This window comes from Rhinatrema bivittatum, chromosome 7 (genome assembly GCF_901001135.1).
Source record: "Rhinatrema bivittatum chromosome 7, aRhiBiv1.1, whole genome shotgun sequence".
NCBI lineage: Eukaryota > Metazoa > Chordata > Amphibia > Gymnophiona > Rhinatrematidae > Rhinatrema > Rhinatrema bivittatum.
The window spans coordinates 151,658,947-151,803,125 of record NC_042621.1 but is presented as its reverse complement, the minus strand read 5'-3'; the positions used below and the strand labels follow the sequence as shown (position 1 = coordinate 151,803,125).

The following is a 144,179-nucleotide window of genomic DNA, read 5'->3' as shown; positions in this document are numbered from 1 at the left end:
GTTTGACTGTTGTCCTTTGAAACCTTCATCGCACACTAGTTTCCAAGTGTTTACTCCTAAGCCCAAGCAGCTTGGTTCCTCAAGGGCTCCTCCTGGGGGGATCTCAAGCTTCCGATGGTGAAGATCTTGTGAGTATCCCGGTTACGACCTTCGCTGAGAGTCTTCCTTCAATATTGAATTCACCATCTTCTTTAGACAAGTTGCCTCTAGAATTATTCTCCAGCATCTGAACTCTGTGCCTCGGACTTCCATTCGAATCGTCCTTACACCATGGCTCTTCAAGTCAGCTAGTAAGTTGTCTACAGATTCTCCTGAGTTCCGCTGTTACAGCTACAGAATCCAGTTTGAACTTCAGTTCCTGTTATCACTGTGAACCAAGAACTGGCCTTCACTGCAACTTAATACTCTGCCTCTTTGATCTACAGAATGTGAGATGCAAGCCTGCCATCCTGCAATCTCGTGCCTTGCTGTTTTATGTCTTCAGTGCCTTGCCTATGTCTTGCCTGGATCTTCAATATTCTTCATGTCTTCAGTTACAGTATTGCCATCACTATGGTTCCTCACCAAGAATTTTCCAACGTTTGTTCTTGGACCCTAGCTCTCCCCCTGTCAGTTTGTACTGATACCTTGTCTCCTCCAGCTGTTGATATGAGGCTTGAGGAGGGGGTCTTTAAGGAGGGGGGTACTGTTATGATTCCTGCCCGCAGAGCTATTCTCCGCAAGCAGGCCTCTCACCTCAGCTGCTGCCTGCCCTGCGGCAGGGAGTGCCGCTAGCAGAAGCCTCTTCAGATGGCAAGATGCTGCCGACTCCATCCTCTGCCGCCTGGGGGCCGCGTCCATCTTCGTCCCTGCGCGGCAGGGCTGGTTAGCTGGGAGCCTTCCCTCATGGCTGATGCCGCTGCCGGCAAGGAGCCGTCCTCACCGCTGCCGGGGTCTTCGACTGACAAGAGGGCTTTCCCCGCTGGTGCCTGCAGCCAGCCTGCCTTCCTGCATCAGTGTCAGTGTGCAGGGGATGCCGCTGACCATGGTCCTCCTTCTCTTCTTGCTTCAGCCTTCCTTAGCCGCCGGCGCATGCCTCTTCACTCTATTTAAAGGGCCAGCCACAGGAAGTGCTGCTGGCTCCACCTGATGACAGTTTCCTGCTTCAGCCCTATAAAAGGGCCTTACTTCAGTTCTTCCAGGCCTTCGGATCGGGTTCCACATTCGTTTGTGTCTTCTGACTGGTCCAGGTCCTCCATGGTCTTCTTCTGCCTTGACGGCTTCATCTCTGTGGTCCAGATGTCTTTCGTCCAGGTCTTCAGTTGTCTCCATGTTCCAGGTGTTCTTCGTCCAGGTCTTTAGTCATCTCCATGTTCCAGATGTTTTTCATCCAGATGTCTTCGTGTCCCCGGTGCCTGAGGTTTTGGTCTTTTATACACTTTTTTGCAATGGACTGCTGCCTTCAAATGAATAGATGAGTATTTTTTCAATTATTTGAGCATTTGAAGCTTTTTTTCATATGCATTTATGAGACTCTTTTTCTAAATAGATAGAGGTTATTTCATCACATTTGTGTGAGCATTTGCCTAAGAAACGTGTGGTTTTTTCAAGTACTTTGTGTTCAGCGAGGGTTCCGGCGCCTCGCTGAACGACCTCCTGCAGTCGATCTCCTGCCGGCGCCATTTTCCGTACGAAAACGATTCGCGGCGGGAAATCGCTCCCTGACCCCCGCTGGACCTCCAGGAACTTTTGGCCAGCTTGTGGGGGGCCTCCTGACCCCCACGAGACTTGCCAAAAGTCCAGCGGGGGTCCAGAAGGACCTCCTGCCGTCCAATCGTGTTCGTCTATGGCCGCCGCCATTTTTCGCCGCCATTTTGGAAAATGGCGCCGGCTGAAGACAACAAGATTGAGGAGCAGGAGCCCGTTCCGGACCGCTGCCGTTCCGGACCGCCGCTGGACCCGCAGGTTATTTAACTCATTTGGGGGGGGTTCGGGAGGGTGGGGGATTTAATTTAAAGTGTCGGGGGTGGGTTTTAGGGGGTTTTAGTGTGCCGGCTCACGATTCTAACGATTTATAACGATAAATCGTTAGAATCTCTATTGTATTGTGTTCCATAACGGTTTAAGACGATATTAAAATTATCGGACGATAATTTTAATCGTCCTAAAACGATTCACATCCCTAGTGGTTATATAATACTGTGAATTACTTTTGACCAGTGACACCCCCTTCTTTTGATGTGTGTTTACAGAGTGTGAGGGTTCTGGAATACGTGGGTTTTCAAGGGCTTATTTTTTGTGTTTAAACTAGGACAGTCAGGAATGGGTGAACAAAACCCAAAAGGTAACTAAATGTTCTCAGGTAAGTGAATCTTTAAACAGAAATGGGTTAAAAGGGGGAACATCTGGCAAACTATGTACCTTATTGCTCAATATATATGGTAAATACTGTCTTAGATCTAAAAGTATTTATGGAAGAGGATGACTTGGAGGTAGTGGCTGTTACAATAGGGATATATGCAAGCTGGATAAATCCAGAGAGTGGCTACTGAAATGGTCAAATGTCTTTGTTCTAAAGCATATGGAGACAGACTTAAAGATGTAAAAATATATACCCTAGAGGAGAGGTGGGATGTTTAAATTCCCTCTAAGGTATCAATGCACAGAGAAGAGTGTCTTTCAATGGAAAGGAGGCTCTGTAATGATGGATTATGGGATTTGGGTTAAAGTGGGTAGGTTCAGAAGTAATCTAAAGAAAATATTTATTTGTAGAGAGAGTGGTGGATGCATGAAACAGACTTCCACTGAAGGTGGTGGAGATAAGAACAGTATCTGAAATCAAGAAAATATGGGACAAGCACAGAGATCTCTGAAAGAGTTATAGGAACTATAGAACCGAATAGTTAGTGTAGATCAGCAGACTTGAAAAACCTTCTGCTGTTTTTTCTTTGACACATTCCTATGTTTCTATTTTTCAGGGATGGCTGGGATTCTGTATCTTCCAGGGATTGCAAATGTTTCCTCTACTGCATTCCCAGTTCAGGATGCCTTGAGGACCTGAAGCCAGATTTGCAACTGAATCAGGCACTTCCACATAGCAGAGTGCCATCCTGCTACTAGGTCACTGGGTCAACCCCAGGTAAGAAAGGATATCCTTAAAAAATTCAACACAACCTCTTTATCCTAAAGAAAATTTAATAAAATCACAGCACCAATAACAGAAACAACATTCCTTGTATTATACTGAAATAGAACCTATCAAATCTATCCTAAAGAAACTGAATCTCAACCCTGCAGATCCTGCCAACTTTCGGCCAATTTCAATCCTACCATTCTTAGCAAAACTTATGGAAAAAGTAGTAAACCTCCATCTCTCTGATCACTTAGAAAAACACAATATTTTATTCCCGTCCCAGTTTAGCTTCCGCAAATTCTTCAGCACTGAAACTCTTATTATCTCCCTCCAGACACTCTCCTCAAAGGATTAGATAATGGCCAGTCGTACATGTGCCCTTTCTCCTCCCAAAAACAATAAGAAAACAACATGAAATTTCGTGAGTTTTCTTATTGTTTTGTCAGCCCCTGAAATGCAACAAAATAGGAAATATCATCTCTGTTTCCTATTTTGTTGCAAACGAATGCACATCCCTAATATGTTCTGTGATTTTGATCTCTAGAACACTTTTCACTATTTTTCCTGGCACTAAAGTCAGGCTAGCTGGCCTGTACTTTCCCAGATCACCCCTGGGAGTTACATTAGCCACCCTCCAGTCTTCAGGTGCAATGGATGATTTTAATGATAGGTTTCAAATTTTTACTAATAGATCTGAAATTTCATTTTTGAGTTCCTTCAGAACCCTGGGGTGTATACCATCTTGTCCAGGTGATTTACTACTCTTCAGTTTGTCAATCAGGCTTACCACATCTTCTAGGTTCAGTCCATCTGAATCATTACTCATGAAAACTTTCTCTGGAACAGGTATCTCCCCAACATCCTCTTCAGTAAACACCAATGCAAAGAAATTGTTCAATCTTTCCACGATGGTCTTATCTTTTCTAAGTGCCCCTTTAACCCCTTGGTCATCTAAAGGTCCAACTGCCTCCCTCACAGGCTTTCTGCTTTGGATATATTTGAAAAGGTTTTTACTGTGAGTTTTTGCCTCTATGGCCAACTTCTTTTCAAATTCTCTCTTAGCCTGTCTTATCAATGTCTTACATTTAACTTGCCAAGACTTATACTTTATCCTATTTTCTTCTGTTGGATCCTTCTTCCAATTTTTGAATGAAGATCTTTTAGCTAAAATAGCCTCTTTCACCTCACCTTTTAACCATGCCAGTAATTGTTTTGCCTTCCTTCCACCTTTTTTAATGTGTGGAATACATCTAAACTGTGCTTGTAGGATTTTTTTTTTTTTTTAACAATGTCCACACCTCTTGCACAATTTTTACCTTTGTAGCTGCATTCAGTTTTTTTTCTAACTATTTTTCTCATTTTATCAAAGTTTCCCTTTTGAAAGTTTAGTACTAAAGCCGTGGATTTAGGGCGGTGCCCATGGCAGTTCCTCTTATCTGTAAAACTTATCTTGAAACATGATATAGTTTTTGCTCAGGGCTAGCTGCAGTAGCTCTATTATGAAATCTGTAGGAATGCGTTGTGGTTGTGGATGATCTTTTAAGATTCTGGCAATCACTGTTAATGCTTGATCCTGAGGGATGATAGTGTAGAGTGACTCTATGTCCATGGTAACCATTAAACTATCTTGTGTCAAAGTAACTGTAGACAAGAATCGAAACATATTGGAGCTATCTTTAATGTAGGACTGGGCTTGTGGCATGAAGATTTGTAGGATTTTGTCAAGAAAAATTGAAATGGGCTCCAAAACTGATCCTTTTGCTGAGACTATTGGTCTTCCTGGTGAGTTTGTGAGAGTTTTATGTATTTTGGGCATGATATACAACACAGGTATACTTGGATTATTGTTGATAAGGTAGTTCCGCTCACTACTGGTGAGGTATCCCAATTCAAATCCTTGTTAAACTATTTGTTTTACCTCAGTCAATATGTTGTCATAGTTATAGTCCATAGTTGAGATAAGTTCATATATTCATTTAATTTTCAGGTTGAAGTGGAGGGTGAAGTTGTTGTGTTATTGATTGGGTGAGTTGGTATGCTTTGTTTAACAACCATGTCTTTAGCTCTTTTTGATTCTGGAAAGCTTTGTGCAAGTTGTTTGACATCATTCTAGACTACACCTCAGCCTACCATCCACAGTCGAATGGAGAGACAGAATGAATGAATCGTACAATGAAGCAGTTTATACGAGCCTATGTCACATCCCGACAGAATAATTGGGCCAAATTGCTTCCATGGGCTGAATTCGCCATCAACTCTCATCCAGCAACTTCTACTGGAAATTCACCATTTGAAGTAGTTTTTGGATGTCCTCCTACACCGCCACTTCTACTGAAGCTCTCAGTGATGACCCCAGCAGCTCAGTCTACTGTTGATGATATCCATAAATTGTGGGCCCAGACAAAAGACATGCTAATCAAAGTGAGTGATCATGCCAAGAAGTACTACGAAGTGCATCATGCGCAAGCTCCAGTCTTCAAGCCAGATAGTTGTCTACCAACACCTCAGACTCAAACTACCCTCCTCGGGGTTTGCTCCTCGCTACATGGAACCGTTCCCAGTCCTCCAATGTATTGTCCAAGTTACCTATCATCTGAAGCTACCACCTGGGCTTCACATTCACAATGCCTTCCACGTTTCTCTCCTGAAACCACTCATACTCAGTGAATTTTCTTCCAAGACTCAAGATCTATCTGTCATCAATGCAGAAGATGACTTGGAATACAAAGTCGAAGAAGTCCTGGATGTTCATAAGAAAGGCAAGACTTTTGAATACCTTCTAAAATAGGAAGGTTTCAGCCCTTAAGAAAACTCTTGGGAGCCTCAGACCAATATCCTGGACAAAGAGATGCTTCATCAGTCCACCTCGCGCATCCTTCAAAACCTAAGCCTGGTACCTAAAGAGGAAGTCGGCCTTTGAAGGTGATACTGTTGTATCCATCAGTATCCTCTCTCTGCCTCTCCTTACTTCTCTGGCGCCTCCCTCTCCGGCCGTGGGAAGATTGGCTGCCGCGTCATTCTTCTGCCGCAAGTCTTCGGGCGTTCCCGGACCGGCTTGACGCTGCTATTCACCATGTTCCTGGAGGCCTAGGGGCGCGCACGCGTGGTGCGGCCCCGACTGAAGTACCGGCAATGGCGTGAACCTCAGGGGCGTCCCCCGAAGATGACATCACCCACAACGGATATTTAAGGTCTCAGTATTTGCTAACACAAGGATTGACAATGGACTTGCTTTGTCTTTCTAAGCAACTCTGCCTCCTCGGACTTACCAGAGGTACCCGCTCCTCGGGGGCCTCGCTCTCTCCTTTATTTTTCAGGTGACAGTCTGGAACCGGTACTCGCTCCTCAAGGGTCTTTGTTCCCAGACTTGCTTCATATACTCTTCTGCCTGGAAGTCATCACTACCAACTATATCAGCTACATCAGTGAGTTACTATCGTTCTCTCACTGAGCTTTCTCTGGAACCAGGTACTCGCTCCTCGAGGGCCTATACATTCCAGCTCCTGTGCTTTATTGGGACATTGTGTGAGTGTTACCATCTGCATACCCTGCCTACTCACTATATATCAGTTTCTCTACAGCTCATCCTCCAGGGATCGCTGTTCCAGTATCTGAGGGACTACAGCCCAGCCGAGCTTTCCAGCTCACTACTGCCATCTCTGGTGGTTCAATATACTGTTTAATAAAAGAACTAATGTGTGTCTGTCTCCAAACACTGAGCCTGACCGGTGGTCCCTCTCAGAATCTTTCCCCGGGGGGCGTGGTCATCTGCCACTGGCACAAGGATCCACCCACAACTATCCCAAACAATAACAACGTCTTAGACTTCTGGCATTAGCAAACAAACATTTCAAGGTGTGTTTTTGTTTGTATTTTCATTCTGATTTTTAATTGATAGGGATAAGTTAGATTTTTTTTAGCTCAGGTAGGTTTTTATTTACAGGCACTTGGACTACTTTTCTTATTATTGATACTCACTGTTGGGATGCCCTAATTCTAATGCATCATTAGTATCCTTTGAAGATACCTGCCTCCGAACCATGCGCTGCTGAGCGACTGTCAGCTTTCCCCTTTGTTCTAGCTTAAAAGCTGCTCTATCTCCTTTTTAAAGGTTAGTGCCTGAGCTAAAAAATTCTAGCTTATCCCTATCAATTAAAAAGCAGAATTAAAATACAAACAAAAAACACACTTTGAAATGTTTGTATGCTAATGACAGAAGTCTAAGAAGTAAAATGGGAGAATTAGAATATATAGCAATAATCTGAAGAGATTATTTAAGCCAACAGAGAAAGCTACGCAGAGATATGAGGCAAAAATCAGAGGCATGAACACAGAATAGAAAGAGAGTGGCATAACCTGGTAAGGAAGAAGGTCTCAGAGAGCTCCACCAATAGAAAGAGAGTGCCACCAATAGAAAGAGAGTGGCATAACCTGGAAAGGGAGAAGGTCTCACAGAGCCCCACCAATCTTAAGTACCATATAGAGCAGCTGCAGCTTCGTTCCCCAACCTATTGGCTCATTACAGAAGAGTATCTTGAGTTCTTAACACGAACTAACACTGCAGAAAGCCTTGAAGAAAAAGTCCGCCAACAGAATTTACACCAAATACGCCAGAGAATGGTAATGGATACCATTAACAGTGCAGAAGTAAGCGACTCAATAAGCGAAGTTGACTCTCAGCACTCTTACACCTCTAAGTATACAATGGGGTCCGTATGGTCACACGGGTCAAGATACTCAAACTGTTCTCAACTCAGCTCAGTCATCCTTCAAAAGAAAGCAGAGTGGCGAGCAGCCATAACACGCGTACAGTGTGCTGAACAAGCAACAGCCCTTAAAAGAGAAGGGCTCAGAATAGAAGAACAACAGAAGTCTGCTGCTACAGCTGCTGCTACAGTTGCTGCTACAGTTGCCGCTGAGGCGCGCGGAAAGGCTGAACTAGATATCACCCTGGACTTGTTGCATCAGAAAGGAGAAGCAGCGGCCCTTGAAGCCAAAATTAAGGTATTTGATGCGGCCCTGGACCAAGGTGATGGGGGAGACCCACTCAGCTCCATGGCCCAGCAGGACACGACCCAGTGGACGTTTGAGTATGTCACATCTCACCCTCCAACTCATGCCAGCGCCAAAACGCCGCCTCCCTCAAAGCAACCCTCGCATCATAGGAGAACAGACTCTCCCTCACAAATGGCTGGCTTGGCCAAAGAAATCAGACCTGAAACGCAAAATGCCACAAATACTGAACGCCATGGCAGTGATCCCCCGGCTCTGAATCACACGGATGCATGGCAGTCAACTCATGTGCCAAGCACACGCCCCAAGGAAAACACTTCCATGCAACCAGGGATCCCACCATCCCATGGGGATAGGGAACGAGAAAGAGCTAAGCAACCACACCCAAGAAGGGCTCCAATTGAGTACCCTGTGCCAAAACAGGAGACAATTGATCAACCACGGCCCATGCCAATGTACAACAAGAGTGACGTGCACAGTCAACCACAAGACACCAACCCATCAAGACCTACTACCTTTCAGAACGAGTTTTCAGAAAGAGAAGACTTAGCAAGGTACATGACCCACCGAAAATTCATAACCACAGGGCTTTACGAGTTCAATGACCACCCTGAGAGTTGCAGGGCATGGAAATCTGACTTCCAAGATGCTGTGAAGGATATGAGATTGACTCCGAAGGAAGAGATAAACTTGATGGTAAAATGGTTGGGACATGATAAATATTGTCCTAGATGAAAAAGACAGCCCTGTACAGTGAATGATTCACTTACTAGTTTAGTATACCATCTGCTCAAATGTGACTATTAAGATCACTAAGGGTCCCTGTTTTGGGCTTTATCCCAGCAACAATTTAAAAAGTAATGCATTAAGAGATCAGCAGACAAATATAAATTTTTATTCACTAGAATTGCTTTAATATAGCAGGAAAAGTATATTTAATCAATTGATGAATTTTGATGACAAATGATACTTTGGAATTCATTTTAAATTATTATTTTCAAATCAGAATGATGGACAAGTTAAACACAGAGGTTAACATGCATGATCTTGATTATCTGAAGTAGATTTTCAATATTGCTTCTTTGATCCACATTGGCCTTGTTTCTGCTGGTCTGTGTATTGACCTCCACCTAGAAAATGAAGCACAGAGTTAGTGTAAAGGTAGCAGAAAATATTTTTTCTGGCTTTCCTGTTCAATTCCTTCATACTTCCTTCCCTGTATGAGGATAATTTTTATCTGGATATTTTCTTATATATTTGTTTTCCTTTTTAGATGGTAACATGGTAAAAAAAAATTCACTTATCACATTCACCATAAACATTGCTCTTAGCTGACTTAGGGGCCTATGTACTAAAGGTTTTCTCACATTTTGTATCTGGAAAAAATGCATAGTACACAAGGCCCTTTGAGCACTGAAAGAATCCCTGCATCTAAGACATCAGCACAGGGACTGAAATTAAAAAACTGGAAAAAAAATGAATGAAAAAATTGAATATTATTTTATGTGTAAATTAAAGCATTATCTAATTGTATTTAAATTAGTGATTTACCAGTCTGAAGGCAGGGAGATTCTATAATGTTAACAAGAGTGAGACGTATAAACCGCACAGTACACCTTGGTGAAGATTTGCCATCATTTGGAGTGAGGAAAGTCTCACAAAGATGAAATTTCTACAATGTTCTCTCTTTCTAGCTTGATGGACTCTATAACAGGGTACCACCAAGCTAGAGTGAGAGAACATAGTACAAAATTTTTTTTTTTTTAGACTTTCCTCATTCCAAATGACATCAAATCTTTGCCGAGGTGTACTGTGCTCTTCATACGTCTCACTCTACATGTGAAACTGGCCCCTAAACCACCACTAACACTTCATCTCGACCTATCAGGTGGCCCTCCTATAAAGATATAAATAGGTGCACACAGTGAGGCCCTCACCATAGTTTCTCTCTCTCTCTCTTTCTCTCTCTCCCCCCCCCCCCCCCCCCCCACTCCTTCTCCCCAAGGCCAAAAATGTATCATGAATTGTGTTATGACCATTTTGGACATATCACACTGCTTAACACCAGGGAAAAAGCTGTAGTTGTTTCCAACATTAAAACCATGTGATAGAATGCATTATGAAATCGCACGTCGCGATATAGCCCCTAATTTAACTAAAACCTACCCAAACTCCTCTGCCGAACCTGCCCATGTGAAAAATTTGCATTCGCGCCATGCACTACTATACTTTTCGCATGTGTTATGCGTTATTGCGTGCGTTAACGCCATAACACATTTTGATAAATGATCCTATTGAAGTAATAAAAGTGGTTAAAAGCAGGCCTTGTTCTTTCTGATAATGAATAGTAATATAGTAAATGATGGCAGAGAAAGACCAAGATGGGCCAACTAGTTTGCCCAGATAAGATTCATCCGCTTTGGGTAGATTCACATACAAATTCCCATGATTTGTGCTCTTTGCTACCTATAAGCAGGCACGTTAAGTCTGGAAAGATGTACTGACTGGCAGGAGAGGTCTATCCTGTGCAGTTTAAGTTATCTTTGACAGATATAGCTGCAGATAAGGAGGACCAGAAATGGACTAGTTCTGTGTATGCTTCTTAATTAGAAAATGCCTCATTGTTCAATTTAATTGTTAATTTTCTGCTTTCTTTTTAGTACTTTGAGGAAAATGTTTAAAGAATTAGACACATTCTACTTGTACTGCTAATATTCCAGAAAACTAATAAAAATGTTTACAAAAAAAAAAAAAATAGAGTTAATATGCCAACATTAGCAATGAGCAGGTATGTGGATTATCAGCCTCCTGATAGTAAGTGTTTAGTTTCATAATAGATAAATTATCTACATAAAACAGAGGAATTCTAGAGGGAATTCCAAGGGAGTGTGCAGATGTATATGTACTTTAATTTTTTTAAATTTATAAATGTAGATGTAGTTCCACTAATGAATCTCATTTTACAGACCCTTTAACTTTTCCATTTTGGATTTACTTGCATAAAAAAATGGTTTTCAAACTATTTATATGGGTACATTATTTTTAAAACAAATGTATGCAGGCTTTCAAGAATGCGCATAACCTTGTAGCTAGGTGCCTTACTGGAAATTTACCCCAGTAACTCAAAATAGTCATTAGAACAGGGACTCTAAAGTGAGAGTCTTGGGTTCACTTGGGATCTGCAAGAGGGTGTCAGGGAGTCTACCAAATACATCACAAGCTAACATGACATTTGACATTTGAAAAAGGGTGCCATATAACATTTATCTCTTCTAATCTGTATTTTTTTAACAAAATTATTTCTTTAAATTATCCCCTATAAAAAGGAGATATCTCATATAACATAAAGTGGTCAGGTTATTATAAAAAGTAAAATTGAAATGGGAACCTAACTGCCTCAAATCAAATGTATTAAAATCACAATTGAAATATTGAATAATGCCGTACTTCATAAACAATAGGAGGCTTTTTTGTAATAGAAACCTCTCCTAAGAATATAAATCAGTTCTTACTCAGTATATAAAGTTATCATTATTATTATTATTACTGCTAAGTAAAACTTGAATCCTCACCTTGACCTTTCTGTTGGCATTGGTTACTAATTCCCTGAGAGCACTGGGACTGCTGATCGCACTGGGACTGCTGACCGCACTGCCCTCCATCATTGCCACCCTTGGAAGATGTGTTTGTCTCTAGCAATGCAGAGCACAACAAAATAGAAAGAATGATTATATGATACTTTTGTCTTATCTGCTTCAACATTGTCATGAACCTTCCTTCATTGCTACCTGAGGTTTCCCCCCATTTTTAAATTGCTTCCCTGTAGTGCAGACATCACAGCAAGCATCTTTGACCAGAGGAGATAGAATGTGATTCCCTTCTGAAGCTGGAATGCAAGCACCCTGAATCTGTCCAGTAGGTGTCACTAAGGGGATTCCCTTCATTGGGGGATTATAAATGCTGCTTCCACAATATACCAGCCCTGTCTGTCTTGAATCCAAGTTCAGGAATTGAACTTAGGTCATGCACCCTGCAGTGTGTAGCAGTAGAACTGCCACTGGGTCATCGAGCCAGCACTGGGTGTGGAAGGATATTAAATATAAAATATGATTCATGTCGTTTGAGAAAAATGTTCTATTTACAAAAATCACACAGCAGGTTTTAAAAGGATTCTAAGGAAAAATTATTAAAATAAATTAAAACTTACGGCCACAGCCTTGTTGGCATGAATCAACTCCAACCTGTGAGCTCCCTGTGCTCTGATACGACTGTCCTCCACAACCACTGCCTTTGCCACTTGTGGATGTTTCTGATGTCATAGAATAGAACAGAATAGGAAGAGTGAGTCTGTGAAGCTTCGGTAATCTTTGCTTGAACATGTCCTCACCATTCATAATCAACTGGAGGTTTTCCTGTGTTTGTAACTTGTTTCTTGGAAGATATCAATGTCTCTTGCAGAGCAAACCAGAATAGGAAGAATGATTTAATAATACTTAGTCTTGTCTGCTTCTATATATCATGATTCTGATTTATAACTAACTGGAATTTTCCCTGCATTTTAAAATTGTTTCCAAGTAGTGCACACATCACAGCAAACATCTTTGGCCAGAGAACATAGAACATAATTCCATCCACAAGCTACTATGGAAGCATCCTGAATCTGACCAGTAGATGTCACTGTTGGAATTCCCTTCATTGGAGGACTATAAATGCTGCTTTACAGTATTCCAGCCCTGTCTGCCTTGAAATCAAGTTTTGTAATTAAACCCAGGTCATTCACACTGCAGTGTGTAGCACTGCCACTGGGTCATGATGCCAACCCTGGGTCTTGAAGGCTATTATTAAATTTAAAATATGATTCTTGACACCTGAGAAAAATGTTCTCTCTTATCTACAAAACTCACAAAGAAGTTTTTTAAAAAATTTGTAATATAAATTAAAACTTAAGACCATAGCCTTGACCTTTCTGTTGACATGAATCAACTCCAACCTGTGAGCCCCCTGTGCTCTGATTCAATTGTCCTCCACAACCCACTGCCTTTGCCACTTGTGGATGTTTCTGATGTCATAGAATAGAACAGAATAGGAAGTGTGAGTCTGTGAAGCTTCAGTAATCTATGTTTGAACATGTCCTGAAACATCATACATAAACAACTGGAGTTTTTCCTCTATTTGTAACTTGTTCCTTGGAAGATCTGATTGACTCTTGCATTGCAGATCAAACCAGAATAGGAAGAATGATTTTATTTATGATACTTTAGTCTTGTCTGCTTCAACATATCATGAACGAACCTGCATTTGTAACTACCTGGAGTTTCCCCAAAACCTGGTATGTAAGCGCTGTGAAATTGACCAGTATGTTAATATGTTTCACTGATTCTCTTCCTCTGGGGGGGGGGGGGGCTGTAAAATGCTGTTTCCACAATATTCCAGCATATTCTGCTTAAGGAATTGAAGCCAGGTTGGGCTTGAACCCAAATCTCCCACACAGCATTGTTTAGCACAGCTACTGGTTCAGGTTAATCCTAGGCAGTGGCATTGCTGCAGATAAGCAAGGCATGACAAGTGCCCCTTCAAAAATATGACTTGAAACCTTTGGCTACCACAACCTTCAGTGATGACTTGGAGGAGGGAGCAGGGCTGGAAATAAACAGGACAATTGGGCTGAGTCCCAAATAACAGGAGGCTCGATAATCTATCCATAGTGAAACTGAAGGCAGTACAGTCCAAGCAGCAGCTAACTGCAGGCCGGTGCCACAGGGAAATGAAAGAGAGTTATTGTATTGTGACTTGTAAAGGAGAAATATCCCAGCTCTGCTCTGCACACATTGGGAAGGAATTTTTGTGATTTATATTGAAATCAATCCCATCCTATGTAGACTCCAATGTGTAGCAGTGAGTGAAAAGGCTAGTCTGAGGTTGGGTAAGATATTTTTAAGTATCATGCAGCTCGAAGAAAATATGGTAAAATGAAAGTGACAAAAACACTCTTTCATCTAATTAAAACGTTTTCAACTTTTCAGAACGCACTATCTCTAAAAATGAGACAGCAGCTTTTAAAACATTTCTTATGGATGTGGAGAATATTGGGTTTTCTTTCTGTAATATATCCCTTCCTTACTAAAGTAAGATGTATGATTACTTTAATTGAAAATTTAATAAAGTGTGAATTTAAAAAAAAGTTTCTAAGGAAAAATTATTGAAATGAACTAAAACTTACGACCATAGCTTTGACCTTTCTGTTGGCATGAATCACCTTGAACCTGTGAGCCCCCTGTGCTCTGATTCCATTGTCCTCCACAACCACTGCCTTTGCCACTTGTGGATGTTTCTGATGATATAGAGAAGAACAGGAAAGGAAGTGTGAGTCTGTGAATCTTCAGTATTTTCTACTTGAACATATCATGAAACTTCATTCAAAATCAAATTAGAATTTTTTTCCTCTATTTTTCATTTATTTTTAACTGGTAGCCAAGTCATCATTGCTACATTAATTGACTAAAAGCTAAAAACCACAATTCTCTTTGTAATCTGGTAACCCATCACATTGAATTTGTACAACACAGTGATGGTTGAGACTCCCTTCCAGGTAATGTAAATGTTTCTGCAGAGCATTCCCAGTTCAAATTGTCCTGTAGAGCTGAGCCAGGCAGAGCATCTGAACTCACATCTCCTGCCACTGGGTCAATTGGTCAATCCAGGTTCAAAAAGTATTTTATATTTATGTTGATTTAAATTTAATGAAATCACTATAACAATAATAGAATCAATTTTCATTGCCTTAAAACATTATCAGTGCTTATTCATGCAAACATCTCCAGAGATTATATAACAGTTTTATAAAAATTTCTAAGAAAAATATATTATAATTAATTAAAACTTACGACCATAGCCTTGACCTTTCTGTTGGCATGAATCAACTCCAACCTGTGAGCCCCCTGTGCTCTGATATGACTGTCCTCCACAATCACTGCCCTTGCCAATTGTAGATGTTTCTGGTGACAGAAAATAAAGCAGAAGAATTATGATTCTATGAAGTTTTGCTATTGCCTTCTTGAACTCACCTTCATTTGCTACCACAGGGAGATTTTCCAAAATTGTAATTGTTTCCTCTGTAGTCAAGCCATCATATCTAGAATCCTTGATCTAAAACCATAGGTCAGAACTCCCTCTGGAATATGGTCCAGATACACTGACATGGACAGTAGGTGTCACAGATATCCTTTCAGTGAAGGATAAAGTCCCAGGCTGGGAAGCTTAAATTATGGAGATTAATGAATGGAGGCACAGATGTTATCAACAGGAGTGTTCTGGCTTCCTGGATCTTGGGATGATGGTTCAAGGACTCCAGAGGAGAGGTGGGGGTCTACTAATCACAGAGGTGTCACAGTGACAAAATAGACTGACAAGCCTACTTAGCTTGCCTTTAAACTAGGATAGTCAGGAATGGCTTTAAAAAGCCCCAAGGTAACTAAATGTACTCAGGTAAGTGAATCTTTACACAGAAATGGAATAAAAAAGGCAACATCTGGAAAACTATGTACCCTAATACTCAATATATATGGTAAATATTGTCCTAGATGAAAAAGAAGTCATAGAAAATGGTGACTTGGAGGTAATTGCTGTTAAGAAACCCATGACTGAAATGTAGTTATACCAGGCTACTATATCTTCAGGAAGTCAAGGATAGGAAGAAAGGGAGAAGGAGATGCACTGTATATAATATAATATATAATATAAAAGCAACAGAACTACAGGTTTTACAAGGTAAAAAGGACACACTGTGGTTTAATCTAGAAAGAAGGAATGGAATATCTAATAACTCTGGTGTGATTTATTGGTCTTCAGCATAGTTAGGAATGCAACTTCAAAAGGATATAAACCAGTTGGATCAGTCCAGAGAGTGGCTACTAAAATGGTCAAACATATTTGTTCCAAAGCATAGGGAGAAAGACTTAAAGATGTAAATCATATATACCCTAGAGGAAAGGTGCAATCTGGGATATATAGTAAAGATGTTTAACCCCTAAGGTATCAAAGCAAAGGAGGTGAGTGCCTTTCAATAGAAAAGAGACTCTAATGAAGGATTGTGGGATTTGGATGAAAAGGGGTGGACTCAGAAGTAATCTAAGAGTAATTATTTCTTTGTAGAGAGGGTGGTGGATGCATGAAACAGACTTCCACTGAAGGGGACAGAGAAAAAGACAGTATCTGAAGTCAAGAAAGCATGGGACAAGCACAGAGATTTCTGAAGGAGTTATAGGAATAGTGGAACTGAATAATTAGTGTGGATCAGCAGACTTGAAAAACCTTACGCTGTTTTTATGCTGACACATTTCTATGTTTCAGTGATGGTAGGAAATCTCTAACTCCCACTTAGCAGAGTGCCACCTAGCCACTAGGTCATTGGGCCAATCCCAGGTAAGGAAGGAAATCCTTAAAATTAAAACTCAATCACTTTATCTTAAGGAAAAATTACTAAAATCACAGTGCCAATAACAGAATCAACATTCCACACATTAAACTAAAATAAAACTTACGATCAAAGGCTTTAACCTGGCATGGGTCATTGCCTTGGTCCTGTTGGCATGTTGTCTTCTGATTGCACTGTCCTCCACCTTTGGCAGACATGTTTCTCTCTGTCTGTGTTGAGCAGTACAGAACAGGAAGAGTGATTCTGTGAGGCTTTAGTCTGGTCTTCATGAATTTGCCTTTTTATACTCAAGAACTGTCCTACCTGTGTGAAATGAACATCACATGTGCCTTGGTGGAGCTCTTGAAAAGCAAATAGGAATTAAGAATCACCCATATAATTAGAAGTCATTCTGTAATTATTTTCTGTTCCAAAGGTAAGGAGGATATCACCCAGTGGAATTTCTGGTTCAAATTAATTAAAATAACATGGTGTCTTGTTAAATTTATAAATTGTACCTTGTAACTTTTTTAGAATTAATCATTTTCCAAATTTAATCCATTGAAAACAGAGTAAATTAGTATTTTTTTTCCTGATTAAAAAAGCAGATCAAATCAGAGATTGGGGGGTAGGGATGTGCAGAGGGACGCCATATGTTGCATTCGGGATTCGTATTCATCGGGGGGCAGATACGTTGCATTCGACAAGGGGGACCCCCAATACGTTAATGCATTAATTCTTATTCATTTCCCGGCTAAAATTGAATTAAGTACAACCCCCCAACCTCCTGACCCCCCTCAAGACTTACCAAAACTCCCTGGTGGTCCAGCGGGGGGTCCAAGAGCCATCTCCTGCACTCACTCCCTCGGCTGCCGGTATTTAAAATGGCGCTGATAGCAATGGATGGCAATGGATGACCGGCACCATCTTGTGCTCCTACCATGTGACAGGGGCTGACCAATGGCACCGGCAGCCCCTGTGACATAGTGAGGGCAAAGGCTATCGGTGCCATTTTGATTACTGGCAGCCGATGGCCTGAGTGCAGGAGATTGCTCCCGGACCCCCACTGGACCACCAGGGACTTTTGGAAAGTCTTGGGGGACCCTCCTGACCCCACAAGACTTGCCAAAAGTCCCTGCTGGTCCAGGAGTGATCTCCTGCACTTGGGCCGTTGGCTGACAGTATTCAAAATGGCGCTGATAGCCTTTGCCCTCACTATGTCACAGGGGCCGACCGTAGGCAAAGGTGAGGGCAAATGCTATCGGCGCCATTTTGAATACTGGCAGCCGATGGCCCGAGTGCAGGAGGTCGCTCCCTGACCCCCGCTGGACATTTGGCAAGTCTTGAGGGGGTCAGGAGGGTCCCCCAAGACTTGCCAAAAATCCATGGTGGTTCAGCAGGGTCCGGGAGTGATCTCCTGCACTCGGGCTGTCAGCTGCCAGTAATCAAAATGGCAGCGATAGCCTTTGCCCTTACTATGTCACAGGGGCTACCGGTGCCATTGGTCAGCCCCTGTCACATGATAGGAGCACAAGATGGCGCCGGCCATCCATTGCTCCTACCATGTGACAGGGGCTGACCAATGGCACCGGTAGCCCCTGTGACATAGTAGGTGAAAGGCTATCGGCGCCATTTTGAATACCAGAAGCTGAGAGTGTGAGTGCAGGAGATGGCTCCCGGACCCCCCACTGGACCACCAGGGAGTTTTGGTAAGTCTTGGGGGGAGGGGGTCAGGAGTATGGGGGGTTTGTTTAAATTGGCTCCTTTAGACAGCCAAATCATTTGGCGAAGATTTGTTGTATTCGTGGGGAATCGCGATACGTTTCGCTTCCCCACGAATACAATGAATATGGCCCTATACGTTGCAGATTACAAATACATAGGAAATAAATGCACACCCCTACCTGGTGGCAGCATGTGGCAACTCAGTAAATTTCCATTAGCAGATAGAGTTTTCTAGCAATTGATTCTCTGCTAGTTTAATCAGTCCCCAAAGGCTTAATTGACAAGTCAAGGCTTTGAAAAATTTCTTGGCAACAATTATTTGCTGAGTCAAGTGAATGAAAATATTTGTAGCCTACATTTAAAAATTGGAACAGAAAGCCTGAGGTATATTGGAGAAGCTGAATAATCCCACTTCATAAACTTTTAGGATAATCCCCACTTTTAACTGCATTATATATTATTATCTTCAGTGCAGAATGCATTAATCACATTTTTCCTTTTCAGACATACATAGTTATTCTCCTGAGGTCACTTACATTTTGAACAAGGTGGAGAAACTAAGTGAATTATATTAGAAGAATGATGCCAACAGAAACAAAGAGCAGGAAGTATTATATTTTGATAATATAATTAGGTACACTGGATGGGTTGAGCTAGAACCTGGTAGAGCACTTTAGTACCTACCAGGGTTTGCAGAAGATTTTCCTTCCATTGCCCAGGAGAAGATGGGATTGCTGTGGAGGAAGCTTTCAGGCTCTTGGCAGGGTTATGGAAGTAATCCATAAACTATTCTTCTTGCACAAGGAAAAATGAGTTCTAAAGGAAATCAAACTATTCTCTTATATGTGTTCTTGTTAGGACACCTTCAACTTTTCCAGAAAGCTTTTCAGTGGATGTAATTCTCAGAAAGTATTATTAATCTCTTTAGCTCTGTGTATTCATATTTCTTCTCTTGATACCATTAATGTTTTTAAATGTTAGAGTCAGCAAATGAGCATGCTTTTTTCTGACCAATATTTATATTACATTTCCCATGTAATAAACCTTCTTTGTTTATTATTAAAGGTTTTTTCGACTATAGTTGAAGGTTTATGAATCATAGCCATTTAGGCTGTGGGCCATCTTTAACAGATGTGTCTGTTTGCAAATGATACCAAAATCTGTGACAGGGTAGACAGCCTGGAAGGTGTGAAAAACATAAAAAGTGATCTAGTGAAGCTTGAGGATTGGTCCAGACTCTGGCAGCTGAGATTTGTGACAAAAAATAGAATACAGTCATGCATTTGAGCTGCAAACAAATGGTTAGTACAGAAAAATTAAACTGTTCTTTTTAGCCACTGTTGTGATAAAGATCCTGGGAGTCCCTGATGAAAAGAGCAGGGTAAAACATGGTTGGAAAAGAGGGTGGTGATCTAAGATGTGGGGTGGGCGTTGGGGGTGGGTGAGTGAGGAGATGGGCCCGGGAAAGAGATGATGAGGTACAGCAAGGGGGTTGGTGACATGGGTTGGCACAGGGCAGAGCTGGAGGGCATATTGGAAGGGGGAGGCTAGTGACTGTGCTCTCACTTAAAAGGTTTGTGCTTACCACACAAACCTAATTTCTTTCACTGTCCCAGCTCTTCTGGCTCTGCCCTATTGATTCTGCTCCAGGCGCATGGCCATACAGGGTGCAGCTTGGCCAGAGCCACAACTGCAGCTCCATCTTGGCTGCATGTTTTAGGAAGGTAAAGAACAACCAGGCATTGTCATATAGGGGCAGTCAGTACAGCCACTGCGTTGGTGCATCAGCAGCATCAGTTTGCCCACTGCCGCAAACATGAATAACTGGACCCATTAGGCATCCTACGGTATTGATGTGGTAAGGATAATTTTAAAGCTATCAGATTTGGGTGGGCTGTGATTTTGGGTATTCCATAGGAAGGCTGGGGAACCTCATTCTCAAAGATGCCTTGTGACACGCAACCCGAACCCTGGCGGTGGCTGTTCTGATGTCGGAGGGTGCTGCAATGCTCTGTTAGTAATTCATTAAAAAAAAAAAGAGTGGGTTAGCTAGGCTGGCAGGCCTAGTGAAAACCCTACTGCCATTACTCCAATCCTGCTCCCTAATTCAGCTGGGCAGATAGTCATACAGCTCCAGCTGTATTTAGTTTTGCTCTAACAGCAACTCTGGTAGCATAAGAAATCAAGTTTGCTGTCAGCATTTTACCTTTTTTTTTGAGTTGGTGGGGACATCGCTCTGCTTTGCTATTATTTAATTCCATTCTTCCTTAACCAGCTATATATTAAATATAGGTCCATATAATCTGGATAAACATTAATGAATAACTTGTGAACTGCTCTGAGGCAGTCCTAAAATTGTTCAGATAACAGACAGGGTCATTCATTAAAATGCGTTAAGGCCTTAATGCCCACGCTATGGCCCTAATGCCCATGATAATGCTATATTGCATGCATTATTTTTTGCATTGCAAGATGCATATGCAAATTTTTAAAAAATTATTTAAAGGGGAGGAGTTTGGGTACAGTTTATGAAAATGAAGAGTGTTTAACATCGTGTGCAATAGCATAATGCATATTTGGGTAGATTTTAAAAATGCTGCGCGCGTAAAAAATGGGGGTTACGAGCGTGGCCGGGCCTTGCATGTGCCGTATGCATTTTCAACGGGGCCAGCTATACGCGTAACCCCTTGTTATGCCTGTCGGTCGCAGATGGTTGCGACCGCATGTACTTACTTCTTGTACCACTCTCCTGCCCTCATCCGGTCTGCTTGCGGCACGGCTCAGTCTACACTGCCATGTTCTCCGGGACTCCTCATGGCGGCATGGAGACCGCTACCACCCTCGACGACTTCGGGCCTTCCTAGGCATGCACGCGCATCACTGGCCCTGCCTTTTAAGCCTCTTCAGCGGGAACCTCGGGGGCATCCCTGATTGATGATGTCTTTTGACTGCTATATTTATGTTCCACCTTCGCCCCCAGCTAGCCGACTTGGCAACAAGTTCCGTATGTGTCTACAACTCCTGCCTTGTGTTCCTGAGACTTCGCTACCTAGCCTTGCTCCTGGACCCTGTCTGGCACCCACTCCTTGGGGTGTGCTCCTATGGGGACTCACTCCCCTGGCCTACCCCGCTCCTCAGGCTGGCCCTGCACCTCCTGGGTTCTATCCTGCAAGGCTTTCTACTGCTCGGAATTCTCCCTGGAACACCGCGGCAACCAGTGAGTTCCACGACTGGGCTTCCCCGTTCCTTGGGGTTGTGCCTGTGTTTTACATAAGACTGTCTGTGCATCCCCGCTCTTCAGGGCCACACCTTCAAGTATCAAGATACTCTCAGAGCTTCCCCTGCTCCTCGGAGCTGTGCTCTCAGGCCCCGCTCCTCGGGGTTGTGTCTACTCTAGACTGCCGGGATTTCCCCACTCTCCGGGACTCTGCCTACATCTACAGGAGAGATATAGCTTGGGCTTTCCTGCCCCAAGGGTTGGCCTGTGTGTGTGCATCAACGCTCTCTATGCTGCACAAGCTCCGCCCCTCAGGGCAGCCTTCCTGGGGAACCTCCTGCACAGCTAGTCTTGCGCCTTCTGCTCAATGGTCTGCCTGGCACCTCCTCCCTTCAAGGTCTCAGCCCAGGTACTGCCTCCAGACTGCCATCCTACTGGGGTAACCTCCTGATCCCTGAGGACCTCTCCATCACTGTGCCCAGAGCTCCCTGCTGTGCCTATACCTCACATCCTGAAGGTGCGGACCTGTGGGGCTCCTCCCCACAGGTAGCAACAACTCGCATCTCAGGCCAAGGGTCCACACACGAATCATAACACCCCTGTCCACACACGAATCATAACACCCCTGTTACGCGCTGAAATGCCAGGCCCAGAGAAAGGGGTGGTCTGGGGGGAAGGGTGGCAGGGTTGGAGGAGGCCAGTACAGCGGCCATTTTCCACCATGCTGGGGAAGTGCATACTGGCAATTGGCCAGTGCATGCAAGTTGCTTCTGCTCCAATGGAGCAGTAAGCAACAAAACAACAACAAAAAAAAGGTAGGAGAATGGGTTTAGTGGTTGGAGAGGAGAGGGGAAGAGGGAGGGAGTATGGGTAGGAGGCTAGTGAAGTTCCCTCCCAGTCCGCTCCTTAATTGGACCAGACTGGGAGAGGCCCGATCTAATGTGCGGGCCGGCATGCATGTTATAAAATTGGTGCATCCATCTGCGTGTGCATGTTTCTTTTAAAATCTGCCCCATTGTCACCGGAAATGATTAAACATTTTTCCTGGTGTTATGCTGTGTGATATGCCTGAAATGGGAAATGCAATAAATGTTGTAAATCCTGTTTTGGAAGGGAGTAAGAGAGTACGCGTGAGAGTGAGAATGCAGGAGAGAGAGCTTCTAAGGAAACATATATTAGTCAACTTTTTATACCACTGTAGGAAGGTCAACTAGCAACTCGAGGTGAGGTTTTGGTGATGATCTAGGATTTGGCGGCAGTTTTACATACACAGAGGTACAAACAGCACATTAGACATCAGTGAAGATTTGATGTGATTTGGAGTGAGGAAAGCTACACAAAGAGGAGATTGTACAATGTTATTGTTTTATTATTATGCATTTTTTTTATTTTCATTGCCCAGGCCTTTTTGTGTTGGGCAATTCACAAATTTTAATAAATGTAAATGTAAATGTAAATGTAATATACTTTCATCCTAACTTAATAGCAGCTAGGTAGAGAGTACATCAAACTAGGACGAGAATATAATATACATATCTCATCTTTGTGTACCTTGCCTCACTCTAAATCACATCAAATCTTCACTGATGTGTACTATACTGTGCTGTTTGTACCTCTGACTATGCATATAAAACTACCGTCCCCAAATCCTACCTCGAGTTAAGAGTTGACCCTCCTATAGTGATATAAATAGTTTACTTATATGCAAGGCTTAGAGAGAGTCAGTCTTTCTCTCTCTCTCTCTCCCTCCCCCCATCTCTTTCTCACAGCAATTTATAAACTGTGAAAAAAGCAAGTTTGCTTACCGTAAACGATGTTTCCGTAGATAGCAGGATGAATTAGCCATGCTGTCATGGGATCTGTCAATCAGGCCCGGGAGGCGGAGCTTGTCAAAGCAGAGAACAGAGCTTTGCTCTCTGCGGCTGCGCGTATGTTCCCGCGCAGGAAAGTAACGGACTCTCCTCAGTCTGTAATTAAGCTGTAGTGTAGTCGAAGACTAGGTGACTGCCAGGGAGGAGGGTGGGTCAGCATGGCTAATTCATCCTGCTATCTACGGAAACATCGTTTACGGTAAGCAAACTTGCTTTTTCCCGTCGATAGCAGGGCTGAATTAGCCATGCTGTCATGGGAGTCCAAAGCTCCCGATCACGTCATATATGATATATGTGGTTGGACGTGATCATTGACAGTGTGGCAGTCACTGTGGACAGGAGGATAGAGAGTGCAGTATTGCTTGCCCTATCTTCGCATCCGTAGTTGCTTGCTGGTCAAGGCAGTAATGAGATGTGAAGGTATGCAGTGATGACCATGTAGCTGCCTTACAAATGTCAATGGGTTGCACATTCTTCAGGTGTGCTAAGGATGTTGCTACTGCTCTGACTTGGTGAGCTTTAGGAGTAGATTGTAAATGTAAATTCTGCTTGTCATAGCAGAATTTGATGCATTGCGCTATCCAACTGGAGATGGTGCGTTTGGCTACTGGTTGTCCAGGAGCCTTCGGGTCGTAGGAAACAAAGAGTTGAGAAACACGGGAGTCCGAGTTCGTCCTTTCTTTGTAGTGTGTTAAGGCTCTTTTACAATCCAATGTGTGCAGTAGCTTTTCCCTATCGTTTGCATGAGGTTTAGGGAAAAATATTGGTAATTCCATTGACTGATTGAGATGGAATGGGGTAACTACCTTTGGTAGGAAGGATGGGTGAGTTCGTAGAACTACCTTTTGTTGATGAAATTGTAAGTATGGAGGATAGTGGACCAAAGCTTGTAACTCACTAACTCTTCATGCTGATGTTACTGCAACCAGGAATACCACCTTCCAAGTGAGGTATTTCATGTGTACTGAGTCCATAGGTTCAAATGGAGAAAGCATGAGCTGTTCCAGAACTATGTTGAGGTTCCAAGGGACTGGAGGTTTGGATACCGGAGGACGAATGTGTGTTAACCCCTTTATGAAACGAGTCAATAATGGGTGATTGGATATAGGAATGTCATTGATTGGTCTATGATAGGCGCCTATGGCGCTGAGATGAACTCTGATGGATGATGTTGCTAGTCCAACTACATATAGAGAATGAAGATAATCAATGAGCAATTCCGGGGAGCAGTCCAATGGCGGTACACCTTTGGAAGTGCACCAGGTAGAGTAGCGTTTCCATTTATAGCTATAATTTTTCCTGGTTGAGAATTTTCTTGATTGTAACAAGATGAATTGTGCTGAAGTGGAAACTCCTTGTTCTGTCAGGAGGAGCCTCTCAATCTCCAAGCTGTTAAGTGTAGAGATGAGTGTAGCGGGTGTAGAAGTGTTCCTTGATCTTGGCTGAGAAGATCTTGACGATTCGGTAATAGAATTGGATCCTTGATGGATAGTCGAAGTAGGAAACTGTACCATGGTTGCCTCGGCCATGCTGGGGCTATGAGTATCAGTTGAGCTTTGTCCGCTATGCACTTCTGAATTGTTCTTGTTATGAGAGGTATGGGAGGAAAGGCATACAGAAGGCCTGTCGTCCACGGAATGAGGAAGGCATCTTGAGCAATCCTGAATTGGCTTGGCCTTATCGAGCAGAATTGGGAAACTTGAGAATTGATCTCTGTTGCAAAGAGATCTATGGAAGGTGTCCCCCACTGTAGAAATATGTCCTGGACTACTTCTGAGTTGAGTGTCCATTCGTGGGGATGAAAGATGCGGCTTAGCCTGTCCGCTCTTGTGTTTGCAACTCCTGGTAGGTAAGTTGCTTGTAGGTGTATGCAATTTTTGTGAGCATGTTCGAAGATTGTCAGGGTCTCTTTGCAGAGGGGCCATGAACCGGACCCTCCTTGTTTTGTTGATGTAAAACATCGCTACTTGGTTGTCTGTGTAGATCATGACCCTGCGTCCCTTCAGGTGGTCTTGGAAGACTCGTAATGCATTGCGAATCGCTCTGAGTTCCAGTAGATTTATTTGTAGATTCTGTTCTGAGAGTGTCCATAACCCTTGGGTTTCGTAAGTCTCGAGGTGTGCACCCCATCCCTTGCGAGATGCATCTGTGGTTAGGACTGCATTGTGAGGAGGGGGGCTGAACAGTGCTCCCTTGGACATGGTGGAGTCTAGGAGCCACCATGCTATATCTTTTTTCATTTCTGCAGTCAGCAATACTTTTTGCGTCAATGGTTGTGAATGCTGTTTCCACTGTCGTTTCAGACCCCATTGTAGGCGTCTCATGTGTAGCCTGGTGTTGGGCACCATGAAATTCGCCGCTGCCATGTGGCCCAAAATTACCAGGACTTGTCTTGCTGACGGCCTCTGAGTATGTTTCAAGTTGTGCAGAAGTTGACGGAAATGTGATATTCTGTCGTCTGGGAGGTATGCCCTGTTGCACGTAGTGTCCAGGCATGCGCCTATGAACTGTAACTGCTGTGTTGGTTGTAGATGTGATTTCTGAAAATTTATCACCAACCCTAGTTGTTGTAAGCAAAGTATCACACGATTGAGGTGATCTTGTAAGATATTCGGAGTTGAGGCTATTATTAGCCAATCGTCCAGGTATGGAAAGATGGTTATACCTTGTTTCCTGAGATGAGCCACCACCACTATCATGCATTTGGTGAAAACTCTGGGTGCAGCCGATAGTCCAAAGGGAAGAACTTTGTACTGGTAGTGTTGATGTCTGTAGCGAAAGCACAGGTAACGCCACGAGGATGGATGGATTGGAATGTGCGTGTAAGCATCCTTCAGATCGATGGAGCACATCCAATCGTTGGTTTGAATGAGAGGAAGAATTGACTTCAACGATACCATTTTGAATTTCTCCTTGGTGAGAAATTTGTTCAACTCCCTTAGGTCTAGTATGGGGCGAAGGCCTCCAGACTTCTTGGGTATGAGGAAGTACGGGGAATAAAATGCTGCTAGTTTGGGGTGTGGGTGGATTTGTCGAATTGCTTGTTGTTTGCAAAGTAAAGCAATTTCCTCCCCCAGTTGTGGATGGGAATTGTAAATCTTGAGTGTGGAAAGATGAGGCAAGATGGTTTTTGTTACAAATTGGAGTTGGTAGCCTTGAAGTACTATCTCCAGTACCCATTGATCTGATGTTATTGTTTCCCAGACTTTCAGGCAAACACAAATTCTGCCTGGAGGAGTTTGATGTTGTGGTGGCGGCTGAATAACTAAAAAGATGAGGTTGGCTTTGCAGCAGTAGTCTGCTGTTGTGCCTGTTGCCTTTGGTTACGTGGTTTACCTCTTCGTTGATTTGAGGTATTGTTTTGTGGAGCAGGACGTTGGTAGGCAGGGTATGGCTGCGTACGAAAAGATTGATACGATCTATAGGGTCTTCTGCCATATGATTGTCTACGGGTAGACCCCACATAACGACGTGTAGTCGAGTAAATAGGATTTGATGTTAGAGATTGTACTGCTAGAGCTTCCTCTTTTAATTTACTTACTGCGTCCTGGAACTTTTCTCCAAACAAATTATCTCCCGTGCATGGGAGGTTCGTTAGTTTTACATGCAAGTCATCTCTTATGGAACTTGAACGTAACCATGCTAGTCTACGGGCTGCAATAGCTGCAGCAGACGCTCTGGATGACGTTTCATGTGCTTCATAGATTGATCTCAATAGATGTCGAGAACATTCTTCCATATCATGAAGAGGCTGAGGTATTTGTTCCGCTACTGAGGAATGTATACCTTTCATAGCTTGCATACACTCATACAGATATTGCACCATGTAGAACTGATGTTGCATAATTCTTGCCGTTAACATTGAATTATGGTATATTTTCCTACCAAATTCATCCAAATATTTATTGTCTTTCCCTGGGGGAAAAGCAGTGTGCAATTTTGTTTTCTTGAACCTTTGCAACGCCGACTCTACTACGACTGATGCGTGAGGCAATTGTGGTAGAGTGTATAGTGATGCTTTCTTCATACGAAATTTAATGTCTGTTTTCTTGGAAACAGCTGCAGTTGTATAAGGCGTTTCCCAGGATTTTTGTAATACGGAGTGTAGGATTTCTTGTGGTGGAAGAGATGTTGGTTCCACCTGAGTATCAAATATCTTTAGAAGCCCAAGAGTTTCTGCTCTAGGGTCTGCTTCTTTTTGGACCTCTAAATGTAGAATTGTACCCATTTTTTCTATGAATTTTGGGTATGTAAGGTCTTCAGGAGGAGAATGTGGCTCCTGTAGTTGGTCCTGTGTGTCTGACAGACATCCCACCGATGATGATGGGGATGTTTGTATTGAAGGAGAATCAAAATATGTATCCTGTAGATGAGTAGGTGAAGTTGGTTGGTTTTTCCTGGGAGACGTCGGTGGTTCTGCCGACTGCTCTACATTTGACTGTGCTTTATGTTTTGTAGCACTGTCCTCAGAAGTATTAGTCATTTTAAATGATGATTGAAGCGTCTCGTAAAATCCTTCTAGAGACTGCGACAATTGAAAAAATGCTTCTCTTGCATGAGAGGGCATTATCATACGATTGTCTTGTTGTTTTGGAATAATTGTTGGAGGTGACGTTGTAGGAACCTCCCTATCTCTCCGTGTCGTTTTGTCTGGAGTAGTTTTAAAAACTTCTGAATCTGAAGAAGTGGTAGAGGAAATAATTTGTACCGGTTTTCTTAATGAGCCGGTAGTCGACGGAACTTTATGAGATGATTTAGAAGTCGAAGGACTCATCTCCCATGTCGCACTCCTCTTTTTAATCTTTTAGAATGGGAGTGATGTGAGTACTTATGATAGTCTTCAGATGAAGAGTCCGTATCTGTAACTTCCGCCTCGGAAGAAGAGGTATGTGAAGTATATCGTTTTCGCTTCAACTTTCTCTTTAATTTTTGAGGCGAGTAATTTTGGTCTCTACGCCCAGATCTTGATATATGCTCCGAATTAGATTTATGCGTGGATATGTTTTTATGCGCAGATGTATAGGTATGCGGAGATATGCGCGTATGCGCGACTGTAGACTCATGCGCACTTGAATGTCTGTGCGCGGAAGAAGAATTGTGCGCGGTTGTAGTTTTATGCGCATGTTTCTTTGATTCCAAGCGCACAGGGTTTTTCGGCGCCGTGCGCATAAGTTTCTTTGTATTCGGCGCCATGCGCTCAAATGTTTTCGGCGCCGTGCGTGCAGGTGTTCCCGGCGCCATGCGCGTAAGTGTTTCCGGCGCCATGCGCTCAAATGTCTTCGGCGCCGTGCGCACAGGTGTTTCTGGCGCCGTGCGCATGACTAGTCGGCGCGGTAGTTTCTTCTGCGCCATGCGCGCCGGAACTGCTAAGTTGTGCGCAGACTCTGACTTTGGCGCCGGTATATGCGCATTTGGCGCCATAGGCGCAGAAATCTTCGGCGCGGAGGATTCCTCCTCCAATGAGGTACGTTGCGGCTCTACAGGCACTGGGGATTTATGAGAACCCACTGGCCTTTGATTTTTTGCTTTCCTCTTACCTCCTATAGTGGAGGACTTAGGATTAAACGGTAAAGATTTCTTTCTTGACGGAGCCGATGAAGTGAACGGGCCAGGCGAAGAATGAGCCTCTGACGGATCGCGGGAGGCAAAAATTTCCTGAAGCCTATAGGCCCTCTGTTTTAATGCCCGTGGTGACATTTTTGAGCAAAACTCACAATTTTCTGTTCGGTGATGCGGCCCGAGACACTGATAACAGCGATCATGTCCATCCGTTACCGACATCCGTTTTCCACAGGCACAGGGTTTAAACCCGGGTTTAGACATTTTATTTTCTGTTTTTAAACTGAGGAGAATAACAGCTCCGCGTGCGTTCCCGCTCGCGGAAAAAACAGACTGAGGAGAGTCCGTTACTTTCCTGCGCGGGAACATACGCGCAGCCGCAGAGAGCAAAGCTCTGTTCTCTGCTTTGACAAGCTCCGCCTCCCGGGCCTGATTGACAGATCCCATGACAGCATGGCTAATTCAGCCCTGCTATCGACGGGAAACAAAAATTACCCTAACCATGCCCCTTTTTCTTTGCAGGTGCTATTCATCTGAAATTTATAGCAAAATGATGAATCTAAGTCTAATAGGGTCATTCATCACAAAGCATTATGGTGTTAACGCACATTATATTTGTTACCACATGATGCAAATGCAAATTTTTTGAAGGGGCAGGATTGGGGAGGGGTTTGGGTGGGATTAATGAAAATGAAGGTTAATATCACACCATGTAAGAGCATAACACATGGTGTTACACTGTTTTAATGGCAGAAATAACTGCATCTTTTCTCCTGGCGTTAAGTTGTGCAATATGCCCAAAACAGCCATAATCCAAGTTGCAATAAACTTGCGTTTTGGCCATTTCTGGGCTTTTGGAAGGAAAGGGAGAGAGATAGAACCTCTGGGGAGGGTGTTACAGTATTCAACTATTTATATTACTATAGAAGGGCCAGCTAATAGCTCGAGATGAGATGCTGGTATTTCTTTAGGGTTTAGGGTCCAGTTTTACATGCAGAGTGAGAAATATGGACAGCACAGTGAAGATTTGATGTCATTTGGAGTGAGGAAAATCTCACAAAGATGAGATTTCTACAATAATCTCTCGACTTAGCATGATGGACTCTATAACAGTGTACTATCAAGCTAGGGTGAGAGAACATAGTAGAAATCTCATCTTTGTGAGACTTTCCTCACTCCAAATGACATCAAATCTTCACCGAGGTGGACTGTGCTGTTTGTACGTCTCACTCTGCATGTAAAACTGGCTCCTAAAACCTAAACTACCACCAAAACCTCACCTTGACCTATTAGCTGGCCCTCCTATAGTGATAATAAATAGTTGACTACTTTGCAACACATAAAATGAGTCTCTCTCTTTCTCTCTCTCTACCTCCCTCCCCCTGTACAAAGTGCTATGTCAGTACAGCAATTCTAAAATTACCATAAAATGCCCCCCTTTTTTTTTACTGCAAGCATTATCCATGTGATATTACAGCATTTTGATGAATCTAGGGGTAAGTTAGATAATGCTGAATAACTTTGTCATCCATATAACTTATTTGGATAAATTTGGCCCACATGGGATTTACCCTGGAACACCGCTTAATTATCCAGATAAATTTATCCAGAAAAAATTTGTATCCTCTGGGTGTGTCAAGTTCCATCTTAACTGGACTAGTTCCTTTGCATATTGCCCCTAAAGTCTCTAAATTTGGACCAGGGCTATTCCTTGCCCTGCCTGAACCTTTTTGGATGTATGAAAACTCACCAGTGACCAACCTTTAGTGACCTAACACATCATGAATACTCATTGGATAGATATGCCAATTTTTAAAACATAGATATCATGAAGTAATCTGAAAGAAATCATAAACACATATTTCATGTTAGGCAACAATAAATGTAAAATATTATGAGAACATTCATATTCCATGAAATGCACTCATTTTTCTCACAAGACGGTAACAATTGATGCAACACATATTTTATATTAGGCACTTCTAGTAAGCTAATCCGGTTGCATCAGTAATAAGATGTACTCCTTCCTTATTAAGAGGATTATCATTTCTTTCCGCTTACGAGGGTAAACATTTATGGAAACAGGTCCATCAAGCCCAAGGCTAGGCATCTGAAAAATACCAAAACAAACAGTACTTCCCACTTCATTGCCTGAGTATCTTCATTGAAAAATACCATTTAGTTAATTCATTTGACTAATGAAGACACATTTTATTTATTTATTTATTTATTTATTTATTTATTTATTTAAGAACTTTTAATATACCGACATTCGTAGGACATATCATGCCGGTATACCAAAAACTCAAAAGGCAGAAATTACAATGAACGCGGAAGAGGGAGAGGGGAGCAGACAAGAAAGGGAGGAGAGGGGGTTAGGGGCAAGAGCAGCGGGAAGGATAGAGGGCAGATGAACGAGACATGAAAGGAAAACCATAATGAATGGTAAGAAAAAACAACTATAGAACAATTCCTTAAAATGGCAGCAATACAGATGGAGAACTTATTTACATAATTTCCTTAATTCACCTCAAAGGAGGACGGAGTAATAGGACAGGGTAACTGGGAGGGTTAGGTGCGAAGGGAACGAAGGAAGGGGACACCTTAATAGCGGGAGGAGTAGATAGGAAGAAAAAACTAGGTGGGTTAGGTACGATACAAAGGATGGAGGACAGCAACGGGGTAATAGATGGGATTAAGGTTATGTCTGATTGACATCTGGGTAGGCTTGCCTGAAGAGCCATGTCTTGATGCCTTTTTTTGAAGGTGTGTAAGGAGGGTTCAAGATGTAGATGGGGGGAAGTGAGTTCCAGAGTGTAGGGCCGGCAATGGTGAAAGCTCTGTCTCTGATGTAGGTGAGGTGCTCAGTTTTGAGAGGTGGGGTGTGCATGGTGCCTGTGAGGGCGGTTCTAGTGGGGCGATTAGAGGTACAGAAGTGTGGTATGTCCTTGAGCCATGCAGGATTATTTTATGAAGCGCATTGTGAAGGATGGTGAGGGTTTTGTATTGGATACAGTAGGGGATCGGTTGCCAATGCAGTTCCTTTAGTATGGGGGTGATGTGTTCAGTTTTGCGGGTATTAGTTATGACTCTCACCATGGCATTCTGTAGGATTTGTAGGGGTTTAATGGTGGAGTAAGGGAGGCCTAATAGGAGGGCGTTGCAGTAATCCAGTTTAGAAAGGATGGTTGTCTGCAGGACCAGTCGGAAATCTTGGGCATGGAGGAGTGGCTTAAGTTTTTTAAGGATGTGGAATTTGTAGAAACCCCCTTTAGTAGAGACTTAATGTGTGGTTTAAAGTTAAGGTGTTGGTCTAGTGCGACTCCTAGGTGTTGGTCTAGTGCGACTCCTAGGACTCCTTACAGGGCTATTGTCCACATAGCACCTCCTTAAATTCCATCCACCTATAGATTCTCTTTGGAAATGTAAAGTAAATTTGTTATGTTAGTAATTGCCTCTCTTCATTCTATTTTGTTCCATTGGTCATCCTGCAAGAGACAATGCATAGAACATAGCAAAAAGGAAAGAAAAACTTATTAGGCTGCAAGTATTCTAGTGAATTCTTCAATTGAATTAAAATCAATAATCCAAAATAGTGCAATATTTATCATAGTACACAATATAACACATATGAACTTATTTCCATATTTTCATAGAAAAACATGTGATGACCCCCTTGTGGGCCACTAGTTGGCCCTAGTTCCCTACGCTAGGAATTAGTTAGCTAGAAAGGGATACCTCTTATGAGCACCTCCCTCAAACTGGATTGGAAGGACCCTCTTTCCTATAAGTGAGGGCTAAGAGCAGATGAGGTGTGGCATTTTTTGGTTGGAGTTTGTGAAGTGAGGAGCTCTTAGTGTTTTCTTTTACAGTGATGGCACTTGTGGAAATAAAACCAAATGCTGAATAATCAATCAAATGATAGTGAAATTCAAAATTCATCTATACATCATAGACAGAATGCATTTGACAAAGTCCCTCATGAGAGGCTTCTAAGGAAATAAAAAGTCATGGGATAAGAGGCGGTGTCCTTTCGTGGATTACAAACTGGTTGAAAAACAGGAAACAGAGAGTAGAATTTAATGGTCAATTTTCTCAGTGGAAAAGGGTAAACAGTGGAGTGCCTCAGGGATCTGTACTTGGACCTGTGCTTTTCAATATATTTATAAATGATCTGGAAAGGAATACGATGAGTGAGGTTATCAAATTTGCAGATAATACAAAATTATTCAGAGTAGTTAAATCACAAGCAGATTGTGATAAATTGCAGGAGAACCTTGTAAGACTGGAAGATTGGGCATCCAAATGGCAGGTGAAGTTTAATATGGACAAGTGCAAGGTGATGCATATAGGGAAAAATAACCCATGTAGAAGTTTCAAAATGTTAGTTTCATATTAGGAGCTACCACCCAGGAAAAAGATCTAGGCATCATAGTGGATAATACATTGAAATTGTCAGCTCAGTATGCTGCAGCAGTCAAAAAAGCAAACAGAATGTTAGGAATTATTAGGAAGGAAATGGTGAATAAAACATAAAATGCCATAATGCCTCTGTATCGCTCCATGGTGAGACCACACCTTGAGTACTCTGTACAATTCTGGTGTCCACATCTCAAAAAAGATATAGTTGCAATGGAGAAGGTACAGAGAAGGGCGGCCAAAATGATAAAGGGGATGGAACTGCTCCCCACTGAGGAAGGGCTAAAGAGGTTAGGGCTGTTCAGCTTGGAGAAGAGACGGCTGAGGGGGAATATGATAGAGGTCATTAAAATCATGAGAGGTCTAGAACAGGTAAATGTGAATCAGTTATTTACTCTTTCAGATCATAGAAGGACTAGGGGGCAGTCCATGAAGATAGCAAGTAGCACATTTAAAACTAGTCGGAGAAAATTATTTTTCACTCAGTGCACAATTAAGCTCTGGAATTTGTTGCCAGAGGATAGTGGTTAATATAGCTGGGATTAAAAAAGGTTTGGATAAGTTCATGGAGGAGAAGTCCATTAACTGCAATTTATCAAGCTGTCTTAGAGAATATCTATTGCTATTACTGGTATTAGTAGCATGGGATCTACTTAGTGTTTGGGTACTTGTCAGGAACTTGTAAACTGGATTGGCCACTGTTGGAAACAGGATGCTGGGCTTGATTGGCCCTTGGTCTGACACAGTATGGCAATTTCTTATGTTCTTATGTTCTTAAGACACACCGTTATGAAAGAAACATATATGACCATCATATAAACGATGAAAATGTCTACTTGTTAGTAGAAAATCAGGCTGATCTTTTCCAGACCTCGTCTTAAATTGTAATCATTGGTCAATACCTACAGTACCTGAATGTAATCCATTTTGAAGTGCTGAAAAAAGTGCAAAAAACATAATATAAATCTAAATAAATAAATACATAAAAATAAAGGTTTTTTGAAGAATTTTTCAATATGTAATTTTTTTGGGAAAAAATGAAAAATGAAAGAACTTAACTTGAATCTCCTCTTAACTTAGAAACATACAAACATAGAAATGATGGCAGAAGAAGACCAAATGGTCCATCCAGTCTGCCCAGCAAGCTTTCACTTTTTTTTCCCCATACTTATCTATTACTCTTGTCTCTTGTAGTGACTTTTTGTTCTATTTCCCTTCTACCCCCCACCATCGATCTATTTCTCTTCCACCCCCGCCATCGATGTAGTTATCAGTGCTGGAGCTGCATCTAAGTGAAGTATCTAGCTATATTGGTTAGGGGTAGTAAACCACCATCATAGCAAGCTACTCCCACGCATGTTTATCCAGCCTGTGCAACTCAGTCCTTTTTGGTTGTTGTCCGAATATAAATCATCTTTTCATCATTCCCCTTGCCGTTGAAGCAGAGATCTTTCATCAGTCTCTCTTCCATTGAAGGCAGAGAGCTATGCTGGATATCATTGAAAATGAAGTATCAGCTTATTTGGTTTGGAGTAGTAACCACCGTATCAAGGAAGCTACCCCCCTGCTTTTTTGTGGATGCAAATCCTTTTTTTTCACATTTCCTCTTGCCGTTGAAGCATAGAGCAATATTGGAATCGCATTAACCATGTATATGTTTATTGAATTAGGATATTAATCTCCAGGAAGTAGCCGTCATTCCCGCAAGCCGCCCCCATGCCTCCTCACTTCATTCACATCCTCTAGACTTTATGGATCCACAGTGTTTATCTCAAGCCTCTTTGAACTCCTTCACAGTTTTGGTCTTTATCACTTCCTCCGGAAGGGCGTTCTTAAAGGAGAACTGATCAACACTGCCTTTGCCCTCATATGTCACATAGTGAGGGCAAAGGTAGCGCCAGCGCCATTTTGAATACTGACAATACGGCCCGAGTGCAGGAGGTCGCTCCCGGACCCCCGCTGGACTTTTGGCAAGTCTTGTGGGGGTCAGGATGACCCCCAAGCTGGCCAAAAGTCCCTGGGGGTCCAGCGGGGGTCCGGGAGTGATCTCCTGCACGCGTGCCGTCGGGTGCCAGGAACCAAAATGGCGCCGATAGCCTTGCCCTTACTATGTCACAGGGGCTACCAGTGCCATTGGTCAGCCCCTGTCACATGGTAGGAGCACAAGATGGCGCCGGCCATCCAGTGCTCCTACCATGTGACAGGATACGGCCAATGGAACGGATACCCTGTCACAAGGTAAGGGCAAAGGACGGCCCGGTAGCCGGAGGACGGCCCGGAGCGGGAGATCACGGGAGATCGCTCCCAGGCCCCCCACTGGACCACCAGGTACCTGTAAAAGGTTTTGGGGGGGTCGGGAGGGTGGGGGAAGCTAAGGGGTTACTTTTAAAGGGTCGGGGTGGGTTTAGGGTTATTTTTGTGTGCCATTTTTTCCCGCCCTCCCCCAAAACGATAAGGGAAGCCCCACGATCAATATAGTGGGGTTTTCCTATTGTTTTGGGAGAGCCCCCGATTTCTGACGATTTTGAAAATATCGACGATATTTTCAATCGTCCGAAGCCCGATTCACATCCCTAGTATTTAATTCTAGGAACTCCAGGTAACATGCAGATAGACATATCTTGAAAATACATTTGGACTGCATGTTTTTTTCCCCAGTTTAATTGAGATAAAACTGTTGAAGCAAGATATGGTGTAAAAGAAAAATAATTTTAAAATCACTCTTTGATTTAATTGTGTACCCTTTATGAGTTATTGACCATAAACTTTCTGGGCTCATTCAAATGGTTGTTTTAAGCACCTGCTTAACCCTGAGTTCAGACAGAGGGATATGTAAACTGAGAGAGAGAAAGAAAATGCAGCCAGATGGCTAGTTTTAATGCTCATTTATCAGAGTGGTTTACTTTAAATAATAGAAATCCCTGAACAGAAGAAAGTCATAGAAGGGGGTCCTGTGAATAACTTCAAATAAAACCTGCCTAGATAGTGAAGTACATAGGACAGTTTGAGAAAATGACATCAGAGACGTTTGTCTTGGAGAGAGACATTAACTGCTATCTCCTATCTCCTAACCAGGATAGCTACTATTAAGAATAACTAACACTGTGAGGTTAGCCCTGAACATTTGAATAACACCATCTATCTCCGATATTGGTAGTTAGCCGGTTACACCTTAAACCGGGTAACTCTAGGACTTGTCATAGGCAAGACTAACATTAGCCAGGATACCACATATCCGGCTAACTATGAATTATCCCAGTATATTCAGTGGCACAGCTGCGCATGGCTCTAGGTAAGTTAGCCAGATAAGGGAATACGGCTACTTAACTAGCCACTTAGTGGCTGAATAATTTACCTCTAACTGATCAAAAGAGCAAGAGATACAGAGATACCACACAGTGAAAGCAAAGGAGAGAGAGGGACAAAGCGACAGCGTTAAAGGACTCCGACAAACTTAAAGAATACAGAGAGGGAGTGGAGGTGGAGGTGGCGCAAGTTCAGCGTTTCCTGAGAAGGTTTCCCTGGGGGTGAGGACGATATCCTGGCCCAGAACTTACTCTGGCCTCTGAAAACTTACCCAGAAGTGACATCAGTGAGGGCGATTGGACTGGGGCCTACAAATCGGCTCCAAAGGCCTGAAAAAACTTTGAGGTGGAGGTGCGCAAGTTCAGCGGTTTCCGAAAGAGGTTTCCCTGGGGGTGAGGATATATCCTGGCCCAGAATGGGGGCCTCCAAAAACTTACCTGGAAGTGACTTCAGCGAGGGCGATTGGACTGGAGCCTACAAATTCGACCCCACAGTGGCACATCTGAGCCGCCGGCGCTTCGCCCAAGCCGCGCGTGCGGGTATTGCCTGGAAAAAGCTACAATAATCTGGGAATTAAAAGCCTCCACCTCTGGTAAGACTGACATTTACTTGCTTTTATAATTTTCTTGCCTCCTAAACCTCCTATTATAAGAGGATCAAAAAAAAAAAAGAAAAGAAAAGCTTTATATACTGAAACATATATTGGAATTCCAGTTTTCCTAAGAGACTTTGTATTAAAATACCTCATAGTGTGAGGAAATGTAGGGCAAAGGGGAAGGCTAGCCCTGGGGCCCTTCATACTCCCGAAGTATCCGGTCCTATGGATGCCCATATTGTTAGAGGAGGAACAGAATTGGGAATGCAGTCGCTGAGGCAGGGAGCTCAGGCACCGGTGCCTGACTCGGACATCTCGCTTTCCCCGATAATGAGAGAAGCACCAGCCAACTCTGCTACACTTAGGAACCTGGAGATGGAACTGGCCCTACTGCACGCCAAAGTAGCTGGCAGCAAGGATCAGGCAGGGAATCCTAGTCTGGGTGGAGGAAGTAAAGAAGTCGGGAAAATATATTCCGACCAGTTGGTTAATAGTCCAGCTGGGGGAGAAAAAGGATGGACTATTGGACATGGCTCTTCCACCCCTGTTGATACAACTTTAACACATATATTACAAAAGCCGGCAGAAATAAACTTGGAATCCTTGTGGTCTGCAATAGAAGGTTTGAATAACTTGATAGCAAATAAAATTCTTCCTATAAATGAAGTAATTAAAGATCATGAAGTGAGATTGCAGACAGTAGAGAACACTGTTAAAAGTGTTCTCTTACAGAATACAGAAATGAAATCTTCTGTAAATGCTATCACGATAACTCAAGAGTCTTTGATGAAGGATAATGTAAAAATATTAAATAAGATAGAAGCTATGGAAAATATGACAAGGGTTAGGAATCTGAGATTTGTAAACTTTCCTAGTCTCTCATATATATCGCCGAAAGAGATGTTCAGAAAGTATTTGATTGAGATTTTAAAAGTGCCAGAAGAAAATATTCCACCTGAGGTGAGAATTTTTTATCTACCACAAAGAAAAAAAGATGTAGAAAAGCTAGGAGAAGGTCAAAAAGTTGAAATTGAAACGCAAGCTTTAAATGTAACAATAGGCTGTGATTACATCTCATCAGGAAATAATATAGGCTATGTTTTCCTTTTTCTTAAAAATTGTATAATTTTTAATTAGTTCAATTAGTATATTTTGTGTGATGGATCTTCTTTTTAATTATGGAGGATCTCTAATGAAGTAGGGAAAAAGTTAAATAATTTGACTTTAATGGTGTAAGAAATAATTCTGTTTTACCAAGCTTTCAATGTTTAAATGTCAAGAATATTATCTTGATATGTAAAAATTTAAAAAAAGCATAATAAAAAAGAAAATTTAAAAAAAAGAAATACAGAGAAAGTCAGGAACATATACAAAAGACATACTTACCTTTATCCACTGCAAGGAAATATACCAGAACCCCTGTGACATAGAGCATAAGAAAATAATCATATGCTCTTAAACAAACATCTGCTTTACATTGACCTTATTTCAATTGGAATAAACTTTACTACTCAGAGATAAAGATATATATACATATACTTATCTGATGAGAGTTCCATATTAGCAGGTAACAGTACCAGACAGGGAATAAGAATTCAAGGAGGGAAAGAGATAGAGGAAAAGGTTCTTTAATGTACTATTGTAAAACAGTACTTTTTGCTTTGAAAGTTATTTTCAAAAGTTCACAAGAATTTGAATTGCTGATTTACACTACTTGCTTGATGAACAAAATGGTTAAATAAACTGTTTTCTTTAATTTAACGTGGAATTTATCAAAGCATTTTGGGCGCGCATGTGATAAAATCCAGGGTCGGCGCACGCAAGGGGGTGCACACTTGTGCACCTTGCATGTACCGAGCCCTATGGGAGCCCAGATGGCTTTCCCTGTTCCCTCCAAGGCCGCTCCAAAATTGGAGAGGCCTCGGAGGGAACTTTCCTTCCGCCCCCCTCCACCTTCCCCTCCCTTCTCCTCCATAACCCGCCCCCAGCCCTACCTAAACCCCCCTCCTAACCTTTCTTTAGCAAGTTGCGTCTGCCTCCGACCTTAGGGAGGCCTCTGGCCATGCCCCCTCCCCGCCCCTTTTTTCAAGACCCGGGACATACATGCGTACCGGGGCTTGCATGCATCGTCAAGCCTATGCAAAATAGGCTCAGCACGCGTAACCCCCCTGTGCGCATAAATCCAGCTGGATTTATGCTCGTAGGGCTTTTAAAATGTGCCCCTTTACATTTAAAGACTCTGCCTTCCCTCGCTAACCTTGGAAAATTGGCTGGGTGGGTTTCAGTCACCTTGGTTCCTGCTATTGGAAGACCCAACAGGAAAGAGGACAAATCTTCCTCTCATAGCTCCTCTTTTTTGGATCTAGGTGTTCACAGAGTAATAACAGAAACTCCATATTCTAATAGCTAACTAAGGGGGTCATTTTCCAAAGTGATAGATAAGTCGGGGAAGAGGAGGAGTTGGGGTGGCGCTATTTGGTGCTAAAGCCGGCAGTGATTGCACTGCGGAGGTGCGATTGCTGCTGGCTTTCGCAACCCACCCCCCCACTTCGCCCCCCCCATGACCGTGCGATTCATAACGGCCTGCGATCTTAGAAAATCCAAGCCTTAGTCACCATAGCAGGAGAGTCATTGGCCAAAAGTAGTGGGATAAATAGCATTGCAGAGAACTGGTAAAGCAATGTCTTTAGATCACCCTGCCTTGAAACTAGGGCTCTGCTCTCACTTCAAGTTCTAGGCCACTACTGGTCTGGTCCTGAGGATGCTTCTGTAGAGAATACTCCCAGAATGAAATAACAGCACAACCTAAAAGGGAAACAGAGATCATAGATTTTACAGAATAGAGGAGGCTGGCATCAATCCATCAGCTCTCTCAAAACATGAAGCATGTAGTCCTCAGGTCTCAAACAAGAAATTAAATATTAGGTCACTTAAACCTCAGCCAGGAGGTAGCAAACTATTCAATTAACTGGCAAATGTTTTTGGAAGCAATAAATAAGGGCCAGGATCAGGTTTCTCAACTGATTCTCCTGAAGAATGCATAACCTTTACAGAATAGCATTTCCTTCCTCTAGCTGGGTGTTGGTATTCTAAATCAAGCATTCTCAAGCTGCTGCCAAATGTTCCATTTGTAACATCATTGATGACTTGTTTCAAAAAGAGGTCTTCAGGGGATATTCCATGATATTTAGAATCCCTCCTTAGCATATTAAGAACATACCAGGCTTTCCTACAAAATCAATAGGGAGAATACCTCCCACACTATACATTATGGACTAATTTCCTGACTATGGGGGTAATTTTCAAAAGGAGTTACATGCGTAAATGTAGCTGCTATTGTAGCAATTTTCAAAAGCCATTTACTCAAGTAAAGTGCACTTATGTGAGTAAATCCTATAGACAAGTCAATGGCATATATTGTAGCAATTTTCAAAAACCCACTTACTCAAGTAAAGTGAATTTATTCCAGTAAATCTGGTTTTTACTCGAGTAAATGCTTTTTAAAATCAGGCCCTATGAATTCAGTAGGAATGTGCACTTTTTTGTAATGCTTGTGTAGCAGACCCTATAGTCATGCTACCAGTATATCCTGGGTGCTAGAGATCAGCTAGTTAGTTTAGGATGGCTCATAGGGAGGTTTGATTCAGATGCAGCTCCTCCTTTTCCGGAGTCTGGAGTATAACTGTTCTCTTCCTACAGCTCAGGATGCTGTCCTTATTGGTTCACAAAGAGTTCAGAGATAGGTAAGAGCTCATATTTTGTTGTTTTGCAGACCCAGTCAGAGGAGCCAAGTAGGGATGTGAATCGTTTTTTGACGATTTAAAATATCGTCCGATATATTTTAAATCATCAAAAATCGTTAGGGCCACGATACAATACCAATTCCCCCGATTTATCGTCAAAAAATTGTAAATCGGGGGAAGGGGGAGGGCAGGAAAACCGGTACACTAAAACCCCCTAAAACCCACCCGACCCTTTAAATTAAATCCCCCACCCTCCCGAACCCCCCCCCAAATGCCTTAAATTACCTGGGGGTCCAGCGGCGGTCCGGAACGGTCTCCTGCAATTGAATCGTGTTGTCTTCAGCCGGCGCCATTCTGCGCCGCCATTTTGCAAAATGGCGGCGCAAAATGGCGGCGGCCATAGACCAACACGATTCGACTGCAGGAGGTCGTTCCGGACCCCCGCTGGACTTTTGGCAAGTCTTGTGGGGGTCAGGAGGCCCCCCCAAGCTCGCCAAAAGTCCCTGGGGGTCCAGCGGGGGTCCGGGAGCGATTTCCTGCCGTGAATCGTTTTCCGTACGGAAAATGGCGCCGGCAGGAGATCGACTGCAGGAGGTCGTTCAGCGGGGGTCCATATGGCCAGCGCCATTTTTCAATTTTTCAATTTTTCAATTTTTCAATTTTGCAATATGGCCATATGGCCGGTGCCATTTTGCAAAATTGATCTTCTACGCTCGTGACGTCGGGGACAGGAACCAAAATGGCGCCGGCGCTACCTTTGCCCTGTCATATGACAGGGCAAAAGTAGCGCCGGCGCCATTTTCTATCAACGCACTCGTGGCCCGAGAGTGGAAGCTCACAACGGGACCCCCCCACTGGACCCCAGGTAATTTAAGACATTTTGGGGGGGTTCGGGAGGGTGGGGGATTTATTTTAAAGGGTCGGGGTGGGTTTTAGGGATGTTTTAGTGTGCTGGTTTTCCCGCCCTCCCCCTCCTCCTTCCCCCGATTTACGATTTTTGACGATAAATCGGGGGAATTCCTATTAAATATCACCTCTAACGATTTTTGACAATTTAAAATATATCGGACGATATTTTAATTCGTCAAAAAACGATTCACATCCCTATTGCCTAGTGGTTTGAAAAGCACACTGAAAAGCAGAGATGTTATGGTTCAAATCTTGCTTCTCCCACTTGAGACTTTGGCTAAGTCACTTAATCTACCATTGACTCATTCAGAAACTTTGATTTTAAGTCATCAAGGGCAGGTAACTACATTTTTTTTACCTCATTGTAAGTTGCCTTGAGCTCTGAGTTGGAAAAGTGAGCAATTAAAATGAAAATCAAAAAGCAGCAAATATGTTACTGTTCCAAATGTTTGAAGGAATAACCATTTATTAATAGTACCCTGGAACCTGTAAATATTTCTCAGCTGTAAACAGACCTTTGTTGGAGACATACATAATTCCTTTCATCTGTTTGCTAGTATAAAGAGCATGGCTTATCAAATATAGAGTGAAATTGCAAGTTCACATGAGAAAATTATAAATCTGTGTTTGAAGGGATCCCCTGATACCATCCACAGAAGAGCCTAATCAGCCCTTTACATTGAATGATTCACCCTACTAGTTTACTAAACCATCTGCTCAACTGTGACTATTAAGAATAATAAGGGTCCCTGTTTTGGAATTTATCCCAATAGAGATTCAAGAAACCAGCAGACAAATATAATGTGTTAGTCATTAGGAAATTATATGTAATCAATTGATGAATTTTGATGACAAATGAAAGTTTGGAATCAACATTATAAGATTCTTCCTTTGAAACCAGAATGACAGTGAATTTAAACCCAGAGGTTAACATGCATGATCTTGATTGTCTGAAACAGTTTTTCAATATTGCTTCTTTGATTCACATTGGCCTTGTTTCTGCTGCTCTGTGCATTGTTCTCCATCTAAAAATGAAGCATAGAATTAGCGTAAAGAATGCAAAATCATTTTTCTGGCTTCCCTGTTTGATTCCTTCACACTTCCTTCCATGTATGAGAATAATTTCTATCTGGATATTTTCTTCTATGTTTTTCTTTTTAGTTGATAACATGATAATAAAATTCATCCATTATCACATCCACCATAAACATTGCTCTTAGCTGTCTTAGGGGCCTATGTACTAAAAGATTTCTCACATTTTGTATCTGGAAAAAATGCTTACAACACAGGGCCCCTGGAGCACTGAAAGAATCCCTGCACCTAAGACATCAGCACAGGGACTGAAATTAAGAACATGGAAAAATAATGAATGAAAAATTGGATATTATTTTAGCTCTTTTGTGTACGAACGTGTAAAATGCAGCAATATCTAATTGTACTTAAACTAGTGATTTACCAGTCTGAAGGCCGGGAGGTATCTTTGAATGTTAACAGATGCCACTGACAGAGAAATGGCCTCTTCTGATCAGAGTGTATCACTCCCTTTCCTCTTTACAGATTCTACATAGACTTGTTTCATCTCTCATTGTGTACTGTATTTTTCATAGTGTTTGAATAGAATTGTTTCAAGTTCTAACATACCTGAAGCGTCACATAAAGTGGGAAAATGTAAAATAAAATCATTAAATGAGGCAATACAGAAAATTTGGTTAAAAGCAGGCTTGTTTTTTTCTGATAATGAATAGGGATGTGAATCGTGTCCTCGATCGTCTTAACGATCGATTTCGGCTGGGAGGGGGAGGGAATCGTATTGTTGCCGTTTGGGGGGGTAAAATATCGTGAAAAATCGTGAAAAATCGTGAAAAATCGAAAAATCGAAAAATCGCAAAACCGGCACATTAAAACCCCCTAAAACCCACCCCCGACCCTTTAAATTAAATCCCCCACCCTCCCGAACCCCCCCAAATGACTTAAATAACCTGCGGGTCCAGCGGCGGTCCGGAACGGCAGCGGTCCGGAACGGGCTCCTGCTCCTGAATCTTGTTGTCTTCAGCCGGCGCCATTTTCCAAAATGGCGCCGAAAAATGGCGGCGGCCATAGACGAACACGATTGGACAGCAGGAGGTCCTTCCGGACCCCCGCTGGACTTTTGGCAAGTCTCGTGGGGGTCAGGAGGCCCCCCACAAGCTGGCCAAAAGTTCCTGGAGGTCCAGCGGGGGTCAGGGAGCGATTTCCCGCCGCGAATCGTTTTCGTACGGAAAATGGCGCCGGCAGGAGATCGACTGAAGGAGGTCGTTCAGCGAGGGTTCCGGCGCCTCGCTGAACAACCTCCTGCAGTCGATCTCCTGCCGGCGCCATTTTCCGTACGAAAACGATTCGCGGCGGGAAATCGCTCCCTGACCCCCGCTGGACCTCCAGGAACTTTTGGCCAGCTTGTGGGGGGCCTCCTGACCCCCACGAGACTTGCCAAAAGTCCAGCGGGGGTCCGGAAGGACCTCCTGCCGTCCAATCGTGTTCGTCTATGGCCGCCGCCATTTTTCGGCGCCATTTTGGAAAATGGCGCCGGCTGAAGACAACAAGATTCAGGAGCAGGAGCCCGTTCCGGACCGCTGCCGTTCCGGACCGCCGCTGGACCCGCAGGTTATTTAAGTCATTTGGGCGGGGTTCGGGAGGGTGGGGGATTTAATTTAAAGGGTCGGGGGTGGGTTTTAGGGGGTTTTAGTGTGCCGGCTCACGATTCTAACGATTTATAACGATAAATCGTTAGAATCTCTATTGTATTGTGTTCCAGAACGGTTTAAGACGATATTAAAATTATCGGACGATAATTTTAATCGTCCTAAAACGATTCACATCCCTAAATAGTAATATAGTAAATGATGGCAGGTAAAGACCAAGACGGCCCATCAGATATGCCCAGTGAAGACTAATATACTTTGGGTAGATTCACATACAAATTCCCATGATTTGTGATCTTTGTTATTTATGAGCAGGCATGTTAAGACTGGAGAGATATACTGACTGGCAGGGGAGATCTACCCTGTGCAGTCTAATTTATCTTCAAGAGAAATGGCTGGACATATGGAGGGCAAGAAACACACTATTCTGTGCATGTTTCTTTTCTTAACTAGAAAATACCTAATTGTTCAATTTAATTGATAATTTTCTGCTTTGTTTTTGGTACATTGTGGTAAATGTTCAAAGACTTAGACACATGCTACTTGTTTCATAGGAGAAACAAACTTGTCCACATAAAAAAGAGGAATATCAGAAGGAATTGCAAGGGAGTTTGCCAGATGTTTATGTACTTTAAATTTTCAAAAGGTAGAAAGGTAGATGGAGTTCCACTAAAGTGTCTAACTTTTGAAAGCTTTAAACTTTTGCATTTTAACTTTACCTGAATAATGAACCAGATTTCAAACCATGTATATGGGTGCATTGTGATTAAAGCAAATGACGTTGTGTGCAGGCTTTCAAGAATGTGCACAACCTTGACGCTAGTGGCCTTACTGGAAATTTACCCCATTAACTCAAAGTAGTCATTAGAACAGAGATTCGAAAGTGAGAGTCTCAGGTCCACTAGGGGATCTGCAAGAGAGTGTCAGGGAATGTGCCAAAAACAACAAATGCAAACAAAAAATATAGCAAATATGTTGGAGTGTTTTGCTAATGTGGATGTGGAGCAACAGTGGGCCAAACTAAAAGGAGCAATTACCAAGGCAACTAATCTATATGTTAGAAAAGTAAAGAAAAGCAAGAGAAAAATGAAACCTATCTGGTTCTCAAAGGAGGTGGTTGATAAAATAAAAGCTAAAAGAACAGCATTTAAGAAATATAAAGGATCCAAAAGGGAGGATCACAAGGAAGAATATCTGGTGGAACTGAGGGAGATGAAGAAAGTACGGTAATCAAGAAAGCAAAAAGTCAAACGAAAGAAAGGTTTGCCAAAGAGGTAAAGCGAGGTGACAAAACATTTTTCAGATTCATCAGAGAAAGGAGAAAAGTCCAAAGTGGTATAGTGAAAGTGAAAGGTGAAAAGGATCAATATGTGGAGAGAGATGAAGAAATAGCAGAAATATTAAACGAATACTTCAGTTCAGTGTTCACTAAAGAGGATCCTGGAAAAGGACTGTCAATAGTAAACAAGAAACTGGAGGGGAGTGGAGTAGATGAAACTCCATTTACAGAAGAAAATGTATGGGAAGAGCTAGGAAAACTGAAAGTGGAAAAAAGCCATGGGGCCTGATGAGGTTCATCCCAGAATACTGAGGGAGCTCAGAGATGTGCTGGCAGGTCCGCTGCATGAACTATTCAATATATCCCTAGAAACGGGAGTGGTGCTGAGTGATTGGAGAAGAGTGGCGGTGGTCCTGCTTCATAAGATTGGGAGCAAAGAGGAGCTGGAAACTACAGGCTGGTTAGCCTCACCTCGGTGGTGGGAAAAATAATGCAGTCACTGCTGAAAGAAAGAATAGTGAACTATTTACAGTTAGAAGAATAGATGGACAAAAAGCAGCATGGATTCACCAGGGGAAGGTCCTGTCAGACAAATCTGATTGACTTTTTTGTTTGGGTGACTAAGGAATTGGATAGAGGAAGAGCGCTTGATGTCATCTACTTGGATTTCAGCAAAGCTTTTGATACGGCCCCGCACAGGAGGCTTGTGAATAAAATGAGGAGCTTAGGAGTGAGTGCCGAGGTGGTGGCCCGGATTGTAAACTGGTTGACAGACAGAAGACAATGTGTGATGGTAAATGAAGAGAGAGCGGTGTTTAGCGGAATGCCGCAAGGATCGATGTTGTGACCAGTCCTGTTCAATATCTTTGTGAGCGACATTGCGGATGGGATAGAAGGTAAAGTTTGTCTTTTTGCGGATGATACTAAGATCTGCAAAAGAGTGGAAATGCCGGAAAGAGTGGAGAGAATGAGACGGGATTTTATGGAAGCTAGAAGACTGGTGGAAGATGTGGCAGCTGAGATTTAATGTCAAGAAGGGCTGATGTGCCCGGAGCAGGAGAGAAACCTTGGTGTGATAGTGTTTAACGATCTGAAGTCAGTGAAACAATGTGACAAGGCAATAGCTAGCTAAAGCCAGAAGAATGCTGGGCTGCATAGAGAGAGGAATATCGAGTAAGAAAAGGGAAGTAATTATCCCCTTGTACAGGTCCTTGGTGAGGCCTCACCTGGAGCACTGTGCTCACTTTTGGAGACCGTATCTCCGAAGGGACAGAGACAGGATGGAGGCAGTCCAGAGAAGAATGACCAAAACGGTGGATAGTCTTCATAAATAACTTATGAGGAGAGATTGAAGAACCTAAATATGTATACCCTGGAGGAGAGGAGGAGCAGGGGTGATATGATATACACTTTCAGATACTTGAAAATGTTTTAATGATTCATGATCAATAACATATCTTTTCTGTTAGAAAAAATCAGTAGAACTAGGGGTCACAATTTGAAACTCCAGGGAGAAAGACTCAGAACCAATGTCAGGAAGGATTTCTTCACAGAGAGGGTGGTGATGCCTGGAATACCCTTCCAGAGGAAGTGGTGAAGACTAAAACTGTGAAGAATTTCAAAGGAGCATGGATAAACACTGTGGATCCATAAAAGCTAGAGGATGGAAATGAAGAGAAGAGCCATGGGGGTGGCTTGCTGGAATGGAGGCTACTACCTGGTGATTTCTACCCTTACTCAATAAGCCTTCATACGGTTAATGCAACTCAAACATTGCTCGCTGCTTCAACGGCAAGGGGAAATGTGGAAAAGAGGATTTTCATTCAGACAACAGCCAACAAGGACTGAACCACACAGTCTGGGTAAACAAATAAGCATGGGGGTAGCTTGCTTATTGCGGCAATTACTACCCTAAACCAATTAAGCCTGATACTTCAGTTTGAATGCTTATACAGCGTTGCTCTCTGCTTCAATGGCAGGAGAAATGTGGAAAAGAGGATTTACATTCAGACACGTCCAGCAGGCAATGATCTGTGCAGTCTGGGTAAACAAGCATCAGGGTAACTTGCTTGATGTGGCAGTTACTACCCTTAACCATTAAGCCTTATGCTCACCTTTGATGCAACTCCAACATTACTCTCTGCATCAATGGCAGGGGGTGGCAGGAAATTTGAATCAAACAGTTTACCAACAAGGGCCCTGAACTTGGTGGTTGGTGAAACAGATAAGTATGGGAAAATAAGTGTGGGAACTTGCTAGGCAGAGATGGGCTGATTTGTCTTTTTCTTCTGTTATTTCTATGTTTCTATATATACAGAAAGTTACTTGTGTTGAATTATACTGGGATGTAGGAGGGGCAAGGATTATTACAATATAAGAGAGGATCTGTGAAACAAAACCATATAGAGACTTTGAAGAATCCTTTCATATGTTATTCTCTTGCAATGGAATAACTACAATATTTTATTAGTTACCCTTCTTAAACTCAGATTTAGAGAAGACAAGTACGTAAATGTGAACTCCCAATATAATACAATTCCAAAAACGTGTTTTGCAGGTTATGACTCTAATGGTATCTGATGATAATATTCGACATGGGTGTTCAAAACCAGATGAGTTATGACATTTGAAGAAGGGTCCTACATTACCATTATCTCTTCTAATATTTAGGTTTCTTTTAACATATTTAGTTAATTAAATATCCCTCTATAAAAAGGCAGATATCTCACATAGCATAAAGTGGTCAGGTTATTGCTAAAAATAAAACTGAAATGTGAAATTCACTATTTCAAATCCAATTTATTAAAATCACAATTGAAACAATTAATAATAAGAACATAAAGAACATGCCATACTGGGTCAGACCAAGGGTAAATCAAGCCCAGCATCCTGTTTCTAACAGTGGCCAATCCAGAACATAAGAACCTGGCACGTACCCAAAAAAAGTCTATTCCATGTTACTGTTGCTAGTAATAGCAGTGGCTATTTTCTAAGTCAACTTAATTAATAGCAGGTAATGGACTTTTCCTCCAGAACTTATCCATCCTTTTTTAAACACAGGCTATACTAACTGCACTAACCACATCCTCTGGCAACAAATTCCAGAGTTTAATTGTGTGTTGAGTAAAAAAGACTTTCTCCGATTAGTTTTAAATGTGCCACATGCTAACTTCATGGAGTGCCCCCTAGTCTTTCTATTATCCGAAAGAGTAAATAACTGATTCACATCTACCCGTTCTAGACCTCTCATGATTTTAAACACCTCTATCATATCCCCCCTCAGCCATCTCTTCTCCAAGCTGAAAAGTCCTAACCTCTTTAGTCTTTCCTCATAGGGGAGCTGTTCCATTCCCCTTATCATTTGGGTAGCCCTTCTCTGTACCTTCTGCATCGCAATTATATCTTTTTTGAGATGCGGCGACCAGAATTGTACACAGTATTCAAGGTGCGGTCTCACCATGGAGTGATACAGAGGCATTATGACATTTTCTGTTTTATTCACCATTCCCTTTCTAATAATTCCCAACATTCTGTTTGCTTTTTTGACAACCACAGCACACTGAACTGACAATTTCAATGTGTTATCCATTATGATGCCTAGATCTCTTTCTTGGGTTGTAGCACCTAATATGGAGCCCAACATTGTGTAATTATAGCATGGGTTATTTTTCCCTATATGCATCACCTTGCACTTATCCACATTAAATTTCATCTGCCATTTTGATGCCCAATTTTCCCGTCTCACAAGGTCTTCCTGCAATTTATCACAAAATGTATCTCAAAAACCTCCCATCATAAACAATGGGAGGTTTTTGTAATAGAAACCTCTCTTAAGAATATATATCAGTTCTTACTCAGTATAAAAATTATCATTATTATTCTTGTATTCCTTACCTTGACCTTTTTGTTGGCACTGTTGATCATCTCCCTGCGAGCACTGGGACTGCTGACTGCACTGGGACTGCTGTCCGCACTGCTCTCCATCATTGCCACCCTTGGAAGATGTATTTGTCTCTAGCAAAGCAGAGCACAACAGAATGGGAAGAATGTTTGTGTGATACTTTTGTCTTATCTGCTTCAACATTGTCATGAATCTTCTTTCACTGCTACCTAAGGTTCCCCCCCCATTTTTAAATTGCTTCCCTGTAGTGCAGATATCACAGCAAACATCTTTGGCCAGAGGAGACAGAACATGATTCCCTCCTCAAGCCGGAGTGCAAGCACCCTCAATTTGGCCAGAAGATGTCATTGTTGGGATTCCCTTCATTGGGGGATTATAAATGCCTGCTTTCCATATTGCTCCTGTCCTGTTTGCCTTGAATCCAAGTTCAGGAATTGAACTTAGGTCACTCACACTGCAGTGTATAGCACTGCCACTGGGTCATCAAGCCAGCCCTGGGTGTGGAAGGATATGAAATATGAAATATGATTCATGCAGTTTGAGAAAAATGTTCTATTTACAAAAAATCACACAGCAGGTTTTTTAAAGGTTTCTAAGGAAAAATGATTAAAATAAATAAAAAACTTACTGTCACAGTCTTGACCTTTCTGTTGGCCTGAATCAACTCCAACCTGTGAGCCTCCAGTGCTCTGATTCAATTGTCGTTCACAACTAGTGCCTTTGCAACATGTGGATGTTTCTGGTGTCATAGAATAAAACAGAATAGGAAGTTTGAGTCTGTGAAGCTTCGGTAATCTTTGCTTGAGCATGTATTGATACTTCATTAATAATCAACTGGAGTTTTCCCTCTATTTATAACTTGTTTCCTGGAAGATGTGAATGTCTCTTGCAGAGCAAACCAGAATAGAAAAATGATTTAATGATACTTAGTCTTATCCGCTTCAGTATATCATGATTCTGCATTTATAACTGCCTGGAGTTTTCCCTGAATTTTAAAACGGTTTCCAAGTTGTGCAGACATCACAGCAAACATATTTGGAAAGAGAACATAGAATATGATTCTGTCCACAAGCTAGTATGGAAGCATCCTGAATCTGACCAGTAGGTGTCACTGTTGGAATTCCCTTAACTAAGAACATAAGAACATAAGAAAATGCCATACTGGGTCAGACCAAGGGTCCATCAAGCCCAGCATCCTGTTTCCAACAGTGGCCAATCCACATCCAGGCCATAAGACATAACTGGGGGACTATAAATGCTGCTTCCACTGTATTCCAGCCCTGTCTGCCTTGAAATCAAGTTTGTAATTGAACCCAGGTCACCCACACAGCAGAGTTTAGCACTGTCCTGTCACTGTATCATGAGACTAACCCTGGGTCATGAAGGCTATTATTAAATATAAACTATGATTCTTGCTGCTTGAGAAAAATGTATTATCTCATCTACCATACTCACATAGCAGTTTTAAAGGGTTTGTTAGGAAAAAAATGATTAAAATAAATTAAAACTTACGACCATATTCTTGACCTTTCTGTTGGCATGAATCAACTCCAACCTGTGAGCCCTCTGTGCTCTGATTCATTTTTCCTTCACAACCAGTGCCTTTGCCACTTGTGGATGTTTCTGATGTCATAGAATAGAACAGAATAGGAAGTGTGAGTCTGTGAAGCTTTGGTATTCTATGCTTGAACATGTCATGAAACTTCAGTCAGAACCAGCGGGAGGTTTTCCTCTAAACATTGTTGCTGTCATGGAGACGTGGTTCATGGAATCTCATGATTAGGATATGGCCATACCGGGCTATAACTTGTTATGGAAAGATGGAGAGGACAGAAAAGGGGGAGGAGTGGCTCTTTATGTGAAAAACAATATCCAAGCATCTGAGCTGCAAGGAAGATGAGGCAAAGAAGAAGCATTAGGGGTCGTCCTAAAAAAAGATGATGAGGCATCTATTTTTATTGGAGTGGTTTACAGGCCTCCAAATCAAATGGAAGAATGTGACAGAGATCTGGTTGAAGACATCCAAAAGATGAGAAAGAAGGGAGAAGTGGGGATTGTTGGAGATTTAAACTGCTGGATGTAGACTGGAGAATCCCTTCTGAAGAATCTAACAGAAGTAGAGAGATTGTAGATGCACTGCAAGGAGCTCTGTTCAAACAAATTGTAATGGAACCCATGAGGGAGGGAGCTATACTCGATTTAGAGCTCACTAACAGAGATAATGTCTCTAATGTCTTGGAGGGTGCCCACCTCAGCACCAGTGATCATCAAATGGTATGGTTTCATATCACAAATAGGATATGGAGAAGTCGCATGAAGACCCAGGTTTTGCAGTTCAAAAACACGGACTTTGTTGAATTGGGGAAGTACCTGGAGGAAGAACTAGAAGGCCGGGAGAAAATGAGAGTTGTGGAACAGCAGTGGGCCAAACTAAAAGGAGCAATTACCAAGGCAACTAATCTATATGTTAGAAAAGTAAAGAAAAGCAAGAGAAAAAATGGAACCTATCTGGTTCTCAAAGGAGATGGCTGATAAAATAAAAGCTAAAAGTACAGCATTTAAGAAATATAAAGGATCCAAAAGGGAGGATCACAAGGAAGAATATCTGGTGGAACAGAGGGAGATGAAGAAAGCAATCAAGAAAGCAAAAAGTCAAACGGAAGAAAGGATTGCCAAAGAGTAAAGCGAGGGTGACAAAACATTTTCAGATACATCAGAGAAAGGAGAGAAGTCCAAAGTGGTATAGTGAAATTGAAAGGTGAAAAGGATCAATGTGTGGAGAGAGACGAAGAAGTGACAGAAATATTAAATGAATACTTCAGTTCGGTGTTCACTAAAGAGTACCCTGGAGAAGGCCCGTCGCTAGTTAATAAGAAACTGGAGGGGAGTGGAGTAGATGAAACTCCATTTACAGAAGAGAATGTATGGGAAGAGCTAGGAAAACTGAACGTGGACAAAGCCATGGGGCCTGATGAGGTTCATGCCAGGATACTGAGGGAGCTCAGAGATGTGCCGGCGGGTCCGCTGTGTGACCTGTTCAATATATCCCTAGCAACAGGAGTGGTGCTGAGTGATTGGAGAAGAGTGGCGGTGGTCCTGCTTCACAAGAATGGGAGGCTGGAAACTACAGGCCGGTTAGCCTCACTTCGGTGATGGGAAAAGTAATGAAGTCGCTGCTGAAAGAAAGAATAGTGAACTATCTACAGTCAGAAGAATTGCTGGACCAGAGGCAGCATGGATTCACCAGGGAAGGTCCTGTCAGACAAATCTGATTGACTTTTTTGTTTGGGTGACTATGGAATTGGATCGAGGAAGAGTACTCAATGTCATCTACTTGGATTTCAGCAAAGCTTTTGATAAGGTCTCACACAGGAGGCTTGTGAACAAAATGAGAAGCTTATGAGTAGGTGCCAAGGTGGAAGCCTGGATTGCAAACTGTTTGACGGACAGAAGACAATGTGTGATGGTAAATGGAACTTTCTCTGAAGAGAGAGCTGTGTTAAGCGGAGTGCCACAAGGATCGGTGTTGGGACAGGTCCTATTCAATATCTTTGTGAGCAAAATTGCGGACGGGATAGAAGTTAAGGTTTGTCTTTTTGCGGATGATACTAAGATCTGCAACAGAGTGGAGACACCGGAAGGAGTGGAGAGAATGAGACGGTATTTAAGGAAGCTGGAAGAGTGATCGAAGATATGGCAGCTGAGATTCAATGTCAAGAAGTGCAGAGTCATGCATATGGGGTGAAGGGCTGATGTGCCTGGAGCAGGAGAGAGACCTTGGGGTGATAGTGTCTAATGATCTGAAGTCGGCGAAACAATGTGACAAGGCAATAGCTAAAGCTAGAAGAATTCTGGGCTACATAGAGAGAGGAATATCTAGTAAGAGAAAGGAAGTGATGATCCCCTTGTACAGGGCCTTGGTGAAGCCTCACCTGGAGTACTTTGTTCAGTTCTGGAGACCGTATCTCCAAAGGAGCAGAGAGAGACAGGATGAAGTCAGACAAGATAAGGGTGACCAAAAAGGTGTATAGTCTTCATATAATTACTTATGAGGAGAGACTGAAGGAGGAGGGGCAGGGGTGATATGATACAGACTTTCAGGTACTTGAAAGGTTTTAATGATCTAAGATCAACAACAAACCTTTTCCATTGGAAAAAATCAGTAGAACTAGGGGTCATGATTTGAAACTCCAGGGAGGAAGACTCAGAACCAATGTCAGGAAGGATTTCTTCACAGAGAGGGTGGTGGATGCCTGGAATACCCTTCCAGAGGAAATGGTGAAGACTAAAACTGTGAAGGATTTCAAATGGGCATGGGATAACACTGTGGATCCATAAAGGCTAGAAGATGGGAATGAAGAGAAAAACCATGGGGGTGGCTTGCTGGAATGGTGGCTACTACCTGGTGTTTACTACCCTTACTCAATAAGCCTTCACATGATTAATGCAACTCCAACTTTGCTCTCTGCTTCAACAGCAAGGGGAAATTGGAAAAGAGGATCTACATTCAGACAACAACCAACGAGGACTGAACTACACAGTCTGGGTAAACAAATAAGCATGGGGGAGGCTTGCTTATAGCTGCGGTTACTACCCTAAACCAATTGAGCATGATACTTCACTTTGAATGCATATACAGCGTTGCTCTCTGTTTCAACGGCAGGGGGAAATGTGGAAAAGAGGATTTACATTCAGACACCATCCAACAAGGCATTGATCTGTGCAGTCTGGGTAAACAAGCTTCGGGGTAACTTGCTTAATGTGGTGGTTACTACCCTTAACCATTAAGCCGTATGATTCACCTTTGATGCAAGTCCAACATTACTCTCTGCATCAACGGCAGGGAGTGACAGGAAATTCGAATCAAACAGTTACCAACAAGGGCCCTGAACTTGGTTGTCGGTGAAACAGATAATTATGGGAGCTTGCTGGGAAGACTGGATAAGTCATTTGCTCTTTCTCTGCCATCATTTCTATGTATGTTTTTTTATTTCTAACTTGTTCCTTGGAAGATCTGTTTCTCTCTTGCATTGCAGAGCAAAACAGAGTAGGAAAAATGATTTTATGATACATTAGTCTTATCCTCTTCAACCTATCATGAACCTTCTTTTGTAACTACCTGGAGTTTTCCCAAAACCTGGTATGCAAGCACTGTTAAATTCACTAGGGATGTGAATCGTTTTAGGACGATTAAAATTATCGTCCGATAATTTTAATATCGTCTTAAACCGTTATGGAACACAATACAATACAGATTCTAACGATTTATCGTTATAAATCGTTAGAATCGTGAGCCGGCACACTAAAACCCCCTAAAACCCACCCCCGACCCTTTAAATTAAATCCCCCACCCTCCCGAACCCCCCCCAAATAACTTAAATAACCTGCGGGTCCAGCGGCGGTCCGGAACGGCAGCGGTCCGGAACGGGCTCCTGCTCCTGCATCTTGTCGTCTTCGGCCGGCGCCATTTTCCAAAATGGCGCCGAAAAATGGCGGCGGCCATAGACGAAAAAGATTGGACGGCAGGAGGTCCTTCCGGACCCCCGCTGGACTTTTGGCAAGTCTCGTGGGGGTCAGGAGGCCCCCCACAAGCTGGCCAAAAGTTCCTGGAGGTCCAGCGGGGGTCAGGGAGCGATTTCCCGCCGCGAATCGTTTTCGTACGGAAAATGGCGCCGGCAGGAGATCGACTGCAGGAGGTCGTTCAGCGAGGGTTCCGGCGCCTCGCTGAACGACCTCCTGCAGTCGATCTCCTGCCGGCGCCATTTTCCGTACGGAAAATGGCGCCGGCCATACGCGTATGGCCGGCGCCATTTTCCGTACGAAAACGATTCGCGGCGGGAAATCGCTCCCTGACCCCCACTGGACCTCCAGGAACTTTTGGCCAGCTTGTGGGGGGCCTCCTGACCCCACGAGACTTGCCAAAAGTCCAGCGGGGGTCCGGAAGGACCTCCTGCCGTCCAATCTTTTTCGTCTATGGCCGCCGCCATTTTTCGGCGCCATTTTGGAAAATGGCGCCGGCCGAAGACGACAAGATGCAGGAGCAGGAGCCCGTTCCGGACCGCTGCCGTTCCGGACCGCCGCTGGACCCGCAGGTTATTTAAGTTATTTGGGGGTGGGGGATTTAATTTAAAAGGTCGGGGGTGGGTTTTAGGGGGTTTTAATGTGCCGGTTTTTCGATTTTTCGATTTTTCGATTTTTTAACGATTTTCACGATTTTTCACGATATTTTACCCCCCCAAACGGCAACAATACGATTCCCTCCCCCTCCCAGCCGAAATCGATCGTTAAGACGATCGAGGACACGATTCACATCCCTAAAATTCACCAGTATATTAATAAGTTTCAGTGATAGGACTCTCTTCCTCTGGGGGGGGGGGGGGGGGGGCTGAAAAATGCTGTTTCCACAATATTCCAGCATATTCTGCTTAAGGAATTGAAGCCAGGTTGGGTTTGAACCCAAATCTTCCACACAGCATTGTTTAGCACAGCTACTGGTTCAGGTTAATCCTAGGCAGTGGCATTGCTGCAGATAAGCAAGGCATGACAAGTGCCCCTTCAAAAATATGACTTGAAACCTTTGGCTACCACAACCTTCAGTGATGACTTGGAGAAGGGAGCAGGGCTGGAAATAAACAGGACAATTGGGCTGAGTCCCAAATAACAGGAGGCTTGATAATCTATCCATAGTGAAACTGAAGGCAGTACAGTCCAAGCAGCAGCTAACTGTAGGTTGGTGCCACAGGGAAATGAAAGAGAGTCATCGTATTGTGAGTTGTAAAGGAGAAATATCCCAGCTCTGCTCTGCACACATTGGGAAGGAATTCTGGATGATTCTGATGTCATAGAATTGAACAGAAGTGTGAGTCTGTGAAGTTTTGGTATTCTCTACCTGATCATGTCATGAAACTTCAACAAAAACCAAATGAGATTTTTTCCTCTATTTTTAACTTGCTTCTATGTAGTTACATTGCTACTTTAATTAACTAAAAGCTATAAACCACAATTCTTTTTGCAATCTGGTGTACAAACACACTGAATTTGTACCATAGAGTGATGGTTGGGAATCCCTTCCTTCCAGGTACTGTAAATTAGGGATGTGAATCGTTTTAGGACGATTAAAATTATCGTCCGATAATTTTAATATCGTCTTAAACCGTTATGGAACACAATACAATACAGATTCTAACGATTTATCGTTATAAATCGTTAGAATCGTGAGCCGGCATACTAAAACCCCCTAAAACCCACCCCCGACCCTTTAAATTAAATCCCCCCACCCTCCCGAACCCCCCCCCCAAATAACTTAAATAACCTGCGGGTCCAGCGGCGGTCTGGAACGGCAGCGGTCCGGAACGGGCTCCTGCTCCTCAATCTTGTCGTCTTCAGCCGGCGCCATTTTCCAAAATGGCGCCGAAAAATGGCGGCGGCCATAGACGAAAAAGATTGGACGGCAGGAGGTCCTTCCGGACCCCCGCTGTACTTTTGGCAAGTCTCGTGGGGGTCAGGAGGCCCCCCACAAGCTGGCCAAAAGTTCCTGGAGGTCCAGCGGGGGTCAGGGAGCGATTTCCCGCCGCGAATCGTTTTCGTACGGAAAATGGCGCCGGCAGGAGATCGACTGCAGGAGGTCGTTCAGCGAGGCGCCGGAACCCTCGCTGAACGACCTCCTGCAGTCGATCTCCTGCCGGCGCCATTTTCCGTACGAAAACGATTCGCGGCGGGAAATCGCTCCCTGACCCCCGCTGGACCTCCAGGAACTTTTGGCCAGCTTGTGGGGGGGCCTCCTGACCCCCACGAGACTTGCCAAAAGTCCAGCGGGGGTCCGGAAGGACCTCCTGCCGTCCAATCTTTTTCGTCTATGGCCGCCGCCATTTTTCGGCGCCATTTTGGAAATGGCGCCGGCTGAAGACGACAAGATTGAGGAGCAGGAGCCCGTTCCGGACCGCCGCTGGACCCGCAGGTTATTTAAGTTATTTGGGGGGGGGGGTTCGGGAGGGTGGGGGATTTAATTTAAAGGGTCGGGGGTGGGTTTTAGGGGGTTTTAATGTGCCGGTTTTTCGATTTTTCGATTTTTCGATTTTTAACGATTTTTAACGATTTTTCACGATATTTTACCCCCCCAAACGGCAACAATACGATTCCCTCCCCCTCCCAGCCGAAATCGATCTTTAAGACGATCGAGGACACGATTCACATCCCTACTGTAAATGCTTTTGGTGAAGCTGTCCTGAGGAGCTGAGACCAGGCAGAGTAGCTGAGTTCAGGTCTCCTACATAGCTGTTTGCCATTCTACCATTGATTCACTTGGCCAACCCAGGTCAGTATTTCATACTCAACTTGAATTAAATTGAATGAAATCACTGTATCAGTAATAGAATCAACTTTAATCACATTAAAACATTATCAGTGCTTATGTATGCAAATATCTCCAAAGATCATATAACAGTTTAGAAAACATTTCTAATGGAAAATTATTACAATTAATTAAAACTTACAACCATAGCCTTGACCTTGCTGTTGGCATGAATCAACTCTTATCTGTCAGTCTCCTGTGCTCTGATTCCATTGTACTCCACAATCATTGCCCTTGCCATTTATGGATGTTTCTGATGTCAGAGAGTAGAACAGAAGACGAATTATGATTCTATGAAGCTTTGCTATTGTCTTCTTGAATACACCTTAATTCGCTACTACAGGGAGATTTTTCCAAATTTTAATTTTTTCCTCTGAAACCACAGGTCAGAACTCCCTCTGGAGTCTGGTCTACATACCCTGTGAACTTGGACCGTAGGTGTCTCAGGTATTCCCCCAGAGAAGGATAAAGGCCCAGGCAGGAAAGATTCCATTCTGTAGATGAATGAATGAACATAAGAACATAAGAAAATGCCATACTGGGTCAGACCAAGGGTCCATCAAGCCCAGTATCCTGTTTCCAACAGTGGCCAATCCAGGCCATAAGAACCTGGCAAGTACCCAAAAACTAAGTCTATTCCATGTAACCATTGCTAATGGCAGTGGCTATTCTCTAAGTGAACTTAATAGCAGGTAATGGACTTCTCCTCCAAGAACTTATCCAATCCCCTTTTAAACACAGCTACACCAACTGCACAAACCACATTCTCTGGCAACAAATTCCAGAGTTCAATCGTGCGTTGAGTAAAAAAGAACCTTCTCCGATTAGTTTTAAATGTGCCCCATGCTAATTTCATGGAGTGTCCCCTAGTCCTTCCACTATCCGAAAGAGTAAATAACCGATTCACATCTACCCGTTCTAGACCTCTCATGATTTTAAACACCTCTATCATATCCCCCCTCAGTCGTCTCTTCTCCAAGCTGAAAATGGAGGCATAGATGGTAACAAGGACAGCGTTATGTCTTCTTGGACCTTGTCTTGATAGTTCAAGGACTCCTATGGAAAGATGGGGTTCACCAATCAAATGTTCCCGTTGGTGACAGACTGACAAGCCTACTGAGCATGGCTTTAGACTAGGATCATCAGGAGTGAGTGAGCAAAGACCCAAGGTAACTAAATGTACTGAGATTAGTAAATCTTTAAACAGAAATGGGTTAAAAGGGCAACATCTGGAAAACTATGTACCCTAATGTTCAAAATATATGAAGATTTAGTCCTAGATTTAAAGCAGTCATGGAAGAGGCTGACTTGGAGGTAGTGGCTGTTATAGAGACAGAAACCCATGACTGAAATGTAGTTATACTGGGCTACTATATCTTCAGGAAGAAAAAGATAAGAATAAAGGGAAGAGGAGAGGTGCTGTATATAATATAATAAATAATATTCCCCCCAGACCTAAGACAGGAACCCTGCCTCCCTGCCTCCCAACCTTCAGGAAGAGACTTAAGACTTGGCTCTTCAAACAAGCTTTCCCGGACTCCAACTAATGTCCTTCAACTTCAAGTTCTATAATACAACCAGCTCATTTAACTGTTTGTTGTAAATATTTAAAGTGCTATTAACCTTTTCTTTTTCCTTCCTCTCCCAGTTTAAGCATCCCTGTTTTTGGTAACTGCTTTCTTCCGCACTACAGTTCCAGTTTGTTTTTTCTTTCTATGCACCACTGTTTTAATGTAAACCAGCATGATGTGATTTTATCATGAATGCCGGTATATAAAAACCTTAAATAAATAAAATAAATATTAAAGCAACACAACTACAGGTTTTACAAGGTAAAAAGGACACACTATGGGTTAATCTGGAATGAAGGAATGGAATATCTATTAACTTTGGTGTGATTATAGACCTCCATCACAGTCAGAAGTAACGCTTAGAGATTTAATAGAGGGTTTTAAAAATACTGCATGAAAGGAGGTGATATTGCCCCTATATAAGTCCATGGTGAGATCTCATTTGGAATACTGTGTATTATTCTGTAGTCTGCACCTTCAAAAGGATATAAACCAGTTGGATCGGTCCAGAGAGTGGCTACTAAAATGGTCAAATGTCTTTGCTCTAAAAGCATATGGAGATAGACTTAAAGATGTAAATCATATATATCCTAGAGGAGTGATGGGCTCTGGGAATTAAATTAAAGATGTTTAAATACCATTAAGGTAACAATACATAGGGATTAATGGATTTGGGTGAAAGGGGATAGACTCAGAAGTAATCTAAGTAAATATTTCTTTGCAGAAAGAGTGGTAGATACATGGAACAGCATTCCACTGAAGGTGGTGGAGACAAAGGCAGTATCTGAATTCAAGGAAACATGGGACAATTAAAGAGATATCTGAAGGATTTGTAGCATTGTAGAGCGGAGACGTTTGTGTGGATCAGCAGAATTGTTTAACCTTATGCTGCTTTTCTGCTAACACATTTCTGTGTTTTAGGGATGGCTCGGCGTCCTCTGCCATATTAGTCACGACCCTATGTGCGCGCGGACTGCCCAGACTCAAGTAGGGCCAAGGGCGGGTCTTAGCTCTGCGGCACCCCCTGATTGATCCCTGAATATAAGGAAGTTCCTGTCTATGCTTCCTTGCTTGGCAATAGGGTCAGATTGTTATAAAATTGCCTCTGCGTTTGTTCCTGCTCTTGCCTGTTTCTAGTCGTGTTCCAGGATTCTTCTGTTCCAGTTCTGTTCCTGACTAGTTCCTGCATCCTAGTTCCTGTGCCCTGCTTGTTCCTGTGTTCATATGTCTATCTACCCAGGTAGTACCCTTGGACTGTCTTACCGGTACAAACCTCAGCTTGTTCCTGACCTGCCTGCCTGCCATCTACCTCAAAGACCTCAGCTTGCTCCTGAACTTCCTGCCTGCCGCCTGCCTCAAGACCTCAGCCTGCCTTTGACCTCGTCTGACCTCCGGTACCTGACCCCTGCTTTACTGACCATTCTTTGGACTGACCTCTGGATCTTGACCTTTGCCTGCCTGACCCTGTCTCCAGATTCTGGCCCTGTTCCTCGCCTTGTCATCACCAACTCTGTTCTGGTTCTCCTTGTTCCAACCAGTCTCCAACTTCGAACCTGATCACGCTCCCCCTGTGTCTGTGGGCACGCTGTTCTTCATTCTCTAAGGAGACCCTGCGAGGCCCACCTAAGTCCAAGCGGTTCGAGTCTCTAAGGGATCCACCTGGGTGGTCCTCGGGCTTCCAGTGGTGAAGCTCTTCACTGCCTCTATCTCCTCCAGTGCCCCGCCCCCTGGGGGCAGTTACCTCCTCTTCCCTTTCAGGAGGCGTTCCTTCACTGTCCCAGGACAAGGGTCCACCCCCGAGCACAACACATAGGGTCATTGCCTTGGTCCTATTGGATTTTGTATTCTGATTGCACTGTCCTCCACTTTTAGCAGACATGTTTGTCTCTGTCTGTTTTGAGCAGTACAGAATAGGAAGAGTGATTCTTAGATGCTTTAGTCCTTTCTTCATGAACTCACCTTTTTATACTCAAGAACTGTTCCTCCCTGTGTTAAATGGGCATCGTGTGAGCCTTGGTGGAGCTCTTGAAAAGCAAATAGGAATTAAGCATCGCTCAGATAATTAGAGATCATTCTGTTATGGTCCCGGTCGTGTGTGCTGCAACCAGGCCCTTACCTCCATGTTCCTGGTCCCGCTCCTGGTTCAGCTGGTAGAGTTTGCGGCCTGTGTGGCGGCGTCTCCGTGGGGGCGACGCCGGTGGGAGATCTTCGGTGGACGCCCTGTCCCTAGGTGCGCGTGTGCCCGAGAAGGACACTTTTGTAGGCCTGTTCACGCAATTCAAAGCTCCGCCCACTTCCTGACGTCAGACGCCGTGGCCTATGGAAGCCGGCCGCGGACCCTCAGTCTTTGCCTTGCAACGGGGTTACCTTGTGGTTCCCAGTTGCTTCATGCCCCGGACTGTGTTACTACTTGCCGGTAGTTGCTCCGTTCCAGCCTGGTTCCTGCTTCAGATTTTGCTTACGTTCCAGCCTGGATCCTGCTTCAGACCTGCTTACGTTCCAGCCTGGTTCCTGCTTCAGACTTTGCTTCAGTTCCTGCCTGGTACCAGTACCCGTGTCTTGCTTCAGTTCCTCCCTGGTTCCAGTACCCGTGTCTTGCATCAGTTCCTGCCTGGTTCCAGTACCCGTGTCTTGCTTCAGTTCCTGCCTGGTTCCAGTACTAGAGTCTTGCTCCAGTTCCCTGCCTGTTTCCAGTCCCCAAGCCTGCTTGTTCCTGATCCAGCTACAGTACTTGCCTAAGTCCCAGTGGCCGGGCTCCTACGGGCTCATCCCGGGGGAGCTTCGGCTTCCAGGGTGAAGTCTCACCACCGATCACCTAAGTCCCAGCGGCTGGGCTCCTACGGGCTCCTCCCGGGAGAGTACCGACTTCCAGGGTGAAGATCATCATTTGCATCCTGCCTGATATCCGCCTCCCGGCCTGCTTGTACACTGAGACTATAGTCCACCTCTCCCCAGTCCCCTGCAGGCCGGCCCAAGGGTCCACTAAAACTGTTAATCCATAACAGATTGCAAGGCCATGGATTCGGCGGATAAGCTGGGCCCTCCGGACCTTCCTGGGATGGCCCAGCAGATGCAACACCAGCAACACTGCATTGATATGCTGGCAGCCACGGTAGAACAACTAGCTACTCGCCTTGATTCTTTGCCTGCTGATTCTCTGCCTGCCGCTGGGCCGGCACCCGAGGGACAAGCTACTTTGGTAACTCAACTACCTGCACCCTCTCGCTACGCTGGGGATGCTAAGGCCTGTCGTGGGTTTTTGAACCAATGTTTCATATGATTCTCCCTGTTGCCCCAACAGTTCCCCACCGACACGGTAAAGGTAGCCTACATCCTGTCCCTGCTTGACGGGAAGGCCTTGGTGTGGGCCTCCCCCCTTTGGGAACATAATGTTTCTTCATTAGCGGATTTACAGCAGTTCATCTCGAACTTCCGACAGGCTTTTGATGAGTCGGCCCGATTAGCCACGGCTACGTCCAAACTGCTACAACTCCGTCAGGGGTTCACTCCTTGGCAGACTACGCTATGGAGTTCTGGACTCTTGCCCAAGAGGTGGCCTGGCAAGATGGCAGCCTCAAAGCCATCTTTCTGGAGGGGCTATCCGGACATATCAAAAATGAGATTGCTGCCCGTGATCTTCCGGAGGACCTCAACACGCTTATAGAGATGGCCGCCCGCATTGACCGCTGCTTACAACAAAGGGCCAGGTAGTTGCGGCCGACCAGATGCAGTCCAACTTCTGTTCCTACGAGACCAGTGTCTTCTCCTAAGACGTCTCGCCCAGATGTCCCCACCTGCGAACCCATGCAGCTGGGACGTGTCCCGCTCTCTACTGAAGAGAGACAACATCGTCGCTCGATGAGCCTGTGCCTGTATTGTGGGCAGAAGGGCCACTACTTGGCATGCTGCCAGGAGCATGCAGAAAATGCCAGAACCTAGGAGGTCGAGAGGAGCTCCTCCTAGGTTGCACTACAGCTTCTCAATGTACTGTGCCTATTACTCTGGAGTACCCTGGAGTGTCTCTAGAGACACTCGCATTCTTGGATTCAGGAGCAGGGGGTAATTTTATCCTGCAGGACTTAGTCTCCCAGTTGCGGATTCCCGCGCAAAGACGGGAGGTTCCGTTACGAATTACCTCCATCCAGGGGACGCTCCTTCCAGGACCTATCATGACGTCCATGGCACCTATCACTGTCTGCACCGTGGGTGATCCATTCGGAGGAGATAGCCTTCCTAGTCTTGGAGAAAGCCATCCACCCCGTGGTGTAGGGTTGCCGTGGCTACTAAAGCACTCACCTACGATCAGTGGGGATACTCTACAAATACCAATGGAGCCTTTCTGTCTCGCTAATTGTATGAAGGTACCCATAGGCTCCAGGACGTCCCGTTACCTGCACTCTGCCCTCAGTCCTCCGGCCCTTATGAGGATTTCACAGATGTCTTCTTCAAGACGAAGGTGGAGATCCTTTCGCAGCACCGTCCATATGACTGCGCCATTGACCTGTTACCCAGAACATGACCCCTCAGAGGTAGAGTATATCCTTTTGTCATTACCCGAAAACCCGGGCCATGTCCGAATACATATCTGAGAACTTTGGCCAAGGGTTTATCCTCCCGTCCAAATCAACTGCTGGGGTGGGCTTCTTCTTTGTCAGCAAGATAGACGGTTCGCTGAGGCCGTGCATTGACTATCAAGGGCTTAATTCCATTACTAAGCGGGATCGCTATCCACTCCCGCTAATCCCAGAGCTCCTCGATAGGCTTCAGGGAGCAAAGATTTTTACAAAATTGGACTTACGGGGTGCCTACAACTTGGTCAGAATTCGTCCCGGAGACGAGTGGAAAACCGCTTTTAATACCAGAGATGGGCATTAAGAGTATCTTGTAATGCCCTTCGGCTTGCGTAATGCCCCGGCAGTTTTTCAATACCTGATGAACGAGGTGCTACGGGACATGCTGAACACCTGCATAATCGTCTATCTCGATGATGTTCTAATCTACTCCCGAGATTTGCCTACACACCATCAGCATGTCCGTCAAGTGCTCCAGATACTCAGGAAGCATAGCCTGTACGCGAAACTGGAGAAATGTAGCTTCCAGAAGTCTTCCCTGCCATTCCTGGGCTACATTGCCTCAGCAGCCAGCTTTCAATGGATCCCAGAAAGTGGCTGCGATTAAGAACTGGCCTCAGCCGAGGGGCCTTAAGGCATTGCAACGCTTCCTCGGCTTCGCAAATTTCTACAGGCATTTCATCCCAAATTACTCTCACATTGTGGCGCCTTTAACTGCACTTACCCGGAAGGGAGTCAATGCGGTGGACTGGCCTGATTCCACCTGCCAAGCCTTTGAGGACCTTAAGAAGTCCTTTTTGCAAGATACCTGCCTTTGTCATCCTGACCCTAGCCGCCATTCGTGGTGGAAGTCGATGCTTCCAATGTGGCGGTTGGGGTCATACTTAGTCAGCACTCCGATACAGGACAACTACTACCGTGCTCATACTTCTCAAGAAAATTCTCACCGGTGGAAAGCAACTATTGTATTGGCGATAAAGTGTTGCTGGCCGTGAAACTCGCCCTGGAAAGAATGGAGACAGTGGTTGGAGGGGGCCAACCATCCTGTTACTGTATACACCGACCACAAGAACCTGGCATTCTTGAGCCAAGCCCAATGGCCTGACCCGAGGCAGGCTCAGTGGTCCCTGTTCTTCGACCGTTTTTAACTTTATTCTGCGTATCGCCCAGGCTCTAAGAACATCCGACCTGCGCCCTGTCACGTTCCACCGAAGTTGAGGAAAACTCCAGAGACTCCACCAATATATCCTGGACCCCACGAAGGTGTGCCTCTCGGCGGACTTCTGTGTCCTCCCAAGGGAAAACCATCGTCCCTCGTCACTCTTGTAGAGCCGTCCTTGCCTGGGCCCATGACTCCCTCACTGGGGACCACACCGGCCGCGAGAGAACCCTTGATATGCTGAACCGGTATTACTGGTGGCCGACAGTGAGACAGGACATTCGTGCATTTGTGGGCTCCGCCCTACTTGCACCTTACAGAAGCCACTCACCGGGAAGCCTAGGGGCTTATTACAAACCATTGCCCATTCCGGTGGAGTGCTGGACGATTATCTCCACAGACTTTGTGGGTGGATTTCCCAGCTTCAGAAGGAAACACGGTCATTTGGGTGACCGTAGACCGGTTCTTCCAAAATGGCGCATTTTGTTCCTCTGCCAAAGTTACCCTCAGCACCTGACTTGGCTAAACTTTTTGCTCCCTCAGGACATAATGTCAGATCGAGGCCCGCAGTTCACCGCTCGATATTGGAAGGCACTATATAAGCATTTCAACGTGCAACTCAGTCTCTCATCTGCATTCCACCCCCAGAGCAATGGGCAGACGGAACGTACCAACCGGACATTAAAGACTTTTCTTCGGTCATTCGTTAACAAATGACAAGACAATTGGGCCAAGTTACTCCTGTAGGCGGAATTTTCGTATAATAATCATACGCATGCTGCTACTGGAAGTTCACCTTTCCTCGTTATGTATGGGAAACAACTTCGCCTGCCTCTGCCCTCGCCAAATCCCAGTGCACTCCCAGCAGTGCAGCTTTCAGCCCGTCAGTTACTTACTTTATGGACTTCTATCCAGGGGAAGTTGCATAAAGTTGCCAGGACCTCCAAGAAATGGGCAGATAAGCATCGTCAGCCAGTGCCTATCTTCCTCCCAGGAGACCGCGTCTGGCTTAGTACTAAGAATCTACAGCTATGGATCCCGTCTCGAAGACTAGCCCCGAGATTTTGTGGACTGTTTCGTATCGCCGAACGAGTGGGAGCAGTCTCGTATTGGTTACGCCTATCCTCATCCATGCATACACATAATGTCTTCCACGTGTCATTATGAATAGGGGTGTGCATTCGGATTGACCGCATTAGTAAAACGCAACTCATATTTTTTTTTACTTAAAAAATTGATTCGACATAAACGATCGGATTTCCCACATATCGAACATAGATATGTTCGATATGTGGGAAATCGCGATTGTTGAGCCAAAATAAAAATTTAAACCCCCTCACCCCTAATCCCCCCCCCGACTTACCACAACTCCCTGGTGATGGAGCGAGGAGTGAGGACGCCATTTCTGCAATCCTTGGCGAGAAGCATGTGACGTCGGCGGCACGTCGAGTGACGCCGGCGTCACGTGATTCCCGGCTCGTTCGCGCTGGACGGCTCGTTCGGCCCAAAAAGAACTTTTGGCCAGCTTGGGGGGGTCAGGAGGCCCCCCCAAGCTGGCCAAAGTTCTTTTTGGGCCGAACGAGCCGTCCGGCGCGAACTCGCCGGGAATCACATGACGCCGCGTCACTCGACGTGCCACCGACGTCACATGCTTCTCGCCAAGGATTGCAGAAATGACGTCCTCACTCCTCGCTCGATCACCAGGGAGTTGTGGTAAGTCTGGGGGGGGATTAAGGAGGGTGAGGGGGTTTAAAATTTTTTTTTTGCACATATGTACATATACCCAACTCATTGGATTTTTTTTATGTCCATATTGGCCGCAAGTGGGACCCCCTTTCGGACATAAAAAATATGAACATAAAATTTTGCTCTGCACATCCCTATTATTGAAGCCTTCGTTCTTTCCAGATATCATCCTCGGGCACCCGATCCTCTGGATCCTTCTGTGCCAGATGACACCACATACCAAGTCTGGGAAATCCTTGATGTGCGCTTCCATCAACGACGCTGGGAGTACCTGCTCGCTTGGGAGGGTTGTGGTCCCGAGGATAACTTGTGGGAACCTGCCCGTAACATCCTTGACAAGGACTTACTAAGGCAGTTCCATCAGGACCACCCAGGTAAACCCGGGCCTGCTAAGAGGGGCCGTAAGAGGGGAGGTACTGTTACAGTCCCGGTCGCGTGTGCCGCAACCAGGCCCTTACTCCTCCGTGTTCCTGTCCGCTCCCGGGTCAGCTGGCAGAGTTTGCGGCCTGTGTGGCGGCGTCCCGCGGGGGCGACGCCAGTGGGAGATCTTCAGTGGACGCCCTGTCCCTAGGCACGCGCGCAAGAAGGACACTTTATAGGCCTGTTCCCGCCATTCAAAGCTCTGCCCACTTCCTGGCATCAGACACCGTGGCCTATGTAAGCCGGCCACGGACCCTCAGTCTTTGCCTTGCAACGGGGTACCTTGTGGTTTCCAGTTGCTCCGTGCCCTGGAATGTTGTTACTACTTGCCGGTAGTTGCTCCGTACCAGCCTGGTTCCTGCTTCAGACTTTGCTTACGTTCCAGCCTGGTTCCTTCAGACTTGCTTACATTCCAGCCTGGTTCCTGCTTCAGACTTTGCTTCAGTTCCTGCCTGGTACCAGTACCCGTGTCTTGCTTCAGTTCCTGCCTGGTACCAGTACCCGTGTCTTGCTTCAGTTCCTGCCTGGTTCCCGTACTCAAGTCTTGCGCCAGTTCCCTGCCTGGTTCCAGTCCCCAAGCCTGCTTGTTCCTGATTGTCATTTACTTTCTTTATCATTTCCTTTTGAAATGGGAATAGTGCAATAACTATTGAAGCGCCGTACTGTTTTGTGCACTATCAATATATAAGGTAGTCTGCTGGGGGATTCTTTTCAGGGTTATTGCGTTAAGCTCACTATTCTCCATATCTGTTAATTTAAAGCTGAGCGTCTCCTCAAAATCTTGTTCCTGTTCCTCTTGATTAGACGACGTACGCCCAACTGTACAATATATCCAACAGCCAAGCACAAGGCAAAATAAGCAATTGCAAGCAATAGCGACCCAAAGAGATATATAGCATAAATCATCCATTAAACCAAAAATATTAATTCTCATTAATTCTGAGTACTCGTTAACCCTTTATTCACACAGGACCTGATTTCCTTCTCTCTTCAAGCACGGTTGATCACTCCGGCTTTAAAAGAGATATCAGGAACGTGAATATATACCTTACAAAACTGTTATATTCAGTGTCACCCTCTATCACGGCCTACTAAAACGATCACAGTCCTGCCGCGGTCGCCATATTGATTTTAAACCTTATTTAACTATTGTAATGTGAGAGAAAATGACACTGAACAAACTGCAATTTACAAAAGCTTCTTAATGCAAATAAAAAAATTTTATTAATTGAAATCTGTTACATGCTATATTAATACCTTGTTATAAGACTGGATAGGCAACAAGTGGCCTATACAGGAAGCAAAGAATCAAACAGATTAATTTTATTAATCTGTTGCTATACTCACAATTAAGTACACAGGTCAGTGAAAGAAACAGCTTTGCTTGCTTACTTCTTTTTTCCATCAATTTTTATAGGTTTCATAATATGCACTGCAAGCTGGAAAGCGTATTGCTCTAAATCAGCTCATGATTGCTCCATACCTACACTCAGGGTCACATTTTTCCTTATCATGCCAACTGTCACTGTGGCCTAGTTTCTCTTCCCCTTATCAGCTCCTAGCACGCACGTCCTTGGCTTCACAGATTATTTTCGTACTCAGAAACATAGCCTCATTTTCCTGTTTATTCACTTTCTCAATTTAGACTTTGAATTGCTGAAACTGTAAGATCTTTTTGTGCAACTTGTACACGTTGCCCACTGGGTTCAGATCCAGGTGCCTGGCCCAGACTGGTTCTGGCATCAGCATATTCACAAGTCCAAGGTCAGCATTTCATCAACCCTCCCTTGAGACAGGACTTGACCCTGTCTCACCTCCTTCATTGGTGAGACTATGTTGAGCCGTTCTTCGGTATCTGCAAACCTCTTCATATCCTCTGCCTAAGTCCAGCAGCGGCTGAGCTCCTACGGGCTCCTCCCGGGGGAGCACCGGCTTCCAAGTTGAAGATCATCGTTCGCATCCTGCCTGATATCCACCTCCCAGCCTGCTTGTACACTGAGACTATAGTCCACCTCTCCCCAGTCTCCTGCAGGCCGGCCCAAGGGTCCACTAAAACCATTAATCCATATCACATTCTCTAATTATTTTCTGTGCCAAATGAAAGGAGGATATCTCCCAATGTAAATTTTTGCTCAGATTATTTAAAATAACATGGTGTTATATTAAATTTATACATTGTACCTTGCAACTTTTTTAGAATTAATCATTTTCCAAATTTAGTCCATCAAATAGAGTACATTAGTATTGTTTTCCTAATTTAAAAGCAGGCCAAATTAGAGATTATAGAGCAAGTCAGAAAGAGGATTCTCAGTGATGGGTTCTAGCTCCTAATGATATTCCCTTTCTTCAATAGCTCATGATATAGAGTGATCAGATACATTATGAAGTGGAAGTGTGATATGTGCAAAGTCTTGCCAAGTATCCTGTTCTTGTTATATCTTACTTTTCTACTGTGGGAGTATAAAATTAGAAGATACACATGAACGTTATGGAATTAGAATTAATGTAGTAATGAGTATGTAGAAGCAAGTAGGAAGTTATAAAGGTTCCCCTTTAAAATGATTTGCATCCTTTCTCACTTAAAGTTATATTGTATGGACTGGAACTTGTCATCATCACATTTCTATAGTATGTCCTAGGTTTCATACCTTCTCTCACTTTATTGTCTCCATTGGACACTCTTATTCAGAGTTTATTTTATTTTATTTATTTATTTATTAAAGACTTTATATACCGACTTTCTTGATAACAAATCAAATCAACTCGGTTTACGTCGAACAAGCAGTAACTATAACCAACCAATAACAGAGACAATTGAAGGAGTATAAAGTTACATTATAATAAGGATTGTTTAACTTGGAGTAGGAAATAAGAAGGGGAACGAAGATAGAGTATAATATACAAGGGAGTATATGAGGGAGGCAAGGAGCTGTCCTCATGATAACTTGTAAGCGACCTTATGATAACTTATATGCATGATTTAGCGCTTGTTTATTTACATGATTGCTGGGACAATTCTAAGTCAGGCTGTTGGACTATTCTTGCTTTTTATATTCTGATGACATACAGATAAATGTGTGTACTGATTCTCTTACGGATTACAGTATAGTGAAATTCAATCATTGTCTTTTTAGATGTAGCCAACTGGCTTCATACCTCCAAATTAAAATTAGAAAGGTAAATAGTGCACATACTTAAGGAAACAGGATAATCTAGGCACATTCGTTATCATGTGACTAAATTACATTGAAAATTGCCTTCAATATTATCATCTTACTTCTCTTTAATCAGGTCTATTTTGTATTACTCCAATGTATATTTTTTAATATGTACTGGAAGTCTCAAGAAAATATTTAAAAAGAACCTATTTTGTCAATTCTTTACTTCATCCGCATTTTTTGTGATCCACTTTGTCAATATTTTTTACAAGGTTTTTTTAATATTTGGAAATTACAGCTCTCTTATTAAGATATCTATTGACTTGAGAGTGATACCTGATGGTAGCACGTGTCAGCTGGGTTAGTAAATTTCCAACAGCAGATGTAGTTTTCTAGCAAAAGATTATCTGCTGGTTTAAAGAATCCCCAAAGGCTTAATTGACCAGTCATGGCTTTGAAAAATTTATTGGCAACAATTATTTGCTGAGTGAAGTGAATGAAAATATTTCTAGCCTACATTGAAAATTGGAACAGAGAGCCTAAAGTATATTGGAGAAGCTGAATAATCCCCACTTCATAAACTTTTAGGATTATCCCCACTTTTAACTGCATAATATATTATCATCTTCGGTGCAGTATGCATTAGTCACATTTTTTCTTTTTGATATGCACAGTTATTCTGAGGTCACTAACATCATGAACAGGGCAGAGAAACCTTGTGAATTATGAAAAAGAATGATGCCAGCAGAAACAAAGAGCAGGAAATATTATATTTTGATAGTGCATTTAGGTTAACTCCGTGGGTTCAGTAAGAACCTGGTGGAGCACTTTGTAACCTCCCAGGGTTTGCAGAAGATTTTCCTTCCATTGACCAGGAGAAGATGTCATGCATGCCTCTGAGAAGAGGACAATAAGCTACTCCCGCAGATGGAAAAAGTCTAGCAGCTGGGATTCAATGCTAAAAAATACAGAGTCATGCATCTGGGTTGCATTCAAATGATTAGTACAGACCCTTTTAACTGTTCTTTTTAGCCACTCTTGTGATAAAGACTCTGTGACTCCTTGATAAAAAAGAGCAGGGCAAAACATGGGTGCAAAAGAGCACAGACAGGTAAGGAGGCAGAAGGGTGGGGATGGAAGAGTTGGGGTTTGGGGTGGGGTGGGTGGATTAGGAGATGGCCCTGGGAAAGAGATGATGAGGTACAGGAAGGGAGGGGTTGAGGAAGGGGAGGGAAGCATAGGGCAGAGGTGGGAGGGGATATGGGAAGGGGAATGGGCTGGGGGACTGAACTCTCACTTACACACAAACATGTGCTTACCACACAAACATGTTTTCTTTGGGCTGTCCAGCTCTGCCCTTTAGTTCCGCTCCAGGCATGTGGTCATGTGTACACAGCGCAGTTTGGGGCATTGCTGGGATAGGGCGGTCAATTTTAGCCGTGGCATGGGTGCATCAAACTCATTGAATTCCCCACTGCTGTAATTGTGAAAACCTGGGACCCATTACGTAGCTACAGAGCTAGCTGGTGTGCTAGGGATAATTTTAAAACTATCGAATTCAGATGGTTTGTTAATTTTGGGTATTCCATAGGAAGGCTGTGTGGACCTCCGTCTCAAAGATGGATGGTGAACATGCAACCTCAACTCCAACTCTGGCTATTCCAATGTTGGAGGGCACTGCCTTGCTATGTCAGTAATTGATTTAAAAAAAAAAAAAAAACAAAGCGGGTTAGCTAGGCTGGTGGGCCTAGTGAAACTCCACCGCTGTCATTCCAACTCTCCTCCCCAGCCAGCTGGGTAGACAGTCATTACAGCTCCAGCTGTGTCTAGCTTTTGTTCTAATACAATTCTGGTAGCATAAGCAATCAAGTTTGCTCTCAGTGTCTTATCTTGGAAATTGGGTTTGGGACATATTGGTTTGCTAGTGCTAACATTGTTTTTAAATTTTTTTTAGGTGGCAGGGATATTGCTCTGCTTTACTATTATTTAATTCTATTCTTATTTAACCATCAATATGCTAAGTATAGGTCTACATTATCTTGAAAATGTTAAGTGGATAACTTTTGGACTCCCCCGAGACAGTCCTAAACTTGTTCAGATAACTAAGCTAGACAATGTTGAATAATTGTGTCATCTATCTAACTTTTCTGGGAACACATGGGAATGACTCTTGAAACCCTTATCCAGATAAATTTTATCAGGAAATTTTTTAACCCCTGAGTTTGTCAAGTTCCAACTTATTTGGACAAATCCCTTTGCATATGGCCCCTAAAGTCTCCAGATTTGGCCCAGGGCTATTCCTTGCTTGACCTGAACCTTATTGGATATACGAAAACCCCACTAGTGACTACCCTCTAATGACACCACATATCATGAACACTCATTGAAAACATATGTCAATTTTTTAAATAGAGATACCATGTGGTAATCTGAGAAAATAATAAACAAACCCATATTTCATGTTAGGCAACAATAAATGCAACCATTGTAACAACATTCATATTCCATGAGATGCACTTGTCTCCTCACAAGAAGAGAACAATTGATACAACACCTATTTTGTATTAGGCACTTCTAATAGCTAATCTGATTGCAGCAGTAATATGATGCACTCCTTCGTTCTTAAGAGGATTATCATTCCTTCCTGCTTACGAGGGTAACCATTTATGGAAATAGGTCCATCAAGGCCCAAGGCTAGGCACTTGAAAAATACCAAAAAAAACAGAACTTCCCACTTCACTCCCTGAGTTTCTTCAATAAAATATACCATTTATTGAATTCATTTGACTAATGAAGACACATATTACTCCTTACAGGGCTATTGTCCACATAGCTTCTCCTCGAATTCCATCCACCTATAGCTCCTCTTTGAAAATGTAAAGTAAATTAGTTGTGGTAGAAATTGTCTTCTCTTCATACTATTCTGTTCCATTGGTCATCCTGCAAGACACAAAGCTTAGAGATACAGAAAAAAATGTAAAGAAAAACTTAATAGGCTGCAAGAATTCTATTGAATTATTCAATGGAATTGAAATAAAAAATCCCAAATATTTATCATAGGTACACAATATAAGAACCTATTTTCATATTTTAATAGAAAAAAATATGTGGCGACCTCAAGTTCGGCCACTAGATGGCCCTAGTTCCCTACTCTAGGAATTAGTTACCTAGAAATGGATACCACTTATCAGTGCCTCCCCCAGAGACTGCCTGAAATGGGAGAACCCCTTTTCCTATAAGTGGGGGCTAGGAGTAGATGAGGTGTGGCAGTTTTTGGTTTGAGTTTGTGATGTGAGGAGCCCTTATGCTTTCTTTTATAGTGAGGCCTATTCCTTCACTGGGCATACTTTTGGAAGAAAATCTTTGCTATGGACTCCCTGCTTGTTAAGGATCTACCTCAGGTTTAGAACAAAGACTTCATTTAAGAAGATTTTCTCTTTGTATGTTTCTTTCTGGAGTGCAACTTGTTTCCCCTCTTGGAGATAGCCTTGCCCTGAATCCAATGAAGACCTACTAACAACTTTTGAGGTCGGAGAAGAAGGTCAGTCACAATAGTAATCAGAAGGGTTTTTCAGGACAGCTGAGTAAAGTATTTTCTCTTTTGGTTGAGAAGAGGTTAATGCCACTTCTCCTCTTTTTTGGAGATTGGGCTGTGTAGTCAGATCTCTGCAGAAGTGGTAGAAATCACCCAGGGAACCCGAGTTCATGCATTTACACAGAGAAAAGAGGATATCCAGATGTAACTTCAGTTATTGATAATTGGACATTTATTTAACTTTTGACTAAATCAGTAAAATATTTGAACACCCGGTCCTGTGTCCAGCTCATCTGTCCCAATTCAGCAGTACATCAAAATATTAACTAATAAAAAACACACATTTGAGAGTTTCACACTACCACCTTGCCCATAAGTCTTTGCCTCCTCCCCCCCCCCACACACACTCTTTGGAAAGTAATTGGAGGGGAAAGAATATTAGCAGAGACAGCCCCCTTAGCATATTAACAGGCTAATTTTAAAAGGTCTACGAGTGCCTATAGCGGGAGATATGCACATGGTCAGGACGTGTGTGCACTCTATAGATTTTGAAACGCCCATGGCCAGGTGCATATCTCCCAGTATACACAGAAGAATGGGTTAGGGAAAAAGGGGTGGGCCAGAGGCAGGGTCTGGGAGGAGTCTGGGCAGGCCAGGGGCAAGATATGGGCAGTCTGGGACAGCACCATTAGGCACTGTCCCGCTGAAGCGCGTGCCTGGATCCCACTGGCCTGTCCAACCTGCTGCTGCTCCAGAGATCGGGTAAGTTGCAAAAAAAAAAAAATAAATAAATAATAGGCTAGTTACCAGGGTTTTAGGGCTTGGGGCAGATAAGGTAAAAGGGAGGCAGGTTAGGTAGGGGGTTTAGTAAGTTCCCTTCCAGTACACTCCTTTAGGGGTATGCATTCATTTGCAACATATTGGTAATCCACAACATATAGGGCCATATTTGTTGTATTCATTGCGTCGCGAAACGTATCACAATTTCCCACAAATACAACGAATCTTCACCGAATTATTCAGCCGTCTAAAGGAGCGAATTTAAACAAAACCTCCACCCTCCTGATCCCCCCAAGACTTGCCAAAACTCCCTTGTGGTCCAGCGGGGGTTAGGGAGCCATCTACTGCACTCACGCCGTCGGCTGCCGGTATTCAAAATGGTGCCGATAGCCTTTGCCCTTACTATGTCACAGGGGCTACAGGTGCCATTGGTCGGCTCCTGTCCCATGGTAGGAGCAATGGACGGCTGGCACCATCTTGTGCTCCTGAAAATAAGCCTCCTAAAAATATCCAAAAATATTGGGGGTTTTTTCAAATTCATGGAATTTTTAAAACTAAAAAGATGGCTTCCAGCAACTCTTGATGGACATTCCTGGCCAAAAAACTATCCAGGCCCAGCATTGGAGCTTATAGCTGAGCCAGGACCAGCACTAAGACTTAGGCCTAGTCAGTGATTCCAGTAGCCTTATTTATTAAGCTTTTTTCCATTAGAACCAAATGGGGGAAAAGCCTTCATAAATCAGGCCCTTGGTTTGTAAATGCATTGAGTTTTGGTTTATCAGTAAAAAGATATGACCAAACTGATATTAGAAATGGCAAATTTCTCCTTAACCACAACATTAGAGGCTAATGAACCACAATTTTGTAACCCAAATCTGCACACCATGGGTGAAAATTTATTTTTTCTCATTTAATGGACCTCATAATTGGGCATAAGTTATGATGCTAAATAGCATGAGCTTATATGCACCAATCAATATAATCATAGGTCTTAAATGAATTTTCTTTGCTTAGTGAATCAAAGTCCAGTTTTGGAGATAAGGTTAATACTCATGTATCTGATATCAACAATTATCATCTAATACCTGACGATCCTGGCCCTTCTCTTTTACATAAAATTGAATAATTAAGAACATAAGAACATGCCATACTGGGTCAGACCAAGGGTCCATCAAGCCCAGCATCCTGTTTCCAACAGTGGCCAATCCAGGCCATAAGAACCTGACAAGTACCCCAAAACTAAGTCTATTCCATGTTACCATTGCTAGTAATAGAAGTGGCTATTTTCTAAGTCAACTCAATTAATAGCAGGTAATGGACTTCTCCTCCAAGAATTTATCCAATCCTTTTTTAAACACAGCTATACTAACTGCACTAACCACATCCTCTGGCAACAAATTCCAGAGTTTAAATGTGTGTTGAGTAAAAAAGAACTTTCTCCTATTAGTTTTACATGTGCCCCATGCTAACTTCATGGAGTGCCCCCTAGTCTTTCTACTATCCGAAAGAGTAAATAACCAATTCACATCTACCCATTCTAGACCTCTCATGATTTTAAACACCTCTATCATATCCCCCCCACCCCCAGCCGTCTCTTCTCCAAGCAGAAAAGTCCTAACCTCTTTAGTCTTTCCTCATAGGAGAGTTGTTCCATTCCCCTTATCATTTTGGTAGCCCTTCTCTGTACCTTCTCCATCGCAATTATATCTTTTTTGAGATTTGTCGACCAGAATTGTACACAGTATTCAAGGTGTGGCCTCACCATAGAGCAATACAGAGGCATTATGACATTTTCCGTTTTATTCACCATTCCCTTTCTAATAGTTCCCAACATTTTGTTTGCTTTTTTGAATGCCGCAGCACACTGATGTCAATCTGATGTGCTCTCCGTGAGGATGTGAATCTGTTAACAAAGCTCTGAAGAGAAAGCTGGGAGTTAGCAATCTGTAGTTTTTTAGAATAGTTGTGGGTGGATCCTTGGACCAGTGGCAGGTGACCACGCCCTCGGGGGAAATCCCGAGAGGGTTGACTGATCAGGCTTAGTGTATGAGACAGACACTCGCTGGTTCTTTTATTAGACAATATAGTAAACCACCAGAGGTGGCAGTAGTGAGCTGGAAAGTGCCCCGGCTGGGCTGTAGTCCCTCAGTTATTGGAACAGTGATCCCAGGGAGGCTGAGCTGTAGAGAAACTAAGAAAGTAAGTAGGCAGTATATGTGGCGTTCAGGAACAAGTCCTTGATGGTACACTCACACAATTGTCTCTTAAGGCAGCCCAGGAGATGGTATGCATTAGGCCCTCGAGGAGTGAGTACCTGGTTCCAGGGAATGCTCTGAGAGATAGATACAGATTCACTGATGTTAAGCAACAAAGACTTCTTAGAAGCAATATATTAAACCACCAAAGGTGGCAGTAGTGAGCTGGAAGCACCCGACTTGGCTGTAGTCCCCTCAGGTATTGGAAGAGTGATCCCAGGGTGGCTGAGCTGTAGAGAAACTAAGAAAGTAAGTAGGCAGTTATGCAGAGTTCTGGAACAAGTCCTTGGTGGTAACACTCACACAATAGTCTCTAAGGCAGCCCAGGAGATGGTATGCATTAGGGTCCTCGAGGAGCGAATACCTGGACCCAGGGAAAGGTCTGAGAGATAGATGGAAACTCACAATGTTATAAGCAGCGATGTCTTCTTAGTAGAAGTGGTACTCAGGAGCAAGTCCAGGACGTGGGCCTTCGAGGAGCGAGTACCGGTTCCTGATTGCGACCTGAAAAGAAAAAGAGATAGCGAGACCCCCGAGGAGCGGGTATTTCTAGTAAAGTCCGAGGAGGCAGAGTAGCTAGGGTTGCGGAGAGCGAATCCCATCCGCAGTGACCAGGAGGAAGCTAAGTAAACCAATCCCTTGCTAACTCAACTTGTTAATGAAAACTGAGACCTTAATTTTCTGGAGCTGGTGACGTCATCTCAGGGGGGATGCCACTGAGGTTCGTGCCAATGCTGGTACATCAGTCGGGCCACGTGTGCGCTCGTGCCCTTAGGCATCTGGTCAACATGGCGGCTTGCAGCGTCGAGCCGGTCCGGGGATGTCGGAGGAGGATGGCCTGGAGACGCCGCAGCAGCTAGCCTTCCATCAACCCCAAAGGAAGTCGCCAACGAGGGTAAGGTGGGCGGAGCAGAGACGTCAGACAGTGACAGACACAACACACACTGAACCGATGATTTTAAATGTGTTATCCACTATGATGCCTAGATCTCTTTCTTGGGTTGTAGCACCTAATAAGGAACTTAACATTGTAGTAATTATAGCATGGGGTTATTTTTCCCTATATGCATCACCTTGCACTTATCCATATTACAATTTCATCTGCCGTTTTGATGCCCAATTTTCCAGTCTCACAAGGTCTTCCTGCAATTTATCACAATCTGCTTGTTGATTTAACTACTCTGAACAATTTTGTATCATCTGCAAATTTGATTATCTCACCCGTCATATTTCTTTCAGATCATTTATAAATATACAAGCCGTTAAGCCCGTTAAAACGGGCTACATCCCTCTGTCTCTCACCTCCCCCTCATTCTCTCTCCCCTCACTCTTCACCACCCCCTACCTCCCTCCCAACACACCTCACCCAATCCTCCCCACCCCTCCCTCTCCTCCACATTCAGTCCCTCCCTCCCACTTCAGTTTCACTCAACTCCCTCCCTTCCTCTATGCCCGCTCCCGCCCTCCCTCTCAGTCCCAACTCCCCTCCCACTCCCCTCACTCAGTCCCACTCCATCCCTCCCTCTCAGTCCCACTCCCTCCCAATCCCCCCTCACTCAGTCCCAGTCCCCCTCCCTCCCCTCCCTCAGTCCCAGTCCCTCACTCAGTCCCACTCCCTCCCTCCCCCCTTCTCAGTCCCACTCCCTCCCTCCCTCTCTCACACTCCCACCTCCCTCTCTCTCCTCCCCTCACTCAGTCCCTCCATCTCTCTCTCCTCCCTCACTGCTGCCGCCCGTCTTCACCGCTGCGGCCCTGTCTCTCACCTCTCCCCTCCTTCTCCCTCTCCCCCTTCCACTTACTCACATCCCTGACTCTCACCTCTCCCTCATCCTCACTCTCCCCTCACTCAGTCCCTCCCTCCTAGTCCCTCCCCTCACTCTAGTCCCTCCCTCCCAGTCCCTCACTCAGTCCTTCCCTCCCACTCCAGTCCCTCCCTCTCTACTCCGTCCCTCCCTCTCACTCTCTCCGTCCCTCCCACTTCCTCCGTCCCTCCCTCTCAGTCCGTCCCTCCCTCTCTCTCTCGCCTCCCTCCCTCGCTACTGGCCGCTGCCGCCGCCCGCTACCGCCGCTGCCCGCTACCGCTACCGCCGCCGCCGCTACTACCGCCGCCGCCCGCTACCGCTGCTGCCACTACCGCCGCCCGCTACCGCTGCCACCGCCGCCCGCTGCCGCTACCGCTGCCATGTTTGTTTGTTTTTTTTGACGCTGCCTAAGACCGACATGCTCGCCCGCACATGCGCAGTAGAGCTGCTCTCTACTGCGCATTTGCGGCATGTCGGTCAAGCTTCGTTTATTAGGTAGGATTGAAAAGTAAGATCCCTGAGGCACTCCACTGCCCACTCCCTTCCACTGAGAAAATTGTCTATTTAATCCTACTCTCTGTTCCTGTCTTTTAGCCAGTTTGTAATCCACGAAAGGACATCACCACCTATCCCAGGTCTACCACATCTTCTAGGTTCACCGTGATTGGGTTCAGTCCATCTGAATCATTAGCAATGAAAACCTTCTCCAGTACTGGTCCCTCCCCAACATCCTCTTCAGTAAACACCGAAGCAAAGAAATCATTTAATCTTTCCATGATTGCCTTATCTTCTCTAAGTGCCCCTTTAACTCTTCAATCATCTAACGGCCCAACTGACTCCCTCACAGACTTTCTGCTTCGGATGTGATCAGATCTTTTATAGTTAGTTAATAGTTGTGCTGTGGAATTCTGCAAAAGTTATAGCTGTCTTGTAGTGGCGGGAAGGCCCAAGAGAAGAGTATTACAATAGTCCAGTTTAGTTAAAACAAGGACTTGTAAAACTGTTCTAAAATCAACTGGATATAAAAGCAGCTTAAGTCTCTTTAAGATATTCAATTTAAAATACCCATCTTTGATCACACTATTGTTCCGTTTTTTGAGATTCATTTCACACTCAAGAAAGATTCCTAAATCTCTGACGTCCAAAGAAATAGGATAGTTTTTTGCAACTGCCAGGACTTCTAGTTCCCTTGTACGGCTTAGTTTTGGGCATAGTTAAAGGATTTCAGTCTTCTTTGTATTTAGGGAAAGATTCATTTGCATCAGCTATTAAAAACTGAACACCGTCAGCATACATAAAATATGTAAGACCCAAACCTGATAAAAGCATGCATAGAGGACGCATATAATTATTAAAAAGGATAGCCAAGAGGGAGGAACCCTGAGGCACACCATGATCGCAACTAATTTGATCTGATTCTATATTATTCAGTTTAACTTTGAATGACCTCTTTTCGAGGTAGGATGCAAACCACTGTAAAGTGTTACCTTGAAGTCCTATTTCTTTCAACCTATCCAGTAGGGTTCTATGGCTAACAGTATCAAATGCTGAAGAAATGTCCAATATCACTAGAAAATAACTTTGTCCACTATCAATTCCACGAAGGATGATATCCTATAGAGCAACTAGTAAAGTTTCTGTGCTATGATGCTTTCTAAATCCATACAAAGTGGGGAATAAAAGATCATGCAACTCTGTTTAGTCATGTGGATTGCTTTAATATAGCAAGAAAATTATATGTAATCATTTGATGAATTTTGATGACAAATGAAACTTTGGAATTAACTTTATAAGATTATTCTTTTCAAATCAGAATGATTGACAATTTAAACACAGAAGTTAACATGCATGATCTTGATTGTCTAAAACAGCTTTTCAATATTGCTTCTTTGATCCACATTGGCCTTGTTTCTGTTGCTCTGTGTATTGACCTCCACCTAGAAAATGAAGCATAGAATTAGTGTAAACATAACAGAAAATATTTTTTCTGGCTTCCCTGTTTAATCCCTTGATACTTCCTTACCTGCAAGACATTACTTTCTATCTGGATATTTTCTTGAATATTTGTTTTTTATTTTTTGATGATAACATGATAATAGAATTCACTCATTTATCACATCCACCATAAACATTGCTCTTAGATGATTTAGGGGCCTATGTACTAAAGGTTTTCTCACATTTTGGGGTAGATTTTCAAAGGGTTATGTGCGTAAGATACGCACATAGGGGTAGATTTTTAAACAAGGCGCATTGGCGTACTTTTGTTGGTGCTCCAGGCGCAAACAAAAGTACGCGGGATTTTAGTAGACACGCGCGGAGCCGCGCGTATCCACTAAAATCCTGGATCGGCGCGCGCAAGGCTATGAATTCTGTATAGCCGGCGCACGCGGAGCCGCGCTGCCTACCCCCGTTCCCTCCAAGGCCGCTCCGAAATCGGAGCGGCCTTGGAGGGAATCCTCTAACGCCCTCCCCTCATCTTCCCCTCCCTTCCTCTATCTAACCCACCCGCCCGGCCCTGTCTTACACCCCCCCCCTTACATTTCTCCGGGGATTTACGCCTCCCGGAGGGAGAAGTAAATCCCCGCGCGCCAGCGGGCCTGTTGCGTGCCGGGCCGCGACCTGGGGGTGGGTATGGAGGGCGCGGCCACGCCCCCGGACTGCCCCAGGCCGTAGCCACGCCCCCGTACCCGCCCCCAAAACGCTGCCAACACGCCCCCGAAACGCCACGACGACCGGGCCCGCCCCCCCGACACACCCCCGAAACGCCCCCCTCGGAGAACCCCGGGACTTACGCGAGTCCCGGGGCTCTGCGCGCGCCGGTAGACCTATGTAAAATAGGCTTACCGGCGCGCAGGGCCCTGCTCGCCTAAATCCGCCCGGTTTTGGGCAGATTTAGGCGAGCAGGGCTCTGAAAATCCGCCCCATAACGTCCAAAAACCTACCCCTGTGGCGCCGAGCCTATTTTGCATAGGGTCAGTGGCGCACCCAAGCCCTGGGACGCACGTATGTCCTGGGGCTTTTGAAAACAGGTGGATTGGGGGCAGGGCCATGGGCGTGGCGGCGGTTCGGGGGCAGGAACGGGGCGTGATGGCGGGATGGGGGTGGGGCCGGGGGCGTTCCCAAGTCCTCCGGCACATTGGCTGTGCCGGAGGTTCGTGTACCGGCAGCCTGAGGCAGCCAGGCAGCCAGAGGCAGGCGTAACTCCATTGAATAAGGTGTGGGGGGGATTTAGGTAGGGCCGGGGGGGGGGTTAGATAGGGGAAGAGAGGTAAATTTGGGGGGGATCCAAAAAAAGGTTCCCTCCAAGGCCGCTCAGATGTTGGAGCGACCTTGGAGGGAATGGGAAAGCCATCGGGGCTCCCCTTGGGCTTGGCGCCTGCAAGGTGCACAAGTGTGCACCCCCTTGCGCACGCCAACTCCGTATTTTATAACATGCGGATTGCAGCACGCACATGTTATAAAATCGGGTGTACATTTGTGCGTGCTGGGTAGTGCGCACAAATGTACTGCCCGCGCGTAAAATTCAAAATCGGCCCCTTTATGTGTAGAAAAAATGCTTAGTATGCAGGACCCCTGGAACATTCAAAGAATCCCTGCCCCTTGCACATCAGCACAGGGGCTAAAATTAAGAAAATGGAAAGAAATAATGAATGAAAAAACTGTATATTATTTTAGCTGTTTTATGTACAAATGTGTAAATTACAGCAATATCTAATTGTATTTAAACTAGTGATTTACCAGCCTGAAGCAAAGAGGTGTCCCCAGGACTAGAAGGACCATTCGGCGAACTAGGTAGCCGCCTAGGACATTTGAAGTGGGCAGGGCGTTGGTGTTGGATGTGAGTGGAGAGGCTGGACATGTGACATGGGAGGTGGAGGTATGGTGGTTGATTGTTTATGTGCGGTTCAGAGAATTAGAGGCATCATCACTTTCTAGGGTGGCTGCAGACCCTTGTACTGGCACTGGGTGACCCTGAATGTAAACAGATGCCAATGAGAGAGAGAATTGGCCTCTTCTGAATGGAATGTATCACTCCCTTTCCTCTCTGCAGTTTCTACATACACTTGTTTTAGCTCCCATTGTGTTCTATATTATGCATAGTATTCAGAATAGAATTGTTTAATGTTCTTACATACCTGAAGGGCCACATAAAGTGGGAAAATGTACATTAAAATCATTGAATGAGATTACAGAAAATTCAGTTAAAACCAGTCCTTGTTCTTTCTGATAGTATCATAGCAAATATCGTTAGATAGTCCCTCCAGTTTGCCCATATATGATTCATCCTCCTTGAGTAGATTCACATATATATTCCCCTGATTTGTGCTCTTTGTTCTCTATACTTAGGCACGTTATATCTGGAGAGATGTACTGAATGGGAGGGGAGGTCTACCCTGTGCAGTCTAATTTATCTTTGAGAGATAGGGCTGGAGATAATGATGACAAGAAATGTACTATTTCTGTGCTTCCTTCTTTTCTTAACTAGAAAATACCTCAATTTAATTGATATTTTTCTGCTTTGTTTTTGGTACACTGTAGGAAAAGCTCAAAGACTTAGACATATGTTACTTAGGTAAAAATAGGTCCATATTCAGACACAGTCCGGCTAGCAAAGTAGGATAAAATTAGCCGCCAAACTTTAGGATAGCTCTTTGCCTGGATCACACTTACAGGGTCATACTTCATTGTGCGATGTGCCGGTATCTCAGTGGTATTAGTCAGGTGAAGGGGAGGAGTGTGGGCAGGGGTTGGGCGGAGTTATCTCCCGGCAGTGCTGCGGACAATAATGTTTTTCACATTATCGCCGGCAACACCGCAGGAAATAACTGCACTTTTTCCCATGGCGTTATGGGGCCGATGTACGGTGCAGTCGCAGTGTGGTAGGCAAAACTGCACCACCATGATACTGCCGGTTGCCCACTATTGCCCCCACCTCTTTTTTTTGCAACACATCATTCTGCTATAAATCTAGGAGTTAGCCAGCTAATTTAACCAGCTAACTCAACTGCTCCCAGTTTTGCCCCTAACTTAGCAGGGTAAATTCTAGCTGGTTATCTTATTAATGGCTAGAATTTAGCCAAATATTAATTCAGCTGTCTAACTTCTGAGTTAGCTGGCTAAGAGGGTCATTTTGTAAGACTTTTCACATGCAGTCCCTTTTCGTGTGCGATAGCTTCCTAGGGGCGGAGTCGGGACGGCAAGGGGAGGAGTTGGGGTGGCGAGGGGGCGGACTCCGCGATGTCTTTGCTGGTGGTGATAAAGTTAGCCACCTTATCATCACCAGTAGCTCGATCAATAGCACCACCTTTCATGGTGGCGCTGTTGGGTGCAAAAGTTGGCAGCGAACACACTGACCCCCTTCGCCCCCCCCACCCCCGTTTTCGCTGGATTCACCATTCTGCGATACAATGGCGAATCCAGGCCTAAATGCTTTTGAATATGGAACATAGGAGTTAATATGTGTACATCAGTAATGAGCAGGTATGGGGATTTTCAGCCTCCTGACCGAATGCATTTAGTTTCATAGTTGACACAAACTTAACCACATAAAAAAGTGTGCCAGATGTATATGTAGTTTAGATTATCAACAGGTATGAAGGTAGATGGAGGGCCACTTATTCATCAAACTTTCTAATCCCTTTTACTTTTGCATTTTAGATTTCCCTGCATAACAAACCAGTTTTCAATGCATGTGCATGGGTACATTGTGTTTAAAGCAAACGTCGTTGTGTGCAGGTTTTAAAGAATGTGCATAACCTTACAACTAGGTGCCTTACTGAAAATTTACCCCACTAAGTCAAAATAGTCATTAGACCAGGGATTCTCAACTGAAAGTCCAGTGGGCCACCAGGGAATATGGAAGAGGGTGTCAGGGAGTCTGCCAAAAACAACAAAAACTGGCAAAAAATAAAAAATATAGCAAATACGTGGAAGTGTTTTGCTAATTTATATATAGAAAGTTACTTCTATTGAATTAGAGTGGGGTATAGGAGGGACAAGAAATTGTTAGAGCATAGGAGGGGATCTTTAAAACAAAATCACAAAAAGACTTAGAAGAAATCCTTTGTATGTTATCCTCGTGCAAGGGAAATACCTACACCTGAATTGTAACCTACCTTAAACTCAGATTTGGAGAAGATGAGTAATTAAATCTGAACTCCCAATACAAATACAAATCTTAAAACACAATTTTTGCAGGTTATGACTCTAATGGAATCTGATGGTAATATTGGACATGGGTGTTCAAAATCAGATGATTTATGACATTTGAAGGAGGGTCCTATATTACCATTACCTCTTCTAATGTTTATGTTTTTAACAAAATTATTTCTTTAAATTTCCCTCTATAAAAAGGCTGATATCTCACATAGCATAATGTGGTCAGGTTATTGTTAAAAATAAAACTGAAATGTGAACCTGACTGCCTCAAAATCACAATTGAAATAATGAATAATACAGTACCATCATAAACAATGGGAGGTGTTTGTAACAGAAACCTCTCGTAAGAATATAAATCAGTTCTTACTCAGTATATAAACTTATCAATATTATTATTATTATTACTGCTAAGTAAAACTTGAATCCTCACCTTTACCTTTCTGTTGGCATTGGTTACCAACTCCCTGAGAGCACTGGGACTGCTGACCACACTGGGACTGCTGACCGCACTGGGACTGCTGACCACACTGCCCTCCATCATTGCCACCCTTGGAAGATGTGTTTGTCTCTAGCAATGCAGAGCACAACAGAATAGGCAGAATGATTGTGTGATACTTTTGTCTTATCTGCTTCAACATTGTCATGAATCTTCATTCACAGCTACCTGAGGTTTCCCCTCCTTTTTTTTAACTTGCTTTCCTGTAGTGCAGGCATCACAGCAAAAATATTTGGCCAGAGGAGATAGATGATTCACTCCTCAAGTTGGTATGCAAGCAAACTAAACTGGACAGTAAGTAGCACTGTTGGTATTCCCTTCCTTTGGGGCACTATAAATGCTGCTTCTACAGTATTCCAGCCCTGACTTCTTGAAATCAAGGTTGGGACTTTGTACCCATGCAATCCACACAGCAGTGTGCAGCACTGCCAACCCTGGGTCTGGAAGGATATTATTAAATATAAAATATTTTTAAAGATGCTTGAGAAAAAAGTATCTTCCACAAAACTCACACAGCAGGTTTCAAAAGGTTTCTAAGGAAAAACTATTAATATAAATAAAAACTTACGGCCACAGCTTTGACCTTTCTGTTGGCATGAAGCAACTCCAACCTGTGAGCCCCCGGTGCTCTGATTCAATTGTCCTCCACAACCACTGCCTTTGCCACTTGTGGATGTTTCTGATGTCAAAGAATAGAACAGAATAGGAAGTGTGAGTCTGTGAAGCTTCGATATTCTACATATGAACATGTTCTGACACTTCATTCAAAACCAGCTGCAATTGTTCCTCTATTTCTTTTTTTTTTTTATGTTTAATCTGTTTATTGAAAAGTTTTCATTTACAAAACCATACAGATAAAAAGAAACCATGAACATTAGCAATGGTGAGGTCAACAAATATAATCCAGATAAGTATGTGATTCGAAACCATTACCTTAAGCTTAGCAGCAACTATTGCATAAGAAAATTAGCTGTTCGTTATGATAACATATGGAAAATGGCTATCAGAGAGCTAAAACAATATGAGAAACAAGTATAAAGAGAAAAGAAATGAGAGGAGAGGAAAAGCGTGAATGGGAGAAGATGGAAAAGATTAGTAAGAGCAGGAGAGAGAAATTAGATGGATTAATAGTAGGTGAAGAAAAGGAAATATGGTCATAATGATCTAATGTACGGAATACGCCTTGGACCATTGGTTGTATTAATGATTAGATGAGGTATAATCATCTAAAGGCTTCCACACCCTGCTCCAAGAAGTTAATCAGTTATATTTAATAGCCATGGCTTTTTCATATTTGCAGTATAGGCATACAGTATTCCACCAAAGATGATAAGAAAGCAAGTCACTAAGCTTACAGTTAGAGATGATATTATAAAAAGCAACTTTAAACAGAAAATCAAGTAATTTCCTGTGTGGAAGGAATGGGGCGGATTTTAAAAGCCCTGCTCGCGTAAATCCGCCCAGATTTATGCGAGCAGGGCCTTGCGCGCCGGCGCGCCTATTTTCGATAGGCCGCCGGCACGCGCAGATCCCCGGGACTCGCGTAAGTCCCGGGGTTTTCAGTCGGGGGTGTGTTGGGGGCGTGTCAGGGGCGGGGCCGATCGGCGCGGCATTTTGGGGATGGGACGTGGCGTTTCTGGAGCGGGCCCGGGGGCGTGGTTTCGGGCCGGGGCAGTTCGGGGGCGTGGCCGCGCCCTCCGGAACCGCCCCCGGATCGCGTCTCGGCGCACCAGCAGCCCGCTGGCATGCGTGGATTTACGTCTCCCTCCGGGAGGCGTAAATCCACGGATAAAGGTAGGGGGGGGTTTAGATAGGGCCGGGGGGGTGGGTTAGGTAGAGGAAGGGAGGGGAAGGTGAGGGGAGGGCAAAAGAAAGTTCCCTCCGAGGCCGCTCCGATTTCGGAGCGGCCTCGGAGGGAACGGAGGCAGGCTGCGCGGCTCGGCGCGCGCCGGCTGCCCAAAATCGGCAGCCTTGCGCGCGCCGATCCTGGATTTTAGAAGATACGCGCGGCTACGCGTGTATCTACTAAAATCCAGCGTACCTTTGTTTGCGCCTGGAGCGCGAACAAAAGTACGCGAACGCGCCGTTTTTAAAAATCTACCCCAATATGTTTAGTAAAGGATTTGCACCTTTAATCTGAGCTGCAGATTGTTCCTCTATTTCTAACTAGTTCCTTGGAAGCTGAGATTCTATCTTGTATTGTAGAGCAAAATATTTATTTATTTATTTATTTATTTATTTATTTATTTATTTAAAACTTTTCTATACCGTCGTATAGTAGAGCACCATCACAACGGTTTACAGTTAGGCACAAATATGTGGTTTCTAATTTATCCAAAGGTGCCATTATTATACGGTTACATAGTTTGATAATATACTCTAAATGGGAAAGGGTGTGATTACCATTTACTATTAACTGTCTTTATAATTTAATACTTAAATTGTGAGAAAATAACAAAAGTAAGCAATACTGCTTTTTCTTGGTGAATTGCCGCTTTGTGTATGTGTTATTCCGTTACCTCACTGTGAAATGCTTTTTTGAAGAGCCATGTTTTTAAGCCTTTTTTGAAGAGTTTTATTTCTTTCATTAGTCTTAATTCTAGTCGTAATGTGTTCCATAATAATGGTCCTGCCAAAGATAGTGCTCTCTCTCTCTAACTTGGGTCACCTTTGCTGTTTTGACTGAGGGTATGGTTAGTAGAGTTTTATTGGCAGATCTGAGATTTCTTTGGGGGACATGTAGTCGTAATGCGGTGTTTAGCCAGTCCGAGTTTTCGTCGTTTATTAGCTTATGAACTGTGCATAGTGCTTTAAATTGAATAAATAGAATAGGAATAATGATATTAAAATGGTGTAGTCTTGTCTGCATCAACAGACCATGAACCTGCATTTGTAAATATGGGGAGTTTTTTTTCCCTGCATTTTTAAATTGATTCCATGTTTTACAGAGAAAAATCAAAGTGACAAAAACACAATCAACTGTCATCTAATTAAAACTTTGTCAACATTTCAGAATGCACTATCTCCAAAAATCACACAGCAGTTTGTAAAAAGGTTCTAAGGAAAAATTAAACTTACGGCCATAGGTTTGACCTTTCTGTTGACATGAGTTCAGTCCAACTTGTGAGCCCCCGGTGCTCTGATTCAATTGTCCTCCACAACCACTGCCTTTGCCACTTGTGGATGTTTCTGATGTCAAAGAATAGAACAGAATAGGGATGTGAATCGTGTCCTCGATCGTCTTAACGATCGATTTCGGCTGGGAGGGGGAGGGAATCGTATTGTTGCCGTTTGGGGGGGGTAAAATATCGTGAAAAATCGTGAAAAATCGAAAAATCGCAAAACCGGCACATTAAAACCCCCTAAAACCCACCCCCGACCCTTTAAATTAAATCCCCCACCCTCCCGAACCCCCCCCCAAATGAGTTAAATAACCTGCGGGTCCAGCGGCGGTCCGGAACGGCAGCGGTCCGGAACGGGCTCCTGCTCCTCAATCTTGTTGTCTTCAGCCGGCGCCATTTTCCAAAATGGCGGCGAAAAATGGCGGCGGCCATAGACGAACATGATTGGACGGCAGGAGGTCCTTCCGGACCCCCGCTGGACTTTTGGCAAGTCTCGTGGGGGTCAGGAGGCCCCCCACAAGCTGGCCAAAAGTTCCTGGAGGTCCAGCGGGGGTCAGGGAGCGATTTCCCGCCGTGAATCATTTTCGTACGGAAAATGGCGCCGGCAGGAGATCGACTGCAGGAGGTCGTTCAGCGAGGCGCCGGAACCCTCGCTGAACGACCTCCTGCAGTCGATCTCCTGCCGGCGCCATTTTCCGTACGAAAACGATTCGCGGCGGGAAATCGCTCCCTGACCCCCGCTGGACCTCCAGGAACTTTTGGCCAGCTTGTGGGGGGCCTCCTGACCCCCACGAGACTTGCCAAAAGTCCAGCGGGGGTCCGGAAGGACCTCCTGCCGTCCAATCGTGTTGGTCTATGGCCGCCGCCATTTTTCGCCGCCATTTTGGAAAATGGCGCCGGCTGAAGACAACAAGATTGAGGAGCAGGAGCCCGTTCTGGACCGCTGCCGTTCCGGACCGCCGCTGGACCCGCAGGTTATTTAACTCATTTGGGGGGGGTTCGGGAGGGTGGGGGATTTAATTTAAAGGGTCGGGGGTGGGTTTTAGGGGGTTTTAGTGTGCCGGCTCACGATTCTAACGATTTATAACGATAAATCGTTAGAATCTCTATTGTATTGTGTTCCATAACGGTTTAAGACGATATTAAAATTATCGGACGATAATTTTAATCGTCCTAAAACGATTCACATCCCTAGAACAGAATATGAAGTGTGAGCCTGTGAAGCATCGGTATTCTGTGTTTGAACATATCCTGACACTTCATTCAAAACCAACTGAAATTTTTCCTCTATTTCTAACTAGTTCCTTGGAAGATGAGATTCTATCTTGTATTGTAGAGCAAAATAGAATAGGAATAATGATATTAAGATAGTTTTATCTTGTCTGCTTCAACAGACCATAAACCTGCATTTGTAACTATGTGGAGTTTTCTCTGCATTTTTTAATTGTTTCCATGTTTTACAGAGATCACAGCAAACATCTTTGGCAAGAGAACATAGAACATGATTCCGTACACAAGTTACTATGCAAACACCCTGAACATGGGCAGTAGGAGTCACTGTTGGAATTCTCTTAATTGGAGGACTATATATGCTGCTTCCATAGTTTTCCAGCCCCGTCTGCCTCGAAACCAAGAACGGGAATTGAACCCAGGTCACCCACAAAGCAGAGAGTAATGCTGACACAGGGTCATCAGGCCAACCCTGGATCTGGGAGGATATAATTAAATATAAAATATGATTCATGTTGCTTGAAAATATTGTACCACCTCATCTACAAAATTCACATAGAAGTTTTTAATGGGTTTGTATGGCAAAATTATTAACAGAAATTAAAACTTACGACCATAGCCTTGACCTTTCTGTTGGCATGAAACAACTCCAACCTGTGAGCCCCCTGTGCTCTGATATGACTGTCCTCCACAACCACTGCCTTTGCCACTTGTGGATGTTTCTGATGTCAAAGAATAGAACAGAATAGGAAGTGTGAGTGCTTGAACATATCCTGAAACTTCATTCAAAACAAAATGGAATTTTTCCTCTATTTTTAACTTGTCCTTGGAAGAAGTATCTGTCTCTTGCATTGCAGAGCATAAAAAATAATTTTATGAAACTTTAGCCCTGTCTGGTTCAACATATGAATCTGCATTTGTAACTACATGGAGTTTTCTCTGCAATTTTCAAAGTGTTTCCATGTTATGCAGACATCACAAGAAACATCTCTCACATGAGGATTTACACAGGGGCGGATTGGCCTTTTGGGCTTTGGGTATGTCCCAGTGGGCCAGTGCAGCCAATCACGTGGGCTGGTGTTGGTTATAGTGGCCCCATGCCTGAGGAACCGCTGTGCCCAACACCAGCCGCCAACAGATCTTCTACCTTTTTCTCTTCCCTGCTGGAGAGTAGAAGGATGAAACTGAAAAAGCTCAGGCCAGTGGGGCCAAAGAAAGCCGCAGGCCACTATCAGAGCTCAGACTGGCAGGGCTGAAAAAGAGAGCCAAAGGCTGCCATCAGAGCTCAGGCCAGTGAATCGGAAGTAAAGAGAGAGACACAGATGTGGGCTGCCAGCGGAGCCCAGGATGGCAGGGGCTGAAGAAGAGAACCCCAGGCCACTGCCAGAGCTCAGGCTGGAAAGGCTGAAGATGAAAGAATCAGGCCATCGCCGTAGCCAATTCAGGAGCTGCAGGCTGCTGCTAGAGCTTAGACTGGCAGGGCCAAAGAAAAAGGAGGGGCACAATTATGTGTCTGAGAGATCTGCTTCTATGTGTGTGTGTGTGTGTGTGTGTGTGTGTTAGGGAGGGAGGGAGGAGAACATTACAGCACCTACTTCTCTCATTCATATCAACAACAATTTAGGGAGACTTTAAGATGACTGAAATCAAACTTTCCCAGATATGGAGAGCACAGCATGTTTTTATCCTTACTATTTCTAATTATGTGGTATTATTTGATGTGCCTCTAAATACCAAAAACATATTTTAAAACAGTACATTTTTACAAAAATTAGCATTTATATTTATTGGATTTTTTTTAAATATTTGCTAAATTTTTTAGTATAGTTTTACTGTTATATTTTATATTTCTTGGTTTTGTTTGATGTTTTATATAAGGAATAGTATTATTTTGTTTTTTTAAATTCAGTGCCTGGCTTATGTCAGTTTCCAGTTCAGTTTTTATTTGCAGATTTCTATTTATATTTTGTGATGACTGAATCAAATGTTCCCAGGTATGAAGACTGGTGGATTTGTTTAATATTTATTAGTTATTTGATGTGTCTTCTGTTTTGAAATAATTTATTGGTGTTTGGAAAATATTTTTTTTTAAATCCCAATTAGTTTTAATTATTAGCTGTTCTATTCATGAGCTGTTTTGAAATATTTTGAATTATTCATTAGTTTGGTTTTACAATTATGTTTTATATGTTTGTAAGATGTGTTGAGCAGAGACTGTCTCTTGTGTGTTGTTTGTACAGTGCTGCATACATCAAGTAGCGCTATATAAATGTTTAGTAGTAGTTTTTCTTGATTTTATTATTTTATGAGGAATAGCGATGTTTATCCATTGTTGCATTGCATATAGAGTATGGCTTGTGGCAATTTCCATTCAGTTTCTGTCTGCATATTTCTGTTTATACTTTACGGTCTCTTTATTCTGTATTTGAGGGTCTGTCTGTATTTTACCTGTGTCAGATCGAAGGTGTAGTTTTGTGTGGGGATCTGTAGCAGCTTGACTTGTTCTGTTTTTCCTAATAGAAGGTGCATTGATGTTTTAGGGTCTGGTGTAATAGTTCCAGTGTTGTCTTTTCATAGATAGGGCTGTTACTATATGAGTGTTGGCAATTAGTTTGTTTTCGGTCCGAGAGATTTGCTATATTATAATTGTAATTTTAGTTTGATTTACTCATAGCTTTCTGAGTGCCAAGCCCACACCCAATGCACACTAAATATGAGTACTAAATATCCTTTTACTTTTCTGCTTTGTTTTCTTGTTGGCACCACAGCAGAACATTGAAATTTAGTAAATATACTGTAATATTTTTACTTCAGAAGGCTACTATAAATGGCCATTTTTCATGTAAAATCTTATTACAAATGCATAATTTTTAATTGTGCATGTGGAGGGAGAGGCTGCAGGTAGGAAGCTGCAACGATGTAAGGTTTTCCTAGGGTATCTTATGACCTGGCTCCACATGAGAAAGCAGAATTCTGTCTGGAACTATGCTGCCATGGGCTGGTCTTCCCAGTCTCTGCTCCAGCAATAATGCATATAGCTTTAGCCATTACTTAAGTTTTCTTTTTCTCAAGCCCTAGGGGAAGCCTGCAGTATGAATCATTGCTGGTACTCTCCCTCCACCTACCCCCCCCCCCCCCCCCCCCCCCAGTAGTAGGTAGGTAGAGCAGAGCCTAGGGAAGAGTTTCTCAATTAGTGTGTCTTTAGACCTGATCAGGTGTGCCAGGGAAAAGTCTCCACTACCTGATGCTCTGATCTAGGCCACCATCTAAGTTCTGCTCTTAGCACCTTGAAACAACACAAGACACCAGTGGTGGCTCTTAAACTGACAGGAAGCATGTGCAATCATGCTTACCTCATCCTAGGTACAGCATGAGCTCTGGTTTGTGGTGGTAAATGGGCAGCATGCAGGGCAGAGATAGCTGGGACCAGCTTTGTGCAGCAGACACAGTGCACATAGCCTCTCCATATTTTCCCTGCCTTAGTCCTTGAAGCCTCTGTCTGTCCCCAGACTGAGAGAGATGGGGAGAGTGTGCACTGGATGTAACTCATTTTGAATGCTAGGAGCAGCAGCAAAAGAGCTCTGTCAGCCACAGTACCTTACTGACCCCTAGATTCTTCAAAAAGTGTTACTAATGCCTGTTATAAGGAAAAAGGGAATATTTATGGAAATGTTTAAGTTACCACACAGTAATTTACCACTTTGGATTGATATGGTAAACTTACTGTGTGATAATCCCTATTTTTTGTGTGGGAGAGGGAGAGAGAGATTATCTACAAGGCCCACCTAGTAGGGAAGTATTTATATTTCTATAGGAGGGCCACCTAATAGGTCGAGGTTAGGTGTTGGTGGTGGTTTAGGGTTTAGGGGCCACTTTCACATGTAGACTGAGACATACGAACAGCACACTACTCCTTGGTGAAGATTTGACATCATTTGGAGTGAGGAAAGTGTCACAAAGATGAAATTTCTACTATGTTCTCTCACTCTATCTTGATGGACTCTATAACAGGGTACCATCAACCGAGGGTGAGGTAGTACAAAATGTTATCTTTGTGAACTTTCCTCACTCCATATGAATTCAAATCTTCACCAAGGTTCACTATGCTGTTCATATGTCTCAGTCTACATGTGAAAGTGGCCCCTAAACCACCTCCAACACCTCACCTCGACCTTTTAGGTGGCCTTCCTATAGAGATATAAATAAGTGCACACAGTGAGGCCTTCCCCAGAGTTTATCTCTCTCTCTCACTCAGAAATGGCCAACATGAGATTCCAAAAATTTATCGTGAATTGCATTATGTCTATTTTGGGCATATCGCACAGCCTAACACCAGGAAAAAAGTAATAGTTATTTCTGGCATTAAAACTGCGATAGCATGCCTTGTGCTATTGCACAGTGTGAAATCCCCCCCCCCAAACAATTTGCATTCCCACCATGCATTACCATATTCTTCGCATGCGTTATGGCGTTAGGTGTGCAATTACACGTTATCGCATGCGTTAATGCCATAACGCATTTTGATGAATGATTGGGTGAGCCGGCTGTCACACTTCTCTGATTTCTCCCTTTTACTTTGGGAACTGATGCATGTGGGTGTTTGCCCTCTCTTTTTTGTTTTAGAAGAGATTGGTGGGGCTTTCAGTGCTTCCCTATCTCTTTTGTCCATATGAGTCCTCTCCATGTCTGTATTGCCTGTTCTGTGGAGGTTGGTGTTCCACACATTTTCTTTAATGTAGCTGTGCCTTGGGTGTGAAAAGAGAAACGCTGGCAAGGGAACCATAAAAACAGCAGATTGTGTTGCACACAGTCAATGAGAAGGGGGTGGGAGTGGCCCTGAGAAGAGGAGGCAAGCTATTGTAATAGGAAGGAAGAAGATGAGCCAGAAGAAGGTGACTGTGCAGTGCTATTGAGGTTTCTGTCTGTGATGGTTCAGCTGAGTTCTGAGAGGAGCGGCTGACTGTGGGACCGGTGAATCTCCTGGATCATGAGAGTGCCAAGAAGGGGTGAGAGTGGAAAGGAGGGGACTGTGGCAATATGAGGAAGGGTTGGCAGGAAGCACCAACTTTTATATAGTGATGCAGCAGTGCTGGGGGCAGGGAGACACTCGCTGAATAAGCATATGAACCCAACACAACAGCAAATGTCTGTGAGTGTTTTTGGGTCTGTGAGTGTCTGAGCCACTGGCTAGTAGGACAATTGACTCATTACTTGGCACCTAGTTCAAGAGCTGATTGAGTGGCAAATGACAAACACCAGACCAGGAATCCAGGATGTACAAGAGATGTAACTAAACTTGTAGGAGCTGACTGATTGCATGGATGGTAGCGGAACTGCAGTTCAGTTTTCTCATTTTTGGTATAAGGTGTGTTCTAAAAAGTTGTTTAAGAAACACATGATGTTTATGTTGGAGATTTTTTGCCGCAATTCTTCCAGACTTTAGGTCATATGATGGTACCTCTCAATGATTGGCTTGGTGTACTTTTGGGAACTGTTGAAGCACATGCTGCCCAGACAGCACACAAGTAAGTCACAGATACCCAGTGGGGCACTTTTGAAAAAAATCCCCCGGGCTGATATTTTTCTGCAATCCGCCTCTGCATATACAGCATGATTCCCTCTAAAACCTAATATGAAAGCACCATGAAACTGACCAGCAGGTAAATGAGTTTCAGTGATAGGACTCTCATCTTCTGAGGGGTTGTAAATGCTGCTTCCATAATATTCTAGCATTGTCTTCTTAAGGAGTTGAAGCCAAATTGGGTTTGAACTCAGGTCTCCCACACAGCTTTGCTTACATTGGTTCAGGCCAACACTAGGCAGTGGCATTGCCGTGGAGAAACAAAAAATGGGATGCGCCCCTGCAAAAATATGGCTTGATCCCTTTGGCTACCACAATTTTCAGTGATGACTTGGGGGAGGAGCCAGGGCTGGAAATAAGCAGGACAATTATTCTGATTCCCAACTCACAGGAGGCTCCATGGCCTTTCCATAGTGAATTGCAGGGATCAGGTTCTGAGCAACAGCCAACTGCAGGCTGGTGCCCCAGGGAGTTATAAGGGAGAAACATCCCATCTCTCTCAGAACCCATTGGGGAGGGGATTTTTGTGGATGCAGAATGTGTGTTACAGAACTTGAGGTTTAGTATTTATATTGAAATCTATCCCATCCTATATATACTCCAGTGTGTAGCACTGCCAGTGGGTCATTAGGCCAGTCTGAGGTCTGGGTGGATAATATCAAGTTTAGTATATGAATGATGCAGCTTGAAAAGAATAGGATAAAATCAAAGCGACAAAAACACAATAAACTGTCATCTAATTAAAACTTTGTCTACATTTCAGAATGCACCATCTCCAAAAATCACACAGCAGTTTTTAAAAAGGAACTAAGGAAAAATTATTAAAATTAATTTAAACTTACGGCCATAGGTTTGACCTTTCTGTTGACATGAGTTCATACCACCTTGTGAGCCCCCGGTGCTCTGATACGATTGTCCTCCACAAACACTGCCTTTGCCACTTGTGGATGTTTCTGATGTCAAAGAAAAGAACAGAATAGGAAGTGTGAGTCTTTGAAGCTTCTGTCATGAAAATATGAGACTGTGATGTTTGGTATTCATTCAAAACCAACTGGAATTTTCCCCTATTTTAACTTTTTTCTATGGAGCCAAGTCATCATTTCTATATTCATTGTCTAAAAGTAACATACCTTAATTCTTTTTGTAAACTGGTATACAAACATGCTGAATTTGGACAATAAAGTGATGGTTGAGACTCCCCTCCTTCCAGGTACTGTAAATGCTACCTCTAAGCATTCCCAGTTCAAGCTATCATGAGAAGCTAAGGCCAGACATAGGATCGTAACTCAGGTCTGCAACATAGCAGTGTGGCACCCTGCCACTAGGTCACTAGGCAAATCCAGGATCAGAAAGTAATTCATATTCATCTTGAATGTAATTTATTAAAATCACTGTATCAATAATAGTATCAACTTACATTGCATTAAAACATGATCAATGCTTATGCATGCAAACATCTCCAAAGATCACATTGCAGTTTTAGAAATGTTTCTAAGGAAAAATTATTTTAATTAATTAGAACTTATGACCATAGTTCTGATGACAGAGAGTAGAACAAAAGAAGAATTGAGATTCTGTGAAGCTTTGCTGTTGTCTGCTTGAACACACCTTCATTAGCTACTACAAAAAGATTTTCCCAAATTTTAATTTTTTCTTCTGTAGCCAAGCTATCATGACTACAATCTTTAGTCTGAAACCACAGATCACAATTCCCTCTGGAATCTGGTCTACATATACTGTGAATCTGAATATGTCCTCCTAGAGAAGGATAAAGGCCCAAGCAGGGAAGCTTCCATATTGGTATCAACAGGAGTGTTCTGGCTTCCTGGACCTTAGGATAATGGTTCAAGGAATCCTGAGGAGAGATGGAGTCCACCAGTCAAAGAAGGGACACAGTGGCAGAATAGACTGACAAGTCTACTGAGCTAGGCTTAAACTAGGATCATCAGGAGTGAGTGAGCAAAGGCCCAAGGTAACTAAATGTATTGAGATAAGTAAATCTTTAAACAGAAATGGGTTAAACTTAAAAGTGGCAACATATAGAAAACTATGTACCTTAATGCTCAATATATATGAAAAATGTAGTCCTAGATCTAAAAGCAATCATGGAAGAGGCTAAATATGTTGTATTGGCTACTACAGTGACATGGTGCACAGAAAGCCATGTTTGAAATGTATTTATATCAGGCTACTATATCTTCAGGAAGGACAATATAGGAAGAAAGGGAAGAGGAGAGGCGATGTATATAAAATATAAAATTAAAGCAACAGAACTACAGGTTTTATGAGGTAAAAAGGAGACACTGTAGGTTAATCTAGAAAGAGGGAATGGAATATCTGTTAATATTGGTGTGATTTATAGACCTTCATAACTGTCAGAAGGAATATAAAGAGACTAAACAGTGTTTATTCACAAAAATGCATGGAAGTCAAGGTGCTATGACTAGGTGACTTTAATTTATTGGATGTTGATTGAGATAACCTGGCGGTGGTGTTCTCTAGAAGTAGGGAGATTCTGGATGCTTTGCATGGAGAATTTTTTCTTCAACTGGTAAAAGAACCCTCACAGGAGTGGGCAATACTGGACCTGGTGCTTAACAATGGGGAGAGTGTATCTATGGTTGTAGTGGATGATCATTTGGGATCCTGTGATCACCATATTATATAGTACAGTTTTAGAACGTATCAGGTGAAGGTTTATTTAAAGGTGAAGGTTACAGACATCATGAATTGTGTTATAATGGGGGAGTACTTCAATGAATCATTGGCTGGATGGAAAAATGTATGTGAAGTAGAAGAATGGTGGGAAAATTGAAAAAGGAGATATTGTAATGGCAACTAATCATTTTGATAGGAAATTAAATAAAGGTAATAGAACTAAGGACCCTCTTTGTTTTTCTAAAAAGGTAGCTAAAAAAGCAAAGCATAAAATATTAACAGTTATCGATTGCAATGGACTGCAGAAAGAGGAAAACAGGCTACACTATCTTGAACAGCTAAGAGATTCTGGGAATGTTGTTGGGAGAGCAAAGATGAAAATGGAAGAAAAATAGCATATAGGTCAAATGGGGTGTCAAATCATTTTTATCTAAATATGTTAGTGATAAGAAGTGCCAAAGTGGCATTATAAGAATTAAAGGTGCAGAGAAGTATTATTTAGTTACAGACAAGGTGAAAGAGAAATTCCTTAACAAATATTTCTGATTGGTGTTCACTAAGGAATGGACAGAACTAGAATCGCAGAAAATATACTCGAATTGCATTGGAAGAAAGGTAAACCAGAAATAATTTTCAGAAGACTGTATTTGTGAAAAACTTCAAAACAAAAGGTAGATGAAACAATGGGACCAGGTGGGATACATCCAAGGGTATTAAGGGAACTTAGGGACATTCTAGCAGCTCTACAAAGTGATCTGTAGTAATTCCAGAGGACCTCTTCACAAAAGTGGAAGTAAGGAAGAGTCTGGGAAGTATAGGCGGTTAGTCTGATCTATGTGGTGAGTGAATTCATGGAATCCCTGGTAAAACAGAGGATTCTGCATTTTCTTGAATCCAATGGATTAGAAGATTTGAAGCAGATTGGTTTTACCATAGGCAAGTCTTGTCAGATGAATCTGATCAATTTTTTTGCCTGGGTAACCTGAGATTTGGATCAGGGGATAGTGTTATTACTAGATTCAGCATGGCCTTTGACATGGTTCCAAATAAGTGACATATAAAAAAATATAGCGCCCTTGGTGTGGGACCTGAAGAGATTGAATGGTTATAAACTGGTTGAGTGAGAAGCAAGAAGAATGTTGATAAATAGAGTTTACTCTGAGAAGAAGGACATTACTAATACTACACTACAGGAATCATTCCTTGAACAAGCTCTTTTCAACATAGTCTTATTATGAAAAAAACTATATCGAAAAGTGTGTCTTTTTCAGATGATATTAAAATCTGTAAAAACATTGAGGAGGCACAAGGGATCTAGAAAACTTGAGAAACAATCTAACACATGACAGCTAAGCTTTAATGTTAAAAAATGCAAACAAATGTATTTGGGCTTCAAAAAAAAGGAAATGGCACGGTCTCCGGAGTGAACTTCTTCTAAGTATGAAACAAGAGTAGGATTTAAGGGTGATCATATCTGATTATTTGAAGGTGGCTAAACAGTCAACAGTAAAAAGGATGTGATATTGCCCCTTTATAAGTCTATGGTAATATCTCGTTTGGAATGCTATGTTTTATTCTGGACTCCACACCTTCAAAAGGATATAAACCAAATGGATTAGTCCAGAGGATAGCTACTAAAATGGTCCAAGGACTTTGTTCTAGAGATCATAGAGACCTATTTAAAGAGGAAAACATATATACTCTAGGTGAAAGGAGGTAGAATCAGAAGTAATCTAAGGAAATATTTCTTTGCAGAGAGGGTGATGGATGAATGGAACAGCCTTCCATTGAAAGCAGTGGAGACAAGGACAGTATCTGAATTTAAGAAAACATGGGACAAGCATGGAATCTCTGAAGGAATTGTAGGCATTGTTGAGCTGAGTAGTTAGTTTGGAACAGCAGAATTGATAAACCTTATTCTGTTTTTCTGCGTACACATGTCTATGTTTCAGGGATAGTAGGGCCTGACTACCTCTCAAATACAAGTGCCATCCTGCCACTGGGTCATTGGGCCAACCCCAGCTGAGGAAGGATATCCTTAAAAATGAAACAGAACCTCTTTATCTTAAGGAAAAATTAATAAAATCACTGTGCCAATGGTAGAATCAACATTCCATGCATTATACGAAAATAGAACTTACGATCAAAGATTTTTCCTTGGCATGGGTCATTGCCTTGGCCCTGTTGGCATTTTGTCATCTGATTGCACTGTCCTCCACCTTTGGCAGACATGTTTCTCTCTTTCTCTGATGAGCAGTACAGAACAGGAAGAGTAATTCTGTGAGGCTTTGGTCTTGTCTTCATGAACATGCCTTTTTATACTCAAGAACTGTTCATCCCTGCATCAAATGGACATCATTGGGCCTTGGTGGAGCTCTTGAAAAGCAAATAGGAATTAAGCGACACCCATATAATTAGAGTTCATCTGTAATTACTTTTGTGCCAAAAGTAAGGAGGATATCACCCAGTGTAATCTCTTCTTCAGATTATTTAAAGTGACACAGTTTCATGTCAGATTTTTAAATTGTACTTCGTAACTTAAATGGAATGAATCATTTTCCAAATTTAGCATTTGAAAACATTGTACATTAGTATTTGTTGTCCTAATTTAAAAAAAGCAGGCCAAATCAGAGATTGTAGGGCAAGATAGAAACAGGATTCTAGGTCAGGGGTTCCAGCTGCTAACTTTAATCCTTTCTTTCAATAGCTCATCATACAGAGTGATCAAATACATTATGAAGTTTGTTTGATTTGTGCAAGTCCTGTCAACTACCTTGTTCTTGTTATAATATCACACTTTTTTACTATGGGAGTATAAAATTAGAAATTTCACAATGAAGTTATAGAATGAGAATTAATGAAGTAATATGTATGTAGAAGCAGTAGGAATATATAAAGGCTCCCCTTTAAAATGGTTTTCATACTTTCTCTCTTAAAAGTTATATTGTACGGACTGGAACTTGTCATCTTCTTAATTCTATAGTATGTCCTGTGGCATTCTGCAGGGTTTCATACTTTTTCCCACTTTATTGTCTTCATTGTCCGCTCTTATTCAGAGTCTTGCTTTTTATATTCTGATGAAGAACAGATAAGTATGTCTGTTGATTCTATTTCTGATGACAGTATTAAAAAATTCAATCATCGTCTCTGAGAAGTAGCCAACTGATTTCATACTTCCAAACTAAAACTAAATCCTGGGAAATGCGAAAGCTATTTTGTTTTCTAATATATCCGATACGTCCAATTTTCCTTATCCTATTATTTCAAGTTGGTACACATTCAGCTAGAAATGTTATTACTATGCGAATTAGTATTGATTCCCATCTTACTTTTCGACCACAAATCTCAAAAGCAATTCAATTCTCTTATTTTTTTTCTATGATTTATTTGGTATTTAAGGCCTTTTTTAGGTATTGAAGATTATAGTACTTAACCTATTTATTCGTGATTAATAGAATACATTATTTTAATACATTATATCACTACATCTCTACACATGCCTTATACCTACAGATAGTCCAAAATATAAATGCCAGACCTATTTTTGGAAAAAGGAAGTAGAATCATGTAGAATACATTTTGAAAAGCCTTCCATTGGCTTCCCATGTCCTTAAGAATCCAGTTTAAAGTAGGATGTCTCACATTTAAAGCCTGCTGATTTGGCTATCCTTCTTACCTTGCCATAATTCCATATACACCTAGTCGCTGTCTTCACTCTTTTCAACAGGAGCTTTTGAAAGGTCCCAGCTTTAGAGAAATTAGGCTAGAAAAATCAGGGAAATGGCTTTATATTTTTAGCTCACTCCTTTTAGAATTCCCTGCCCCTTGTACTATGTCATGAAAGAGATTACAAGGAATATACAAAGGGTCTGAAAACATTTCTGTTCAGTAGGGCCTTTGAAGAATAAATATGATTTCTTTAATTTTCTTTCCTTTTTGCTGTAGTCCAAGAAGAATTTTTATTATTCTTTCATTTATAATTATTTTCTTTATACATTTTGATTTTATATTGTTCAAAGGATGGTTTTGCTTGATATTACAACTGTTTTTTTTATTGCTTGTTTATTCCTGATGCTTATGTTTATTAGATGTGTCTTCATCTTGGTTTCCATTTATGTTTTTTATGTTGATGTTTAATCTTTTTTTAATATTTACAGCATTATTTTTATTTCATGTTTTATATTTAGAAATTGTTAGATATTGTTTCTTTTAATTGGGCATTGTCTTGGTTATTCCTTGTCATGGAAGAAATGTGTTTTATCATATGCAATAAAGTATTCAAATAAATAAAACTTTAAATGCAACATACTTTAATAATAATAGCGTGTCCCCTGTATATTTCCTTAAGCATTGGAACAAAGAGCTGCAAAATCAGGGGCGTGATTTCTTTCACTTAATTACCTTTCACTATCTGACATTGAGCAGGAGACTTTAAAACCTTCAGATCCATTTTATACTGTAATCTGTGTTGGACAGGGGCATTTTAAGCATGTGCAATAACTTGTATACCTAATAAGTGATGGGGGTGAGAAAGGTAAAATAGTGCACATACTTAAGGATTCAGCATAATCTAGGCACATTGATTTGTTATCATGGAAGTAAACTGCTTTGAAAATTGCCCTCAATATTATCATATAAATTCTCTTTAAACAGGTCTATTGTTTGTATTACTCCAATAAACATTGCTGGCATATTCTGGAAATTTTAAGAAAATAAAAAAGAGCCTACTTTGTCAATTGTGAAACATAAACTAACTCTTTGTGGCAATCTTTACCTCATCCATATTTTCTGTGATCCAGTTTGTCAGTATTTAGTGCAAGTTCTTTTTCATATTTGGTAATTACAGAATTCTTATTCAGCTTAAACACCTTTGAACCCGTCTCTTCCATTGAGATACAAGCCATCCTGAAAAGAATGAAACCCTCATCTCATCCTGCAGACCACATCCCCTCCAAACTTCTTCTATCTATTCCAGACACAATAGCCACATCATTGACAAATATCATCAATTGCTCCCTAGCCCAAGGAACCTTCCCAGATGATCTCAAAATGGCCTCAATCTCACCGCTCCTAAAGAAACCTAACCTTAACCCGAAGGACCCCAACAACTTCCGCCCCATCGCTAACCTCCCATTCATTGCCAAGATCATGGAAAAACTAGTGAACTCTCAACTTTCAGATTTCATCGAAGACAACAATCTTCTCTTCACCCCACAACACGGCTTCCGAAAAAATCGAGGCACAGAATCCCTCCTCACCTCGTTGACAGACCTTATCTTATTGGGCCTCGACAAAGGAAACTCTTTCCTATTGATCTTATTAGACCTATCCGCAGCGTTTGACACGGTCAACCACGCCATCCTCCTAAACCAGCTGTCGTCCATAGGAATCAGCGGCACTGTCCTATCCTGGTTCAAAACCTTCCTCAACAACAGAGGCTACAAAGTTAGACTCCAAAACAAGGAATCTTCAAGATTTGACGCCGTCATAGGAGTCCCGCAAGGTTCTTCATTATCTCCGACTCTTTTCAATATTTACCTTCTTCCTCTCTGCCAACTTCTCACCGACCTCAATCTAAAGTATTTCCTATACGCAGATGATATTCAAATCATCATCCCCATCAAAGACACATACTCTAAAACTCTTGACTTCTGGGAATCATGCCACCTGAAAATCAAACAACTACTCAACAGCCTTCACCTCATCTTAAACTCCTCCAAGACAGAAATCCTACTCATCTCTCCTGAGAACAATAGCTCTAACTCTTCTCTTCCTACCAACCTACCTACCTCACAAGTTAGAGACTTAGGAGTGATAATAGACAACCGGCTAAACTTCAAAGCACATATCAACAAAACAACCAAAGACTGTTTCTATAAACTCCATGTCCTGAAAAGGATAAGACCTCTCTTCCATGCTCAAGACTTCAGAACGATCATCCAAGCAGTCATCTTCTCAAAATTAGACTATTGCAATTCCCTATTGCTAGGTCTGCCCTCATCCTATTCCAAACCATTACAGATGGTTCAAAATTCAGCAGCCCGACTACTAACAGGCGCAAAAAAGAGAGACCACATAACTCCCATCCTGAAAGAGCTACATTGGCTACCCGTATACTTCCGTATCATGTATAAAGCCATGTGTGTCATCTTCAAAACTATACATCAACGCATCTCCCTCGATCTTCAAATCCCCCTCCAAGCATACAATTCGACAAGACCTACCAGAGAAGTTTACAGAGGCGCCCTCCAAGTTCCTCCCACGAAAACGACCAGACACATTACCCTCAGAGATCGGGCCACCTCCACAGCTGGCCCTTCTCTATGGAATTCCATTCCTACAGATCTCAGACTAGAACCATGCCTCCTAACTTTTAGTAAAGGACTTAAGACTTGGTTATTCAAGCAAGCTTTCCCAGACACAATCTAATGATACAATCCAAGGACTCAATCCAAGGACTCCCCAAAACATTCAACCATTAACAATACCATTTGTACATAGTATTTAATTAATTTAATTTGTATTTTGTCTAACCAGTTATTCTTTCCTATCTCTTCCTTCTTCTCCAAGTTCTGTGACCCTTGTTAATTGTAACTGTTTCCTTCGATCACCACAGTTTTAGTTTGATGTATTTAATGCACCCCGTTTCATGTAAACCAGCAAGATATGTCCTCATGATTGCCGGTATATAAAAACCTTAAATAAATAAATAAATAAAATAAATATTTACTGTTTGTGAGTGATATCTGGTGGAAGCATTTGTCAACTGAGCTAGTCAAGTTTCAACAGCAGGTGGTGTTTTCAAATAAAAGATTTTCTGCTAGTTTAAAGAATCCCCAAAGGCTTAATTGACGAGTCAAGGCTTTGAAAAATTTCTTGGCAACAATTATTTGCTGAGTCAAGTGAATGAAAATATTTGGAGAATCGGAATAATCCCTACTTCATAAACTTTTGGGATAATCCTGTTGCACTGGAGGTGGACCCTTGGCCTGGTACAGGATTGGTACGGCTCCTTTTTGACTGCGGTTTTTCGGAGAGAAGAGAGCATTTGGGAATTATAGGTTAGGGGCAATCAATTTAGCTGCTGCATGGGCGTATTAGTAGCCTCGGGTTCCTTACAGCTGTAAAAAAAACAGCCGGCCTCGATAGGCATCCTACAGTACTTAGCTTAGTAAGGATAATTTTAAAACTATCCAATTCAGGCGGGCTGTGATTTCATGTATTCTATAGGAAGGCTGGTTGACCTCTGTCTTAAAGATAGATGGTGACACGCAACCTGAATCCCAGCTCTGGCCATTCTGGTGTCAGAGGGCACTGTCATTCTATGTCAGTAATTGATTAAAAAAAAAAAAAAGGAGCAGGTGAGATAGGCTGGCAAGCTAGTGAAAGCTCCACTGCCATTATCCCAACTCTCCTCACCAGCTCAGCTGGGCAGATAGTCATGCAGCTCCATCATTGCCTAGATTTGCTCTAATAGCAAAACTGGTAGCATAAGCAATTATGTTTGCGGACAGTATCTTGGAGGTTGGGTGTGGGGGACAGAGTGGTTGCTAGCACTAAAATTGTTTTAAATTTTTTTTACTTGGTGGGGAGATTGCTCTGCTTTACTATTATTTAATTCCATTCTTACTTAACCAGCAATATGCTAAATATAGGTCCACGTTATCTGGATAAACATAAGTGGATAACTTTTTGACTGCCCTGAAACAGTCCTAAACTTGTTTAGATAACTAAGCTTGACAATGCTGAATAATTTTGTCATCTATCTAACTTATCTGGATAAGTTTGACCAGATAAAGTTTATCCAGGAAACTTAGCTTGTCAAATCCTTTTGCATATGATTCTTAAAGTTCCAAATTTGGATCAGGGCTATTCCTCGCTCTACCACTAGTGACAACACACAGCATGAACACTAATTTAGAAAATATGTCAATTTTGAAAACACAGATACAATGTGGCCATCTGAGAAAAGTCATAAAATAAACCCATATTTCATGTTAAGCAACTATACATGCAAACCATATTTAACAACATTCATATTCCATGAGGTGCACTTTATACAACACTTATTTTATATTAAGCACCTCTAGTAAGCTAATCTGATTGCAACAGTAATAAGATGCACTCCTTCATTCTTAAGAGGATTATCATTTCTTCCTGCTTACGAGGGTAACCATTTATGTAAATAGGTCCATCAAGGCCCAAGGCTAGGCACTTGAACAATACCAAAATAAAGAGTACTTCCCACTTCACTTCCTGAGTTTCTTCATTGAAAAATACCATTTATTATATTCATTTGACTAATGAAGCCACATCCAACTCCTATAGGGCTATGGTCCACAGAACGCTTTCTCGAATTCCATCCACCTGTGGCTCCTATTTGGAAATGTAAAGTAAATTAGTTGTGTTAGTAATTGTTCACTCTTTATACTGTTCTATTTCATTGGTTAGCCTGTAAGACACAAAACATAGAGATACAGCAAAACATTAAAAGAAAAAATTAATAGGCTGTAGGTATTCTAGTGAATTCTTAAGTGGAATTGAAATCAGTAATCCAAAACTAGTACAATATTTATTATAGGTAAACAAGATAGCAACATATAAGAACCTATTTTCATATAAAAATATCTGTGGCGACTCCCTGTTCTGCAACTAGATGGCCCTAGTTCCCTACATTTGGAATTAGTTAGCTAGAAGGCAATACCACTTATCAGTTTCTCCCAGGGGGCGTGGTTTTGGATCGGGGGCGTGTGGGCGGTCCGGGGGCGTGCGTAAGTTACTACTGCCCGGAAGCAGTAGTAACTTTTCAGATAAAGGTAGGGGGGGGTCTAGATAGGGCCGGGGGGGGGGGGGGGGGGGGTTAGGTAGGGGAAGGAAGGGGAAGGTGCGGGGAGGTAGAAGGAAAGTTCCTTCTGAGGCCGCTCCGAAATCGGAGCGGCCTCGGAGGGAACAGGCAACGAACGCAGGGCTCGGCGCGAGGAAGTTGCACAAATGTGCACCCCCTTGTGCGCGCCGACCCCGGATTTTATAAGATACGCGCGGCTATGCGCGTATCTTATAAAATCCAGCATACTTTTGTTCGCACCTGATGTGCGAAAAAAAGTACACCTCGCGCTGTGTTTTAAAATGTACCCCTATGTATTTAGTAGGAATGCACACCAAAAATTCAATGAATGAGTCTAATTTCAGTTCATTCAGAATGGAACAAACCCAAAATATGTTGGTTTTTTTTCATATTCATGGCATTTTTTTAATTAAAAAGTTGGGCCACCAGCAACTTTGGCTGGCATTCCTGTCCAAAATACTAACCAGGGCCAGCATAGAGGTTTAGAGCTGGGCCAGGACAAGCACCAAGACTTAGACCCAGGCCAGTGTCTCCTGTAGCCTTATTTATTAAACATTTTTCCCATAGATCTGAATGGAAAAAAGCCTTAGTAAATGAGGCCTTTGGTTTGTAAAATGCTTTGAGATTTGGTTTATCAGTAAAAAGGCATGTCCCAAACTGATGTTAGAAATGGGAAATGTCTCCTTCAAGCATTCTCAGATTCAGAAGAACTATCATTTCAGCCTATTTCATGTTGCTTTCCCAAATTTTACAGAAGAAAACATGCCATGATAATTGTCCTGTCCTATGCTGGCTGTTACAGTAATATTCCCTCAGTTGTTCTAGAAATTTCAATTATGGTTTTAGGGGCAAAAAGTCTGTCTGTCCCAGCAAGCAATTGGAAAATACTTTACCTTCATCGATAAGGCTAAAATTCTAGAGGCTTTCAGGAGAAAAAAGGAGCTGGTTTAATGAAGGAAATATAATTTTACTATTTCCTACCTTTTCAGTAGGAGTATTGGTGGCATGCAAGTAGATCACGTCATATTGCACCCAGATTTATAATAAAGGTATCAAGTATGTTTTACAGTATCCTCTACGATTGAGGGTGTTTCACCAGGAAGCTACTCCTGCCAGTTAGGTCGAGAAGCAGAGGTTAAAAAACATTTAGAGGCAATATCTGTATGACTAGTTATCCTTAAATATGTATTTTTAGTTTTACAGCTGTTCAATCAAAGATGTAACTCTTTCTTTATTCATATCAACAATGCATTGCTTCTACTACAAATTACTATCAGATAAGTAACAACAAACTTTCTGTTTTCTGCTGGTATTCAGGAAGCACCTTCAGACAGCTTTATGATCTAAAAGGCAAATTTATTGATAGCAATACAAAGACAATATAAGCAATTTAGAAAGAGGAACAAGGAAAGAGGAAGTCGTTGTTTCTCTGGAGACGCAGGTCAGTGGCAACTGGGCATCAGGCTTGCTTCTCAGCTCTGGACTGCTCGGGTTGAGACTTTTAAACTTTTTTCATTGTCCAATAGAAATACATTGATGCACATCCTGGGTGTATTAATTTCTTCTAATATCCAATTATGAACGTAGTTTTATTGTCCAATCAGGCACCGTCTCTGGGGTGTTGCCTTCTTCCGGCAATGAGCTTTGCCAAAGCACATGGTGGTGAAATATGTTGCCAGCAGAATCAGGAAATACACATTCAGGCTTAAGGCCTATGTACATTCCCCCCTTGAATCGTTTGGGAACGATTCACAAATGAAAGGCTGAGATTGTATTTCCTGGAATGAAATGGTCATAGCATCAATTTAGTATGACCCACCTTTTGGACTGTTAAAAATGGCTTCCATATTCTTTATGGTGTTGAATCATTATTTATAACTCGCATCCACAATCACAATCACAATTGTTCAGGCATACTCATTTTGTACTTTGTTTTATTGTCATTCAATCTCACATTCATTCTTCATTCAGGTATTGTTCTGGCCTTCTTCCAGTTGGTCCAAGATTCTGTAATGTGGTCCTATTAGCAGCATATGAATCAATAGATCTACTTAATGATTGATTATTGATTGTAAATGAATGGTTAGAATAGTTGAAGCAATAATCCATCATTCTACTCAGGGTTAATGCCACTGTCTTAGGTTGCCCAGGGTACGCAATCCTAATGATTTGCTACCTGGTGCTTACCCGTCATCGTTAAGCATAACAGCCTGAGGAGGTAACATTGCTGCTGGTAAATGAAAGGCTTCCCTTAATATGGTATAGGAGTTCATAGTTGTCTTCACAGTAATGCAGGATGATGTCTTAGGCCATTAAAATAACAAACTTCACTCATTCTCACAATTAACCATTGCAAACTCATTTAGAAATGTAAGCCACTTTAAACTGTGTTTCCCATCAATTAAACCAAATTCTATGGAAATACAACCTTATCCTTTAGAAAATCTCACTCATTAGCTTCAGAAGGAGATTCAATCATGTTCATCATTAGGTGTTGTCTAACTGTAGCAGTTTGAGAGTGTGCTTCAGATGTAGAATTTACCATGGTATTGAGTCCTGGCTTTTCAGGCATAGCAGAAGCAATAGTTAGAATTAATTAGAAGCAAAACCATGCTTGGGAGTACTATTGCTTATGTCTTAGCCTACCATGCATTTGAACATTATGGGAATATAAACAAATGCTTCAAATCTAAATTAGGAGTAGGATGTCGAAGGAGACATCAATATGGATGAGGGATAAGAAATCTCTGTAACCAATGGGATGGTATCTGCAAACTCTACTAAATGTGATGTTTAAGAATAGGGAGATCAAATGAATGTCATAATTCTGTCTTCAATCACCAAGAATAACTATATAAATATTTGGGACTACATTAAACCTCTAAAATCACTAGCCATGCATGTTCTCTTCAATTTGGGCATAGCTATAGCTGGTCTGTGCAGCCTATTCACATGAGCTGCCCAAGAACGGTGTGAAGGCTGAACTGACAAACTATGCTGCAGCACATTGCGCCGGTCTTTCACTGACACGCAGATGTCTGAACAAGTCTGGACTAAAAAGGGCAGAGTATATCAACTGGAGATGAATATAACGTGGAAAGCAATAATGAAATCATAGATGGTAAGTCAAACCAGTTATCTATGGGACCTAGGGATAAATGATCATCTTAATTAATCATATAATGGATATGAGAGAACTGGGAATAGCAGCAAAACTTTAGTATTTTAAATTAATGTGGTGTGTAACATGTAGGTGTACGTAGATGTATGCAGATATCCAAATCATGGCATTTGCAGAATGGCATATGGGCTTGGAGTATATGGCAATCAATTATCACTGGCATTTGACAAAGCATATTGTGGTGTAATGTATAACAATTAGTCTTTGTATAAAGAGCTGACAATAATTGGGAATGGATCTAATCTGATCAGGGCAATAAGATTCACACAATCATGAGAACTGCATTAATGTAGAGTACAACAACATAAAGGCAAAATATAATCAAGCAAGAGTAGTAAAGTTCAATGATGAGTGGAAGATGAATTCTGTGTTAAGGCCGAGACTTCCATAGAAGGGATGGGAAGAATGGAGTGAGTCCCATAAATGTTGTTTTCACGCTTTCAGTGAGATGTATCAACTTTTCATTCATCACGGCCTAATGAGGATATGTGCTTCATTAATAGTTTCAGATACCTAATATGGTAAAGTAGCATAAAAGCAAATTAAGCATTTAAAGAAAAGTCATCTGTGGTAAGCTAAACCACAAATAACGAATATTTCAGACATTACTTTAAACATATGTCACACTGGACTGACATACACTCATTCATCCAACAAATGTACATTCCTTGTCTTCATCACAGAGGACGAACAACAGATAACATATAATTTGAGCTCAAAATTCGTATCAAAAAATGTATCAAAAGAAAAGTGGATCCAAAATCAAAAATTCAAAAATTCAAAAATGTGTATGAAAAATAAAAGTTCAGAATTCTGTCAAAAAGGTAGAAGTCCTATCGAAAAGGTAGAAGTCCTTGAAGACCTGAAAAGTAAATACTAGCATACAATTGAAATATCAAATTAACAAATATTGTACATATAGATTTCCAACCAATAATATTAAATAAATTTAATCAATAATGTTCTGAGCTTATAGTCAATGTGTCATACCAAATAATTAAAATAATTAGAACTCAAATATCAAATAACTAATACTTAAATATGCTACATTTTAAACTAGAAACTATTTCTCCTTTTTTTTTTCTTTCTTCCGTTCGTAGCACAGCTAGTGCTGGCAGAACAGATAAGCTGTACTCTGCAGGTTTGCAAGAGACAACTTCCCTTTTTTTTTGTTAAGATACAGTTTGACTCTTTAGTTAAAATGTCCTTTCAAATTCATAATTCTCCTCACAGAATCATAATTCAGCAGCTCAGACTCTAAATTCTAACACTAGTATATGTTCTTGTCAGTACTCAAGTTCAGTATTAAAGGAATGTGAAGTCAGTAACGTAATAAAGAATCAGTATGTAAAGTTGAGAGCAAAGGGGATTTATTTTGGTGGGAGATATATCTCGCTCCCCCCCTTGATCCCTCTTTTACCACAAATGTACAGTTTAAAGCAGAAAGGAAATAACATGTTGTAAGAGAAAGGTATCGCATGCGCTTGGTGATCACCTTAATAAAAATACATTCACATTGAAAAGAGGAACTTACACTTAAAACTTAAAACTATATGGTACCGTTTAAAAATTAACTTACTTATACTAAAAAATGCTTATACTAAAAATATACCTGCAAATGGTAACACAAATAAATCTTAATAGCTTAAACAATAAGACCAGTAAATACATTAACATGGGAAGCCTAGCAACCTGTTATATCTGTCCACAAGCTTGTTACTTTTAGGGCGTTAAACATCTGTGATGGCACTACAAAAGTTCTCAATCAGATAACAACTGACTGACCACATGCATCTGATCCCAGTGCACGGCTGCTGTCTTCTGCGGTAGGGACAGCACGTAATTAGTCAGACAAAGTCTATAGAGACATATCTATTTTTGGATTTTATATACCGGAGGATTTTATATACCGGGGGTTCCTGTATGCAACGCGTGTCACTCCGGCTTACATGACAGACATCGGGAAGGCTGGCAAGGATTTACTAGTCTTATGTACACAAATATCCTAGGTAAGCAAATTCTTATTTTAGCTTCTTTGTCCTGAAATGAATATTGCAGTAAAGCAAGCAATAGCTATAAAAATAAGGCTCAGAATAAGGAGATCATCCTAAAGGATGGTCGTACTAAATGTGGTTCCATTTAAGACTGTGTTTTATTTAAAGTTCACACTGTGTTCTGTCCAAGCTTCACTAAGGTGGCAATGTAAGGTCCAACATACGCTGATACCTTCTCTGATAGGTGTGAACTCACTTTATCTGGGGACATGCACTCTAAAAGCTCAGGTTTCCTGTAACGGAATACAAGGGCCCATGAAAGGCACTTCTTCCAGATGTTTTCTGCTTGCCCCATTACTTGGCGTAATCTGGTTTGAAACAGGCCATTATATTGTCTCACCAAATCATTTATTTCACGCCGACACTGTTTTTGTTTATTATACCACTGTGATGTCAGTAGTGAAGCTACCTGGCCCAAGGTCATGCATCTAGTCATGCATTTGGAGGCATGGTTACGGCTTCCAGCACTCCGAACAGTGTTCAGTGCAATTGCAATCAGGGATCCTTCTAGAGGACAGACTCTCTTCTGTGGGCTTAAGGCAAGTGTCCATCCATGAAATGAATCAACCCAAATAGTGACATAGAAAAATGAATGATCTAATTTAGCAATTTTGGCTGCTGGAGGACCAGCGGCAGCTGAAGCTACAGTGACTAGTTCAATTTCCTCACTACTTTCTGTATCCTCATCGCTACCTGCAATCAAATTAGGCATAGGTCGGAGGCAGGGAAGGGGTGACAGGTCAAAAGGTTCAGGAATTGGTGGCAGTTCAGGAATCTCAGAAGGTGGTGATAATACTGGAGGTGGCGGTGTAGGAGGAGGTGAAGGAGGAGGAGAGGGAAGAGGTGTGGGAGGAGATGGTGGACGAGGGGGTGATAAATCTTCTGGCACAAGAATAGTACTCAGTGCAGAATCTACTGGCATTCCAGTGTCTGCTGAATAGTGCATATCTACAATTGCTGGGCTTTCTACTGGGTCTACTAACCACATGCCGTATTCCTCAAATGCAGGAATAGCATCTTCAAAAAGGTCATCTTCAATCTCAACTGTACTGAGTTGGGGTGTGCTTGTGGGAACTGTGGGACTTACTTGGGGTTCTCCTTCCCTTTCTGAAGGTACAGCAGGATCTGTATGTAAATTACCCACTGCAGTCACTGTTTCTTCAGGCTCTAAACAATCACGAACATATAGTGAATCATATGGGGGTGGTGACACCTCTCCGTCACCAGTAATAGCTGCTAAATATGTTCCTGTCATAACGAACCATCTGGACACTTGTATATGGTCCGCTAGCCTCTTATTGTCTTTTGCCCTTGGCTTGCTATACCTGTTCTTAAAATAGGCTATTAGCTGTATGAGCGTGGACGGGTCAAAGGAGCCCCCTACTGGCCATTCTAGGGAACTATCCCTTGCTGCCCATGCAACCCACTTAGAGTGGCATTTGCGAATTAATTTCTCATTGGGCTTATGCAGAGCAATGACTCTGCTCAGGGGACATGACGGACAGACCTCCCCTGCTATCTTGGGACCTCTTAATATTGCAGACCAAAACTTCGACATAATTATTTAAAAATGATTTTCGTGTAGCCACTCTCTTATGAGAAAGAGTGGTTCAACCTTACCTTAATTGTAGTTTTCACCGTACCGTGAATTCACGCTTCCGGTGTGCTGTACTTCTTCAAACACGAAGGTATTCACAGCGGACTAGGGAGAGATAGCCTGCAGACAGACGAGTACTGAAGACCTATCTACTCCTTTCCGTTCGACTGGTTACCGGTTCCTACTTAAATTACTTGGGCTCCAGTGCGTTACCGCCGAAACAACCGGGATAGGGCCAAAAGGCAGCGTCAAGTCTGCCAATTGTTTTCGAACTTATTAGTACACTAACGGAAAAACCTATGACTCACTCGTATAAGACAAGTTTTTACTTACCTTTCCAGTCAGCTCCACGTATGTTTGCCCGTGGAATGCTTGATCTGAAGGCTTCTAATCTTGCGTGCTTAATTTTAGCTACGTTTTCGTGTGGGGCCCACCTGACTACTCCGTCCCTGTACGTGTTCCCTCGGGGGTTCCAGGTAAAAAGTCCCAGGTAGTTGTGTCGCAGTATTCAGCTTGGGGTAACTGATTGGTACTGTACAAGATCTGCCAGATAGCAGTGCGCGCCAAGGTCTAAGAGATAATAAAAGTAACTGAGCAGTTTTATTTTTTTTTTTCTTTTGAGAGTAAGACTTACTTCCTCAAAGTGGTTGCTGAAATGCTTCAGGTCTCAAAAATCTCAAAGTAGATTCAGGATGCTTCAGGGCAGTTTTCCACTCCCGATCAATGGCACCCTCACTTCCTTCGATGCTGGCAATGAGGTATCCCTGAAGGTGTGCTAGCCCGCGATACCCGCATCAGGCGTTAGGCTTTCTTTTCCGTTTTCCGGCTCGAAGGACCATATGTTTTCTGCTGGTATTCAGGAAGCACCTTCAGACAGCTTTATGATCTAAAAGGCAAATTTATTGATAGCAATACAAAGACAATATAAGCAATTTAGAAAGAGGAACAAGGAAAGAGGAAGTCGTTGTTTCTCTGGAGACGCAGGTCAGTGGCAACTGGGCATCAGGCTTGCTTCTCAGCTCTGGACTGCTCGGGTTGAGACTTTTAAACTTTTTTCATTGTCCAATAGAAATACATTGATGCACATCCTGGGTGTATTAATTTCTTCTAATATCCAATTATGAACGTAGTTTTATTGTCCAATCAGGCACCGTCTCTGGGGTGTTGCCTTCTTCCGGCAATGAGCTTTGCCAAAGCACATGGTGGTGAAATATGTTGCCAGCAGAATCAGGAAATACACATTCAGGCTTAAGGCCTATGTACATTTCCTTTAAACTTTTATTAACCTTTTTCTACCACTCATATGATATAAGACTTTAAACTGTTCTATTTTGTCTGTTCTATTTTGTCTTTTGTTCTGTCCTTTTAGGAAAATTCAACAATGTTTTTCATGGAGCCTTTACTTTTCTGTTGATGCATCACTAAGGGGGGTCATTCATCAAATCACAATAGTGCCTTATCGCGTGCATTACGGCAGTAATGCATGCAATAATTACCACATCGCATTTTCAATTTTTAAATTTCAAATTAAAATTAAAAAGGGGGGAGTTTGGATAGGGTTTTGATGAATGAGGGGCCGGTACTACTGCAGGTGATAATGTTTTGTACATTATTACCAGCAATAGTGCCAGAAATAACTACAGCTTTTCTACTGGTGCTACAAGGCAAAAGTGTGCAGCCGCCACATTATGACGGTGCGGTATCACACACCACAGTTGCGGCCAGGCTAACTGCTTTTGCCCCCGCCCCTTTTTTGGCTGTGGGTGATCCAGGCCCAAGAAAGTAAGTATTAGTTCTTTCCTTTATTTATAATTTTAACTAATAAATAAACTTGCTTGTGTAACCACTTAGCTGTTCTATATTCTCTCAAAGTTTTCTATTCTTCTTGTAGAGTTCATATCTAGAGTACATTGTATATTATTCTCTTTTGTTCTTCTTACTTTACCTGCTACCTATCTGTAACTAAAACAATAAGAGAAACTATTTCCCTAACTGCATACAGTTCTTCCTTCAGCTATAAATATGCGTGTAACCTAGGTGTACATATTGCATCTAAATTATTACTGTTTTCTAACTAAATATATAAAAAAGATAATCATATTCACCCTAACTAGGCAAGTTTGTATTATTTTTGCATTATATTGTGAGACTGATATAGTCTTTCAAAAGAGTGCTATTTTATTTGCAGGTGTCTGTTGAATCTGTTAGACTGACTTCTCTATAATACAGTTTATGTCTGTATTATATATACTTTCTTCTTATATCCTCATCAGTGTCTCCTGAATCCTCAAAGGATTTTAAATTAATTAATTAATTTTTACTGCTCATGCATTCTTGCTTTTTTCCAGTTTGACAGCATATAAACTCACTGTCAATAATAATTTTTCATAGTCACAGTCTCTCTAATAAAGGTTGTCATCAATTTTATGCATAACGGCTAACCCAGGTCAGAGAACGAGCACTGTCACTAGCTGGACCCATCTAATGGAATACTATCTCCTGGAAGTAAGATTACAGGGCAATTTCAAACTATTCAAAATAAGTCTGAAAACTGGCTCTTCAAACAGGCCTTTTACAAAGAGAACAAAGAAAGTAAGTAAGGAAAAGCTGGCGTTACATATCTGCACCAAATGACTAGTTACACTTGCCACTGGTAACTATTTTTAAACTCTCACTGATAAAAGTAGAGTTAACCTGAAAGTACAAGAATGAATCACATGTAAGCTAACTACGAGACATGTATTCAATGGACACTATAGGACATGATTCAAATAGAAATTGTATGAAATCATGTTACCGTTTATCTATTGGCACCTCTGTTAAAGAGCTAACATTTATTTTGCCTATTTGTGCCAGCCTGTAAACCGTTATGATGGTAAATAACTTAATGACGGTATAGAAAAGATTTTAAATAAATAAATAACAGCTATTTTTTTAAATTATCTAAATTATTGCTTATATCTGCTTACTCACATTTTTATTCTTCTTAATCATGCCAAATTACAACTTCTTATTTCCTTCTGAGCAGAATGAAATCAATGATTATGAGAAGTACTCATGCAGCACTTCATCCCTCAATGAGTTCCACTCAAGCTCTGTGCCATTACTGTATCTGTCACTGGGTTTCTAGAGATATTTACATTAATGTATAGTGATGTCACAAGCACTACCTTTTTTAATAAGCATTAATATTTTTTTATCCTTTTACTTAATGTATTTTCTTTTGACATTTTCACAATATAGAATTTTGTATGATGCTTTTTCTTAATTTCTTTTTTTTTCATCTATGCTACACTTTTAAATTCATTTTGGTGATTTCAGTTTTAAAAGTACCACTATACAGACCTAATCACCTGTAACTAGGGAAGGCGATCTGATGTCATACCATATAATTTTGGTATTCACCATAGCAATTTCCGCTCATTTTTGTTTACTGGAATCTACCAGTGACTATAAGGGTATTTGGAGTGACCCAACTATTCAACAATTCTTTGTTATTCATATATTACTAGCGTAAAAGATATGTTCCTTTACTTAGACTAATATTTCTTATGCATCACTACGCTTTCCTTTTCATTCCTACCTCCTACTACCACAAATTACTGAAAAATCTCTTTTAATTCTAATTCAAATTTATAATTCTCTTGAATACCTTTATAGTTTCTAACAGCATTATTAAAATTACCTTTACTGATTAAAATAGGTTTTTTTCTAATTCTAAACTCTTTTAGGGTACTTTTTGTTAACTAGTTCTTATATTGTTTTTTTTTAATAAACTTTAAATAACTCTAAACTTTAAAAATTGATGTCTCTCAGATCTTTAGACCTTTCTCATCTAAACACTACTCTCATTCATTCCTAATATTTCTACTTTTGCTTGATTATATTCTTTTTTTGAGATCCCCCCAACCGGGATAACCAGTAATCTGGTGATGTCATTGATTACCTCAGCAGATCAGGCTCAATGGTTTCAAACTGGCTCCACCACTTTCTCTACTGCTTCTAATGTCTGTTTTCCTTTTATTTTTATTTTTTTCCATGTCTTTGATGCTGAATTGCAAAGCAGAGTAAGCCACCGGCAGCGACAGTCTTTAAAAACACAAAGCTGACTCCTGCCGGTCACCTGATTCTCTCTGCTCATTTCTCCTCTCAGCCTGATGCCTGTCTTTCTTTCTTTTTTTTTAGAATCTATGGCTCTCAACTGCCTCTGTGTCTAGCAAACACGGTGCTAATCCCTATCAGTGGCAGCCATACTTAAAGGACACCCTGACGATGCTCCCTTCACTCTGGACCCCCTTTCAGCTTCAGGGAATCACAGCTTCACTGTCCTCACTGGACTGTCTACACTCTCGCAAAGCCATCATGTCAATCACCCCACAACCGCAGGTAAGATGAGCAGCCCATCAGTATCCCTCGCCCAGCTCAACCTGAACAAAGATGGCCTCTCCCCCCTGTGATGTTAGCACAATTGTGACACAACTCCTTTCATCCTTTTACTTTTAGAAAAACTCAAAGCAGCAGATTTCCACAGCAATGCGGCTTCTCTCTCACCTCAGCGGCAATGGTTCTCCAACCCAGCACAGCAAACAGACTCTTTCCCCGACAGCAACAGGTCTGATCAGCAGCAACATGATCTTCTCCTCCAAGAAGACCTTCCACCTGTGCTGCAATCCTTGCTAATAAAAAAAAAAAAACCTCTTCTTGGGATCATGGAACATAAGAACATAAGAAATTGCAATGCTGGGTCAGACCAAGGGTCCATCAAGCCCAGCAACCTGTTTCCAACAGAGGCCAAAACCAGGCCACAAGAACCTGGCAATTACCCAAACACTAAGAAGAACCCATGCTACTGATGCAATTAATAGCAGTGGCTATTCCCTAAGTATAATTGATTAATAACCATTAATGGACTTCTCCTCCAAGAACTTATCCAAACCCTTTTTGAACCCAACTGCACTAACCACATCCTCTGGCAACAAATTCCAGAGCTTTATTGTGCATTCAGTGAAAAAGAATGTTCTCCGATTAGTCTTAATTGTGCTACTTGCTAACTTCATGGAATGCCCCCTAGTCCTTCTATTATTCGAAAGTGTAAATAACCGAATCACATCTACTCGTTCAAGACCTCTCATGATCTTAAAGACTTCTATCATATCCCCCCTCAGCCGTCTCTTCTCCAAGCTGAACAGCCCAAACCTCTTCAGCCTTTCCTCATAGGGGAGCTGTTCCATCCCCTATGAGGATGATGATTTTAAAGTATTATCCACTAAGATGCCTAGATCTTTTTCCTGGGTGGTAGCTCCTAATATGGAACCTAACATCGTGTAACTACAGCAGGCCTAAGGAGGAAAGACACCCTGTCTTTCCTCCTTAGGCCTGATTTCTGCGGCGGCAGTCTCCCCAATGGCACTCAGAGCTCCCAACTCACCCAATTCCCTCGGCAGTGATCCTGCAGCTGTGACAGTCCCTGAAACAGCAATCAGGGCATCAATGAAGGCTACAGCCCCTCCTATCTCCTTTTTTAAAACCAGATAGTCCTCTAAGACTCAACTAAGGAGTGGAGAAACTCCCCTACAACCCTAATTAACTCTGTCCTGCCTCTCCAGGATTGAGGCAGCTTCCCTTTCTTTTTCTTATCTTTTTTTTTTTTTTTTAATTTATAGCAGCACCAAAAAGCTTCAGACCCTGGGGCTCCAACAACCACAGTGACCCGCCAGCTCTCCTCATCAGTGACACCCCTCCTCCTGCTGGATCCAGTCCCATCAATGCTCAGGTGACTCTATTCTGGTAAGTATTATTTATTTTATTTATTTATTTATTTATTTACTTTAGGCCTATTTACACAAATAAGAAATCTTGGAGTTCCTTGATGTGGATTAGTATCGCTCGTTTTGAGGGATATTGAGAAAAAGGATTGGTGCTGTTCCACTGCACAGGTTGAGTTCCACACTCCCCACGTTTCCTGGAGTAGTTTGCTTCTGCAGGAAGCAGTTATCTGTTGGAGAGTTGAGCATATACAGGAGGTATAAAAGCCAGTTGCATAGGGATTAAAGAATGGCACCATGCCTGCTGCTGGAAACAGCATGAACTGAGTTTCACAGACTTAAGAGATCTAATTATTTTTTTGTGGTTGCCCAGAGCTCCAGGGATTCTGTTCCAGGTCTGAAAGAAGAGTATTCCACAGAAGAAGTGTTCCGTAGTCTAGACGAGGTCGGGACTATGGTCTTGAGAGATATTTGGTAAAGTATACTTAATTGTGTAAATGGGTGTGTAACAAATGGGTGCTTCACAGAGGCTGATTCCATATTTGGCAGTCTCAACCTGACACTCATTCATTACACCTCTGTGTAGGTTTGCTGTGTGGCAATGCCTGGGTATTTGAGATAATGGGGGGTGGGGGGGGGGATTCAAGCTGGGGATCTTGCCTCTCCACTTTGTACAGTTAGGTTTTCACCTGCTATGCAGCCTTATCCTGCTTCTGGACTCCTGCAATGATGCCTCAAAGCCAGCACAGGTTCTCAGTATGCCTTACCTCTAGACTTGCTAAGCTCCTCCTCTCTACTCTTGTCATACCTGGAAACCAGCCCTATGTAAACCAGCTTTGCCAGAAGCTCCTTGTCTTCTCATGGTGTTACTTCTGGCTCCGTGACCTGACCTTTGTTTTTGCCTTGCCTTGTGGCCTTTGGGCCTTCTTGTCATGTGGCCTTTGGACCTTGCCTTGTTCTTGTCTTACCTTGCTGCCTTCGCACCTTCTTGCCTTGTTCTTACCTTACCTTGAGGCCCTTGGGTCTATCCTCCTTTATTCCCTGTCTTGATTCCTCTAGCCTATTCTCTCTTCTATCCTACCTTGAGGTCTTTGGGCCTATTCTATTTGTTCCAATTCTTGCTGCCTTTGGAAATCTATGTTTTTTGCTCGATGTTTCCCTTGTCTTCCTTGTCTAAATCCTACCCTAGTCTGCCTTGTTGGTCTTGTACTGTCTGTTCCAGTCTCCAGTCCTGCCAGTACCAGAGGACTGTCCTTGCCTTGTCTCAACCTTGTCTTGTCTAGATCCAGGTCTTGCTTGGTATCCAGCCTTTCCTTGTCCTGCTAGCCAAGTGTGCCTGGTCCAGCCTGCCTAGCCTTGTCTGCCTTGTCCAGCCTGTCCAGCCTTCCCTGCCTTGTCCAAGCCCTACATAGGAACTTACCCAAACCTTTTTAAATGCAGTTATACTAGCTTCTGTAACCACATCCTCTGGCAAAGAATTCCAGAGTTTAACTATGCATTGGGTAAAAAAGAACTTTCTCCGATTTCTTTTAAACGAGCTACTTCCTAACTTCACGGAGTGCCCATTAGTTCTTCTATTATCTGAGAGTAAATAACAGATTTATATTAAGCCAAGTCCTTTCATGATTTTGTAGACCTCAATCATATCCCACCTTGTCTCCAGCCTTGTCTCTAGCCTTTTCTTCAAACCTGTTTTCAGCCTGCCTTGTCCAAGTCTTGTCTAAGTTAACTCACCATTAATTTGTACTACCGCTGCATATACCTACTATCCTTCAGAACCCAAAGGCTAAATCTGCGTAGAAGGGGCTTGGCTAGACAGAAGACCGGCCCTTGTCTTGTGCCGATTCCTGCTCTGCAGTGCCATGTCAACTCTCTGATGGTTTACTTGTACTCTAGGGCCCGTAATGTGCTACACAAAGCAATAAATCTTTCAAAACCATATTTGAATGGCTAATGTTAATATAAGATCCCTGATTATATCGCTGGCTTGAACTCCTCCATAAAGAGAAAAAAGATGCTGAATGTTTTCCGAAAAATAAATATTTCTGTAGCTCTTCTGCAGGAAGCACATTTAAATGATCAGGAACACCAAAAACTGCAAAGAGAATGGGTTAGCCATTGTTTTTACTCCTCATTTACAACTAATCAGAAGAGAATGGCTATTTTGATCAGCAAAAAAAATGACGTTTTTCAAGGAAAGTGTAGTCACTGATCCTGATGGAAGATTTGTAATGGTACATGAGGTTTTAGAGGGAATGAAAGTGTTGCTAATTAGTGTGTATGCAACTAATACATATTTTATTCCTTTTTCTCCCAATTGGTTGCTAAACTATTTGGGTGATAGTGAAACGCTGTCATTATGAGAGGGGATTTCAATATTATGAACAATCCTAGGCTGGAATGCAAGCTGCTCAAAACCCCAAGAAAGAATCAAGCTGATATTGGTATAGGTTTTCTGTGCAAATAACTTCAGATAATTGATTATTGGCGCACGTTACATATGCAAGATATGGAATACACACATTTGTCTCCTGTGCACAATGTTTATACTAGGTTGGATTACATCTTACTTGAGGAAAACCTATTCACTAATTTAATATCTAGTGATATTTGTAATATTCCCTTTTCTGGTCATGATATGGTTGTCTTCTCAATGGGGTTGATTGCTAGAGGGGAAAGATCTTTGCAATGGAAAATGTCCCCTTTGATATATGAGGACAAGCAGTTTGTGATATTCCTTAAAGACAAATGATGGGAATACTCAGAGTTTAATAGGTTCCTAGAAATAAATTCCATCACAATTTAGAATGTAACTAAAGCTGTGATGAGAGGTCACATCTTAGTTTATGCAGCGAGCAAAAAGAAAGATAGCGATAAAAGTATTATAAACCTTACCAAAATGCTAAACTCTCTGAACTGGCTACATGTGAAGGCGAAATAAATATCTGTGAGAAGGGAGCTCCATAATATTCTGAATGTTAAGATACAACAGAATCTTATGCACTATAAATATAAACTTTTTCGGTGGGACAATAAATTGGGTAAGCTATTAGCTAGGCTAGCCAAAAGTGATGCTTAATTTAGGTGACTTATAACTCAGCTTAATTGTGAGACTCAATCTTATATACATACTCCTGCTATTCTCCAAGTATTTGAAAAATATTGTGAGAAAATGTATCCAGCGGGGAACGGCGGACCTCTAGAGACAAGCTTTTTTTTTACTGAATTGAACATTTCTCAGCTGAATACGGACTACTAGGGATTGCCTGGATGTGCCTATTCAGGAAACTGAGATTTTTAAAGTTATAAAACAGTTAAAGTTGACTAAAACACCTGGACCAAACAGTTTAAGACTGGAGTTTTATAAACTTCTAGGGGACTTAACTCTTACCCCATTGAAGTCCATGTTTCATACAACTTGTGAGAGGGAAGTTTTTAAGGTGGGGCACAACTTGGCAACAGTGGTGCAATTGTCTAAGCTGGGTAAGAGAATCCCTGCTACCCAGAGGCTTATTGCCCCGCAACAGCAAGCCTCACTAACGAGGCATGGACACCACCATCCTTGCACTGTTCCTGCTGTCCTTAGGCACGTGTGTGTGCCAACCCACCCAGACTTAAAAAGCTCGCAGCGGGAAATAAGCTGTGGCACCCTTGGATGACATCAGAGACTGCAGCCCTTTAAAGGGTCTTTTGGACATCCAGACCTTGCATCAGCAACAGGCCTGCCTTCCTTGCAGTGCATGTTGCTAGTGTTCCTTCTTCAGCCTTACCTCATCTTCCAGCATTGCCTCATCCTTTCCACATTTAGAAAATTTAACTGTTAGCCTACTCTCTGTTTTCTATAGTATAACCCATTCCCAATCCACAATAGTACAAAGCCCCCTACCACATGACTTTTTAATTTCCTAAGAAGACTCTCATAAAGAACTGTTTCAAATGCTTTCTTGAAATTCATATATACTATATCAACTGACTCATCTTTATCCATATGTTTTTTAGGCCCTCAAAAAAATTTAGCAGTTTGGTGAGACTAGACTGCCATTGCCTAAATCAGTTAGCTTTGTTCCATTAAACTATGACTATCTATATGTTTAGCAATTTTGTTCTTTATGATAGATTCTATCATTTTGCCTGGCACAGACTTCTGACTCACTGGTCTGTAGTTTCTTGGATCATCCCTTTCTAGCTTCTTAAACATTTTCATTATATTGGCAACCCTCCAGTCTTCACGCACCATAGACAATTTTAATGATAGTTTACAAATTTTAATAGCAAGACCACAATTTCATTTGTTCAGTTCTTTCAGCACTCTGGGATTTATACCATATGTTCTAGGTGATTTGTGACTCTTAAGTTTGCCAATTTGCCTTATTACATTTTCCAGGCACAATGAGATTTGTTTCAGTTCTGCTGAATCATCACGTTTGAATATAATTTCTGGCATGGATATATCTCGTACATCTTCGTCAGTGAAGACCGAAGCAAAGAATACATTTAGTCTCTCTGCGATGGCTTTGTCTTTCCTAAGTGCCCCTTTTACCCTTTAATCATCTTATGGTTCAACTGACTCCCTCACAGGCTTTCTACTTTGAATGTACCTGAAAACATTTTTATTATGCTTCTTTTCAAATTCTGTCTTTGCTTTCCTTAACAGTGCTTTGCATCTAACTTGCCAGTGCTTATTCTATTTCCTGTTTTCTTCATTTGGATCCCTTTACAATTTATTGAAAGATCTTCTTTAAATTATTATAGTCACACTCAACTCATCTTTTAACCATGCTAGTAGTTGTTTAGCCTTCCTCCACTTTTTCTATTGCATGGAATTCCTCTGGTCTGGCTTCCAAAATGGTATTTTTAAACAACCTCCATGGGTAATGCAAACTCTTCACTTTTGTAGCTGCTCCTTTCAATTTCTTCCTAACCATTTTCCTCATTTTATCATAGTTACCTTTTTGAAAGTTAAATGCTGTTGCAGTAGTTATCTTTAGCATGTTCCTTCTAGTTATTAAGTCAAATGAGTTCATGTTGTGATCACTATTGCCAAATAGCTGCAATACTGTTACCTCATGTACCAAATCTTGTGTTCCATTAAGGACTTGGCCTAAAATAGTTCCCACTCTTGTTGGTCTTATACCAGCTGCACCATGAAACAGACAGTTATTATATGTAGGAACTTTACTTCTCTTGCATGCCTTGATGTGACATTCACCCAACCAATAGTGAGGTAACTGAAATCACCCATTATTATTGCACTGCTTTTTTTGTTAGCTTCCCAGATTTGTTTTAACATTTTATTTTCTGTTTGTTAATTCTGGCCTGGTGGATGGTAATACAACCCCAGTTCTATTTATTCCTCTGGAATATTCATTTACAACCCAGTTCTATTCATTTCAACTGGAATTTCTGTCCATAAAGATTTAACATTGTATTTTGTTTCCTGCAGATATTTTATCCTGTTTGACTCAATGCCCTCTTTAACAGCGGCAGATTCCCGCTGAAGACCGGCACGGGGATTCGCCACCCAGGCCGGCCCAGGACACATCTCGTGGTCTACTGAGCACGGCTCCATCATGGCCGCGCACAGCAGACCACGTGACTTGAGCGACCGGCCCTGCTCTTTAATATACAGTCAACCCCTCTTCCAATTTGATCCATTCTATCATTTTGATATAATCTATCCCCTGGTATCACAGTATCCCATTGGTTATACTCCTTCCACCAGGTCTCTGAGATGCCAATTATATTTACCTCTTCATCCAGTGCTTTACACTCTCTCCAATCTTATGTTTTAGACTTCCAACATTTATTGTAAGATATTTTATACTATGTTTTTTGTTTTTTTAACAACTTGCTTATCAGTTGGCAGGGTATTTGGAATCTTTCTGCTCTTTCTGTTCTTTATTTAAAGGCACTTTGTCCATTTTAGCATTTATTGCAAACTCCCTCCTGGGATATCCTAATTTCACTGCTCTCATAGTATTCTCCAATGATACATCAGGCTAAATGATGTGCTTCTGAGCAATGGTTGGCATTCCCCCATTATCTAATTTAAAAGCTGTGCTATCTCTTTTCTAAAGATTAGTGCCAATGCACTCTAGATACGGTGGAGACCATGTTTTCAGAAATGGCCTAGCGTTCCCCAAAAAGATGCCTAGTTCTTAAAATCCTCTTCTCAGTACCATTGTCCTATCCACACATTGATATTCTGGAGCTCTGCCTGCCTCTGAGGTCCTACACTTCGAGCGAGAAGCATTTCTGAAAGTGCTACCCTGGAGCATCTGAATTTCAGCTTATTATGTAAAATCCAAAATTTGGCATCCAGAACCTCTCTCCTGCACTTTCATATGTCATTGGAACTCACTTGTAGCAAGACAGCCGACTCCTCCACAGCACTATCTAAAATCCTATCTATGTGATGCGTTTTGTGAGTGATAGTCTATTTGACTGCACTATAAATCGGGACCTTTGTTTTCAGTTTTTATTTTATTTTTCCTAGGGCTGTCAATGTAATAACAAAAAGTAGTGAAAAAATACATTTGTTATAATACACAGGAGAAAAATCAGTGGAAACTCATTTTTTCACTGATTAATTTTATAACTGTCTGCAACGATAGAATATAAGATTGGTGCCAAAAATTGTGTTCAGACAATGTTGTTGTCTCTGCTAATTATATGGTGGTTTAATGATTTTCTGTATGTTTTAATAATGTAAACTTCCTCGATCTTTGGAGAATGAGGTAAACAAATAATTTTGCATAAATAAATAATATTGAAATTCTCAGGAAAAGTAAAATAACTGAAAATAAAGACCCCTGTGTTTAAGTGAAGACAAAAAATTTACAGTGAATGATTACAATAGCACAACTTAGAGATGTGCAATAGTTTATCAGGAATTAGGCAATATCAAAGAATTGCCTAATTCCTGATAAACTATTGCCTAATTCGTTGTGGATCGGGGGCCTCGAACCCCAAACTGCGGGGAAAATCCATTTTTTGGTTTTGTATGGGGGGAGGGGCACATTTTATTTTTTTAAATAAAAACCACCCCAAGCATTACAATTAACTATAATACAACCGCCCCCCCCACCATCCAGATCCCTCCCCAAGACTTACTAACATAAAAGGTGGTCCAGCGGGGTCCCGCAAGCGATTTGTCCCTCTGTGCCTAGCCTGCCTACCTCGCTTAAAATGGTGCCGATAGCCTCTGACCTACTATGTCACAGAGGCTACCAATGCCATTGGTCAGCTCCTATCACATGGCCATCGGCGCCATCTTGTGTTCCTACCATGTGACAGAGGCTGATCAATGGCGCCGGTAGCCCCTGTGTCATAGTATGGGCAAAGGCTATCTGCGCCATTTTGATTACTGGCAGCCAACAATGGGATCGCTCCTGGACCCCCGCTGGACCCCCAGGGATGTTTGGCAAGTCTTGGTGGGGGTCAGAAGGACCCCCCCAAGCTGGCCAAAAGTCCCTGGGGGTCCATGGGGTCCCAGAGTGATCTCCTGCCCTCAGCACCATTGGTCAGCCCCTGTCACACGGTAGGAGCAACCAACCAATGGCGCCAATAGCCCCTGTGACATAGTATGGGCAAAGGCTATCGGCGCCATTTTGATTACTGGCAGCCGACAGCTTCATTGCTTCATTGCTTCATTGGTCAGCCCCTCACATGGTAGGAGCAACTGACCTATGGTGCCGATAGCCCTTGTGACATAGTATGGGCAAAGGCTATCGGAGCCATTTTGATTACTGGCAGCCGACGGCTTCATTGCTTCATTGCTTCATTGGTCAGCCCTTGTCACATGGAAGGAGCAACTGACCAATGGTGCCGATAGCCCCTGTGACATAGTATGGGCAAAGGCTATCGGCGTCATTTTGATTACTGGCAGCCGATGGCCCAAGGGCAGGAGATCGCTCCGGTACCCCACTGGACCACCAGGGATGTTGGTAAGTCTTGGGGAGGGGTCGGGATGGTGGGGGGGGGGGTTATATTTAATGTTTTATAGTACGTTTTAATGCCTGGGGTGGCTTTTTTTAGCTTTGTTTTCCCGCGTTGTTTTTTGGACCGGTTTCGGTTTTCCCCGTTTAGTTTTTAAAAAAAACTAACCGAGGAAAAACAAACTTTACCCCAAAGCGTCTGACTCAAAAAACTACCCGGTTTTCCTTCACCTTGATCACAAATCATGATTATAACGAACCAGAAATTTCCATTTATTAAGTAAATAAATTGTAGCCCCATTGTATAGTGTGAGCAGTTTAAGAACATAAGAACATGTCATATTGGGTCAGACCAAGGGTCCATCAAGCCCAGCATCCTGTGACCAACAGTGGTCAATCGAAACCATAAGAACCTGGCAAGTACCTAAAAACTAAGCCTATTCCAAGCTACTGTTGCTAGCAATAGCAGTGGCTATTAGGGGTGTGCATTCGTATTGAACATAAATGTAAAACGCTACTTTTTTTTTTTTAACTTAAAAAAGTGATGAGACATAAACGATCAGATTTCCAACTTATTCAACATAGCTATGTTGAATAAGTTGGAAATCGAGATTGTTGATCCAAAATAAAAATTTAAACCCCTCACCTTCCTTATTCCCCCCCCAAAGACTTACCACAACTCCCTGGTGATCCAGCGAGGAGTGAGGACGCCATTTCTGAAATTCTTTGCGAGGAGCACGTGACGTCGGCGCCACGTCGAAGTGACGCGGCGTCACGTGATTCCCCGCGGGTTCGCGCCGGAACGCTCGTTCGGCCCAAAAGGAACTTTTGGCCAGCTTGGGGGGGCCTCCTGACACCCCCAAGCTGGCCAAAAGTTCCTTTTGGGCCGAACGAGGGTGCCGGAGGGAACTCGCGGGAAATCACGTGACGCCGCGTCACTCTGACGTGGCGCCGACGTCACGTGATTCCCCGCGGGGTCGCTTCCGGGATCCTCGTTCAGCCCAAAAGGAACTTTTGGCCAGCTTGGAGGTGTCAGGAGGCCCCCCCAAGCTGGCCAAAAGTTCCTTTTGGGCCGAACGAGGGTGCCGGAGGAAACTCGCGGGGAATCACGTGACGCCGCGTCACTTTGACGTGGCGCCGATGTCACGTGATTCCCCGCGGGGTCGCTTCCGGGATCCTCGTTCGGCCCAAAAGGAACTTTTGGCCAGCTTGGGGGTGTCAGGAGGCCCCCTCAAGCTGGCCAGAAGTTCCTTTTGGGCCGAACGAGGATCCCAGAAGCGACCCCGCGGGGAATCACGTGACGCCGCGTCACTCCGACGTGACACCGACGTCACGTGCTCCTTGCAAAGTTGGTCAGAAATGGCGTCCTGACCCCGCTGGACCACCAGGGAGTTGTGGTAAGTCTTGGGGGGGGGGATTAAGGAGGGTGAGGGGTTTAAATTTTTATTTGCACATATGGACATATACTCAACTCATTGAATTCTGTTTATGTCCATATTGACCGCAAATGGGACCCCCTTTGGACATATGGACATATGAACTTAAACTTTTGCTCTGCACATCCCTAGTGGCTATTTTCTAAGTCAACTTAATTAATAGCAGGTAATGGACTTCTCCGCCAAGAACTTATCCTATCCTTTTTTAAACACAGCTACACCAACTGCACTAACCACATCCTCTGGCAACAAATTCCAGAGTTTGTGCATCAAATGAAAAATAACTTTCTCCGATTAGTTTTAAATGTACCACATGCTAACTTCATGGAGTACCCCCTAGTTTTTCTATTACCCGAAAGAGTAAATAACTGATTATCCATATATTCTTAGGCCATGTTTATTAACAGGGTATGTATTTATTTAACTTTTGACAATCATCACAAGAAACCCTTTATGTATGTTGGTTTACCCTCCTAGAGGTCTCTTCCTTAGAGATCCGGTTCCAGTTTGGCAGGAGAGAGCAGAGGAATAACAGCTCTCTCTGCCAGCTCCTTATAACATTGTGGAAGATTTAATTCCACATCTGTCTCCTAGGCTAGGCCTATGTCTGTGGCTTTCAGTAGGATTATGCAGAGCAACCAGGGACTTTCCCTTCTCTCAGGAGAAATTGCTGGAAAATCCACATAAGAGGTCTCTGAGTATTGACCTTGCACTTGATAAACTGGGGGAGGTTCCTGCCAAAGAATGGGATATTTTATGATCTGGGAAATTCCATGAAATCAGGGAAGAAACCTCATCAGCTCATGTTGGAAGGGTTCTCTACTCACACAGTTTTAACTACCTCTACCTAGTCTGTGAGTCTGAGTATTGAATTTACAATGCTTCATCCAAAGCAATATTACATTGGAAGGCTTTGCCTTGGTTTGAGCACCAAACTGAAAACCAGAGAATCCCAGTTCTAATTTTGTTCTCCCACTTAAGACATTGGGCAAGTCACTTAATCTTCCATTGCCTCAGACACAAACTTAGATTTTCAGTCCTCTAGAGCTACATTTTTTACCTGATTGTAACTTGCCTTGAGCTCTGAGTTGGAAAAGTGAGAAATTAAAATGAAAATTGAAAAGCAGTAAATATGCTACTATGCCAAATGTTTGAAGGAACAACAGTTCACTAAAAGTACTCTGGACCCTGTAAATATTTCTCTGCTGTAAATAAACAGACCTTTGAGCCACACTTATTTTCCTCCATCTGTTTACTAGTACTACCGGCATGGCTTATCAACTATAGAATGAAATTGTGGGTTTGCATGAGAAAATTGTAAATCTGTTTTTGAAGGGATCCACTGATATCATCCACAGAAGAGCTTAAGCCTACTAGTTTAGTATACCATCTGCTCAATCATGACTAATAAGATCACTAAAGGTCCCTGTTTTGGACTTTATCCCTACAGAGACTACAAAAGTAATGCATTAAGGGATCAGCAGACAAATATAAGTTGTTTAGTCACTAGGATTGCTTTAATATGACAGGAAAATTATATTTAATCAATTATTAAGTTTTGATGATAAATGAAACTTGGAGTTAACTTAATAAAATTATTCTTTTCAAATCAGAATGATTGACAATTTAAACACAGAAGTTATCATGCATGATCCTGATTGTCTGAAACAGTTTTTCAATATTGCTTCTTTGATCCACATTGGCCTTGTTTCTGCTGCTCTGTGTATTGACCGCCACCTAGAAAATGAAGCCTAGAATTAGCGTTAAGATAGCAAAAAACATTTTTTCTGGCTTCCCTGCTTAATCCCTTGATATTTCCTTCCCTGCATGACAATAATTTCTATCTGGATATTTTCTTGAATATTTAGATGATAACATGTTAAAATAATTCATTCATTTATCACATCCATCATAAATATGGCTCTTAGCTGACTTAGGGGCCTATGTACTAAAGGTTTTCTCACATTTTGCATCTGGAAAAAATGCTTAGGGGTAGATTTTAAAAGAAGCGTGTGTGCGTTCATTTGTGCGCGATTTCTCGAGTGCGCACATGGACACACGGATTTTATAACATACGAGCGTCGCAGTACGCATCTTAGAAGATGTGATATCCACGTGCACATGCGTGCTGGATTTTAACATTACAGATGCATGTGCGGGCAGCTAATTTACGAGGTTATTTTCTAAAAGCATATCACACGTGATACGGACGTATAGCGTGCGATAGCATGCAAATTCGAGTCAGGGTGGAGTTGGGGTGGTGAGGGGAGGAGTCGGGGTGGCGAGGGAATGGAATCGGTGGTGTGTTCCCTGGCAGCGATAATGTTATTAACATTATTGTCACCAGTAGCGCTTCTAATAGCCCAACCTTTCATGGTAGCGCTATTCGATGCGAAAGCTGGCAGCGAAGACACCACGGTGGTGCGAAGGCTGCGGGCTTTAGCAGGCCCGCCCCGCTTTCATTGGATTCATCATTCTGCAAAAGAATGAAGAATCCAGGCCTTAACCAGCTAACTCAACTGCTCCCAGTTACGCCCCTAACTTAGCAGGGTAAATTCTAGCTGGTTAACTTATTAATGGCTAGAATTTAGTTGAATAATTACCCAAATATTAATTTAGCTGTCTGACTTTTGAGTTAGCCAGCTAATTGCTTTTGAATATGGAACATAGAGTTAATATATGTACATCAGTAATGAGCAGCTATGGGGATTTTCAGCCTCCTGGCAGTATGCATTTAGTTTCATAGTTGACACAAACTTATCCACATAAAAACGTGTGCCAGATGTATATGTACTTTAGATTATCAACAGGCACTTTTGCATTTTAGATTTACCTCATAACAAACCAGTTTTCATTGCATGTGTAAGTGTACATTGTGTTTAAAGCAAATGTCGTTGTGTGCAGGTTTTAAAGAATGCACATAACCTTACAACTAGTGCCTTATTGAAAATTTACCCCACTAAATCAAAATAGTAATTAGAACAGGGATTCTCAACTGAAAATCCAGTGGTCCACAAGGGAATATGGAAGAGGGTGTAAGGGAGTCTGCCAAAAACAACTAAAACTGGCAAAAAATAAAAATTATAGCAAATATGTGGAAGTGTTTGGCTAATTTATATATAGAAAGTTACTTCTATTGTATTAGAGTGGGGTATAGGAGGGACAAGACATTTTTAGAGTATAGGAAGGGATCTTTGAAACAAAATCACAAAAAGACTTAGAAGAATTCCTTTGTATGTTATCCTCATGCAAGGGAAATACCTACACCTGAATTGTAACCTACCTTAAACTCAGATTTGGAGAAGATGAGTAATTAAATCTGAACTCCCAATACAAATACAAATCTTAAAACACAATTTTTGCAGGTTATGACTCTAATGGAATCTGATGGTAATATTGCACATGGGTGTTCAAAATCAGATGATTTATGACATTTGAAGAAGGGTCCTATATTACCATTATCTCTTCTAATGTTTATATTTTTAAGAAAATTATTTCTTTAAATTTCCCTCTATAGAAAGGCAGATATCTCATATAGCATAATGTGGTCAGATTATTGTTAAAAATAAAACTGAAATGTGAACCTGACTGCTCAAAATCACAATTGAAATATGGAATAATACAGTACCATCATAAACAATGGGAGGCGTTTGTAACAGAAACCTCTCGTAAGAATATAAATCAGTTCTTACTCAGTATATAAACTTATCAATATTATTATTATTATTACTGCTAAGTAAAACTTGAATCCTCACCTTGACCTTTCTGTTGGCATTGGTTACCAACTCCCTGAGAGCACTGGGACTGCTGACCGCACTGGGACTGCTGACCGCACTGCCCTCCATCATTGCCGCCCTTGGAAGATGTGTTTGTCTCTAGCAATGCAGAGCACAACAGAATAGGCAGAATGATTGTGTGATACTTTTGTCTTATCTGCTTCAACATTGTCATGAATCTTCATTCACAGCTACCTGAGGTTTCCCCTCATTTTTTTAACTTGCTTTCCTGTAGTGTAGGCATTAGAGCAAAACTATTTGGCAAGAGGAGATAGATGATTCACTCCTCAAGTTGGTATGCAAGCAAACTAAACTGGACAGTAAGTAGCGCTGTTGATATTCCCTTCCTTTGGGGCATTATAAATGCTGCTTCTACAGTATTCCAGCCCTGACTGCTTGAAATCAAGGTTGGGACTTTGTACCCACGCAATCCACACAGCAGTGTGCAGCACTGCCATTCGTGGGTCTGGAAGGATATTATTAAATATAAAATATTTTTAAAGATGCTTGAGAAAAAAGTATCTTCCACAAAACTCTCACAGCAGGTTTCAAAAGGTTTCTAAGGAAAAATTATTAATATAAATAAAAACTTACGGCCACAGCTTTGACCTTTCTGTTGGCATGAAGCAACTCCAACCTGTGAGCCCCCGGTGCTCTGATTCAATTGTCCTCCACAACCATTGCCTTTGCCACTTGTGGATGTTTCTGATGTCAAAGAATAGAACAGAATAGGAAGTGTGAGTCTGTGAAGCTTCGTTATTCTATGCTTGAACATGTCCTGTCACTTCATTCAAAACAAGCTAGAATTTTTCCTCAATTTCTAACTAGTTCCTTGGAAGATGAGATTCTATCTTGTATTGTAGAGCAAAATAGAAAAGGAATAATGATATTAAGCTTCAACAGACCATGAATCTGCATTTGTAACTATGTGGAGTTTTCCCTGCATTTTTAAATTGTTTCCAAGTTTTACAGAGATCACAGCAAACATCTTTGGCTAGAGAACATAGAACATGATTCCGTACACAAGTTACTATGCAAACACCCTGAACATGGGCAGTAGGAGTCACTGTTGGAATTCCCATAACTGGGGGACTACAAATGCTGCTTCCATATTTTTCCAGCACCGTCTGCCTCAAAACCAAGTTTGGGAATTGAACGCAGGTCACCCACAAAGCAGAGAGTAACACTGAGACAGGGTCATCAGGCCAACCCTGGATCTGAGAGGCTATAATTAAATATAAAATATGATTCATGTTGCTTGAGAATGCTGTACCACCTCATCTACAAAATTCACACAGAAGTTTTTAATGGGTTTGTATGGAAAAATTATTAACAGAATTTAAAACTTACGACCATAGCCTTGACCTTTCTGTTGGCATGAATCAACTCCAACCTGTGAGCCCCCTGTGGTCTGATTCCATTGTCCTCCACAACCACTGCCTTTGCCACTTGTGGATGTTTCTGATGTCAAAGAATAGAACAGAATAGGAAGTGTGAATCTGTGAAGCTTCAGTAATCTATGCTTGAAGATATCCTGAAATTTCATTCAAAACCAACTGAAGATTTGCATCTTATTCATTCTTTAGAAGATGTGTTTGTCTCTTCCATTGCAGAGCAGGAAAAAAGATTTTGTGATACTTTAATCTTGTCTGCTTCAACATATCATGAATCTGCATTTGTAACTACCCTGAAATTTCTCTGCATTTTTAAAGTGTTTCCATGTTGTGCAGACAACTCAGCAAACATCTCTGACCAGAGGACTTACACAGGGGCAGATTGGCCTATGGGGCTTCAGGCATGCCCTGGAGGGCCAGTGCAGCTAATAACATGGGCTGTTGTTGTTCCCAGTGACCCCATGCTTGAGGAACCGCTGTGCCCAACATCAGCCCACAGCAGATTCTTGTACATTTTTATCTACCAGAGCAGAAGAAAGAAACTGTAGGCCACCGTTGGACCTTAGGCCGGCGGGGCCGAAGAAGGGAGCCGCAGGCTGCTGCAGGTCCTCAGGACGGCAAGGTGGAAGTAAAGAGACAGAGACATAGATGCGAGCTACCGGCGGAGCCCAGGATGCCAGCAGACGAGGAAGGCAGATGCAGGCCACCGACAGATACCAGGCTGGTGAGTGAGAAGAAGAAAGAATCAGGCCATCAGCAGAGCCAATACAGGATCTGCAGGCCACTGCCAGAACCTAGGCTGGCAGGGCCAAAGTAAAAAGAGGGGCACAATTATGTGTGTGAGAGATCTGCTTCTGTCTGTGTGTGAGCGAGAGAAGCAGGGTATTCTGTCTGTGTGTGAGAAGGAGGGTGCTTCTGCCTGTGTGTATATATGTGTGAGAAGGAGGGTGGTTCTGAGCAGCAGCAGCCAACGGCAAGCCAGTGCCACAGAGACCAGAAAGAGAATCATCATATGGTGAGTTAAAAGGGAGAAACATCCCAGCTCTATCTGGACTCACTGGGAAGGGGATTTTTCTGGATGAAAAATGTGTGTTACAGAACATTAGGTTTAGTATTTATATTGAAATCTAGCCCATCCTATATGTACTTCAGTGTGTAGCACTACCAATGGGTCATTTAGCCAGTCCAGGGTCTGGGTGGATAATATGAAGTTTAGTATATGAGCCATGCAGCTTGAAGAAAATATGATAAAATCAAAGTGACAAAAAGAAAGCTGTCATCTAATTAAAACGTCAACATTTCAGATTGCACTATCTCCAAAAATCACACAGCAGTTTTTAAAAAGTTTCTAAGGAAAAATTATTAAAATTAAACTTATGGCCATAAGTTTGACCTTTCTGTTGACATGAGTTCAGTCCAACTTGTGAGCCCCCAGTGCTCTGATTCAATTGTCCTCCACAACCACTGCCTTTGCCACTGTTGGATGTTTCTGATGTCAAAGAATAGATCAGAATATGAAGAGTGAGTCTTTGAAGCTTCGGTATTCTACACATGAACGTGTCCTGACACTTCAAAACCAACTGGAGTTTTTCCTCTATTTCTAACTAGTTCCTTGGAAGCTGAGATTCTATCTTGTATTCTAGACTAAAATAGAATAGGATTAATGATATTAAGATAGTATAATCTTGTCTGCTTCAACAGACCATGAACCTGCATTTGTTACTATGTGGAGTTTTCTCTGCATTTTTTAATTGTTTCCATGTTTTACAGAGATCATAGCAAACGTTTTTGGCTAGAGAACATAGAACATGATTCCGTACAAAAGTTAGTATGCAAACACCCTGAACATGGGCAATAGGAGTCACTGTTGGAATTCCCTTAATTGGGGGACTATAAATGCTGCTTCCATAGTTTTCCAGCCCCATCTGCCTCGAAACCAAGTTTGGGGATTGAACCCAGGTCACCCACAAAGCAGAGTAACAATGACACAGGTCATCAGGTCAACCCTGGATCTGGGAGGATATAATTAAATATAAAATATGATTCATGTTGCTTGAGAATATTGTACCACCTCATCTACAAAATTCACACAGAAGTTTTTAATGAGTTTGTATGGCAAAATTATTAACAGAATTTAAAACTTACGACCATAGCCTTGACCTTTCTGTTGGCATGAATCAGCTCCAACCTGTGAGCCCCCTGTGCTCTGATATGACTGTCCTCCACAACCACTGCCTTTGCCACTTGTGGATGTTTCTGATGTCAAAGAATAGAACAGAATAGGAAGTGTGAGTCTGTGAAGCTTCGGTAATCTATGCTTGAAGATATCCTGAAACTTCATTCAAAACCAACTGAAGATTTGCATCTTATTCATTCTTTAGAAGATGTGTTTGTCTCTTCCATTGCAGAGCAGGAAAAAAGATTTTACGATACTTTAATCTTGTCTGTTTCAACATATCATGAAGCTGCATTTGTAATTACCTAGAGATTTCTCTGCATTTTTAAAGTGTTTCCATGTTGTGCAGACAACTCAACAAGCATCTCTGACCAGAAGACTTACACAGGAGAAGATTGGCCTATGGGGCTTCAGGCATGCCCTGGAGGGCCAGTGCAGCTAATAACATGGGCTGGTGTAGTTCCCAGTGGCCCCATGCTTGAGGAACTGCTGTGCCCAACACCAGCCCACAGCAGATTCTTGTACATTTTTCTCTACCCTGCTGGCAGAGCAGAAGAAAGAAACTGTAAGCCACCATTGGAGCTCAGGCCAGCGGGGCTGAAGAAGGGAGCCGCGGGCTGCTGTAGGAGCTCAGGACGGCAAGGCGGAAGTAAAGAGACAGAGACATAGATGTGGGCTACCGGCGGAGCCCAGGATGACAGCGGGCAAGGAAGGCAGACGCAGGCCACCGCCTGATCTCAGGCTGGTGAGGCAGAAGAAGAAAGAATCAGGCCATCACCAGATCTAATACATGCCAGAATTTAGGCTGGCAGGGCCAAAGGAAAAGGAGAGGCACAATTATGTGTGTGAGAGATCTGCTTCTGTGTGTGTGTGAGCAAGAGAAGCAGGGTATGCTGTCTATGGGTATGCATTTGTGTGTGAGGAGGAAGGTGCTTCTGTCTGTGGGTATGCATGTGTGTGTGAGAAGGAAGGTGCTTCTGTCTGTGGGTATGCATTTGTGTGAGAGAAGGATTGTGCTTCTGTCTGTGTTTATGCATGTGTGTGTGTGAGAAGGAGGGTGCTTCTGTCTGTGGGTATGCATGTATGTGTGAGAAGGAGGATGCTTCTGTTTGTGGGTATGCATGTGTGTGACTCAAAGAGGATGCTTCTGTCTTTTGTGTGTGAGAAGGAGGGTGGTTCTGAGCAGCAGCAGCCAACTGCAAGCCAGTGCCACAGGGACCTGAAAGGGAATCATCATATGGTGAGTTATAAGGGAGAAATATCCCAGCTATCTCTGGACCCATTGGGGAGGGGATTTTTCTCGATGAAAAATGTGTGTTACAGAACATTAGGTTTGGTATTTATATTGAAATCTATCCCATCCTATATATACTTCAGTGTGTAGCACTACCAATGGGGGATTAGGCCATTCTGAGGTCTGGGTGGATAATATAAAGTTTAGTACATGAATGATGCAGCTTGAAGAAAATATGATAAAATCAAGCAACAAAAACACAATCAACTGTCATCTAATTAAAACTTTGTCAACATTTGTCAACATTTCAGAATGCACTATCTCCAAAAATCACACAGCAGTTTTTAAAAAGGTTCTAAGGAAAAATTATTAAAATGAATTTAAACTTACGGCCATAGGTTTGAGCTTTCTGTTGACATGAGTTCAGATCAACTTGTGAGCCCCCTGTGCTCTGATAGGACTGTCCTCCACAACCACTGCCTTTGCCACTTGTGGATGTTTCTGATATCAAAGAATAGAACAGAATAGGAAGTGTGAGTCTGTGAAGCTTTGTTATTTTTTTCTTTATTTCTTTATGTATTTTATATACCGTGGTTCCAGCAGATGACACAAAGGTTTACATAAATTGCATATAAGTATGGTATAAAAGCACAAGATTTATATATTCATTAAAGAAGAAATAACTAACAATTATGATATTAATATGTTCAATGACATTAGTTAGAGGATGCAACTCTCTTGAACATGTCCTGACACTTCATTCAAAACCAGTTGGAGTTTTTCCTCCATTTTTAACTTGTTCCTTGGAAAATGCAGAACAGGAAAAATGATTTTATGATACTTTAGCCTTGTTTGGTTCAACGTATGATGAATCTGCATTTGTAACTACCTGGAGTTTTCCCTATATTTTTAAAGTGTTTCCATGTTGTGCAGACATCACAGCAAACATCTCTGATCAGAGGATTTACAGAGGGGCAGATTGGCCTATCGGGGCTTTGGGCATGCCCCGGTGGGCCAGAGCAGCCAATCACATGGACTAGTGTTGGACACAGTGGCCCCATGCCTGAGGAACTGCTGTGCTCAGCACCAGCCTGCAACAGATCTTCTCCTTGTACATTTTTCTCTTCCCTGCCAGCAGGGTAGAAGAAAGAAACTGCAAATAACTATTGTAGCTCAGGCCGGCCAGCTGCAGCTTGTCGCTGGAAGTCAGGCCAGCAGGGCCAAAGAAGGAAGCTGCGGACTGCTGCTGGAGCCCAGGCCAGCGAGTCAGAAGTAAAGAGAGAGACACAGATGTGGGCTGCCAACAGAGGATGGCAGGGACCGAAGAAGGGAGCGAAAGGCCACCGCCAGAGCTCTGGCCTGCGAGGCTGAAGAAGAAAGCATCAGGCTATCTCCGGAGCCAATGAAGGAGCTACAGGCCACTGCCAGAACATAGGCTGGCAGGGCCAAAGAAAAACAATGGTACAATTATGCATGTGAGAGATCTCCTTCTGTTTGTGTGTGTTACAGAGAAGGAGGGTGCTTCTGTCTGCGTATATGTATGTGTGTGAGTGAAGAAGGGTGCTTCTGTCTGTTGGTATGCATATATGTGACTCAAAGAGGGTGCTTCTGTCATGAAAATATGAGTCTGTGATGTATGGTATTCATTCAAAACCAATTGGAATTTTCCCCTATTTTAACTTTTTTCTATGTAGCAAGCCATCATTTGCATTTCTTTATTCATTGACTAGAAGTAACACACCATAATTCTCTTTGTAAACTGGTAAACAAATATGCTGAATTTGGACAATAAAGTGATGGTTGAGACTCCCCTCCTTCCAGGTACAGTAAATGCTGCCTCTGAGCATTCCCAGTTCAAGCTATCTTGAACTGACATAGGATCTGAACTCAGGTCTGCAACATAGCAGTGTGGCACCCTGCCACTAGGTCACTAGGTCAATAAGGCAAACTCAGGATCAGAAAGTATTTCATATTCATCTTGAATGTAATTTATTAAAATCACTGTATCAATAATAGTATCAACTTACATCGCATTAAAACATTATCAATGCTTATGCATGCAAACATCTCCAAAGATCACATTGCAATTTTAGAAATGTTTCTAAGGAAAATTTATTTTAATTAATTAGAACTTATGACCATAGTTCTGATGACAGAGAGTAGAACAAAAGAAGAATTGAGATTCTGTGAAGCTTTGCTGTTGTCTGCTTGAACACACCTTCATTAGCTACTACAAAGAGATTTTCCCAAATTTTAATATTTTCTTCTGTAGCCAAGCTATCATAACTACAATCCTTGGTCTGAAACGACAGATCACAATTCCCTCTGGAATCTGGTCTACATATACTGTGAATCTGAACATGTCCTCCTAGAGAAGGATAAAGGCCCAAGCAGGGAAGCTTCCATACTGGTATCAACAGGAGTGTTCTGGCTTCCTGGACCTTGGGATAATGGTTCAAGGAATCCTGAGGAGAGATGGAGTCCACCAGTCAAAGAAGGGACACAGTGGCAGAATAGACTGACAAGTCTACTGAGCTAGGCTTAAACTAGGATCATCAGGAATGAGTGAGCAAAGGCCCAAGGTAACTAAATGTACTGAGATAAGTAAATCTTTTTTTTTTTTAATTTTTTATTTATTGAATTATTTCAAATTATACAATCTTTAAACAGAAATGAGTTAAAAGAGGCAACATATGGAAAACTATGAACCTTAATGCTTAATATATATGAAAAATGTAGTCCTAGTTCTAAAAGCAATCATGGAAGAGGCTGAATATGTTGTATTGGTTACTACAGAGACATGGTGCACAGAAAGCCATGTTTGAAATGTATTTATATCAGGCTACTATATCTTCAGGAAGTGCAGTATAGGAAGAAAGGGAAGAGGAGAAGTGATGTATATAATATATAAAATTATTGCTCCATGGTGAGACCCCACTTTTAATACTGTGTACAATTCTGGTTGCCGCATCTCAAAAAAGATATAATTGTGATGGAAAAAGGTACAGAGAAGGGTGATCAAAATGATAAGGGGAATGGAACAGCTCCCCTATGAGGAAAGACTAAAGAGGTTAGGACTTTTCAGCTTGGAGAAGAGACGGCTGAGGGGGGATTTGATAGAGGTGTTTAAAATCATGAGAGGCCTAGAACGGGTAGATGTGAATCGGTTATTTAGTCTTTCAGATAATAGAAAGACTAGGGGGCACTCCATGAAGTTAGCATGTGGCACATTTAAAACTAATCGGAGAAAGTTCTTCTTCCTTACTCAATGCACAATTAAACTCTGGAATTTGTTGCCAGAGGACGTGGTTAGTTCAGTTAGTATTGCTGTGTTTAAAAAAGGATTGGATAAGTTCTTGGAGGAGAAGTCCATTACCTGCTATTCATTAAGTTGACTTAGAAAATAGCCACTGCTATTACTAGCAACGGTAACATGGAATAGACTTAGTTTTTGGGTTCTTGCCAGGTACTTGTAGCCTGGATTGGCCACTGTTGGAAACAGGATGCTGGACTTGATGGACCCTTGGTCTGACCCAGTATGGCATTTTCTTATGTTCTTATGTAAAGCAACAGAACTACAGGTTTTATGAGATAAAAAGAAGACACTGTAGGTTAATCTAGAAAGAGGGAATGGAATATCTTTTAATATTGGTGTGATTTATAGACCTTCACCACTCTCAGAAGGAATATAAAGAGACTAAACAGTGTTTATTCACAAAATTGCATGGATGTCAAGGTGCTATGACTAGGTGATTTTAATTTATTGGATGTTGATTGAGATAACCTGGCAGTGGTGTTCTCTAGAAGTAGGGAGATTCTGGATTCTCTGCATGGAGAACATTTTCTTCAACTAGTAAAATAACCCTCACAGGAGTGGGCAATACTGGCCCTGGTGCTTAACAATGGGGAGAGTGTATCTGTGGTTGTAGTGGATGATCATTTGGGATCCTGGGATCACCAGATTATAGTAGAGTATTAGAACGCATCAGGTGAAGGTTTATTCAAAGGTGAAGTTTGCAGACTTCATGAATTGTATTAAAATGGGAGATTACTTCAATGAATTATTGGCTGGATGGAAAAATGTATAGGAAGTAGAATAATGGTGGGAACATCGAAAAAGGAGATATTGTAATGGCAACTAACCATTTTGATAGAAAATTAAATAAAGGTAATAGAACTAAGGACCCTCTTTGTTTTTCTAAAAAGGTAGCTGAAAAAGCAAGGCATAAAATATTAACAGTTATCAATTGCAATGGACTGCAGAAAGAGGAAAACAGGCTACACTATCTTAAACAGCTAAGAGATTCTGGGAATGTTGTTAGGAGAGCAAAGATGAAAATGGAAGAAAAATAGCATATAGGTCAAATGGGGTGCCAAATCATTTTTTTCTAAATATGTTAGTGATAAGAAGTGGCATTATAAGAGTTAAAGGTGCAGAGAAGTATTATTTAGTTACAGACAAGGTGAAAGAGAAATTCCTTAACAAATATTTCTGATTGGTGTTCACTAAGGAAGGGACAGAAATAGAATCACAGAAAATATACTGAAATGACTTTGGAAGAAAGGTAAACCAGAAATTTTGTTCAGAAGACTGTGTTTGTGAAGAACTAGGAAACAACATGGTAGATGAAACAATGGGACCAGGTGGGATACATCCAAGGGTATTAAGGGAACTTAGGGACATTCTAGGAGCTCTACAAAGTGATCTGTAGTAATTCCAGAGGACCTCTTCACAAAAGTGGAAGTAAGGAAGAGTCTGGGAAGCATAGGCGGTTAGTCTGATCTATGTGGTGAGTGAATTAATGGAATCCCTGTTAAAACATAGGATTCTGCATTTTCTTGAATCCAATGGATTAGTAGATTTGAAGCATCATGGTTTTACCATAGGCAAGTCTTGTCAGATGAATCTGATCAATTTTTTTGTCTGGGTAACATGAGAGTTGGTTCAGGGGATAGTGCTATTATTAGAATTCAGCATGGCCTTTGACATGGTTCCAAATAAGTGACATATAAAAAAACATAGCGCCCTTTGTGTGGGACCTGAAGATATTGAATGGTTATAAACTGGTTGAGTGAGAAGCAAGAAGGATGTTGATAAATAGAGTTTACTCTGAGAAAAAGGACATTACTAATACTATGATACAGGAATCATTCCTTGAACTAGCTCTCTTCCACATTGTCATATTATGGAAAAATCTATATCAAAAAATTTGTCTTTTTCAGATAATATAAAAATCTGTAAAAACACCAAGGAAGGACAAGGGATCTAGAAAACTTGAGAAATAATCTAACACCTGAGAGCTAAGATTTAAAGTAAAAAAATGCAAACAAATGTATTTGGGCTTCAAAAACAAAGGAAATGGCACAGCATCGGGAGTGAACTTATTCTAAGTATGAAACAAGAGCAGCATTTGAGGGTGATCATATCTGATTGTTTTAAGGTGGCTAAATAGTCAACAGTAAAAAGGATGTGATTTTGCCCCTGTATAAGTCTATGTTGATATCGCATTTGGAATGCTATGTTTTATTCTGGAGTCCGCACCTTCAAAAGGATATAAACCAAATGGATTAGTCCAGAGGGTAGTTACTAAAATGATCCAAGGACTTTGTTCTAGAGCACATAGAGACATATTTAAAGAGCTAAACATATATACTCTGGGTAAAAGGAGGTAGAATCAGAAGTAATCTAAGGAAATGTTTCTTTGCAGAGAGGGTGATAGATGAATGAAGCAGCCTTCCATTGAAAGCAGTGGAGACAAGGACAGTATGAGAATTTAAGAGAACATGGGACAAGCATGGAGATCTCTGAAGGAGTTGTAGGCATTGTCGAGCTGAGTAGTTAGTATGGAACAGCAGAATTGATAAACCTTAACTGTTTTTCTGCTTACACGTCTATGTTTCAGGGATGGTAGGGCCTGACTACCTCTCAAATACAAGTGCTATCCTGCCATTGGGTCATTGGGCCACCCCAGTTGATGAAGGATATCCTTAAAAATGAAACAGAATCTCTTTATGTTAAGGGAAAATTAATAAAATCACAGTGCCAATGGTAGAATCAACATTCCATGCATTATACTAAAATAGAACTTACGATCAAAGATTTTTCCTTGGCATGGGTCATTGCCTTGGTCCTGTTGGCATTTTGTCATCTGATTGCACTGTCCTCCACCTTTGGCAGACATGTTTCTCCCTGTCTATGATGAGCAGTACAGAATAGGAAGAGTAATTCTGTGAGGCTTTGGTCTTGTCTTCATGAACATGCCTTTTTATACTCAAGAACTGTTCGTCCCTGCGTCAAGCGGACATCATTGGGCCTTGGTGGAGCTCTTGAAAAGCAAATAGGAATTAAGCATCACCCATATAATTAGAGTTCATTCTGTAATTATTTTTGTGCCAAAGGTAAGGAGGATATCACCCAGTGTAATCTCTTGTTTAGATTATTTAAAGTGAC

General features: G+C 42.3%; 2 protein-coding genes across 10 annotated transcripts; both read right to left on the bottom strand.

The window, feature by feature from the left end:
• Positions 1–8,998: 8,998 nt before the first annotated feature.
• On the bottom strand, positions 8,999–16,834 carry LOC115095536 (RNA-binding protein FUS-like). Of its 4 annotated transcripts, none has more exons than XM_029609421.1 (7): positions 16,666–16,834; positions 15,010–15,120; positions 14,346–14,456; positions 13,082–13,184; positions 12,333–12,341; positions 11,698–11,817; positions 8,999–9,255 (listed from the first exon to the last, which is right to left on the bottom strand). In XM_029609421.1, the coding sequence occupies exons 1-7, from the start codon at positions 16,693–16,695 to the stop codon at positions 9,194–9,196; spliced, it is 546 nt and encodes a 181-aa protein (XP_029465281.1). In that variant the 5' UTR covers positions 16,696–16,834; the 3' UTR covers positions 8,999–9,193. The 4 variants fall into 4 exon arrangements, with proteins under 4 accessions (XP_029465281.1, XP_029465279.1, XP_029465280.1 ...); XM_029609419.1 differs by having other exon boundaries at positions 12,333–12,434; positions 13,073–13,184; positions 16,666–16,833; XM_029609420.1 differs by lacking the exon at positions 13,082–13,184 and having other exon boundaries at positions 12,333–12,434.
• A 64,023-nt stretch (positions 16,835–80,857) lies between these two features.
• On the bottom strand, positions 80,858–143,953 carry LOC115095533 (loricrin-like). Of its 6 annotated transcripts, none has more exons than XM_029609379.1 (11): positions 143,820–143,953; positions 138,119–138,229; positions 136,464–136,574; positions 135,697–135,807; positions 134,275–134,385; positions 96,518–96,628; positions 90,706–90,816; positions 88,821–88,931; positions 86,311–86,421; positions 85,677–85,814; positions 80,858–81,024 (listed from the first exon to the last, which is right to left on the bottom strand). In XM_029609379.1, the coding sequence occupies exons 1-11, from the start codon at positions 143,908–143,910 to the stop codon at positions 80,963–80,965; spliced, it is 1,179 nt and encodes a 392-aa protein (XP_029465239.1). In that variant the 5' UTR covers positions 143,911–143,953; the 3' UTR covers positions 80,858–80,962. The 6 variants fall into 6 exon arrangements, with proteins under 6 accessions (XP_029465239.1, XP_029465240.1, XP_029465243.1 ...); XM_029609380.1 differs by having other exon boundaries at positions 85,683–85,814; XM_029609383.1 differs by lacking the exon at positions 90,706–90,816.
• Between the last annotated feature and the right edge of the window lie 226 nt (positions 143,954–144,179).

Bases quoted from the DNA above. Each gene is read 5' to 3' on its own strand.
- LOC115095536 (XM_029609419.1), bottom strand. From the start codon at position 16,695: ATGACCCATGCCAGGTTAAAGCCTTTGATC. The intron at 14,457-15,009 runs GTAAGTTTTAAT...CTATATCATCAG, and splicing joins GAAAGGTCAAGGCTATGGTC to AAACATCCACAAGTGGCAAA. The intron at 12,435-13,072 runs TTAAGTTTTAAT...CTATGACATCAG, and splicing joins GAAAGGTCAAGGCTATGGTC to AAACATCCACAAGTGGCAAA.
- LOC115095533 (XM_029609379.1), bottom strand. From the start codon at position 143,910: ATGTCTGCCAAAGGTGGAGGACAGTGCAATCAGATGACAAAATGCCAA. The intron at 88,932-90,705 runs GTAAGTTTTAAT...CTTTGACATCAG, and splicing joins GAAAGGTCAAGGCTATGGTC to AAACATCCACAAGTGGCAAA. The intron at 81,025-85,676 runs GTGAGGATTCAA...TTCATTTTCTAG, and splicing joins ATGCCAACAGAAAGGTAAAG to GTGGAGGTCAATACACAGAG.